This window comes from Grampus griseus, assembly GCF_964374135.1.
Source record: "Grampus griseus genome assembly, chromosome: 7".
In the NCBI taxonomy this organism is placed as follows: Eukaryota; Metazoa; Chordata; class Mammalia; order Artiodactyla; family Delphinidae; genus Grampus; species Grampus griseus.
Genome location: NC_139001.1, coordinates 413,485 through 540,916, shown reverse-complemented (window position 1 = coordinate 540,916; position 127,432 = coordinate 413,485). Strand labels below are relative to the sequence as shown.

The window sequence follows — 127,432 nt, the reverse complement described above, 5'->3', positions numbered from 1 at the left end:
ATTTACCATCTTAACTCCACTTCGAGTTAGTTTTTGTAAATGGTGTGAAGTAGGGGTCCAAATTCATTCTTTTGCTTTTGTGAAAGTTCACTTGTCCCAGCAACATTTGTTGAAGTCACTATTCTTTTCCCATTGAATTGTTGACCTCTTTGTTTTAAAAAATGATAATAAAATATATGGGTTTATTTTCAAAATCTCAAATATATTCCGTTGATCTATATGTCTGTCCTTATGCTGGTGCCACTCTGTCTTGATTATCCTTTTTTTTTTTTTTTTTTTTTTTTGCGGTACGCGGGCCTCTCACTGTTGCGGCCTCTCCCGTTGCGGAGCACAGGCTCCGGACGCGCAGGCTCAGCGGCCATGGCTGACGGGTCCAGCCGCTCCGTGGCATGTGGGATCTTCCCGGACCGGGGCACGAACCCGCGTCCCCTGAATCGGCAGGCGGACTCTCAACCACTGCACCACCAGGGAAGCCCTTATCCTATCTTTGTAGTGAGTGTTGAAATAAAAAATTGTGAGTTCTAAAATTTTGTTCTCCTTTTTCTACATCGTTTTGGCTAATCTGGGTCTCACGTGTTTCCATATGAATTTTAAACTTGTCAATTTCTGCAAAAAAAAAAAAAAGGTCAGCTAAGATTTTGATAGGGACTGTGTTGAATCTGTAGGTCAATCTGGGGAGTACTGCTGTCTTCACAATGTTAAGTCCTCTCATTCATGCACATGGGATATTTTTGCGTTTATCTAGTTAGTGCTTCTTCAACTTATTTCAACAATATTTGGTACTTTTCAGTGTGTACATCTTACACTTTTTTTGCTCTTAAATTTGTTCAGGTTTTCGGGGGGAGCTGTTATAAATGGATTGTTTCTCTTTGTTTTATTTTCAGCTTGCTTGTTGCTAGTGTACAGAAATACAGTTGTTTTGTGTGTTAATTTTGTATCCTGCAAACTTGCCAAACCTGTTATTAGTTCTAATAGTGTTTGTAGTGGCTTCTTTGGGATTTTCTATACACAAGATCATGCCATCTGTAAACACAGAGAGTCTTACTTTTACATTTACCTGTTTATTTATCCTCTTGGTCTGTTCATTCGTTCTTGCATATCTGCACTTCCACCTGAGAGTATTCCCTTCAGCCTGAAGAATTCCCTTTAGTATTAACTGTAGAGCATGTGTCTGGGACTAAATCTCTCAGATTTTGATCGTCTGAGAACATCTTCACTTAACCTTCATTTCTGAAGAACATTTCTACTGGATAAAGAACTTTAGTTTGCAGTGTTTTCCCCACCCTTTAAAGATGTCGTTCCATTGTCTTTGGGCTCCGTTGTTTCAGTTGAGAAATCATGTGCCTGTTTTATTATTTTCCCCTGAAAAAAACATGGTTTTCTTTCTCGCTGCTTTTAAGATTTCTCTCTATCTTTAATACAGCAGAGCTATGCTGCACAATGATTTTCCTAGTTTCTAAATCCTGTTTGGAGCTCACTGAGCTTTTTGAACCTTTGAACTGATTTATTTCATCAGATTTGGAAATTCTTGAACATTCTGTTCAAAGATTGCTTCTTTCCCACTCTCTCCTGGTTCTCAGATTACAGTCTACTGGGCCTTTGACCATGACCCCACCCTTCTTGTACCCTGCTCTGTTCTTGCCATTCTCTTTGCTCTGGACTTCACTTTTTCTACTGGTCTCTCCTTAAGCTCAGCATCCTGTCTTCTGTTGAGTCTAGTCTACTGTTAAACACGTCCAGTGAGCTCTTAATTTCATGTGCTGTGCTTTGCTCTTTTATTTCTTATTTTGGGCTGCACCACGCGGGATCTTATTAATTCCCAACCAAGGATCGAACTAGCACCCCCTGCAGCGGAAGCGTGGAGTCTTAACCACCGACCGCCAGGGAAGCCTCCGCTTTGCTACCTTAGCACGTGCATTTGATTCCTTTTCATAGATTCTAATTCTCTCTCAAAATAGTCCAGTTGTTCATCGGACCGTTTTGTCCATTCTTTACCCTTTTTTTCTCTTTTAACTTAATAACCATCATTATTTTGCGCCTTTTCTGCTAATAGCTCCACTGTGTGGTTCACCTCTGGGTCTCTGTTGACTCTGTCACCCTCCTGTACAGTGTTGAGCTTTGTTTTGGCAGGTGGTCCAGTTACTGGCAGGTCACCTGGATGGGCCTGAGCTTGGTTTCAGGTGTCAGCTCTGCGCTCATCCCGCAGGTGCAAAGTCCTCACCCCTGTGCTATCGCCCAGGAGGCTCAGCTGGGAAGCCAGAGGGGCCGACAGGCTCCCTCCTCCCTGTGTGGCTGGAGCTCCAGCACTGTGCTTCCTGAGTCTCTGTTAGCCATCAGCCTGCAGCAGTCGCCTCTGGGCGTGAACGAGTCAGCAGCTCCAAGGACCCCCCGATCTCCTCACAGACCTGTGTCTCCGTCCTCTCCACATAGCAGCCCTCAAGCCCAAGGCCCTTTAGCAGCCCCGGATTCTGACCTCCCTCTGGGCTCTGTGGCCCTGCCCTGCAGTTTGGAAACGCCATGAGGGAGAGAGATGAAACGAATGCTTCCCTCCTCTCGAGGGCCTTAGCTCGGCATCCACTGCTTCCTGTGCTTTGCCCAGCTTTTACAGTCTCCGTGGCAGGGAGCTAAGGCTGATGTGACTCACACTCAGAGTCCTTCGAGACCCACATAGACTCCTGAGGAGTTTGGGGCTCACTCTGCAGGGATGGGGGCCACAGAGGAGCCAGAGGGCAGACCCCAGCCCCTCTCCAGGGCTCAGCTTCCCCCGTGGTCCAATGCAGGGCTGTCCTGAAAGCTCTCCTGAGCCCTCCCACCCCAGCAAGGACCAGGGAGGGCCTGGGAAGGAGACACAGAGGAGCAGGCCAAGCGACCGGTGCCCAGATCCTACTGCCCACCGGGAGCCTGGGCGTCCCGTACCTGTGGGCCAGGTACATCGGGTAGCTGGGGAGCCCCAGGCTCAGCGTTCGTTCAGTGACCTTGCCCCACGAGCCCTGAGGGCGTGGTGTCCCGAGGCGTGGAACAAATGAAGCCCCAAAGTCCTGCTGGGGGCCTCACCCTTCAGTGAGCACCCCATGGAACCACTAACCACAGGCCAGTGTAATACCCACCCATCGCAGGAGGCCAAAGCCTCAGGCCGCCTGAAAACTCAGAAGCCACCTTCCGCTCATCCGTCCCACCTCCAGCGTTAAAGCTTTTGTCAAGGGGTGACATTTGTAATCATAACTGTGTTTTTATAGAATTTAACAGCTGAAGAAGTCCTTTTGCATGCAGTATGTCGGTTACAACAGTTGGCATCACTTGGACCCCCTCGGTCTCCCGCACGCTCCACCCTCCTTTCCCACGGCTTCCTCTGTTCCCCAGGAACAGGCTCTGCCATCAGAGGAACCAATCCTGAATTTTACGTTAATCACATTCTTGTGTTGTGGGTTTTTTAAAATCATTTTTGCCCCCATTTCACGTCACCAAACAACACAGCTTGGTTTTGTCTCTTTGAACCTGATGGAAGGTCTCAGTGTCACTCCTCCTGACGTAGTGTTCGCGAGGCCCGCCTGCGTCGCTGGTGCAGCTGCCGCTTGGCCACTGTCCTTGCTGTGGAGAAGCCACTATCTTCCTCTCTGTCCTTGTGTGGACAGACATTTGACTTCTTCCCAGTTTGGGGTGATTATGAAGATGGGCTGCTGTGCACCTGTGCCGTGCCCTCACGGGGCTGTCTCCTAAGGGTAGGGTCGCTGGCGGGGTGCAGGGCCACACCAGTCCCCAGGCACGTTGCACCGCCGACAGCGGGAACTCCTCTCAACACTTGGTGGTGTCAGTTCTTACAACCTGGTGGGTGTACAGTGGTGTCTCGCTGCAGTTTTAATTCACCTTTTCCCTGATTCCTAAAGGGATGGAGCATTTTTTGCATGTTTATGGGCTCTTTGTGTTTCCAGTACTGCGAACGGTCTTTTGCACCTTTTGCTATCAGGCCGTCCACCGATAGCAATGCTGGGCGCATTTTCTCATCAGTGCTGGTGCTTGTATCCTGGACGTTTCCTCGTCGCTTCCATGCGCGCAAACCCCTTCCGCTGTCGGCCTGGCTGTCCCAGCATCACGGTGTCCTGGTCGGTTTTGACCACACGGCTTTCCCTCCACCTTGTGTTCTGTTTCCTGTCCTTCAGGCATGAAGTGAGCCCCTGCCGCCCTTGCGGCCCGCCCTCCCCGGCCCACAGCCGGCTGCGCTCCCTTCCAGAGCTGCCTTAAGAGTTGGCAGACATACACACCGTGGGACTGGGGCCAAGACCCCTCCCTTTCCAGGTTCAGATCCACTTGACAGCCTGGTGCGGGGAGGGGCTGCAAAGCTGCCCTGTACGACGGAAACGGTGTGGCTCACAGGTGCGGTCACATGACTTTGCCAAACCTTCTTCCAGAACTGGGCTGCATCCTCCTTGGGCGCGGGGACCACGCTGCCTGAAGCCACACGCTGCCCAAAGGGCCCTCAGCCTTCAGTCCAGATGGCGGCCCTCAGCTTTCAGCACATGTCACAGCCAGCTGGGGACGCCCATGCCTGTCCCCTGGGCTTCTGGCCTTTCGGGGACCCCGATGGCTGTGATATGGTAGCGAGGGCTGAGAGCCACTGAAGAGGACAGTTTGGGAAAGCAGGTGCACTCAGCAGAGACGCCGGTCCCTGGGACAGAGACGCCGGGCCCCGAGCAGAGAGGCTGGGCCCTGGAACTGAAAGTCCCCGGCTCCGGCTCCAGGAGAGCCTGGCACGCGCCTGCACACAGACACACGGCCAGGCCCACCCGTGTGTGCACACCTCTGTTGTACGTGCATAACATACACAGATGCCCAGTGGCTTGTCGAAGGCGCAGATGGGCGTTCGTTACCTGCAGAGTTTCTTGCCCATGGACGTCAGGACAGCCAGGTGGCGGCCTCGCAGGGACTGTCGCTGTTTGGCTGGCTTCCAAACAGGAGCGGCCCCCCCTGCCGGCTTCCACAGGTCCACAGAAGCCAGGTCCACAGAGGCAGGCCCACAGAAGCAAGTTGCCTTTTATCAAATAGGTTTAAAACGGCGCTGGTGAGCTGTTACCATGGCTACAGAAATGCCTCTTTTCCTTAGAGTGTGAATGCACACACACGTGCACCCACAAAACACACACGCACACATGTGCACACACGTGCATAAAGATGACCGCACATGCCACACGCGCACACGTGTACACGCATGCGTGCACCCCAGGCTCTCACGGAGCCCCCCGTCCCGGCAGCGTGATGTCCAGGACGAGGACAGCGTGGTGCGCTACCACCTCTTCAGCGCCCCTTGGGCTATGCTCCGCTATTACGCGGAGGACCTGCATCTGAAGCTGCCCCCGCAGGTACCCAGGGCACGTGGGGGGCAGAGAGGGCCTGGAGGCCCCCCACAGCCAGGATCGCTCGTGATGGCCCTCCAGTTCCCGGGGGCAGCCACCAGTGCTGACAATCCTGGGGGCTCCCCACTCCGTGTCCCCGAGGGTCCCTGCCAGCTCCCCCACCCCACCCCCGCCAATTCCACGGTGCTCCTGGAAGCCTTGTGGCCAAGTCGGGTGAGGGGTGGTGCCCCATGGTGGGCTCAGGGGAGGGGCGGGCAGTGCGCACAGAGGCCAAGGCTCTGAGCGGGCCACCTGGGCCCCCCTCCAGGCAGGGGCACAGGGCGGAGGGGCAGCGGCTCCCAGGTGACCTCAGAGCTGACCAGCAGAGCAGCCCTGGAGCCAGAGGCCCGGAGAGGGAAAGGGGCTTGCCTGGTGTTTCTGCAGGGCCCACAGCAGAGCCGGGGAGGGCGGGAGCCAGGGTGCCCGGTTTGCAAACCCACACGCCCACACCCCACCACCTGGTGTCCGCGTCCCCTCAGGACAGGGAGGGGCAACTGACAATTCCTTCCAGGAGTTGCCCAACCAGGCCTCCAACTGGGCAGCCAGCCTGCTGGAGTGGCTGGAGTTCCCCGACATCCTGCTGGAGGACGTGCCCGACGTGCCCCACAAGTCTTACTCCTGCCAGTTCAAAGTGAGCAATCTGTCCAGGTAAGATGGCCCCACCACTCCGCCCGACAGCCTCACACAGGGCCCTGGGATGGATGAAAGAATCAACGAATGAGTGAACCAAAACCTGCTGCTCTTCCCCTAAACTCTCTCCTTCCCAGAGCTTTTCAACCAGGGCCTGGGAGGCTCAGGTGGGTGAGCTTTCGTGCATGTCTGCATTATCTACACGTCACCTGTATCAGTCAGATAGGCAGGTTGTGCTGCGGAACGAGCATCCCCCAAACCTCAGTGGCTGGACGTGAAGGTCCACTTCCTGCTCAGCTCCATGTCCGTGGTGGGTGGGCACGGTGTCCTGGGGCCCAGGTGGGAGTGCAGGCTCCATCCCACACAGAAAATGCAAGCGGTCAGTCCACACTGGCTCCTGGATCCCTTCTCCCATTCACATTTTCCTGCCCAAAGCAGGTCACACAGCCACACACCCAGCAGGCAGTTTAGGGCAGCGTCCAGGCCTGGGGGGACCCGTGTGGGTGGCCAGCACTGGAAACCCCCATGCTGAGGACACCTCCTTCCCGGGCTGGTGGGAGGATTCAGCCTCACCCACACGTGTCCCCACACAGGGAATCCCCAAGGTCCTGGTGTCCCAGGGAGGGCCCTCTGGTCAACCACCTGTCCACACAGGCTACCACCAGACACCGCCCAGAGGCCTTTGGTCCTGAGTTCGGAACTTCAGGGGATGCAGATGTCTGTGGGCTCCTCTGCCCAAGTGCAGTCCACTCTCCCCTACCCTGGGGGGATTTCCGTGATGTCCTGCCATACCCTCAGGAAAGGAAAAGGCCCACACGGGAGCTGCCCATGCCGCCCGGTGGCAGTGGTCGCTCTCTGAGGCCTGGCTGAGGTGCAGGCACCTGAGTTCTGACTCTGAGCCCACAGGTTCCTCGGGAGTGAGAACCAGGCCACCTTCTTCCCCATCACCTACAGGCACCAGATTGTGAGTGGGGTCCTGACCCAGCTCTGAGAGGCCTGCGGCCCCAGACGTCCCGGCCCCCAGCGGGCAGCAGAGGCCTCTGCGGACACAGGAAGGTTCGCCTTTGTCCTGTCCAGAGGGATGAGGTCCCGGGGCCGGGGGCCCCGGGGGGGTGAGGGGATGGATGCTTGGAGGCTGCCCCCACCTCACTGCACAAGGGGAGCACAGCTGGGGCCCCGAATGGGTATCACCTTCAAGAACCTGTGGGACTTGCCAAGACCACGGGGACTGGGGAGGTGTGAGTCCAGTTGGTCAGTGAGGACGGGAACCACGGGCAGAGCCGACCAGAGGCTGAGCGTCCCTGAGAAGCATGGGCAGTGCCTGGCCTATGGTGAGGGAGGGCCTGGGACAGGCCTGCCCAGGAGAACCGGCTGGTGACAACCGAAGGGCACCGGCCACGCGGGCTGCCCAGCAGGGGCTGGGCCGCCCCCGACACAGGCCTCCAGGTGGAGGCTGACTCCTGCCCAGAGTGAGGACCCAGGGCGGGCTGCGCTTAGCTAGGGCATGGGTTCAAATCCAGACTCGACTCCCATGAGCCGAGCGTCCCAGCCAAGGTCTCCCATCTACCAAGCGTGAGAACGATCACCACCCTTGGGGGTTGTGTGAGCCGGTGACATGAGGAAGAGCTGGGTGTACCCTTGCCATTGTCGCCAGGAGCCTCGGGAGGCTGTCTGTGGGCTCAGCCCCAAGACGGGAGGGCCCGGGTGTCCCCGCCCCCCGTCACATGACAGGTGACCAGTGCCATCCCTGCCACCCCTAGCTGTTCGAGGTCCTGGCCAAGACCCCGTACGGCCACGAGAGGAAGCGCCTGTTTGGGATCGACCAGCCGCTGGGGGAGGGGGTCTTCAGCGCAGCCTTCCCCCAGCACGACGTGATTCCAGGGGCTTCAGGGGCGGGGCAGGGTGGTCGGGCTGCCACCAGAGGGTGAGTTTCTGGATGAGGGGGACCCCAGGTCCTGCCCTGGGATGCGGGGCAGCAGCACACCAGGCCCCGCTGCGGCCTGTCGTCTCCCCGAGCAGCTTCTCTCCCTCGGGGGGATGGGGAGGTCACCGAGCCCCTCACAAGACCCGGGGAGGATGTGCTCACCACGCCAGCTGCCACCGTACCGGGCTCGGTCAGCCAAACCGTCACCCTTGACAAAACGCCCACTGCGTCGGTTAGGAGGCTGTTTACTCCCCATGAGGCCCCCAGAGCCGCACGAAGGGGCAGCGGGGCCTCAGGGCCCAGGTCAGTCCCGCACCCACTGCTGTGTGACTGGGGGACAGTCGGTCCCGGGCAGCCACCGAGGGGGTGAATGTGGACGCGCACCGGGAAGTGCCTGGGCACTCAGGCTCCATCACGCTCCGCGGGCCTCGCCCTCCCTGCTGGCCAGGGCTGCACGGCACGGGGTCGGCAGAACTCTCACCCAGAGACGCGGAGCCCGCTCTGGACCACAGTCACTGGCTCCTCCCAGGGCCACCCCTCCAGGCCCTTCCTCTGCCCTGGACTCGGACCCCGGGCCGAGGGGCTCAGCACAGATGTCCCCTCCTCAGAGAGGCCTTCCTGGACCCCCAGCCCCCAAAGTGACTCTTTTGCCCTTGAGCAGCAACCCTGCATCCTGGGCTTTGTCTGCCTTGTGCCCATGCTGGGCCGGCGGCCACCTGTGGGTCTCGCCCTGCCCTGAGGCCCCCACACACCTAGACTGTGCCTGGCTGGGGTAGGGTGCCCAGACCAGCCTGGATCCTCCCTGCCCGACCGCTTCTCATCCCCAGGGCCCCTTGACGACACCCCCAGAGGGCCCACGGGCCCTGGGCCTCACCCAGCGGCAGGTCCGGCTCCAGCCCTGGGCCCGCTGGCACAAGTGGCACAAGTACCAGCTTCTGGACCATGTGCGCAGGTACCTCGGGGAGAAGGTGGCCTTCTACTTCGCCTGGCTCAGTGAATCTCGTGCCCACCGCCCCTCGGGGCCTCCTGGGCCCCTAGCTGCTAACAGGTGTCCCCAGGAAGGGAGCTGTGGCGGGGGCTCAGCCACCGGCCATGCCGACCCCTCCTAGGCCAGCACTCCCTGGCCGAGCCCTGCCCCTGCCCCACCCCCTGGCCCCATAAGGTAACCCAGCACTGGGACCGTTCTGGGGCACCCCCATGTGCTGGTCATGGACCAGGAACCCCCTCCTGCAAGCCAGGGTCCCCTTTTGACTCCAGCCCCCAGTGTCCCTGGCCCACCAGACATGTCCCGGGAAGCCCTGGGCCACCCCAGGAACTCCCAACCTGGCAGAGGTCGCCCCTGCCCGGGGTCCAGGGAGAGCCGCCCTCTCACCTCCAGGCAGGCTGGCACCCTGGGGATGGCTGTCTGCCCCGGACGGCCCCCCGTCCTCGCTTTCCTCACGGGCTCCCCACCCTGCCGCCCAGCACAGTCTCGCCCCCCCCACCCCCCGTCCTGCCCCAAAGATAGGGATGCGCCTGCCCTCAATCGCGCATGCGCACGTCTGTCAAGATGGCGACCAGTGCTGGGGTGCTGTGCAGGGCGGCGGTTCCTGCCCTTGTGGAGTGTACCGGCCTCGGGTGACGCAAGGAGAGGCCACCCATAGCCTCTGGGGACCCGGATGCGGCGGGGGAGTGGCTGTGGCCAGGGCGCTGGCGCCCAAGGCACAGCCCACCTGTGAAGGACCTGAGGCTCCATCTGGGGCAGGGAGGGCCGGGGCCCCAGGAGGGCAAGGCCAGACCACAGGGTCATGGGGGGCACGACAGGTGGGGTCCTCGTCTCGGTCCTGGACAGACTTGCATTTTACAGAGGTCCCTCTGGCTCATGCAGGGCAGACAGGACACCAGGCTGGGATGGATCTGGGCTTGACCCGTGAGAGGCAGACAGGGTGCACACTTGAGGGCTTGGGGGTACTGAGGGACCTGGCCACGGTGGGGTGGGGTGCAGAGCCGGAGGCATCCACAGTGACCCCCGGTCACCCAGGACTGGAGTCCGGTGGGTGATGTGCCTCTCGAGGAGGGGACACCCATCCTGGGCATGCTGGTTGGAGGTGAATGGGGCTCAGGAAAGGGAGGTCCGGGAGGTGGGAGGCACAGTGGGCTGGAGCCCTGGGGGCTCAGGTGCCGAGGTCAACATGGGGGTAGTCCACAGTCCCGGGTGGGGCGAGGAGGGCAGAGCTGTGCCCAGAGCTGCCGGGGGTGTCCTCCCCGAGGACCGGTCCCCTCCCAGCTTCCTAGAAGGCCCCCACCCCTGCTGGCTGAATGTGGTCCCCAGAGGACGTGCGGCTGTGTAGACCCCCACCTGGGGCTCAGCCCTGGGTACCCAGGCCACCCACAGTCAACTCCCAGGGTTTCCCTGCCTGGGCCCGGCATCCCCCTGCAGGGCTCTACACAGGCTGGCTGGTGCCAGCGGCGTGGGGTGGGCCCACTGGTGCCCCTGGTGGGCTGTCTCATGGTGTCCTCAGACGCACCCACGTAGTGTCCTCTCCCCTCAGCTCCCAGGCCTGCCCCTTGCCTCCTGAGATGGGTGTGCAGTAAGAGGGACCCCCCAGGTGCCAGGCCCTGTGCAGAGCTGGGGATAGAGGTGAGCACTGAGCACATCCCTGCCTTAAGGATGTCATGGAGGGTCCTGCCCGCGAGCTTGGCTGGAAGACTGGCAGGTGGACAGGTGCGCTCCTTGACAGGTGGATAGGTGTGCTCCCAGGTGGACACAGGTAGGCAGGGTGATCCCAGGTGGACATAGGTAGACAGGTGTGCTCCCAGACTGACAGGTGGACAGGTGTGATCGCAGGTTAATTTTATTGGCACTCGCCCTTGTTTCTTACAATAGTGTAAACTTTTCTTACAATAGATAAATAACTGGGCTTGGGTTTTATCCTACTATGGAGCTGAAATTTCAAGAAGTTATCTCCAAAATTATCATTGCATACATTTTTAAAAGAAATGCTGGGCCTGGCAAAGACAGTGTGGGGAAGGAGGGGGCAAGGGGGCGGGGCTGGGGGAGGGCCGCCTGCCCAGCCCCCACAGCTGCCCTCCCCGCCCAGAAGGCAGGAGCTGTGCCCGCTCTGCCTGGACTCTGCCCCTTCTGGCTGCTCCCCCGCGCCTGTGCCCTGGTCCAGGTAAGAGGGCAGGTGAGGGGAGGAAGGCAGCCCCCTGGGTCCTGGCCCCGCCCCACCCGTAAGCCCAGCTCGGTCACCACCTAAGGCAGAGCCCTCTGTGAGTTACGTAACCCGGGTGGCAAGGTCCCCACTGGGCTGGGACTGCAACTGGCGCCCCCCGCCCCCCCCCCCCCCCGCAGCACTCAGCAGGGTGCCTGCACCAGTAGACGTCCACCTGGAGCTTTCACTATTATCGTTGTCATTATGTGTGGCTGGCCGAGAAGGTCAACTGGCGACCCCCGAGCTCTCAGGCACAGCCGGACTGAGCAGAGTTCAAGAGGCCGGGGCGAGGGGCCCCTTGGGGTCCCTGAGCCCTCTGGGTCCCGTCAGCCCGCACACTTCCAGGGTGTGTCAGCTTTTCCATGGGAACAGCGGCCTCACCGGCATGCCACACTCACTGGGCCTCGAGCCCTGGTGCCCAGGATGGACCCACAGACAGAGACACCTTTGACACACTGCTGGGAACCCATCTGTACCAGTTTCCTAGGACTGCTGGGACAAATTACCACAAACGGGGGGTTTAAAACAACAAATTGCTTTTCTCCCAGTTTTGGAGGCCAGAGTCCAGTATGGAGGGTTGGCAGGGCTGGTTCCTTCTGGAGAACTGGCCCTGGGCCTCCGGCCTGGGTTCTGGGGGCCGCCAGGAATCCTCCTGTCCACTGGCTGAGGCTGCGTCTCTCCCATCTCTGCGTCTGTCTTCACGTGGCCTCTCCCTCTGTGCGTCGCTGTGTCTGTCTCCGCTTCTCTTACAGGGATTTGTCATTGGTTTTAGGCCGTCCCCCTAATCCAGGGTGCTCTCATTCGGAGATCCTTACCCTGACTGCACATGCAAAGGCCTTTTGTCCAAGTAAGGCTATATTCTGAGGTTCCAGGTGGACATATCTTATGGGGGCCACAGTTCCATCCACTACAGTCCACCCTCTGGCCCCCAAAATTTTATGTCCATCCCATGTGCAAAATACATTTACCCCCAACCCAGTGTCCCTGGAGTCTCGCCCACTGCAGCATCAACTCTAAGTCCAAAATCTCATCTAAATATCAACAATGCAAAAAGTCCCCAATCTCATCTAAATTATCTAAACTGGGTACAGGTGAGACTCTGGGTGTGGGCCCTCCTGGGGCAACCTTCCTCCCTCCCTGTGCACTAGGAAACGCGTCTCTGCCTCCAGAATACAATGATGGGCACACGTAGGACAGGTGTGGCCTTTCCTAAAGGGAGGGACAGGAGGGAGTAAAGGACCACCAGTCCCAAGCGCGTGTGAACCTCATGCCCCCGCCGCAGGCTAGCCGGCTCTCCGACCACGGCAGCACCGTCCTGGGGCTTCGACCACGGCGGCACCGTCCTGGGGCTGCTCCCACTACGAGGTGGGTCACCCCCGACAGAGGCCGCTCCCTGAGCACGCACTCCCGCTAAGCACCGGCTCCCCTCCAGGAGCGGCCGAGGCCCCAGTCTGCCGCCTCAGCTCCCACAACAGCTGTGAACCCCGTCGCCAGTGAGAGTGAGCCCTACCTCCCCAAGAGAAGCCGCCTGCGCCGTGCTGGCCGGCTCCACGGTGGTCACGGTGATGGTGACGGGTCCCCGCTGCCGTCCGCCCCCCGTCATGCCTCTGCCCTCCTGAGCCTCATGGGGCAGCTGCGTCCCCCTTCCTGCCTTGTGGCTGGGGCCTGACGATTCCTCTGCGACCCACAAGACCCCCGACGTCCTCAGAAAGGCCCCCATGTACCTGGGTTCCAGGGAGGGGCCAAGTTAGGGGGTCTGCGATGTAAGAGGTGTGTGTCGGGCAGGGGGCTCTGGGAAAGTTTCCCCCAGGGCATCTTTCAAGCATGGCGGGGGAGGGGGCAATCCCAGCACAGGGGTCCACCTCACCCTGTCTTGTCTTCCAGTCAGAGGGGCTTCCTAATTGACCCCCTTAGATGTCAAGGAATTCCCAAGTAGGAGGGGAGAAGGAGGGATGGTTCTTGAGCACCTGGGGCTGACAACAGTGCACAGAGGCCCCTTTGATAGCCAGAGGTCACCCACCCTCTAGCTCTCCCTGCCTGCCCCCCCCGCCTGCCCCCCCTCCCTGCCTTCCCCCCCCCCACTGCCCGGCAACCCCACTAAAAGGAGGCAGGAAGCACAGCCTGGCTGAGGGGCGGAAGCAGGGACGGAGCTGTGGGGGGGGGCTGGGCTGCCCCACAGGTGGCCGTGATGGTCATGTGCCTGGGGTCCATCGTCCTGTACTGGGCCATCATGGCCATCCTGGTGTCCAGGTCAGACAACACCCTCCTCGCAGCCTGGGTGAGCTTCCACTGCTCCTGCTGGTGGGGTGGGGGTGGGGCTCTGATCCACCCCTCCGTCACCCTGCCATCTCCTATCAGGCGTCACGCGTCTCCAGCCTCATGGGGTCCATGGTGAACCTTGTCTTCATCCTCAACCTCTCCAAGATCTACATGGCCCTGGCCCACGTCCTGACGAAATGGGGTGAGTGCCGAGGCCGGCTGGGTGCTGACCAGGGACCCAGCCCTGCTGGACCGAATCAGAACATGACTTTTGTCATATCTGAATGAGGCACGGGTGGGACGTGCCACATCCTCCCCCCAGGGTCCCTTACATGGCAGTGAGCAGGGCCTCTGTTTGGGGAGAGGGGGGCACCCCAGGCCTTGCCCCGCATCAGCAGGAATCCTTGCCCGTCTCTGCCTGCTTCTCCCCCCTTTCTCTGACCCCTTTCCATTTCCTAAGGACAAATCCATCCGTTCCACAAATTGCACAAGTTGCAGTCCTGGTCTAGGAGAGGGACAGAGGTCAGCAGCGCACAGCGAGGTAGGCTGGTGCGGGCCCAGAGTGCCGCGGAGAGAATGTGGGGTGGGCAGGCGGCCCGGGGAGAGGCTCCAGGTGGGGGTCCAGGGACAGGGCCCTGGGGGAGCCAGCGGTAACGTTCCTGCAACGGTACGGCTGTGTGTCCCCCTCCGGCCTCAGGATTTTCCTCCAACTCACCGTTTATGCTCCCACCTCCACCTCAGCACCTGCTTGCTGGACACCCTCTCCGCCCAGCCCCCCAGACCTGTGCCCCAGTCCGCTTTCCCGGGCCGCATCATGTTACTTTTTATTGTCACTTGCCCCAGCTCTTCCTTTACCGACATAACGCCTTTAGATGCTTTTGCAGTTAGAAATTCAGTAACGCCACACTTGGCCCCCTTCTTGAATGAATTTCTTTAAAAGACCCGGGCGACGCGGCCCTCTCCGCACTCCCTGCGCCAGTGAAGTGCTGACGACAGGCGCTCGCTGTGCCGCACAGACGCACCGGACCCAGACCACGTTCGAGGACACCTTCACCCTCAACGTGTTCATCTTCCAGTTCGTCAACTTCTCCTCACCCATCCACATCGCCTTCCTCAAGGGCAGGTCAGCGCGCGGCACCCGCAGCGCCCTGCCTGGCCACGCCCCCTGTCACGCCCACAGCGACCGCGCCCATCTGGACCCACCCACACCTTGACCCTAGGCCCCGCCCCCATCCGGCCACACCCACACCGCTCTCTGCCCCGCCACGCCACGCACGGCCTGGCCGTCGGTCACGCCCTCACCCCGCCCACTGTGGGCTCTAGGCACTCGGGGAAGGCGGGGGCGGCGCAGGCGTCCGGCACGTGGTGCCCCTCGTGCTTCCGCCAGGTGGGCTGCAGGCGGCCGCGGGAGCAGAGGCATGGTTCGCCCCTAGGTTCGTGGGCTACCCGGGCAACTACCACACCTCGCCTGGGGTCCGCAGCGAGGAGGTGGGCGCGCGAGGACCCCGCCGTGTGGTGCTCCCTTCGCCTTCCGTCAGCCGCTCTTCTGCCCCCGCCCCTCCAACCCCTGCGCACCGCTCTGCCCCTTCCCAGACCCCACTCGGGACAGCCGTCCACGGAACACTCACAATCCACGTGTCCCCGTTGGCACCCGATTCACACCTGAGCCGAGCGCCAGTCACAGGGATGGACCGTGAGCCGCTGTCACGGCCACGAGCTCGGCTGGCACATTGTGGGTGCAGAGGCTGGCGACCCTCACGGGGCTTCTCCCCAAGGCGCCCCTCGCCCCACCCCCCAAGCACAAGCAGGCTCACCTGCATGGCCCAGCAGCTTTGAGAGCCAGGGTGAACCTGTTTTTCCAGAAAGTGGAAGCTGGTTTGTGCAGGATGAAGAATCACTGTAGGGTGGCTTCCCCCAGAGCGGACGCCCAGGCAAAGACCCGGATTCAAGTAACGGGTGTGGGTGTCACCCTGGGAAGCATGCAAGGGGCAGGGGCTGTGCAGAAGGAGGTGCACCCACGAGTACTTGAGGGGGGGGTCACCACTGTGGGCTTATGAGCTCAACCCTGCCCCACGCCCTCTGAGACATTGTAGAAAATCCCTCAAAATGTGCCTGTGGTTCCTTACTGGCTGAGGGCCAAGCACACCCCGAAGCAGCATGAATGGGTGTCTTGAACAGTCCACAGGTGGCCTCTAGGCTGGGCCAAGGAGACCCGGGTGGGAGTCCAACAGCTCCTGTGGAGCACCTCACCTGAAAGACCCTCTTCTCCCTGATGGAGAACAGCAACTTCCCATGGGTCTGGGCCATGACCCAACCCGACAGCTGCCTGCAAAGTGACTGACCCCCAAGGGACACTCTCCATTTTCGCATGAGAGGGGAGGGGTTTTCCAGGGACAGGGCAGATGGGACCACAACTCGGGGCATGACTGCACATGACACACAGCAGTCAGGCAGCTTTGTTATCGGTTATCAGTGGGAAAAGTTCCCAACTCAAAATGGTTTCAACAAAAAGTGGAGTTTCACTGGCTCCTCTGTTGAAAATACAGGACTCTGTGAACTCAGGTATGGCTGGATCCAGGTGTTTCAACAATGTTGCACTGCTTTCCCAAGCATTGGCTGTGTCCTCAGGCAGGCTCTCCTCACCTGGTAGGGAAGACATGCTGCAGTGTGGGGCTGATATCCCAAGAGCACAGGACGACACCCTCTAGCTTAGTAGCCAGTGCAAGGCATGCTGTCCCACAAGCTCCCCATAAAAGCCCCAGGCCCACCTCTCACTGGCTTGATCAGGTCACTGATTGGTGAGGCCTGCCTGAATCCTGGGTCCTCCCTGGAGCCACAGGCTAGGGTCAACCCCATGTGGGTTCCCAAAAGAGCCCAGGGTTGCCGTATGGCCGTGCTTCTGGTGTTCCCGTGACAGTCCGCCCGCGGGACCTGGGGAAGACTGTGGGGGCTTGAATGAGGTCAGGAAGGGGGAGGGAGGGAAGGAGGGTCTCCGCAGTCCTCAAGGTGCCCCTGGCATGTCTGAAAGGGAGACGAGGGCATGGCAGGGGCCACCTTCGAGGCATAGAGAAGGATAGGCAGCCGTGAGGCTGGTCCCTCCCACAAGGTAATCTGGAGCCCTGATGCTGTAGTGTGCGGCTGGAGGCTGCCTCACTGAGTTGGCACAGGAGCTCCTGGTCATCACGGTGGGCAAGCAGATCATTTGCAACGTGCAGGAGATTCTGGTCCCGCGAGTCACCCACCCCAACCCGTCCCTGGGAAGCACCCAGGGACCGTGGGACCCGGAAGTGTCTGAGGCCACAGCCCCCAGTCCAGCCCCAGCTGGGAGAAGAGGTTGGGGGGAAGGCAGGCCCGGCCCCTCCTGGACCCCAGTGACTCCAGTGCTGTGTAGGGGGAGGGTCGGCCCCAGCCACCTGCCCCACAGGCGCTCTGCCACCTCCACCCCATGTAGTTGCAGCAGGTGCTTGAGTTCTCCTGCCCAGGGGCCAGCTTTGGAGGGGAGGAGGCCTGGGTTCCCGGGCCCTGCCCCATCCATGCCAGTCCATCCTGTCTGCAGCCCACTGTGGCTGGGCCGGGGGCGTTCTTAACGGGGACACTGGGGTCCCACCTCCCCAGTGCCACCCACTGGCAGCACTGGCGCCCCTCCCATGCAGAGCCCTTGCAATGGCCTGTCCAGGCATGGCCTCTTATCTGGCCCGAGGCTGGACTCAACCTGGACGCCCTCCAGCATCCCCACACACCCGATCTCCCTGTGATGGCCGCTCCCTGGCAACTCCCCCGGGCAACCGAAACCGTGGCTTCAGACCTTGGCCAAGCCACGTGCCCTCTGTGGGCGTGGCCCTGACTCTCAGGGCAGGTGGTACCGGGAAGCTGAATTCAAGCAACAGGTAGGTGTAGCTGGGCTAGTGAGCGACACACATGCACACACACATGCCCCACTGTCCTCATCCGCTCCCTCCCAGCCCTGACACAGCTCCCCGGAGGAATCAATGCCCCTAGATCTCCTACGAGTGATGCTGACTTGCCTGAGAGCTCTGCTGGGGAGCTTGGCACGCCCTCGCCGCCACCCCTGCTGCCGCAGGAGCGGAAGGCCTCACCCTCGCACTGCCCACCCTGTGGCCCCAGACCCTCCTCCCCTTGCTGCCCTTTGCTTGCAGAGCGACCAGGACCCGGCTTGGGAGGACGGGGCCATCGTCCTGGGGGTTTCTGTCTCCAGGGAGCTACGGGGCTGGTGGCAGAGGTCCCGGCTCTGCTCCAAGGAGAGGAAGGCAGGGCTGGCCAGGTGCCCTAGGAGGCAGGCAGACTACGAGCTTCTGCCCTTCCAGGGCCCCTTTGACGGGCACCTTGAGATGGGTAGGAGCCATGGCGGTGGCCACAGCCACCGTGCGCGGGGAGGGGCGGCCGCACTACTGAGGGGGCTTCCAGCCTCAGCATTCCTGTCTACATCTGCCTTGAAACATGATGTAGGGGTCCCTGATGGAGCCAGGCCTGCAAAGATCAGGAATCGTGGCGGCCAGAGTGGGGAGCGCCCAGGAAAGCCTGGCTGAGGGCAGCAGTGGCAGCATCCTGGGCACTGGGGTTTGGAAGAGGACCTGGGCAGTTGATGGGGCTCCCTTGGAGTGGCCTTAATCTCAACCCGCCCTGGAAAGCCTGGGCCAGAGCCCCCCGTAGGAAATGAGAAGTGGGGTACGCAGGAGAGTCAGCCCTGGGGGTGAGGGCAAAGGCCCCCTGAGAGGTAAGGTTACACCTCTGGGGAGTTGATTTTCTCCAGACATTTTCTCAATGCCCGCACTCTTTGCTGGACCCTCCAGTGCCCTTGCCAGGTGGAGGCCTATGCCTGGGGCTCATTCCCTGCACGAGGTGACTGCAGTTTTTGAGGCCAGAGTCCGCATCTAATGCGGGCACTGGTCCCTGCAGCCAGGCCCTTCTCTTTGATGACAGGGGAGAGAATCATGGCACAATCTGAAGTGCTGCATCTGAGCCAACACATTGCTGTGAGCTCCCCGGCAGCCAAAGCAAAAGGGGTGGCAGTAGTGGCATCGTTCTGTGGGTAAAAGGGAGCAGAAGGCTCACAAGGGAGAAACATGGTTTTTCATGATAATGTGAGCCGGCTGACCTTGTGTCTCTACTCCACTGGACAAAAGGCAATGGGACCCCATGCTCTCCTTAGGAATTATACCTAAGAGCCAGGAACCCCTTTCAAGGAGCCCCTTCCTAGAATCAGCCCTAGAATCAGAGGCAGATTCTACTGCCACTCCTGCCAGGGTGAGCCAAGCAGTGGGGAGGACTGTTAAGAGTCCCTGACCTCAGGGAGATGGGGTGGCCCATGACCAGCCAGAAACGCATCCAACTCTGTGACAGCAGTCCGGGGAGGCTTCCTGAAGGAAGGAGCCCTGCAGCCGAGCCTGCGGGATGAGTACCATCAGGAGGAGCAGGAAAGGCCAGAGGCCGGGGCTGCTGTGCACAGTCAGGGGCTTCCCCTGAAAGGCGCAAGTGAAGGGTTTACGGTGGGCAGTGTCGGCCATCGGTCGCAGGCACGCGTGGCCCTTACCACCAGCTGCAACCGGGCGGGCAGGGGTCAGGGTGGGCGGGCCGTGGCTACCGGAGGGCCTGGCGGCGACCACCGACCCCCGCAGTGCTGCAGTCCGGCTTCATCACCGTCTTCGTGGCCGCCTGCCTCCTCGCGCCGCTCTTCGCCCTGCTCAACAACCGGGTGGAGATCCGCCTGCACGCGCGCAAGTTCGTCCGCGAGCGCCGGCGCCCCCTGGCCGAGCGCGCGCAAGGCATCGGCATCTGCTTCCCCAACCTGGCGGGCATCACCCGCCCGGCGGTCATCAGCAACGTGAGCGCGCGGGCCTGCCCGGGGTGTCCGCCGGGGAGAGCGGGGCCGGGCGGGGCGGGGCGGGGAGCGCGGCCCCGCCGGTCGCCCGGGCCTTCCTACTGGCCTTCTCGTCCGACTTCCCGCCGCGCGCCTACTACCAGTGGAGCCGCGCCCGCAACCTGCGCGGCTTCGTCAACTTCACGCTGGCGCGCGCCCCGCCCGCTTTAGCCGCAGCGCACAACCGCACGTGCAGGTGAGGCGGGGCGGGGCTGGGCGGGGCTGGGCGGGGCTGGGCGGGGCTCCCACCCGGAGGGGCCAGGCTGGGAGGGCCTCGCGCCCCTGGCTTCCCGCCTCCTTCCCGCCTCCGGAGCCCCGCCTGTCCGGTTGCTGCCCCGCGGGAGGGATCTTGATCACCAACCCCATTCCTTCCATGGATACAAGCTTCTTTTCTTTTTCTAGTTCTTCTTGAGTCAATTTTGGTATTTAGTATTTGTTTTTACGGAAAACTGTTTCAGTTAAGCTTTAGAATGTAACGACATGAACTTATATTCTCTTAAGACCTCATTTTGTAGTTATGGCCCCATCTTCTTTCCAGATATAGTACATGTATTTCCTCTTGAAAATCAATTTTCTGAGTTGAAACCTTAACTCGTTTCAGACTTCTTGGGTTTTAATAAACAAATTGTGTCTATAAATTTATTTGAACATACTTTTTATAAATTTATTTATTTTTGGCTGCTTTGGGTCTTTGTTGCTGTGCGTGGGCTTTCTCTAGTTGCGGCGAGCAGGGGCTACTCTTCGTTGCAGTGCACGGGCTTCTCATTGCAGTGGCTTCTCTTGTTGCGGAGCACGGGCTGTAGGCGTGCGGGCTTCAGTAGTTGTGGCTCGCGGGCTCCAGAGCACAGGCTCAGTAGTTGTGGCGCATGGGCTTAGTTGCTCCATGGCATGTGGGATCTTCCCGGCCCAGGGCTCGAACCCGTCTCCCCTGCATTGGCAGGCAGATTCTTAACCACTGCACCACCAGGGAAGCCCCTGAACAAACTTTTTAAAAGCTTCATTCCACTAGTGTTGATAATACTTCTATCCTTCACTTCTAAATATTTCATCACTTCAATTGTGATTTACCTATTTATCCATGAATCACTTAGGAAAGTAATTTCCCAAACACACAGAGTTTTGTTTTTGCTACTTTTAAAAAATCATTTGTGGTTTAACTGCACGGAGGTCAGAGAGCCTGAAGAGTTGACCTGATGTTAACCTCTCATTTGTTGAGTCTCCCTTTAGGATCTGCTGGTCACAATGGATTTTTGCATACGTTTCAAGTGAACCTAAACAGAATCTTTATTAATTTTGGAGCAAGGTTCTACATATACCCATTAGGTCAGGCTTCTAAGCTTTGTTGTTCAGATTTTAATTTTACTACTAGAAGACGACAAAACACTTTTAGTCACTTGTTAATCACAACTCTGGTGTATTTCATTAACTTCTGTGGCTACAGTGTTTTCTTATGCATTGTCTTTCCTCTGAGTTCATTTTTCTTCTCCCTGAAGTTTATCCTTTAATAGGCACTTTTAGGAACGGTGTGGCTGGTGAACTCTTAAGTATGTTCATTTTGTCCTTCAAATGGCAGGTATAAAAATCTAGGTTAAGCATTATTTTCCCTCAGCTCTTTCTAAATATTTCTCTTTCGTGCACTGGCTTTTCTTGTTAGAAGCATTCGTTGCGTTTAAGACTTTTTCCTTTTCCTTCATTTGTGTCACTAACAGGCCTGTCACGGAAGGGCTTATTTAAGTTTCTGACCGAGACTCAGCAGGTGCTACCGATCTAGAGTGATGCCTTTCTTTAGTTCTGGAACAGCCGCATTCTATGCCTTCAGGCAGTGATTCTCCACGCTCCCTGACCTTCTCTGCTGTTGGAGCATCTCCATTCCCCCATGTGTCTTGAGCACTCTCTCCTATTTGTCTGTCTTTCTGGGCCTCAGCACTGCGTAATTGTCTTCCAGCTCCCACGATGTGTCCCTTCTGTCGTGTCTCGTTTAGCCACTTTAAGTATAGCCCATTCTTTGGGGAATTTTTATTTTCAAGATTTTTGGCTTTTTTCTTTTCCGACAAAGTTGGCCCTGGTAATGCTGTTACCACAACACAGAAATACGGAGGACATGAAAGGACAGCAAGATGACCATTCAATCTGAACTAGCCAGCAAAGCCCAGTGTCGTGCTCAGGATAGCAAAGGAGCTGGCCGGGCAGCCTGTGTGGGGACATTCCCTGCTCCCAGTACCCTCGCTGGTAAGCCCAGCCGGTGAGGAGGAGGAGCTGAGAAGTGTGTTTGGCACCCTCAGCCCGGCTCCCCACTGAGCCCCATGTCTCCTGCAGGTATCGGGCTTTCGGGGGGATGATGGACATCATGCCCGGACCTACTGGAATCTTCTGGCTATCCACCTGGCCTTCATCATCGTGTGTGAGGCACCAGCATGGTGGGCCCCGCTCCCCACCCCCAGTACTTTGCCTAATCCCAGCACAAGGTATGCAGGGGTTGGCGTGACCAAGGGCGCTCACTGCTGTGTCACCTTGTTCAGATCACAGTCCTCTGCATCCCTTCCCTGCCTGGCCTCTGTCTCCAGTTGTGTGGACGTCAGAATGCCCTGGGCACTGCGGAGTGTCCCACGGAAGCCGGGGGGTGGTCTCTGTCGCTGTGGCCTCTGCCTCTTCCGGGAGTTTCCTTTTCTGCACTGATGCTTGCTGTCCGCTCAACCCACACCTGAGGAGCAGGTGCCCCACGAAGGCCACCCTGGGCACTTGTTTTGCCCGCAGCACGTGGTGTTCTCCATCGGCCGGGTCCTTGACCTCTTGGCGCATGACATCCCCGGATCTGTGGAGATCAAGGTGAAGCGGGAGTACTACCTGGCCAAGCAGGCGCTAGCCGAGGACGAGGTGAGCGCCCCAGCCCCCGGTGCTCTGCCGCTGTCCTGCTCCCCCTTCTCTGCCCTTTCCTGAAAACAGGTTCTTGGTGGAACAAACGGGGCGGAAGGACCAGCCCTCGGGCTCAGAGATGAATCTGGGCCCACAAGCCTAGGCTGCCAGGAGCCAGAGGCAAAGGGGTCGCCCTGAGAGCAGCCCCACCTGGAGGGCGGGGGGGAGATGCGGAGCTGTCAAAGGCTCACCACCCTCAGAGGCCACAGCCTGTCTCCTGGCCCCTCAGGCCTGCTGTGGCGCCCACGGCCGGCCAACTGCAGCGTGGTACCTGGAGCGCTGGGCATGCTGTGTCCGGGGGCATCAGGCAGCTCCTGCCCAGCCCCACGGACCAGTGCTGTCTCCTCACTCCCCTGGGGCAGGACGGCTCCGGTCCTTCCAGCCCCTGCCCCTTCCCCATCGCCTGGCAGGCATAGGAGGTGGCTTCTACCACGGGCTGCTCCATTCACACTTCCATCCCCCTCAGCCCTTCGGTGAGGCTCATCTCCTGTCCTCTGTCTTCTCTCCCGTGCTCCCTGCACGTGCTCTCCCTCAGACGGCGGTGTCCCCTCTCCAGACCAGCCCCGCCCCTTCCCACCCTGTCCACGCAGCGTCTTGCGAAACCTGCTGGGAGTCTGCCCACCACCCCCGCCCCGTCCCCACAAGGCCTGCAGGTCTGTCTTCTCATCTCGAGCCCCTTTCCCTTCCAGCCTGTCCACAGCCTCTGAGCCGCCCTTTCCTCTCCTCCTGTGGTACCACTTGACTCCCCCAGACGGTGCGCTCTGAGGAGTGGGCACCCCTTCTCTCCGGGCAGCGAGCGCCCAGATGGGGAAGGTTTGGAAGGAGACTGAACTTTATCCCCTGACCAGTGAATGCCTCGAGGAAAGGACACTCCTGCGATGCTCGGTGCATCTCCTTTAAGAAGTTCTGCCTGTCTGGGTGCACATGGTCCTCTTCAGAGCTGGGAGCTTAACGTTACCTGCAGTTCGACTTTGTCCACTGACTGGCTTCACAACCTCTCTCTGTGTTTACCTTCTCCTAGCTCGGATCACACAGCACCTCCCAACTTCGCCATCTGCTTACCGTTCTCTTGCTCTGCGGTTAGAAATCACACGGCATAAATGCCCGGAGACACTGCCCATCTTCGATTTCCTTAGGGGACGCTCCTCGAAGTGCACAGCAGTGTCAAAAAGGACACGTGGTTTTTAAAGCGCTTTGATGCACTGCACCACCGCCCAGCTTTTCCCCAGAACTGCCGGTTGACACCTTTATTTAAAAACCCACGGCTCTGGGCCTCGGGCAGCACTGAGCATTTCTTGACCAGTGGGGCTGAGGCTGTGTTGTGGCCACTGACATTTTTTTGGAACCTGCCATTTGCTTACCCACTGTTTAAAAAATGAGCCGTCCTTCCGCTTGTGGGTGGTGGGGCTGCACGCACCATGCCCTTGTCACCAAATCCACAAGTATTTTCTTGCAGATGGTTGCTTTGTTGTTGTTGTTAAATTTTAAAGTAAATTTATGGAAACGTAAGAAATGCTAGGTCACACCTCGGGTTTTCATGAAGTGAACACACCAGTGTAACCAGCTTTTGAACGAAGACACAGCCCTGGTCACCAGGACGCGGTCCTGACAAGGACCTTCCCACACCACCCTCCTCCTCCCACCTAGAGTAGCCACCAACATGGCCTCCGTTGGAGGGACGGAACGATGGAACCCACAGGTGCGACCTTTTCCACGGGCCGCACAACCACGAGCCTTCCCTGCAGCGTTGTGCATGACTAGCCCACCCCGGCTGCTGTGTCAGCTCCCTGAATGAAGACGGCCACTGAGCCGTTCTGCCCAGCTGCTGGGGACAGCGCTGCCTTCAAACTTCGTCCACACCTCCTGGTGCCTGCTGGTGCCCCCGCAGGGTGCATGTTTAGGAGTGGGAAGTGCCGGGTCACTGTCCACCCCCAACAATGACGCCTCCCAGCGCTGTGGCTCTTGCGGGAACAGTTAACACAGGGCTGAGAACCCTATGCCAGCTGGGAGAACTACACCAAATACCTGTGGGTGTCCAGTTACCACTCAAGAGCATGCTGAGGACACCCCTGGTTTCACAAGACTGAGCACAAGGGCTTCCCTGGTGGCATGGTGGTTAAGAATCCACCTGCCAATGCAGGGGACACAGGTTCGAGCCCTGGTCTGGGAAGATCCCACATGCCGCGGCGCAACTAAGCCCGGGTGCCACACTTACTGAGCCCGTGTGCCACAACTACTGAAGCCCACGCACCTAGAGCCCTCGAGCCACAACCACTGAAGTCCACGTGCCTAGAGCCCGTGCTCCGCTACAAGAGAAGCCACCGCAATGAGAAGCCCACGCACCACAACAAAGAGCAGCCCTCGCTCGTCGCGACTAGAGAAAGCCTGCGTGCAGCAACGAAGACCCAACGCAGCCAAAAATAAAATAAATTAAAAAAAAAAATTCCACTATTTAAAAAAAAAAGAATGAGCACACGCGGGACGTGATAAAATGAGTCCCAGCACACTGTATCTGGTTTCGGGTTTTATTTTAGAATTTATAAAATTCCAGTGTCATCCATATTCATGAGCCTTTACACATGTTTGCATATAATCTCCAAATTTTAAAGTTAAGGCCAAGGGATGGATGGTAGCCATGGACACATATGATATGGAAGACGTTCAACAAGGAGGAGACGGACACACGCGCCCATTCCCGCCAGGCTCTCCCCGCAGCATCGGAGGCCGCAGGGGACAGGCCTGGGCACAGTCATCTCATCCCCTTTAACAACAACCAAAAACAGAGCGAGCGAGACCCCAAACACAGTTTAGGAAAGGGGAGTTTGCATCTATGACGTTTAGCAGTAAATGCACGTGTGCAAAAATCTGTTGTGAGAATTAAAAATTTAACTCTGGGGAGGACAGGGCTGGATGCTGTAGGAAAGACAGAGGGAGGGGGAGGTGTGGGCAGACTCCTGGGGGGCCAGTGGGAAAGGCTCTGAAACTCATGCCGAAGGAGAAGAGGGGATGGTCCTTCCCCTGCGAGGCTCCCAGAGGCGGGGGGGGCCTTTCCTCCTGTCTCCCTGTTGCAATCAACCCCACCTCCTTCGGGGTCACGCAGCCCACCCAGCAGGAGCAAACGCCCCTCCTTTCCTCTCCCAGGTGGCCACGCCTCTGAATGGGCACACTTAAGGCCGCCGGAGCTAGTGGGGACTTGCAGAGGCGACCGCAGTTAGACTCGGGGTCTACTCAGGAACTGAAGAGTCAGAAGGGGTCCGAGCTCCAGTTAATAAATTGAGAGAAAAACTCTGGGAGTGGGGAGAAGGTGGTCAGAGCAGAGACGACTGTCCCCAGGGCACAGGGCAGCTCCTCTACGAGGCCCAGCATCTGGCAAGACAACTCAGAGTGGCCCGTCGCCTCCGTGGACATGGGGCCCCACCTTTCCCTCTTCAGGGTGGACCTTGACCAAGCCGGCTGGGGCCGGGGCACCCTGACCCGCCAAGGCCTGGGGTCCAACCGCGGGACTGACCTACCACACACCTGACAAAGAGGCCGCCAGCAGCACCGGGGCCTCTGGTCCCGGCCGAGCGGCAGCCTCTCTCTACCCCAGGGCCAAGAGGCCTGCCCTTCGAGCATGCATCAGCGGCCACCTGGGGGGGTGGCCCGTGTGCTCCCCGTTGGACGGGCCCACTGGCCACCGACCCAGTGGGTGAGGGACAGCACAGTCTTGAGCCGGGCACTCGGCTTCCAGCCCCCAAGGCCGCAGCAAACACACCCTGAAGCTCGGGACACCCCATACCAGCTCTGAGGTAGAAAGAGGCAACTAACTCAACAGGGGGCATCTGGGAAGGGGTGGGTGCGAGGGAGCGGAAGGTGGTGTAAAACCAAGTCAGCCAGCGTGCAAAGGGTGGGGCCTCCGCCCAGCAGGAGTGGGTGGTCTCCACCTCCCCGGCCAGCCCCCTCCTCTCCACCTGGCGTTCCTCAGGCCCCGCACTCACCAGGCTCACCAGACGCGGGGCCTGCGCCTGTGCGGTCCGGGGCAGAGACCCCGACGGGACACAGGGCAAGCCAGGGCCCCCCAAGAACCGCGTTTCCCTCCTGCCTCCCTGATCCCTCTGGCTCCACCATGGCTCTCCTTTGGGTCTGCGGGCGCCCAGTGTGCACACCGGGCCTCCCGACCTGCCCTGCCCTGGTCTGGGTAACTGGGCTTTTTGGCAGCTGGAAGAAGGCGGAGCACATTCTACAGGGAGGAGCATCTGGACGGCAGGCAGGCATGAGAGAGAGAGGGGGGTGGGAAAGGAAGAGGGCAAACGTTTTGGCTTTTATAAAGTCAAGGAAATTTATTTCCTGAGGTCATGACACAGGAAGTAGACTCGGCTGCACCTGCGGTGCTCTCCTGGCGGAGGCCAGAGCCTCGCTGACGTGCTGGGTGACACCGTCCTGTGACCTCCTTAGTGTTCACAAGAGTGGAGAGCCGCCCAGAGCGAAGGCTGGGAGCAGGCCCCGCGCTACGCTGGGTGCCACCAGGCCCGGGACCGGGCCACACACAGCGCGGGGTGCCGGCTTCGCTGTGAGACCTCGGGGAAGGGGAGCATCGACAATTTACGGAGGGTCCAGCCGCTGGGTCAGATTGAGACAAACCATCATGTGGTGGGTTCAGGTCAGCAGGCTGGAGAGGGTTCTGCTCTTTGATCATTATCGTTTGGGGCCCCATGGGAGGGTCTTGGGGGCCACCTGAGCCCCAAAGCTGGGAAACTCCTCGGAGCTGCTCATATCGGGAGCCTGTGGGGGGAGAGAGGGCTGGGCTTCAGTGACGAGGCCGCCCCCGCCCCCGCCCCCTAGCAGCTTCTGGAACGGCCGCCGAGGCGCACACGCAGGGGCTGGACGGCTGAGCCTCACCTTCTCGCTGCTGCTGGCGGTCCAGGGCGCGTCACGCACCACAAAGCCCCTGGACGGCGCCTTAGACTCCTCGTGGGGGGCGGGCTTCACGTACAGCTGCAGCGCCTCGCTGTCCACCACGTCGGCCAGCTGTGGGTGCGGGGGGGGGTGTCAGTTTGCAGCAGCGATGCCCGACGGGCACCCCTGCACCCGGCCCCAGGTGCCTGCCGCCCAGCCCGGACTCACGTATTCCTCCTCCAGGTTGAGGATGTGGTCGATGGCCTCCTCCACGTTCTCCGGGAGCCCTGTCACGGTCACGCAGTTGGGGTCTGGGGCCCCACTCTGTGGGAAGCGAATGTCCACCTGGAAGGAGCACACACAGCAGCTAAGACGGCTCTGAGGGCCCCGTCGTGTGCGGCTGGGAACGGTCTGTTTCTAGTGAAGATCCCCCCTCGGGAGGACCGGGGCCCTGCGGGGCACCTGGTGTTCAGAGCCGCATGTGCCCTCACAGATGCAGAGCCATCGGCCACCACAGGGCTGCCGCCTTCCGCAGGCCATGCAGGGCGCTGCCGACAGGGTCAACTACACACAGCTGTGACCCCACGCGACCTCTACCTGAGGGACAGAGACCTGAGCCTCGGAAGTCTCCCGATCCGGTTCCCGAGTGTGGTCAGCGACCCAGGCAGGAAGAGGTGAAGCCCCAGGTGGTCCCCGCTGCCCCCTCAACCGGCTCGTGGGGACATAAGTGGCTCGATGGTGCACGGAGCACCCAGCCGCTCCCCCCTGCTGTGCTTTTCGGGCTCAACGCCCTTCACGATCAGGTCGGGGACTCACCTTGAATTCATCCATGATTTTGCGGATGGCTTTGCCACGGGCACCGATGATGCGGGCGTGAACACGGTGGTCTAGCGGGACGTCCTCAGAAACCATCTGTTCGAGTTCACCCACAATTTTCAATATGGCATCCCGGGCAGCTTCTGTATTCTTCTCGTACCCTGTGATGGTAATTTGGTCCTGGGGCTGAGAAAGGAGAATCCGGTCAGAAGAGGGGGCACCCAGGGATGCCTGACTGCGAGCACCGACCCAGCGGGGCGCAGCTCTGTGGGGAGGTGAGAAGAGGGGTAGGCGCTCAGCGGGCCTGGGTGAGGAAGGCCTCACCTTAAGGGTGAGGGGAAACCCAACCAGCTCAGAAGCGAGAGCGCCTAAAACAGCAGGTTACCAGTACGTGTGTTCTCCCGCCCCCCGCACACACTCCACCAGAAAGACAGTCGCGGACGAGCAGGAGGAAGGGCACCGGGCCCCAAAGCCGAGGGGACGCTGGCAGCTGAGGGCACGGGGGTGGGTGGCCTCCATTGGAGGCGTCTCCGCTGGACAGACACACCGACCTGGAGACAAGGTGCAGACAACCGTGGCCGGCACCCCTGCCCCTCAAACCAGCAGGTGAGACGCCAGGGCCGTAAAGATGAGCAGAGCAAATGGGTAACTCAAGGCAGAGAGAAGAAAACTAGAAGCGACAACCTAAAGCCACGCTCCTCAGGACAGGGAAGAGCACTACGCCCACACCGAAGAACACAACACGACGCAGAAGGACCACAGGACACAAACGAACACCTGGACACAAAACAGAAGAGCAGGAACTCGGTGACCCACGCCAGGAGAGAGACAAGAGAAACGCCAGGACACACCAGGGCTGTGGCCAGGTGCCTCCGGTCCCGAAGAAGCAAATGCAGACGGTGGGCGGCGGGCTCCACCCAGAACCCAGCCCAGCAGGGCCCAGACTCCCACCAGCCGGCGGTCCCATCGTCCGCCAAGTACACAACAGCACAGAACAGACTGCAAACGCAGCATAAGCCTCACAGGAAAAAGCCACGAATGCGACCCAGGACCACTCAGCCCCACCTGGCTCATGGAATGCTAACCGAAGTAATCTCAACACTATAAACAGTGACTAAAAACTGATGATTACGTGGAAAAGTTGGGGGAAATAAAAGGTAGTGAAGGCGAAGAGTCTGAACTAAATTCTCAAGATCAAGATAATTTTAAAAAGTCTCGAATGAAGAAGAACAGTAGTTTTATGAACACTGCTTAGAAACACAGAGGTGAAGGAACGGCACTGCCCAAGATGCACCGGGGAGGGTCGGTCAGCAGGGTCAGTGAGGATGCCAGGGGCTGAGTCCAGAGCAGTAAGAGGCTGGGAGGAGAGGAGGCAGGGCGGGGGACGGGAGGGCCCAGGTCACCTCCCAGAGGTTGAGCCTGAGGGGCAGAAAGTGCGAGGGAGGGGGCAGGCAGGGGTGTGCGACGGCCTGGGGGCCATGTCTGGGGGGAGGGGCTGCCTTCCACCGCCCTCTGAGTGCAGCAGGTGGAGGGCCAGGTGGGCATGGGAAAAGTGCTCCAAGCCCATGACAGAGAAGCCTCGTGCGCTGGCCTGGGCCAACATGGGCCCAGACCCCAAGCCACAATCAGCTCCCCAGAGACCTGCTACTCTCATCACCCCTCTGGATACGCCCTAAGTTTGCGCGGTCACTGTCCCCAGGTCAGGACGAAGACCACCGAGAGCCCCTCTGCCCCTGAAGCGCTCCACCGTGGCGTCTGACTCAAGTGGGGTCCTCCTTACCTGGTTCCCATCATCCTTATCAGGAAACTGGATGTTCACGTCATGCTCCAAGCGGATTTGGGTGATCACTGCCCCCTTCCTCCCAATGATTTTGGGGTGATATTTGGGGTCTACAGTGACACTCAGCTTAAAACTCCTTAAAGCCTGCAGATGAGACAAGAGAGAGTGAGGGGGAGGGGGGGCACGTCCGCCTCGGCCCTCAGCATCGCGCGCCCACGCGCCCCTTCCATCCTCAACCTGGAAGGGATCCGTCGTCACCTCTGCAACAAGAACGAGACACGGCCTTCCCGCTAGCCGCTGCGCCCCTTCCGCCATCAGCTAGTAATGAGAACCCGAGGACCTGACCATTCCACAACCACGAGCACAGATCCTTCAGAAAAGAGGGAAAGCTGCGTGCTGGTAACCGACAGGCCTGGCACAGCACACAGCAAGCCCTGGGCTCTACTACCCTAACTTGTGAGACAGAGACCTGATGAGTAAGTATTAAAAAGTTCTGGGTCTTTTGGGGTAGGGGTACGAAAGCAGGCAAAAAAAAACACCCCAAAACCAAACCAAACCAACAAAAAACCCACAAAAGGGAACAAAAGCGCTAAGGGATGTCCACAGGCAGAGGCCCAGGCAAAGCCCTGGGCAGAGAAGGGCCCCCATGGCCTGTGCCGAGGCTGAGACAGCAGGGACCACAGACTCGTGAGGTTCACGGGCCCTGCCCCATCACCAGACGCCAGGAAGGGTCCCCTCAGCAAGGAGTCCGTGACCCCACAGAAAATGTAAGTTCCCGAACACCCGCCCCTGCGTGCATCGCTCGTGGAATCCTCCCAACGCCAGCCCCACAGAGAGGCAAAGCGGCTTCTCACGTCCACCCAACGGCAGGGAAACAGCACCGAGGGCGTCAGTGGGAGCCGTGTGGGAGCACAGTCACATGTTGGGGGGAGAGGGGGTCTTTCCTAGCAATGGCTCCCAGGCCTCCCCAGCTGAACCTTCCCTGTAAGGTTGGCAAATGTCTTCAAATTTACTCAAGAAACAGCTAATTAACGTGGAAGCCCCCCTTTGCCACCGTTACGTCAAGAAGAAAGGGCCACGGCCCCAACACTGCCTCTGCTGAAAGCTCGCTGCACGGTGGGTCAACTGGCTCTCCCGCTGCCACCTGACTTCATTGGCTGAGGGGCAGCCCGGGAGCTGGAGGTCGGGGCCCCCCGGGTGATCCTCCCTGGCCCACGCAGCCCCGCCCGGCCCTCACCCGGTCTTCTTGCTCTGCCTGCAGCTCCTTCACCCGCTCCAGCAGCCCAGCCTTGGCCCGGTCCAAATTCGCAGCCAGGCCTGTGATGGCGATGATGTCAGACTGCAGTTCAGGTGCCGGGACGTGAATATTCACCTGTGCGGAGACGGGGACAGGCCTGATGCACGTGCAGGACAGACACGTGTCTATCTGGTCCCCACCAGCGGGGAGCCTAGGAGCCGTGATCAGCTGTCCACCTGTCCCTTTGGCCAGGGACACAACTGCAGGCTCAGGACAAGGCGGGTGGGACGTGAAGCCCCACTCCGAGGGCTGACCTCCTGACCTGGGGGGCACCCCCCCGACACCTGGTCTCCGGGGAAAGGACCCGCCAACAGCTGTACCTCAAACTCGTCCATCATCTTGCGGATCCCGCTTCCCTTCTGCCCGATGATGTACCGGTGAAGGTCAAAAGGCACCTCCACTTCAATGGTGACGGGAACCAGCGCCTGCAGGGCAGGGGGTGAGGTTAGGCCTGAGAGCGAAGAGCAGAGGGACCCTGTGGGCTCAGCAACAGGTCTTCATGGAGCACAGGGGACGAGCCTGTGACAATCGAACCTTCTGTGCCATTCCACTCGGACTGAGAATGCTGCCTAGACCTTTGACTCAACAGAGGACACGGAAAAAGGATGTGGAATGCAGTCTTCAGGTCAATGCTGGCAGAGCAAACAGACCCGGGCCTGTGCTCAACGCGGCAGCCCCTTGCAGAAGCAAAGCAGCACAACTCCAGGGAGAGGCATCAGGGGCCCACAGAGGAGGGGAGTGGGGCTCACAAAGAGGCTCGCCCTGATCCCAGCCTCGCTGAGACCCTAGAGTGGGTCAGAGCAATGGGACACCACCCGGGACCACAGACTCCACTATCCCGACTGCAGCCCCGACCGTGCCCTTTACCTCGGCAAGCTGCTTGCCCCACTTGACCCGTGATACGACAGAACCCGTTCTGTCCACTGAGGTGGCGCTCAGCAATTACTCATCCTTGTGAGCCCCGGCAGCTGCACACCACGGAGGGTGAGTCCGAGCCCCGCCAGCTCCGCGCCCGTCCTTGGCCCGGGCCTGCAGCCCTGCTCCTGGGCTGTGACCCAGTCCAGTACCTTCCGCAGTGCGAGCCGAGGTGCTTGGGCTCAAGTGACTAGAGCCGCTCTCCCTCCCCGCCCCCACCCCGGTGCCTGCTGATGGGCCCCCAGGGACGTGGGAGTGGTGGTGGGGTTCTGAACGCACCTCGAGGGCTTCCTTGGCGGCCTCACACTTCTCCTTCCGGCCGGAGATGACGATGATGTCGCACCTCCTGGGGGAGCCGGGCTCGGCCTCCTTGCCATCCCTCCCCTCCCCCGCGTCGTCACCATTCTCCTGGACAGCAGGCTCCACACTGTGCACTAGGGACAGGGAAGGGGCAACTCAAGCTGCTGAGCGCCCAGGCCCAGGCCATCCTACGGGCCACCGCACGACGCTCGTCCCTGTCCAGACCCATACACTGGTCCAGCGCCTACGGGGGGTGCTGGTGGGGAGGGAAGAGTCCTGCCTGACTCCGGGAGGACGCTGGCTGGCTGGGGGAGGAGACAGACCTGCGGGAGGGGCACGGAGCAGGGCCCACTGCGCCCGAGAGGGAAGGAGACCAGTGCCCGGATGGTCATGACAACCCAAGTGACCCGTGCTGGGTGGAGGCAGCCAGGAGGGGCTGGAGAAGATGGCTGGGGAGGGGCCAGCTTCTTGTGCCAGGAAGCCAGCAAATCCCAGAGCACTGGGGGGCACGGGAGCCGGCGGCGTGGCTCCCCTGGCCCCTCTAGGATCTGGGCGTGGCCGAAATAAACAACACGACATTCGTGGAGCGAGACAGAACCCAGGAGCGAATGAGCACACAGACACAACGGCCTAAAGCAATCACGACCCTGGACTGAGCTGGGGAAAGGTGTGGGCTCGGCAGGACACTTTTAAGATCAGCAGAACCTGCATGTGGACGACGAACTAGGCCGCAGTATCACGTAACACTGGATCTTCTGAGTCTGGTGAGTGATAGAAGAGAATGCTCTCATCCTTACGAAGAAGCCACTACAGGTAAAGGGTGCGTCTCAAGATTACATTTAAATAACTCAGAAAAAACAAGCGTGCCTGTGTGTAAGGGAGGGGGGTGAATCTGGATGTATCTTTACACCATCCTGTGTAATCTTTCTTTAATGTGAAGTTTCAAAATGAGGAAGTAAACGTTCAAGCGTGAAACATAAATGTGACAAATACGATTTAACTCGTTTCTACTCAAAACAGCCCATCTTCTCAGGAAACCAGGAGCTTCAACAGCCATGACAAGCTCCGTAGAGGACAGAGGACAGAGCAATGGGAGTGCACCCTGCAGGCCACAGGGCTGCCACCAGACCCAACGGGTCAACAGGAAGGAGATGGGCAAGCAAGGAGGACACGGGATTTACAAAGTTGGGTCTGAGACACCAGCTAGATCTGTATCCCGCAGGTCACCTCCCTGACCATCGATCGCCCTGCCCTGCCCTGTCCCGTCCCCGGGGGCACAAGCACAACCAGGTGACAGGCAGGACACCTGGAGCTGAAGGGCCGTCCCATAAAGGCAGCCAGCCATTCAGACGGTGCCCTCTGGCCGGTCAGTGGCTGCCTCATGAGAGGGGTGCTGGCAACGGGGAGGAGGTGCTGCCGGGACGGAGCCCAGCACACGTGGCACACAGAGGGCCCGGAAAAAGCGGCAGGCCTGCACTCAGGGCTCCCCACTGCACAGGAGGCTGCAGGTGCTTTGCTCTCCCCTGGCTTGGTCACCAGCAGCTGTGAACCTCTAGGAGATCTGAAGGGCACCTCACCACCCTGGAGCAACTAACACAGCCCACCTCTGAGAAACCAGGGAGTGACCCTGAACCTCTGGAAGCCCCCAGGACAGCCGACCGTACTGGCAGTGCACCCGCGCAGGAGCCCCAGGAAAGGAGGAGCTTCACCAGGACAGCCAACAGCCGCCACCACCTACCCTAGGCTGGGACCACACACACACACACACACACACACACCCACCCTCCGCTTCGCAAGCACAGGGCTCACCGCAAGGACTCACCTGGGTTCTCTTCTCTGTCTGGGAATTTAATCTGAACGTTATAGTCCCGAGTAATCTGTTGGATTTTGGAACCTTTGGGGCCCATGACCGATCGATGGAATTTCTGGGGTATGGCGCATTCTATGGTCACCTGGGCTTCCTGTGGGGAGACAGAGCAAAAAGAAAATAACCAGCAAAGGTTAGTTGCTTAGGGTCAAATTCACATCCATCGCTTTCGTTTCCGTCCCCCTATAGCCGCTTCCCAGCATACGGACAGCCTGCGGTGCAGGGCAGGGCCAAAGGGGAGGCCTCTTTCTGAAGCGCTTCCCAAAAAGCGTACCGCCCAGAACTAGAACGTAACATCTCACTGCTCTGCAGACAAAGGAGGGCCCCTCCCCCACCGCACTGCAGGAGGTGCTGTTAGGAGCCATCCCTCAAGGGATGACGTTTGGAGGCTGGGCTGGTCCACAAGGAGGGTGAGGTTCTAAAGGCTGGTTCAGAAACCCCACACGTTTTCAGGGGACCTCTCCCCTTGGGAGGAGCAGGGGGAGGCCGGTCCTTGTGGGATGCCCACCCACCATCAGGAAGGAGGCTGAACACCAGACCCCTGGCGCTGCCGAGGGAGCGTCCACCCGCCTCGGGGCCTGGAACCCTGCCGAGCCTCCCGGGCGCCCACCAGGTCCTCGATGATCTCCTGGATGCGCTTCTTGGCTGCCTCCACGCAGTCCTTGGCCCCCTTGAGGGTGACCTTGTCGCTCTGCGTGCCGGAGCGTGGGAAGCTAACCATCACACCGCCGTACTCCTCAGCGATCTCGCGCAGAACCTGGCCTCTCCGGATGACAAAGTGACGGTGGTGCTTGGGGTCCACCAGCATGTAGTCTTCAACCACGTTGTCCTGCGGCGTTGCGAGAAGGGCGCAGTGTGACCCGCCCTGCTGAGCGCGCCGGGACCCCAGGGCCCCCAGCCAGGGCCCGGCCCCCACCAGGCCTCACCAGGCTCCGGATCAGGGCCTCCAGCTCCTTCTGGGCCTCCCTGACGGCGCCCTCCTTCCCTATGATGGTGATCAGGTCCTGGTCCCTGTCCTCAGCCGCCGGGAAGATGACGCGGGCCCCGGTGCTGTCACGCACCTTGCGGATGTTGCCGCCCCCTTTGCCGATGAGGAACTTGTGATACTCCGGCTTGGCGCGGATGTCGACAGTGAAACTCTTGGTTTGCTGCAGAAACCAACCCCACGTTTGTTGGCCTGAGCCACCTGCCTGGGCCCTGGAGCAGGTGACGAAGAGGGCCTAGGGGTTGGCGCTGTGAGGGGGAGTTCTCCTCACAGTGTCACCAACGTCCCTCCAAAGGGGGCTACTCAAACCTCAGCAAGCACGTGGACAGACACCCGGACAACATGGTACTCGCATTTCCTCCCCTCCACGATCAGAGACACCAAGGTGGGGACAGCACTCAGCCTAGAGCCCCAGGCCTGCCACTGACCAGCAATGACCAAGCTTCTGCGAGCTGCTCTCTATCTCCATCTGCAAAGGGGACGTGGGCTGGGGGGACTGCACCCGCACAACAGGAAGCCCATGGCACGCCGGGAGCTTCTCCCAGCCCGGGCACCCACACTGCTCCCGACGCCAGTGGACAGCGCCCTGTCCAGTCCTCACTCCCTAGGGCTCCAGGTGACCTACGCACCACCAGCTGCAACCTCCAACTCGGAGACGGCCAAGCCAACCAAGGCCCACATCTGACACCACGAAAGGCCCTGGCCTGGCGACCTCGCTGAGATGCCGGTTCCTCTGGCAGAAGCGCCAGGAGAAATGTGAGGGGGACACACCCCCAGGCGGACAAGCCCATGCCGGGCAACCACGCTCCTTTCTCTTGTCATGAAACCCGGCCCCCAAGCTAAACGGTGAACAGCCTAAGTCTGTTATCTTTGAGTGCCGGTTTCGCAAAACACCACTGAGAATCCTCAATTTTTCAGACAGACACTCGCAAATAGCAGCATTCTAAAAGCTAACGAGTTAGCTGAGCCCAGCCCAGCAACATGATACAGGATGAGACATCAAAAACAGGTGGGGTTCGCCCCGGAAACGCCAAAGTTGGTTAAACACCAAATCAATCTAATATCTGCACTAAAAAAAGAAAAACCAGGTGATCATGTCAACAGATCCTACAATACACCCATTCCTGAAAAAAACGCTCAGCACACTCGGAACAGAAGGGAACTTCCTCAGCTGCATAAAGAGCGACTGCCAAAGACCCAGAGCACAGCTCACGTCCCGCACGGCGAAGGGCCGAGGGCTGCCCCGAGCCCACGCCAGGCGAGGCTGTCCGCTCACCACGGCTACTGAACAGCGCACGGGAGGTCCAAGCAACGTAGTAAATAAACAAGACACACAGGCGGTACAGGGCAGAAAGAAAAAGAACTGCACGTTCACAGATGGTGTGTTTCACCTGTAAAACTCACAAGAATCCACAAAAAAAGGTACTGTCACTGATAAGTGAGCTGTAGACCAGATGCATAAAATAAGGCCAATATGCAAAAATCAAATATGCTTCTACATGCAACAGTAACTGGAGATTGAAGTGCCAATCGTATAAAAAGTACCATTTATAATAAAAACAAACTAAAATCAAAACAGACATAAACCTAACAAAACGCGAACAAGATCTTCACGCTAAAAACTACCAAACACCAATGAAAAATCAGAGTTTAAAAATTGAATCGATGTGGACTGGAAGATTCAAAACTGCCGAGACAACAATTCTCCCTGCTTTGATCTTCAGATCCAACATGACCCTAATCAAAATCCAAGCAGGATTTCGCTCTAGAAATTGACAAGCTGGCTCCAAAATGCATATGGAAAGGCGAAGGGTCTAGAAGAGACAGAGCAGTTTAAAAAGCACGAAGCTGAAGGCCTCCCGAGACGTCCCACAAAGCGGGCCGTCCACTGCGGTGCTGCTGAAACGGAGCCAAGTCCACAAACAGAGCGGCACCTGGGATTTTAACAAAAGGGCAAAGGCGACTGAGTCAACAGAGGACCTTGGGAGGTGACAGTCAAAAGGTTTTTATTTGAGTGGCGGTCACATGAACGTATGCTTGTCGAAACTCAGAGCTATACACTAAACTTTACTGTATGTAAATCATACTTGAGGGAAAAAGCCCCAAATAACAAGCCTAGCAGCACATTTTCTACACTGAATATGTAGGCATCCGAGTTGGAAAGGCCCTTCGGTGGGGGCAAGAATCAGAGACATACAGGTATATACAGGTGTTTGCTAACCTGCCACACAGAGAGGGTGTGTGGAGGCGCCCAGCGTGACAAGAGGACAGACACAGTGACCCTCCTGGGCGGTGCTCACCTTCTCCTCCGCCAGGTGCAGGAGCTGTTTCCGGGCCTTCTCCACGTCCGAGGAAGGGCCCCTGATGATCACGGTGTCACTTCCCGAACCCTCCACGGGGAAGTGGATGTGGACCCCACCGCACTCCTCCATGATGGAGCGGATGAGGCGGCCCTTGGTGCCGATGAGCGAGTTGTGCAGCTTGGCAGGGATGGAGACCTCCACCTCGGCTATGTTGGCCTGAAATGACACACAGCACGAGCGAGCCAGGTTTTTGTGTGGCGGGAAAGGGCAGACATGCCGCGGAGGGAAAGCCGTGACGTCACACAAGATGTCTCCCTCAGGCGCCTGCAGCAGAGGCAGGGCCGAGATGCCCGAGGACCAACCCTCCCAAGAGCCCCATAAGCAAGGACCCTGCCTCTACTCAAGGCGGAGCACAGGGACTGGATCACCTCCCACGTGACACAGCGACAAGACGCCGGAGACAGGAAACAGGCCAAGCCTGGTCCCTGCCCGCGGCCAAGCCCCTGCATCAAGCATGCAGCCCTGACAGCCCAGGGAGAGCGCAGCCCCCAGCACTGCAAGCTCACGGGCTGAATGTGCAGGGAGACCAGCCGGGCCAGGGAAAGGACCGCCACAGACCCGGGACCAAGCACCGCTGTGATCCCACCCAACAAATCTAAAAAGCAAGTCCGAAAAGGAGCAAACTGTTTTAAAGTAACTTATCGAAGCTCAAAGCTATTTATAGAAATGCAAAAATATCCAGCACCCACCAAAGTAAACCTCATAATATCTAGCATCCAATTAAAAAACAAACAAAAAACCGGACATGCAAAAACAACGCATCACGAGGAATGAACAACGGAAAACAGCCCAGAAATGACACAGAGTTAGAGCCAGTGGGCCAAGGACACTAAAACAGGGATTTTCATCACTAGACTACACAGGTCAAAAAGCCAAAGGCAAGCTGAACGTGTCAAGCATAAAAACAAATGGCTGAAACTGAACTTGTAGAGGTGAAGACAATATATGAAAAGAGGAAAATATACTTGGTATAATCACAGATCAGACATTGCAAAAAACTAATGACCTTGAAGAGACTGTTGAAAGGAGGGAAAAAAGCACTCCTCCTCCCCAAGCAAATAAAAAGGCACTGGTGGACAGCAGGGCAAGGTCAAGCTGCCTAGCACCAGGTAATCTGAGTTTCCGGACGACAGAAAAAAACAGTGAGAAATAACGACCCAAATATTTCCAAATCTGAAGACAACTCTAACCTCACATATGCAAGAAGCTCGATGAGAGCTTCAAACTCCAAAGAAACACGAATGAAATTACGCCAGGACACATCGTAAGTTGCTAAAAGCTGGTGATATGATCATTAAACAGGCCAGAGGAGCAAGGATGACATCAGGTGTCTCGTCGGAAACCACGTTAAGTGAGAGACACTGAGGCAAAGCCTCGAGTGCTGAACGAAAGCCACCAACCTGAGGATGTGGGGCTGGTGGGGATGCGAGATGGTGCAGCCACTGTGGAAGACAGTCTGGTGTTTCTTACAAAACCAAATGTTACTCTTACGACACGATCCATCTTACTACTTACTACTGAGTAAAAGAAGCCAGTATGAAAAGGCTGCATGCTATTCCAACTATTTGACATTCTGGAAAAGGCAAACTATGGGGCCAGTGAAAAGATTGGTAGTTGTCACCGTTTGGAGGGAGGGAGGGATGAAGAGCTAGAGCGCAGAGGATATGTTGACGTGGGTGTATTTTCTTATTAAGATGCATGTAGGGTTTACGGTATGTCGACAAAACACAGTGGCGGGCGCAGGGCTGGAGGCCCACTGTTCTCAGTTCCTTACACTGAGTTTCAAGCAGCATCAAGTCACCTGAAGACAGGCTGTGGGAAGTTGAAGATGTATATACCAAACACCGTAAAGCAACCACGAAAATAAAACCAAGGTGCACCCAACAGACCGAAACAGGAGGTTAAGGGAAGCATAAAAACATCTAACGCAAAAGAAGGCAGAAAAGAGAACAAAGTAGATGGGACAAAGAGAAACACACAGCAAGACAGGAGGTTTAAATCCAAGTGCTCTACGTAAAATAATCACACTGAGGGGGCCAGGGGCTGGGGAGAGGGAAGGAAGAGCTGTTATTTGGTGGGGACAGAGTCTCCGTTTGGGAAGATGAAACCGTTCTGGAGGTGGCGGTGGTGACGGCTGCACAACAGTATGAATGGCCTTAGTGCCACTGAACTGGACTGGACATTTAAAAGTGGTTAGGATGCTGAATTTTGTTTTTCAAACTTCACAATTTTAAAAATGGAAAAATTATAGTCACATTAAATGTAATTTAATTAACTTACTAAGTGTATGTAATAAAACTTGCCATACATACCACAGAAACATATATAATTACTAATGTGATTAAAACGTAAACACTTTTATTTAAAAGGCAGAGACTGTCAGACTGAATAAAAAAGCAAGCTGCCTAAAAGAATCTCACTTTGATAAGAGAAAAAGTAGATTTCAGAGAAAAGAATATTACGAGGGTTAAAAGGAGATCATTCTACAATGCTGCAAATTACGTATACTAGGAATGAGAAAGATGACATTACCAGAGACAGGAAAGAGATAATACGTGAACATTAAGAAAATTTTTACACCAGTTAACTTGACAACTTAGATAAAAGAGGAAACCCCTTGAAAGACACAAACTACAAAGCTCACACAAGAAGGAACATGATCTCCTGTGATGAAGCGTCACCCGGCAGTGAAAAGCAGCACTGACACATGTGACAACGTGGTGAATCTGGAAGGACCTGTGGTCTGAGAACAGCGAGGCCTGCGTGCGGGCGGAGGCGCCACGGTTCCCCTCACACAGTGAAGCAGGAAACTCACCCCAACCCACGGCAGCGCAGAGACCAGGGTGGATGGGGGGGCGCCAGGAGCCCAGTGGGGCAGAGGCGGGAGTGAAGGGGGATGAGGGTATTTCGGGGTGACGGTGTGCGCTATCTGGATCGTGGTGGTGACTCCAGCGGTCAAAACTTACACTGCACACTTTAAACACATGCAGTCTCTTGCCTGTTAACTTTTCAAAAAATTGAAAAAAAAAAAAAAAAAAAGTAACACCTTCAGAATGGGACGATTTCCAAGCACCTGAGTGGGACAAGCGGCAGGCATCTCTTGGTGGCCCACCCGGCCCTGCGCCCCAGGCCCCAGGCTAGAGCACCCCGCCACACAGCGTCCCGTTACCAGGTCTTTCTGGATGGACAGGATGCGGCTCCGGGCGGCCTCGCAGTTGGCTCGCTTGCCTGTGATGATGATGGTCTCCGAGTTGCTGTTCTCTGCAGGAAGGTCGATCTTGGTGTTGCTTTCCTCCCGGATCTACAAGGAACGAGGGGACCGTGAGGGGCTGACTTCCCAGGGCTGGGCAGCAAGGCTCCCTTCTTCAGCTCTAAAGCCAGAACAGTGCAGGGCTATGGGGGCAGGGGGGGCAGAGCCAAGATTCGGGAGACACGCCGGCCGGTCACCTTTTTAATGTTTGCACCTCCTTTCCCAATGATGTTCTTATGAAACTGTTTGAAGATCGGAACAGAAATTGAATAGCTATTTTCCACCTAAAAAACACAAAAGATGGTACAATTAACCGTCGTACTACAGATTGACTTTTCCTTCTTGTGCCTGAAGCTGAGACGGAATGACAGGATTCTGCGACCTACTTCTCTCCCCACCTGACCTCCAGAGATTTGTCACAGGAAAGGTGAGACAACTTATCCGACAACTGACCAACCGGGCGTGCCAGTCAGCTACCGCAAAGTCCCTCCCGGGAAGAGCGGCCCGCGAGAGCGCCTGTGATCTGTCACACACGTGTTCTACAATCCAGAAGTGCCTGGACACACACCAGCTCTTTGGTGTCATAGCCAGGAGCAGAGCTGCCTGAGGGTGGGCAGAGGCTGGGATGCCAGGCCTAGGAGAGAGCTCAAAATGCCCATGAGGGCAGCAATTCCCACCCTCCAGGGCAGCGCTGGGAAGCCCTCCCCATCACCCCTCTGAGGAGGTCAAGTCCAAGCCCCCGAGAACCCCTGGAAAGCACGGGGCACCTGCAGCCCTCCCACCAACCGCCCTCAGCACTCTCCAAACTGCCTCTTCGCATTCTAAGTTTCGAGGAAGATAACAAATCAACACGTGACTCCTCAGGCTACGTGTGTAACCCTCTCTTCTCCTTACTGGATGGGAGAACTTCTCTGCCTAGGTATCCGAAGACCCCTCAAGAAACAAAGCAGGGACTTCCCTGGTGGCGCAGTGGCTAAGAATCCGCCTCCCAACGCAGGGGACACGGGTTTGAGCCCTGGTCCGGGAAGATCCCACATGCTGCGAAGCAACTAAGCCCCTGTGCCACGACTTCTGAGCCTACGCTCTAGAGCCCGCAGGCCACAGCTACTGAGCCCACGTGCTGCAACGACTGAAGCCCACGTGCCTAGAGCCCGTGCTGTGCAACAGGAGAGGCCACCGCAATGAGAAGTCCGCGCACCGCAACAAAGAGGAGCCCCCCCCTCGCCGCAACCAGAGAAAGCCCGTGGGCAGTAACGAGGGCCCAACACAGCCAAAAGTAAGTAAATTAATAAATTTATGAAAAGAAACAAAGTAACTCTGCACAGGAAAAGGATTTCTGCTGCTCTAAATACCGTGAGGTGGGGGGCTGCCCCAGTGCCCGAGCGTGCTCCCCGAAGCAGGGGTTCTGGGGAGCACCCCCAGCCCCTACCACCCTCGACACTGTCGCACGGCAAAGCATGGAAGCGCGCCCTCACCAGATCTGCCGCCACCTTCTGCATGTACTTCGTGCATTTCTCCACCTCATTCTTGGGCCCTCTAAGCTGGACAATATCGCTTTTCTGTGCTGGGTCTGGAAAGTTGATGATGACCTAGAACAAATCATCAGGAGACCAAGTCTGATTATTAGCGAGGACTGGATTCCAAAATACTGAATCAAGAATGTCTTTGGGAAACCTTTACCTCTGGGAATTTGTCCCGAATTTCACGGATCCGTTCACCCTTCTGCCCAATGATTGTGCGATGAAATCTCTGCTCAATGATTAGGTCCTTGGTACGCTCGTTTTCCTAAAAATACAACTGAGCACAGTGAGGGGCGCCCAGGTGCACCCCTGCAGCACCGCCAGGCACCAGCGGCTGGCAGGGAGCACCCCTCGCAGAGCACCTGCCCTCTCCAGCAATGCCCACACTGCACGTTACTCTGGTTGTGTGTTATTCTCCTGAACAAAGCAGACGAGAAAACGGAGTGTAGGACCCTTCACCCAGAAGTGCTACTGCAGCAGCTCATCCAGCAATTCTACTTAACGGGCGGGCTGCGAGGCTTCGCCCTCTGCACAGCCCTCCTGAACACTGCGTGGCCCGGACTGCGTCCCTGTGCGGACAATTAAGGAAGAGTGGCTCAACACAGGGCGCTGAACCCGTGTGGCTCTCACCCTCCTCCAGAGGTCCTATCAAAACGTGGGAAGTACAAGAAAACGAGCAGAGCTGGAACACAGAGACAAACACTAACAGCCAAGCAGACGCTTCAAACAATTCTGGGAGGTTCTGGATCAGACTGGCATCAGGGTGACAGAGAAACAAGGGTTCAGCAACCCAGTACCAGGATAAGGCACCCCAGAGCAAGGATATATCTGTCTGCATTTGACTCAGAAAACCAAGAAACGTGTGTGAGGGCTGGTGGCTTAGTCTCTGGGTTGGGGAACAAGGCACCACCCCGACGCTGGCTGTGCAGATAACCACACAGCCGTGCTTCTTGACCTTGGCTGCACACGAGAATCACCTCCAGAGAAGTCATCACTGCAGCTGGGACTCTGGGGTCTGGCCAAGGCTGAGCACCCAGAGCCCTAGCACCTCCCTAGCACTACATGGGGCCCTGGGGATGGGGGGGAATGAAGGAAACTCGGTACCAGCAAGTCACACCCGCACCGGCCACCCTCTAGGACGGCACAGGAGGAAGGTGCTGCCACACAGCCCCAGCCCCAGCCGCGGGCTCACCATGCGGGAGGCGAGCTCCAGCAGCTCGCGCTTGGCCTGCTGCACGCCCTGCGGGTCCCCCTCGATGCGGATCAGGTTGCTCTTCTCGCTGTCGGGAGGGATGCGCACAGACACCTTGTACTGGTCTTTGATTCTGTTTACTGAAGAACACAAAAGGACACGCGCAACTGGATGCAGAATCTACCTTGCGCCACCAATGACTCACAACGTGGCAGGACAGGGCTAGAGCCCTCCCCAAAGCTAACCACTCATCCCATAAGCAAAAACTCCACAGCAAGACCTTCCATGTTCGACAAGGAGCCAGGTACGGACCACAGGCTGGCACCTCCCTGAGAACTTCCAGTGTCCTACGGCGAGGGCCACTCGGTGCCTGAGATACAGCTGGTCTGGGCATGGCCAGCGCATTTCTAATGTGGAGACAGACAACTACTGTTCAAGTAAAAAAAAATTACTCTCAAGAATATAATAAAAATAAGAAGCCATTAAAATCCAGAAGCTCCCACATTACCTGAAGATAAAAGCACCCCCATCGACCACCTTGGAGCCCATGGAGGCCATGCTGTCTAAGGAGACTCCATCGTCAGCTCAGCTCCAGCCTGAGCACTTCACTGTCTTTGCAAAACCAGTGGAGTTGTTGACAACCCTCCCCTGTCACCTTCTCTAGACAGAGATCCAGGCTCCCACACCCTGGGGAAGCCTCATCACCAGGAAATGGGGTCGGCATTTTGCCCACCATGTAGTAAAGGGGAACCAAGCTCCTTAGAGGGTCGCCAAGGAGGGATCTGAGCGAACACGGACACAGCCATGAGCCGACCCGCTCGGGGGCCGCTGTTCCAGGGCAGAACCACACGGGACAAGAGCCAAGGACACAGAAGCTGGGTGGCAGATTTTAGATGAAAGAAAACGAAGGTGAGAAACTGAACCAGAAGAGAACGGAACAGACACAATTCTCTGAACAATGCAAAGTGGCTCTGCACTTCCCAGGGAGCAGAAACCAGAAATTAACATCAGAACTGCACTTCCTTACATTTTCTGTTTAAGAAAACACTGCAGTTAAACAAAACAAAAAACAAAAGCAAATTTATGGTGTGTGCAAATTTACGGCTCAAGCAGCACTGACTGGTGTCACTCCCTGTGGGCGTCTGCCCGTTGTTTAAAACGCTCCAGAATTCACAACTGACACCAACTAAAGCAGCAGCAACTAACTAGCTTATATTTACTCTGAACAAAGAATGGACTGCACAGGGCAAAACCCAACAGGGCAGGCACACGGAGGTGTCCTACCTACACTGGCGGGGGGTGCCCGCTACCTCACCTCCACCAAAGGTCACACACATGGGACAGAGCTGTTCTCAGGACTGGTGAGCACCGTGATGCCTAGAACGGCACTGAAGTTAAACTGAGCAAAGCAGTGGATTTCAAAACACATCCGACATCCGCGGATTCAAGCGGAGCGCTCACTCGGCACGTTCCAACTTGAGCCCGTTCAGTCCGCGGCTGAGCCTGGGCTGGCCAGCCCAGCAGGGGCGTGGTCAGGGGCGCACGTGAGGATGGCGGATGGCAGACCCCACCCCAGCAGGTCTGGCTGAACTGTGAGGACACGGCCCCCTGCATGCCTTCACGACCAGGCTCATCACGTTCACCTCTAGGCCCATCAGCTCCAGGCCAACCTCGGCCCTGGGGGAGGCCCCAGCTAGGAGTCTAGGCCGCCCTCCCGCTGGCGCTCTGCTGAGGACGCCCCACCTGCCCTCCGCGTGCTGCCCCCACTCACTGTTGGCCCCGCTCTTCCCGATGAGGTGTCTGTGGAACTTGTGGTCGATGTTGATCTCCACGTAGTCCATCCGGTTAATCTGTGGGAGAAGCACAGAGCAGGACGCTGGAGACCACAGTCCAGGACCTGGGCCCAGATCCGCAGACACACAGCCAGAACCAAGGCCCGGGAGCTGGCAGCGGCCGCCCTCTCTTCCCACTCAGCTTCAGGGTCTGCGGCAAGATCGTCCTACAGGCCTCTCGCAAGACCCTCTTCCACAGTAAGGTTTCGTCTACCCACGGCTCTCCCGGACTTCGGCCAGATTCCAGCTGTTTCAGAACTCGCCACTTGCCGACTGGGCCCCCCTCCCGCGCCTCCAGGGCCCCCACGTGAGGTCTGACTGGCAAGTGACAGGATTATGCCCTATGCCCACTCGGCCAGCACCCGGGGCACCTTACCAAGTCCTTGACCATGGCTTCGATCTGTTCCTGGGCCACGTTTACATCCTCTGTGGGGCCTTCCAGGGTGATCCTGTCCTCGCCCTCCGTGAACTCGATGTGGACCTACCGCACCAAAACAAGAGTCGGCTCACCGGGATGGCACGGCCACAGCAACCTCCTATGCGAGCCTGGGCTGCTCTCCCGGGGCAGCAGCCGATCCACAGACACCAGGAGAAGTTGGAAAGGCGGTCTGGGGATGACCACGGTTTTGGTACTAAACACTGTGTGGGAACCGCAAAGGCCTCCCCACTGTGCGCCACCAAAACCACTGGCATGGAGCACATCAACACCTCACTGCTCACGCCCCCCCCCCCGTGTGCGAGGGGGGGTGAGACAGACGACAACGGGGGTGAAACGTCACCACCACTGCCCCCCGACCCCACCCGGCCCAACACACCAGGTGAGAAACAACGCACGGGGAGGGCAACCCGGGAGGCCGGCACCACGGAGCCAGCCCCACCGTGGGAACCAGGACTCTGAACAGAACAGGAACGAAATACGACGCACGCGTTCTCTGCCAAGGTTACCGGACCTACTGCCGCCCGAAGGACAGAGACGCGGAGGGCAGAAAGGCCCACAGACTCCACCTCCACACGAATCGTATACAAGTTCTGCTCCACGAAATTCTCAGATGTAACTACTCACAGGTTACGACACCGTAACAACTAAATGAGGTATTTCTTGAGATATTCAATAGACTTAGCAATACACTCTTCCCCTGGTTAAAAAGACCCAAAGACGTGACACAGGTATTTGAAAAAACGTATTCTGCTCACCCCTGGCTAACCATGGAGCAGCTGACTGTCACCCACAACAACTGATCTTTAAAACGGGTGCCCCGGTCTTCAAAGGCACCCCCACCCCCACAGGACAAAAGCAATGTCAGCAATGGGATGAAGAAGATCAACTCAACACAGCAGACAACGATTCCTTACCTTTGGCATCTGCTGAGTGATTTTGGCCAGGTTCTGCCCTTTCTTGCCAATGATGAAACGGTGAAGCCAGGAAGGAGCAGAGACGGAGGAGACCGTAAAACTGTTGGCCTAGGAAAACCAGGAAACAAACCTGTGGGTCTGCAGAGTCCAGGTTTCGTGAACACCAAGCCAGGTGGCTCACCAGGGCTCAGAGACAGGTGAGTGCTGCCCTCCCCTGACATGGTCCCAGGAAACGCTCATCGGAGTCTCCCCACAGTGAGCAGTTACCTTGGCATAGACTTCAGTCAACGCCTGCCCCAGCTTTTCAGGCTCGCCTCGGAGGATCACAGTCTCTGAGGTGCTGTCTGAAGGAGGGATCTCCACAGAGACTCCAGTTCTTTCCAGGATCTCCTGCAGGGAATTGCCCTTGGGCCCGATGACATACTTGTGCTGGGATTTCCTCACCTCCACTGCGATGGTCGTGGTCCTCTTTTTCTAAGTAAGAGCGCCGTGAGGGTGTCAGAGGGAAGGGCCGGGAGCAGGACACAGGGCCCCGACTACAGCAAGTGAGCCCCGAATAGTGAAGACGATGACCAGCCAATCCCCAGAAACGCCACTAATCAAGGACTGGGCTTTCTCCTCAAAAGAATTACTGCAGAATTTAAGTCAAGCCCAGAGTAATCATTGCAACTAGCTAGGAAGAAACAAAAACACCCCGTCCTCTCCCCAAATAAAGGAACCAGCGTCAGACCTCAAAGCCCACCGACTCAGGCTAACAGCTCACCCAAAGGCCTGATCAGCTCTGAGCGACACGTGCCCAAGGGGGCACACAGGGCAGGGGGAGCTCGGGTGGGAATCCGTGGGGACAGCCGCCCAGCAGAGCCTGGCCCACTGCCTCACAGCTACGGGGAGGCGCAGGCGCCCCCTTCTAACTGTGGCGACTGGAGCTGTCCAGGCCTCGAAGGCTACAGGGCAGGGCTGGGCTGCTCTCTGCCCCCCTCCTGACTGCTACCTTCTCCTCGTAAACCTTCTTGACGCGAGCCACAGCCTGAGCCAGTTGCTCCTTCTCCCCCGTGAAGACGATCTCGGTCCGGTTGACGCTGGGCGGGGGTATGTTGATGCGTGTCCCCGTCTCCTGCATGATCTCGCTGACCAGCCGGTTGTACGGCCCCGCGATGAAGGGGTGGAACGCCTTCTCTACTTCCAGCCTCTCCACAGCACGTTTGTCCTGAGAGGGAAGGACGGAAACCATGAGGGCACAGATCTGGGCCTCCCGGTGGTTGGGGCAAGGCCACCACGCACACCAGGCCCGTGGCTGGCCACACCTGCTCGGCGGAGATGAGCAGGACCTCGTGGCGAGCTTTCTCGATGCCCTCTTTGGTGCCGGTGATCCTGATCTGATTGCTGGCGTCATCTGGGCGTGGGATCTGGATTTTGGTTGCAGTTTTTAGCTCCAAGTCTTGCAGTTTCTCTCCATTTTTGCCAATAACAAAGCGATGGTGTTCTTTGGGAATGGCAACAGTTGCTGAGGCCTGTGGCAGGAAAAGAACCAAAAAAACAAAAACATTTGCAGGTTCCGCAAAAGCACGTTTTCCCACGACATTCTCCCTGGTTGGAACGCCACCTCTGCCTACTCTCACCTTGCCAGCCCCAACCCGTCCTTCAGAACAGTCTCGGGTTAAACATGGCCTGCATGGGGAAGCAGGACCAAGCCCCAGGCTTGAATGAGTTCAAACGTGACACAGACCCATGGTCCTGCGTCACCCCTTCAGCCATCACGATTATTCCTTCAGTGTCTTCTCAGCCCAGCTCTAAGCCATCACGAGGACAGGAATACTCAAGAATGGTACGTGCTTGCTTCCTAGCTCAGTGACTCCTCACACCACACTAGGACACAGCAGGAACGCAGGCACAGACTGACTAACCAGATGAATTGTTGTCTCTGGAGCACTATATGCTCTTGTCTTCAGACATAAGCCCTATATGTAGGAATAAACTCTTCTTGCTATCTCTTTTACAACCAGTTAAAATAGACAACCCATTTGAGGAAAGAAAACGACAATAATCCAAATCCTCAAACTGCCAGAAATTAAGTAACTTTCTGAAGTCACAGGAAAATCTGGGAGGAAGACAGAGGTTTCCAGTCTTCCTAGATCTATAAACAGTCATCAACCAAGAGGATGTCAAAAAAAAGAAAAGGGCCAAGTGTTAAGGTTCCCACCACTAGTGCAGCAGGAAGTCACAGACCAGCCAGCTTCCCTCCTTCCCCAAAGGACACAGCTTCACAGCCAACTTTTCAACACTCACAACAGAAATGTTAAATTGTATCACGGAGGCAATGAAAAAGGCCCTCACTTCCCAACTAGCACAGAAAGTAAGACCAGTGGCTTATAAATTATGAGCAAATGAGGTTTATTCTAAAAATGGTTCAATATTAGGAAATCCATTTCTATAAATCATCATATTGTTAGATCTAAGGAGAAAAATCAAATGATCATCTCTATAAAATCAAAATCCTTTCATGATAAAAATTTGCAAGAAAACAGAAATCAGTGGATGTATATTTTTTTAACATGACCAAGTATACATGCACCCTCAGCCCCAGAGCTGTATTTGGCAGGAAAGCTTTGCTCATTAAGGCCGTGCACTGTCCACAGCCACTGCCAACCTCCACCGGAGTATTTCCCACGAAGGAGACACGAGAAAGCAGAGCCGACACGAGGCTGGAGAGGAAGAAGCACATGACTGCACACAGGGGAACCCTGGGGAAAACCACTACTTTACCCAACTCTTACTGTCCGTAAGAGGAAGAAAAAATTAGGATCCGGACTCGGCAGCTTTAACTCATACTGACAACACATGGTTAGAAGATGCGAAAGGCGGACCACTCATCTCAGCAGCTGGACCCAAAACACAGCAGGTGGAACGTGCGTCCCACAAGGCAGAGCACAGCCCTGGGTGATCTAACACCGCTCGGAGCAAAAAGCTGATGATCAAGCTTGAAGGGTAGAACAAAAGGGAATAGAATGGACAGGAAATCCTGAAAGAGAACAGTACAGGAGTGGTGGCAGTAACTGGACTAGATATATTAAAATATAAAACCATTACCAATAAAACAGAGAACATGAGCACACGGAGAGACAGACCAACTCAAAATCTAGGAACAGACCCAAGTTAGCACGAAAATTTAGGACCTGATAAGAACTGCCACTCAAATCACTGCGGGGAAACTAAAATTGGTGTCAATGACTTGATAGCTATGTGGGGAAGGATGTTTCTGGATCTGTCTGTGGCACCATTCACACTAAATTCCAAACAGATCAGGACTTGAAATATAAGAACACCTTTACAAGCACCAGAGAAAATAAGAATAAACTTGCCTACGACCCAAAGTAAAAAGAAACTTTCCTAACAACAACTCAAAAAAACAAAAGATTAACGAATTTTGACTACATAAGAATGAAACTTTCACACAGCAAAACATACCAAGATCAAAACCCAGGTGGCAAACTGGGAACTGTATCTGTAACGTGTTACTGATGCAGGGTTTGAAGAGCCCCACTGCGTCGAGCAGGACGGAAACGTTTACCTGGACAGCAAAGGGCAGGAGACCAGTGCACAGGGGAAACGCAGATTAAAAGTATACGCAATTATCTTTCAGAGTCCAGAAAGTCCCAGTATCTGACGGCCCTGGCAAGGCTCTGAGAAAGCCAACGGGAGGACAAACGCACAGCACCTCAGGGGAGGGATCTGGCTGTGATGGCAAAATTACAGATGCAGATAACCTCTGACCCAGCCATCTCACTTCTAGGAAATCTCTCCCGAGATAACTGTGTAAAACAGGAAATAGCAGGTGCACAAGGTGTTTAACTGTGCATGATTTGTTAAGAGCAAAAGTCTGGAAGCCACCCAAGGGCCCATCAAGAGGAACGCCTGAAATCGCAGCACACCCACAGAGCACTGCGCAGCTGTGTAAAGAAACGAGGAAGCCACTACCTGCGCCTCGATGCAGACTGCTCCAGGATGCAGGGCAGAAAGAAACAAGGTGCAGAACAGAGCTCACAGCAAGGTGACCTTTGCTTCTATTCGCAAACCAAACAATGGAAGAACACCCCAGAGACCGAGAATGGCCACCCAGCAGGGGAGAAAGGGGCCAAGAGGACCTCACAGGGCTTTGCAATCATGGAATATTTAAGTACTTTTTAAAAACCGAAAATAAACTAAAAACAAACAAACCTAACTATATATCAAGATGATAGCATAACCTCAATAGAGAGAGAATTACTTCAATGATTTTAAAACCCCACCATCTTTCACCTTAATTAGAAGCATGTGTTTGAACTCATGCAACTTCCCACCATAAACATCCAGAACTCTTGGACCAACAACTGACTTCAGGTCTGTGGAAGGAGATGGCTAAGGTCAGTCTGTGTTACAAATAAGGAAGTGGTTCAAGATGAACAGTTATGTCAGAAGGTGCAGGGTGCCTCCCTGAAGGAGCTCCCGTGGGCCAGAGACAAGGCAATTTCTGCATAAAGAACTAATCAACACACCAGAAGTTCATGATGACACTGAGAAGACCCATGGACCCAAGATGCCAGAGTGCCAATGTGGTCTAAAAACTAAGGGGAAAAGGATCAATTTTTTTAAAAAATAAATTTACTTATTTAATAAATTTATTTTTGGCTGCACTGGGTCTTCGTTGCTGTGTGCGGGCTTTCTCTAGTTGCAGCGAGGGGGGGCTACTCTTCGTTGCGGTGCGTGGGCTTCTCACTGTGGTGGCTTCTCTTGTTGCGGAACATGGGCTCTAGGCGCGTGGGCTTCAGTAGCTGTGGCACGTGGGCTCAGGAGTTGTGGTTCCGGGGCTCTAGAGCACAGGCTCAGTAGCTGTGGCGCACTGGCTTAGTTGCTCCGTGACATGCGGGATCTTCCCAGACCAGGGCTCGAACCCACATCCCCTGCATTGGCAGGCGGATTCTTAACCACTGTGCCACAAGGGAAGCCCAGGATCAATGATTTATCCTGCACGTCCCACCCAGAAGTTCTTCATCAGAATACCAACTAATTCAGGAGGAGGGAGAGACTAGAAAGCCATCACTTGCAACCCCAAATGAATTCAGGCAGCGATAGCAATGGTTGATAGAACTATTAAGCAAAAGATTGGTCAGGAACTTTACCATGGATGGATTTGCTGAAGACACCTGAGTCTACGGATCAATCCTGGAATCAACACCAAGTACAGAAGCACTACCCACACGTTTTCTTGCCAAACATACAAGCTGAACATGAAAGCAATCGAGAGCCCCTAGATCTACCCTCCGATTTACAGGAATAACGATGGACAGTGGAACGAGCCAAACACCTGCTTGTCCCTCGAGAACAAATCAACGGCATTAAGGAGAGGAGAGGAAGGAGCTGCTGAGGAATGAACGAGTGGGAGCGGGCAAGTCTCATCCGGACACTGAGGAAAAATCCAACCAGGAAGGACGCCTTTGAGATGATGAGGGAAGACCATACGCAGACTGGGTTGATGTGGGTATATTAAGAAGTTAACTTTATTAACTTTAATAAGTGAGTTAACAGGATGTGGTTATATTTATGGGAGCCCACCGGGCTGTGCTCCCCTCCCCACTAAGCCCCCTGGGGCCCCTCTTGCGTCAGCTCCCCATCTTTGAACCACCACATCTAGAGCCAGCTCTCCCAAAAGCTCAGAGACTCAGCAACAGGTGGGAAGAACCCTCATTCCCACCTAAACCCATCTAAAGACCTGTCATACTACATTTTAATACGATCCTCTGCATTTATCTTGGCCTTTAAGTGATGCCACTTCGGGAGAAATGCATCACTGATTTACTCATTTATTACAATGGTTCCCAAATAAATTCCAAGTAACTGGTATCAGACTGCTAAGAACTATGGAATTCGTGATCTCCCAAGCCCGGGGCCTGGAAGTGTGTATTTAACAAGGCACGTACTCACTGACCCTCAGAGCCTGAAGTGGGAACTGCTGATCTACACATGCATGTCCTCACTCCACCAACTGGGCAAGCTCAGTTGCGTGTCTGAAGCTCTGGGACGCCCCTCTAACTTTCAGTTCATTCACCGCAAGAGCAGAAATGGGAGGTGCCCTAGTTCTATCACTGAGTTAGTGGTTTCACACTAAAAGTGCCAGGAGGCTCTGAATATTGCTGGCCTGCCTGCAAACTCTATGGCCCTGCCCACTGGTGGCAAGAGTCGGATCGGGTCTGAGCCGTGTCCGCAGTGCCTGGAGTGCCCCTTCTGGGGAGGACCGGCCGGGGAACACCCACCTGCGTCTGCAGTCTAGCAACAATGTCCTTCCGGGCTTTCATGACAGCATCCAGCTTCCCTGAAACCATGATGGACAGGCCCTGGTCTTTGGCAAGAGACAGCTCCAGGTGAGCGCCAGTCCTCTGCATGATCTCAAGGCAGATTTTTGCTTGTTCACCTTCTCCAAACTGGTTCATGTCCTTGTATTTCCTCTCCTCCAGGGGTACATGGAACACCTGCTCAGAAAAGGTCAAAAACGTAAGGTTAAGAGACCAAGAAGAGAAGACAGGAGTGTCCAGAAACCGAACATACACAGTAAAGAATGTGAGTTTGTTCATTCACTAAGTATCACCCCTGCCTACTGCTCTAAGGCCCCAGAGGGCAGTTAAGAGACAAGTGGAAAGCGCCTAAGGGCAGGAGACTGTGAAGAAGTCCTAGTGAAGAAGACACCCCCTGCCCCGCCACCAACCAAGTACAAATGAAGGCAAGGGGCATCACATAACAGTAATGAGCAAGGTCAGTGAAGGAAACAAACTGGGAGGGGAGAAGGACCTGGCTGTCTATGCTGGGAGGGGCCAGAGCAGAGGAGCGGGAAGGGAGGAGAGCTTCACAAAGGGGGCGGGGAGCATCTAGCATAGCGGGGGTCCACGAGGTAGGAGGGGGAGTGCTGGTCCCTCAGCCCACCCTGTGGGTGAGATGAGAAGACAACGGAGGGTGTGAAGGAGGACACATTCTGACTGAGGACTCGGGCTGAGCAGAGGCAAGGGTGGAAGCAGGGAACCAACAGGACTGTGGTTCAGGGCCTGAGCCACTATGTGGAACTTGGTGCATTTACATCAGGAGGCTGGGGGAACCGGACTACAGCCGGCGATGAGTCCTGGGCTTAGGGGGACTTCTCAGTGCGTGGGTGGTAGTCGACAACCATGACCCAACATCGACACAGAGAGAGAGCACTGAGCCCGCCAACACCCCAGCTCCAGGGAGCAGAGACAGGCTAGCGGAGTCCCAAAAAATCAAGGGGAGAAAACTGATTCAAGACAGCGGGACAGCTGCTGACGCTAGTCCAAAGGCCTCCTCTCATGTCCAAAGCACTCTCACATCTGCATGTTCAAAAACCCTCCCGGGAATTCCCTGGCAGTCCAGTGGTTAGGGTCCCACACCTTCACCACCGAAGCCCAGGGTTTGATCCCCGGTCAGGCAACTAGGATCCAGAAAGCAGCGCGGCACAGCCGAAAGAAAACAAAAACAAAAACCTCCCATCAGACACCACTGCTTCCTACTTGGAGGGGCAGGTGAAAAAAGAATGGACTCTCTACCTGAGTGATGACGGAAGCCTTGATGGGCCGTATCTTGTTATTCCAGACGCCAGCAGGTTCCTGGGCATTTTCCAAGCAAGCTGCTTTCTCAGGGAGTGGGGGGAAGGCATCCTTGTAGGTTGGAGGGTCGCTCTCCTCCTCTGAATTTAAAGTGGCAACTGGACCGGCCAACATAGATTAAGAAGAAGCACACCACTTTCAGTGTTAGATGGAAAAACCACGAGGAGGGTTTCAACGTCAAAAAGAGAGAGCACTGACTGCTGACAGTTGACACTGACAACCCCCCACCTCTTCCCTCGGTCACAGGCAAGGGCCCCCGCCGCTCCGCAGGCCCAGCGCCCTCAAGTTCAGCCTGTCAACTGGAAGGGCCAGACTCTGATCCGGATGGCGCCCCTGCCCTACGCACAGCCTCCCCTGTGAGCCTCAGCTCAGACGCTGGATGCCCCACTGCTCCCCTAATGGGGTGAGCTCCTTGATGGAAGGCCTTGACACAGACTTTTCGGCCCTGAAGAGTCTTCCAATCCTGTATTCAAAAATAATCACGACCACGACAATGCCTGGCACATAGCCAGCTCTTAAATTTGCAGAACAAAATGCTGCTGCTGCCCAGCACTGCCAGCGAGAACCCCCCCCCCCGGAGGTAAATTGCAGCTGATTTCCCACTGTAATGTACCATGTTGAAAGCATCGCGGGACCTGCCATCTCTGCCCCCCGCACTCCCAACGCAGGGAGCACAGGAGGAAATCAGGTCCCGGTGACCCCCTGCTCCACCCTCCACAGTGCCCCGACCGTTCACCACAGCTCCATGCAAGCAGGAGCGTGACTGTCTGGGTCACCCTAGGGTCCGGGGCTGAAAACAGTATTCGGCAATGGCAGGGCCCAATAAAAACTACTGTGAACAGAGGTGCACGCAGAGCAGAGGGATGACCCTTGGAATTCCGACTCCAGGGTCGCGACTCTAGCCATGCAGCCGTGCTATCCTGGATGCCAAGACAGACTCCGTGTGACGAGCTGTTCCAGTCTGCCAGTGCCCGCTCCCCTCACCTAAACACGGGGGCGCAGACCCCACAGGGCTGTTGGGTCGTGTGGAAGCCCCAGGCAGCAGGCACTGAGAACCCAAGCGAACGGCAGTGTCTAGGTCTCCACTGCTGAGAGACAAGCCACTGAAACGTGGCGAGTGTGACGGATGAAACGCACTTGTAATTTTAATTAATTTAAACTTAAGAACTGATTTTCAATTTAGTTATCGGAAAACTTTAAAGAATGTTTGGAACGACAAAGGGTAGAACAAGCTACTCTTTCAGCTACAAATTTTATAAAATCTAACTACAGATGAAGGGCTTTGGATGGAAACAGCATTCAAGTCAAGTTGTCCTGCAGTCATACACACACATCAGACTCTGAAGGGAAAGACAAGACTGTGAAGTATGAGCTAGAGACGCCGAAGCGACCGTCCTGCAGATGCCGCAGCTCGTGTACTGTCCCTCCTGGGCAGCACTGGTCCCCACTGGGGCTGGTTGCCTGGGCCAGTGCAGCGCCCGAGTCCCACCTTCATCCTCACAGCTATCTCCCGACAGAGCTCTGGGATGCTTCCCATCCCAGAGTCCAGTTCAACACAACTGGGCAATAGCCATTTTGGAGAAGAATCCTAATAATCACAAAGGCCAAATTCACTGGCTTTCCAGAACGTTGTCCACATTTTAAATCTTACTGTAGGCGATCCATCCACCACTCCTGGCCAATTTCACCCCTCACACGAGGGTAGTGCAAAACGGAGCACACAGCACTGGTGGGTCCTGGCCCACCGCACAAGCACAGGGCTGAAAGGCACCTCTGGAGAGGCCACAGGCTCTCATGAGGATTGGAAAGAGCCGTGTCTTACGGTCAACAAGAACAGTGGGGAAGGGGCCGTCACCTTTGATTTGTTGCGGAACCAGTCCACTTCGGTGTTCAGCAAAGCTCTCTTGGGTCAGAACGGCGACGGAGCTCATGGTTGATCTCGGGAGTCCACACGATCCGGGTGAGCCACTGAAGCAGGGGGGTGAGTCAGAGAGGCAAGTCCGGCACAGACAGCTCGCAGCTACCTGATCCGTTCAGCTGAGAGTTTAAGCCCAGGGTTCACTCTGCTTCAACAGCAAGCAACACCTTATCTTCCTCACTTACAACTGCTGACATAAGGTGATTCCCAAACTCTCACCAAGTGATGAAAAGGAGAAACTCAAGCGGGGGGGGGGGCACCCTGGAAAACCTCCCCCCCGTTGCCCATAACAGAGCAGATGTAGGCTCCAGCTGAGAGGTTCAGGACCAGGACGCCCAGAGGCCACCCCTCTCTCCACCCACGGGGCCCCAATGGAACCCAATACATGTCTGACCCAGCCCCAGACACAGATCAACATCTGGATGGTTCTGCTAACAACCATCTCAGTTATTTGGTTAATCTGTTATCCTCATGCCTCCTAATGCTTATAAAATGTATCACTTGACAGTGGCTGCAAAGAGCCACGGAAGAGCAGCCTCCCTTGCTCTGTGGCGACAGTGTAACAGCAAGAGGTAGGAGGGGTAGCAGTCTAAGTGCCTCTGGCGTGCGGTGACTGGTTGTTCTCCCACGTCCGGTCTCCCAGGTGTGGGAGGGGACTTGCAGCAGGTGGGACCAGGCCCAAGGGCACACAGTTCCTCAGTTCAGGGTAGGAACCCCGCAGTCTGCCTCCGGACCCCACTCCTGAGTGGCCGCAGTGCTCAGCGAGACTCTGGCTCTCAAAGCCACAGCTCCCTTATTTGGAAAAGGGGCTCACTCAGCACTGGCTGCCTCTCTCCAGCTCCAGGTGAGCCCCATGCTACTGCAAAGAGGAAGAACCCACTCTCTTCACACAATTCTGCACCAAGTGTCTTCTTGTGCCACCGTGGCAAAAAAGTATAAGAGGGTCAAGTAATTTATTAAGAGTGAGTTTCTTCATCATTTTTACAACACAGTAAGACCCCTCCCCAAGTTCAAGAAAATTAAACTCTATTTCTAAAGAAAAGCAAGATACAAATTCAGATACCCCGAGCAAACGTAATTCACATTTAAGGAAAAAAGATTAAAAATAGATGGAAACCAGATGACACATCTACCTGAAGTATACACACTGCTCCGTGCTGGGAGGTTAGCTACAGTGATTCTCTCTGAAGAACCATTAGGAACTTAAGGATAAAACATAATGGAAGAAGGCACGCACACAGCCCAGGGCCAGGAAGCCTTGAGACAAGACACACTTACCAGCGAAACGGTCAGTAGCCAGAAGGTCCGTCCTGAGGCCGCCTCTGTTAGCCTGCCAGCTTTTTCTGGTGTGGGACAAGGGGAGAGGGAGCAAGGAGAAAACCAGAGAAAAGTTACTTATCTGCATCCTACAACCCAGATCTGTTCACCTCTCAACCAGAAAAGGTCAAAGTATTACTTACACTTTGGCTACTAATACCAATATTAGGCAAATTGCTTGGGGGGAAAAAATGGAAGGAACCCTTTCACTAGGCCATTAGCTTCTTCTTTTTTTTTAAATTAATTTATTATTTATTTTTGGTTGCATTGGGTCTCTGTTGCTGTGCGCGGGCTTCTCATTGCAGTGGCTTCTCTTGTTGCGGAGCACGGGCTGTAGGCGTGCGGGCTTCAGTAGTTGTGGCTCGCGGGCTCCAGAGCACAGGCTCAGTAGTTGTGGCGCATGGGCTCAGTTGCTCCATGGCATGTGGGATCTTCCCGGCCCAGGGCTCGAACCCGTGTCCCCTGCATTGGCAGGCGGACTCTTAACCACTGCGCCACCAGGGAAGCCCCTAGGCCATTAGCTTCAAACAAACGTATTACGGTAAAACCTGAACCCTCTGGAACTTCTAGAGGGCAACTTGCAACTTTTCCAGGGACCCAAGGGAATCCCGTAAGTGTATCCCTTTTACGTGTAACCATTTTGAAGTAAAATTATCACAAAACTGATGTTTGTTCTGCTATGTGGCGAGTAATTTTTCCTGTATTCCTCTTAGTAATCTATGCTGAGCCAGAAGAAAAAAGGTCTGCAACACTGTGTCATGATCTAGAACAGACTGTGGACCTTGGGGGCTCCAGAGCTTTTTAGGGTGACTGAGGGCTACTGTCTTTAAGAGTTCCCTGTGTATTTTGTAGTTACTTTGTTCTCCTTGCTGTTAGCCTATAAAAGTTCTTCGGTCCCTTCTAATCTACTGGGGATTTAGAGACCAGGCCATAAAACAGCAGGGCTGGAAAGGACCTTCAAAGGCCAGCTTGAAAGGACCAAGGAAAAGGGGTGGGTCACCTTGCCTTGGGGGACTTCAGGACAGTGAGGCTGCCAGGCAGGTTACCAGCCGCACCACGTGCGCTTGATGAGGGAGACATTATGACAGTGGTGAGGCATGGGCTAAAATGGGAGAATTCCCATCAGTAACAAGAATACTCTACCTCACTGGAGAGTAACACCCCCAAGTTCTTGCCCATAATACAAGCGTGGTTCAGGAGCTAGGAAGACGGTTCATGGCAGTCAGGGGTGCCTCAGTGGGGTCTCAAATGTCCCAGCTGGGGACATGAACCAGTGGTATAAAAAAAAAAAAAATCTCTCAATGTAGGGGCTTGAGTCACATGGGGGAAGTACTATGAGCCAGAGGCCAGACCCGCTCTGGGGCCCCAGTCCCACCAAACACACAAAGGCACCTGAGACCCAAGTGGAGAAGGTGGAGACAAACTGACCGAGACTATTTTATTTAAGAGTTTGCCTCCAACGCATTCTAATCGCAAGTCTCAGTGACTAAGGCAAGGAAGAAAGAAACCCTTTCCATTCAACCAGACTGTCAGAGTAGCACATCCACGCGTGGGTCCTGACGGGGTGGAAAAGGTGAGCCCGCCTCGGGGTTCCCAGTGTCCAGGGGGCCCACACTTAGCCCGTCTAGGAACAGGATGGCGGTGCTCCAGGTCAAAGCGCCAACGGGAAGCCAGGACCCAGGCATCTGCCCCGCTCTCCTGGCAACTCTTGACTGCTGACCTGCGACCTGAACAGCCTCCCACGCCAGGTGCCGACATCGCTTATCAAAACCCACTGACACCCACTCTCTAAGAAGCTGCATTCACCCACGTGACCACCATGACGCCCACACCATCTTCTCTGTGCTCCTAACTGACCAGTCCTCTTGCTTTCTTGGACAGGCAAGTCTTCAGTGCCCAGTGACAGCTACGAGGTAAGCCCGCGCAGTGCAGCCACTGTCCACGTCCGCTCCAGCCGCAGATTTCTGACGAGAAGCCCCCACCCTGCACCTGGCGTCACACACAAGAGGGGAGGAGCTCCTGAGGCTCCCTTCTGAGCCAGCTCCCACATGCAGCACGAGTCAGTTCCGGTGAGCCTTTCTACTGAGCCCCGCATTCCTCACTGGCTCAAGAAAGGGGCTTCAATACAGCCCAACCGGCAGAGCCTCTAACGCCCCCATGTGTGCACAGGCCCTCAGGCAGCTAAGGGCGGAGGGTGGACCTACAGAAAACTCCAGGCTGGTTGGACAGGACACACTAGTCTCTAGTTTCCAGATTTCAAATGGCAGTTTCTCCCAGCTGGAATGAATGGATCACAGCGAGCCACAGGTGAACATCGAGGGTGTGATATGATCAAATTAGGGTGTTGCTTTTCTCATAAACTTCTCAAACTCCTGTCTCTAAAGAATCCATTTTAAAACCGATCTGCTGATCCATGTGTAAGTGCAGACCTGAGACCTACCTGAGGCGCTGGGGTAGATCTTATAAAAGGCCAGCACCAGTCCTCCTCCCGTGCCCCCAGCCCTACTGTCAACCTGCCGCCAGTTCAACAAAGCAGCACCTAAGAAACCGTCCCCCACAGCGCTACGCCCACCCCTCGGAGATCTTTCAACAACCTCACGCCCGTCCAGGCGTGTGTGCTCCCTACCCCGGCTTCCCTACTGGCCATCAGTCCCAGGAGACCTTACCCAGGCCTCCTCCTGAGGAGCAGAGACCAAACATTTGCTATCACAGCTCCTCCCTTAGTTGAATACAGCTGCTCAAATCAGGACCAAAAGGGACCTCAGCGACGACTCTCTCCCACTCTCTGAATAAGCCGGGGAACAGGAGCCACACAGCCTTCCCTGGGGGCCCAGGCTCTGCTGCTTCTCCATCACTGTGTAGCTGTCAGGACAGGTGGCTTGAGGTCGGGCCCAGATCTGCTCCTTCTTCCCCCTTCTTGCCACAGAGAACAAGTCCATCTTTCCTACAAGACTCCTTCAGGTATGTGAAGGAGTACTTCAGGTACTCCTTCAGCCCATTCTCCAGCCCCCTTCAGTGATTCCCAAGATGCCCTAGTCCCTTCATCATTTTGGTTGCTCTCAACTACTGTCCATGCAAGCATTCAGATCCACCCAATGCAAATCTCAAACTCTTCTCAACCTGGACTTTAAGTCTTGTTTCTCAGAGTATAAATACCCACAGTAAAAAAAACACATTTTAAAATACAACTATGTAAGAAAGAACTAGAACCAAAGGAAGAAGGCTAGACAGAAGCAAAGACTCTTCTCTCCTACTCGCCCCCTCCCCAGGGTGGGATGCAGCGGCTGGGGGGCACTCCCACAAGGATGGACGGTTATGCACCAGGGTGCCCAGGTGAAGTCACAGCATACGTGGCTTACATCTGAAGCTCGGTCCTAACAAATGTACAACAGATTAAATGAAGAATTTTACTTTTTTGCCTATAAACAAGGAAATATAAGTTGATTCCCCTGTAATGTTTTGCCAATTACATATTCAAAAGAGCAAGTCTTTTGCAAAGAGAACTCATGAGTAGTAGTCCAGGAAGAATTTTATCTCAGTCAACTAATGAGATCTCAGTGCTTTGTTTACCTACTAGACAAGACTGAGTATGCAGGGTATCAAAAAACCACCAGGAAACCCAGGACCTCTGTCCTCTTCTTCCAAAGTTGAAATTATTTACTTTTATCCCCACAGCAAGCTTGTAAGGAAAAAAAAAATTTCAAAGTCCTTCTCAAGACCCACAAACCAACTGAGAATACGAACATAAAATCCCGATGGCTGCGAGATCACAAAGCATAAATATAAGGCCACCCGCACAAAGTCTACACGGCTGGGCATTTGTGCGTTTCACCAAGTTCTGGAAGTCGGCACCCATCCTGCAGGAGGAACTTTCGCAGATGCCACCTCAGCAAGGCCCTCCCACAGGCCACGCGAGCCCGCGGGCGGGGAAAGGCTTAAAGGGGCAGCAACGCGCTGGGCCTCCCCGCCTTTCATCCAAATTCGGTACTTTTCCGTAATGCATTTTTCGTCCGTGGACCCTGGGGCACATCCAAGTTGCGCTCCAGCCCCGAGGAGGGCAGCAGGGCCCGGCCGACCACGCAGGCGGCAGCAAGTGGAGGTGAGGCCCGGCCTGCCTGGGCCCCGTGCCGCCGTCCCGTCCAGCCCCACCGCCAAGGATGCCCTGCGGGACAGGCCCCCGCCCCTGCCCCCTCCGGCCGGCCAAGCTGGGGGGAGGGGCGCCCCTGCCGGAGCAGGAGGGGGAGGGGGCAGGGCCCGGCCGCCAACGTCACCGACCTGGGCCCAGGTCGGCCCCCCCCCACCTCAGCGGCGGGCGCGCGGAGGGAGCGGGACCCGGACTGGGGTTTGGGGGCTGCTCGGCGGGGCGGTGGGCTGCGCAGAGCCGGCGCCGCGGCACTCGGGAAAGTTTCTCACTCCTCCCGTGCCAGCGCCGCGGCCCATGCGCAGTGGTGACACGTAGCCGCCCCCCCACCCCCGACCGGTCAGGGGGGCGCCCGCGGGGGGAGGGTGGCTGTGCTGGCTGGGGGAGTATCGGCTTGGGGGCGCTGGGGCAAAAGGCGGCCCCGGCCCCCTCCCCCCGCCCGGGGCTCCACGTCGGCAGCCCGGCGCCCCAACTTCCCCGCGCCGCCCCCCGCCCGGCACCCCGGCCCGCGCCGCCCGCCCCGGCCTGCTCACCCCGCGGTGCACCCGTCCGTCCGTCCGTCGTCCGTCCGCTCGCCGCGGAAGAAGCCGGGACCTTCGCTCGCTCGCTCCCTCTAGGCTGGCTCCCTCCAGGCCGGCGCCCCGGCCCCCGCGGCTATATAGGGCGGCGGCTCCAATCCCGCCCGGACACGTCAGACCACGGCCGCCCCGCCCGCCGGCCAACGCCGCGCCCCCGCCCGCCCGCTGCTCCTACAGCACCTAACTCCCCGGGGGCTCGGGAGCCTTTTACTGGGGGGTGGGGGGTGTCGGGGAGTTGGGAAATCAGTCTCCACCTTCATAAAGCGAAGGCGGGAGGGACTGCAGCTCTAGCATTGAGGTCCCCAATACCGCCTCCCCACCCCAAAAAGAAACAAGACACCTCGAGGTACAACACAAAGGAAATTAACTGCTGGCCCCAACCATCTACAACTTCCAATAGCTGGACAAGCTGGCCTAATAAACTCGCGTGGAAACATACCCCATGCCCCCAAAGTTCGGAGCACAGATTTCCACTGGCGCACTCGCCTGCGGTTCTGCACCTTGTGTCCTTCCCGTCTATAAAATATCCCTACTCTACTCCTTGGCTACCAGTTTAATTCCCTTAAAAATTGTAGACCCCTTTTTTAAGGACTCCACTCCTACAGCTGTGCCTCCAGCCTCACAGCCTAAACAAACAAGAGGAGCAGAACAGAGCCCCTGCCCTCAAGGGGTGTCCACCCTGGTGGGTGAGAATGGCTTGCAGACAAGCCAGGTCTGCATTCCTTGTGTAATATGTGACAAGGGCCTCGGTTTCCTTCTTTTTTTTTTTTTTTTTATAAGGGTACAGGCCTAGTGGAGGGATTTGCACCTCTGATGAAGCAGCCCATGAGTAGAATCCTACATGACATACAGAAGTGCACCACACACTGGGGACAAGGCATGAGCCGGGGCGCTGGCAGGACTGGGAAGGCGAGGTCAGGGTAGAGAGGACCCCCGGGGACAGGTCAGCTCGCCTGCGGCCATGATACACGTGTTGCTCAGGATGACGGGAAGCTGGGCAGGGGGTGGGGGTAGTTGAGGGGGAGAAGGCAGGACCTGGGTATTCCTTTCAGTGGAACACTGTCAAAGTATGTACACATGGAGAGGGGGGCGGGGCAGGGCCACAGCAGTTGTTCAGTCTAAAGGTGACAATGGCTTTCCATTGTGGTTGGCAATGGCAGATGCACCAAGTGGACAGATTCCAACGGTAGCACCAGAAGTTTCTTATTAACTGGACACGGGGAATGACAGAAGTCAAGAACAGCAGGGAGACTAATGAGAAAAAATTAAAAAATAAACATTAAAAAAAAAGAACGGCAGGGAGGTTCCTGGCTGCCCTCACTGAGATGGAGAGACTGAAGGAAGCCTAGATTGGTAAGGGGAAGTGTGATGCAAAAACTCGGATATGCCATCTGACATGCCCACTGGATGGCCAAGTGGGGATGTCAAGTAGGCAACTGCATGTACAAGGTGAAGGCTGGGGAGAAGCCCATCACAGCTGACAGAATATGACAGCACTTCATGACATCACTGGGGGAAGAAACCATGGAGCTGAGGACACTGTCATCAAAGCTGTACCTTAAGTCACCAGGATGGTACCTGGGCAAGGTGGCACCTCCTTAGACTTGGAAGAATCTCTGTAAGCATCCCTTCCTATGTTATCACTGAAGTTTGGAGGTAGTCTTTCCATGCGGATTAACCAACCAGCAACTCCGACAAGTGTGTTTTGTTATTTTTTGTTTTTGAGGGCTCAGCACTACAGAGGGGTCTGAGAAGGGAGGAAGAAGGGAGGAATTCAGAAAAAGTAGGCAGGTCCACTGTCAAGGAACTTCCAAGGAAGCTAGGAAGTCACCACAGGAGAAGCTCACAGAGTACCTGGTGCACAGGATGCCTTGAAAGAGATGGTTAAAAACATATAATTAGGGCTTCCCTGGTGACACAGTGGTTAAGAATCCGCCTGCCAATGCAGCGGACACAGGTTCGAGCCCTGGTCCGGGAAGATCCCACATGCCGCGGAGCAACTAAGCCCGTGCGCCACAACTACTGAGCCCACGCACTGCAACTAGTGAAGCCCGCGCGCCTAGAGCCTGTGCTCCGCAACAAGAGAAGCCACCACAATGAGAAGCCGGCGCACCACAACAAAGACCCAACACAGCCAAAAATAAATTTTTTAAAAAACTGTAAAACAACAACAACATATAATTAACAAAAGATATGATAAAATCAAATGTTAAATTTGTGCTACAAACCATCTCAGGATGCTTTTGTGCTGATAGTTACAACCGGCTTTCCTTCCCAGCAAGCTTTACTACATTGAAACTAACAGTCTGCAGAGGCAAATTTTGAGATATCTGGGTCCAGCAATATTCACACAAAATAATATGCAAACCCCTTATGGCTGCCTCAAAAGGAGAACATCAGTATGTAACATTTGGGTTTTCAGTGTTCAAGGGGACAGGGGAGAAGCTTTGGGGCTCCTCAAGGTAAAAGGTTAGAATAGATATATCCCCACACACACACTTAAAGCCACGATCCCCCCAAAAACTAACCCTCAACAGAAGGTAGGTTCTGGCCCACTAGCATAGAGAGACTACAGGACGTTTCCCCACTGGCCAGTGCTGGGAGATGGAAACCCCTCTCGAGTACTAGCAACCATGCACTAGTTTAATTAAGGTTCAATAAAGGTTTAGGGCTCAAATTCCTACAGCCCCATTTGTCCAAGGCCTAGCCCAAACCTAGAAATGAACAAAACAGAAAGCAACCCCACCTGGGAGGGAATGAACCTCACACCAGGCTGCAAAGGACACCCACAGATCTACCAACACTGTAGAGAAGCTTAAAGTCCAAAGTTCAAAAACTAAGACTGAAAGACGATTAGACTTAAGAACTCCAGGTTACAGAACTATCAGAGGCTATTAAAAAAAAATTTAAAGCGACTAGAAACATAAGACATAAAGTTTACAATTAAAAAAAAAATCAAGAGATGGAACAAATTAGAGAGGTTAAGAACCTCAGATACAAGGATGAGGAAGTCCAACACATGTCTAATAGGCAGTCCACAGGAGGCAAATACAAAGAATAGAGAAGAGGGACTTCCCTGGTGGTCCAGTGGCTAAGACTCCATGTTCCCAATGCAGTGGGCCTGGGTTTGATCCCTGGTTAGGGAACTAGATCCCGCACGCATGCCACAACTAAGAGTTCGCATGCCGCAACTAAAAGATCCCGCGTACTGCAACTAAGACCCAGCACAGTCAAACAAATAAATATTAAAAAGAAAAAAAAAGAACAGAGAAGAAATATTGGAAAAATAATGGAGAAAATTTTAGAATGTAAAGATATTACATTTCCCTCCCCTCCTAAAAAGAGACAGAACAGGTGGCCAGGTGGATAATTTAATCTCCGTTTTGGTGTAGAACAGTGAAACCTCAAAAACGACCAAGACAAGAGCAGACCTTAAAAGCAACTAGAGAGAAAAGACAGGTTACCTATAAAGGAATACCATGAGACTGGGGGCAGACCATGTCACAGCACAATGCCTACCAGAGGACAATGAAATAACACCTATAAATTACGCTGAAGAAAGTTAACTGTCAACTTAGAATTCTTTATCTTAAAAAAAAATACATTTATTTATTTATTTTTGGCTGCATCGGGTCTTCGTTGATGTGTGCGGGCTTTCTTCAGTTGCGGCGAGCAGGGGCTACTCTTCATTACAGTGCACAGGCTCCTCATTGCAGTGGCTTCTCTTGTTGCAGAGCACAGGCTCTAGGCACACAGGCTTCAGTAGTTGTGGCACGCGGGCTTAGTTGCTCCGCGGCATGTGGGATCTTCCCAGACTTGGGCTGGAACACATGTCCCCTGTATTGGCAGGCGGATTCTTAACCAATGCACCACCTGGTAAGCCCTAGAATTCTTTATCTTATTTAATATAATATACATTATTACTTATTCATTATGTTATTTTGTATTACTTTTTTTTTTTTTTTTTTTTTGCGGTACGTGGGCCTCTCACTGTTGTGGCCTCTCCCGTTGCGGAGCACAGGCTCCGGACGCACAGGCTCAGCAGCCATGGCTCACAGGCCTAGCCGCTCCGCAGCATGTGGGATCTTCACGGACCGGAGCACGAACCCGTGTCCCCTGCATCGGCAGGCGGACTCTCAACCACTGCGCCACCAGGGAAGCCCTGTATTATTAATTATTAAATAAAAGAGAAAAAAAGAAAATAGGAAGCAAGAGAAGTAAAAGAGAAGCAATTTAAAAGGCAAATAAAGCACAAAATACAATGGAAGAAATGAATCCCAATGTGGCAATAATCTAATGTTAATACACTAACTAGCCAGTTACAAAATCCAGCTATAAGCTATTTAAGAATCCCAAACCATGAGGACATAGACATTGAAAGTAAAGGGATAGAAAAAGTACTCCAGACAACTACTAACCAAATTAAAGCTGGGCTATCTATATTATTTTCCGATAAAATAGACTGCAGGATAAGAAGCATTGCTAAGAACAAAGAAGGTCAAGAATAAAAAATTCAGTCAACTCTGATCATGTATGTACAGTATCTAATAATGTAGCTACAAAATGTATAAATAAAAACTGAAGGTTACTAGGAATTGCTACAGCCAAGATTACAGGGCAAGACTGACTCAACTCTTGGTAACATAGAGTACGGAGATGAAAAATGCACAGAGTATTAAAGCAAAGCAATTCAAACCTACTTTACTGGGCTTATACAATCCTTTGCCCAGCGATTAGAAAGCACATTCTTTGCAAGTGTACATCGAACTTTTACAAAAATTGGTCAGGAGCTAAGGCCCCCCCCCAATTTTTTTCCAACAAATGACAAAAAATTAATAAACATTCTGTGATCATAACACAATTAATTAGAAGTCACGTTAAAATTTAAAAAATCCTGGAAAGTTTAAAACTTGCTCCTAAATAACTCATGGGTCAAAGAAGAAATCTGAAAATATTTAGAATAAAGCAGTTATATATCCAAACTTGTAGAATGAAGCCAGAGTGTTACTTGAGACAAATCTATAATCTTAGTCATCATATTAGTGAAGAGGAAAATGTAAAAATTAGCTAGTCACCCTCTTCTAAAATTAGAAAAGCCACAGAATAAAACTAAAGAAAATAGAAATAAAAATAAGAAATCAATGAAGTAAAAGACATATACCACAGAAAATAAACTGAGCTAAATCTAAAAAGACTAGTTAGATCTCTGGCAGAAATGATCAATAAAAAAAGAGAATAGGTAAAAATAGGCAATACTAAGAATTCAAAGTGGGTCAAAAACTATAACTAAAATAGAGACTTTGAAACATCATACAAGAATTCTACTGAGAAAAGTATTATCAAAAACTTAGATGAAATAGGCAATTTCTAGAAAAGTAAGTTACCCAAACTGAGTCTGTTAGAAATGGAAAGTTTAAATAACCAACACTCTCCAATATTTGAAGAAACAAATATAAAAATCACAACAAAAAGGCAGGCCCAGATGGTTTTGTAAGGAAGCCCCAAGAGACTGTCTTCCCAACTCACTTAAAGCCAGGGAAATTTAATACCTCCCAGACAAGGGTAGCAGGGGAAAAGAATATGTGAATTTCATCTAGGTACTTAAAAGCAAAAGCCTAAAATAATCTAGCAAACTGATCCAGAGATGTAAAAACAAATACGTAATATATAATGATAAAGTCAAGTTTAATCCAGTTATGCAAGGTGGTACAATATCAGAAAAATAAAGTAATTCACCACATTATTAGCGCTGGAACAAGAAGATCTGATCATCTCAAAAACAGTCAAATGAAGAACATGATATAGATTACCCATTCCTGATAAAACAGGAATACAAGGACACATTCCCTAACTCCATGATGGGCACCTACCAAGAGTCCTCATTAGAAGCATTCATATTGGGATCATGAGGAAGGCTGGTTGCACTGAGCATTTTCTATTCAAACCTACACTAGAGATTCTAACCAGGGCAGTAAGGCAGGAAAATGGAACGTATGAGGATTGGAAACAAAACTGCCAGCGTGGGCTTCCCTGGTGGCGCAGTAGTTGAGAGTCCGCCTGCCGATGCAGGGGACACGGGTTCGTGCCCCGGTTCGGGAGGATCCCACATGCCGCGAAGCGGCTGGGCCCGTGAGCCATGGCCGCTGAGCCTGCGCGTGTGCTCCGCAACGGGTGAGGCCACAGCAGTGAGAGGCCCGCGTACTGCAAACAAACAAACAAACAAACTGCCAGCGTTCACAGACAATATAACTGTCCAAGTACAAGATCCAGGAGAACCTATAAATGCACTATTAGAACTAACTAAAGAGTTCGTAGGTTTTTTGGAAACAAGACCAGAACGCAAAATCAATTATGTTCCAGAACACCAGCAACTATTAGAAATAAATTAATGGGAAAGTAGAATTTATGGAGAGTATTGTAAAAACCTTTGTCAAAATACAGGAAAGACCAAAATAAGTGGAGAAATGCCACGTTCACCTATATAGGAAGACTTAATCATACAGAGTGCAATTCTCTTAGACTAGAAATTCAATGCAAATGCAACTTAAATCCCAAGAGAGGCATGCACATGTGTGTATAATTTTATAACCAGATTTTATACAATTTTCATTTATACAATATTTCTATATACATCTATACAAAATATTTAATTTATATGTATACAACAACTTTTATACAGAAGATCAAGGGCCACAGACAACGCTGAGGAAAACAAGGTGGGGAGGATGTGCCCTCCCCAATCCAAGATTTTCAGCTGCAGTAATTCAGGCAGTGTGTGCTTGTGCAGGAGCAGGTGAGAAAGCCCAGATGTGGACATAACAGACAGACTCATTAGAGGTGACCTCCTGCATGGACTACACAATCTATGCCTCCGGCAAAACTGATTATTTACATAAGAAAAACCTAAGTCCTTACCTCACACCACTCACAAGGCCAGTTAAGGCTTGAGATGCAAATACTGTGAGCGAACCCCCTCACTTCTAGATATATGCTACAGGAGCATATACAAGAACCACATCACAGCCAACAACTGTAAACAATCTGTCAATGAACATGGACAGACAAACTGAGGTGTGTAACCTAGGCTACTTACCCTCTGTGCTTTACCTACCTACCTGACAGGAACCCCTCCAAGCAGGGTCACGTTGATGGGAGTCAGGGGGCATCGCTGGGGCTGTGGGAGTGCTCAGGTCTGATACTCCCTCGGCAGTCCTGCCACCCTGTGGGAGACTGGTGCTAAGGGCGGGGGTGTGGAGCACAGTTTGCTCTCCCACACTGTGTGGTGCTCAGGTTTGGAAAAAGAGTATGCCTTCATCCTTTTTTTTTTTTTGCGGTACGCGGGCCTCTCACCGTTGTGACCTCTCCCATTGCGGAGCACAGGCTCCGGACGCGCAGGCTCAGCGGCCGTGGCTCACGGGCCCAGCCGCTCCACGGCATGTGGGATCTTCCCGGACCGGGGCACGAACCCGCGTCCCCTGCATCAGCAGGCGGACTCTCAACCACTGCGCCACCAGGGAAGCCCCTTCATCCTTCTTGATAGCTGAAATATACTAGTAAACTCCTTCTGTGATTAAGCTTATTTATATGTAGCTATAAATATAAACTGTAGTGTCGACCCACGTTGACTGGTAGTGCATTCGAATACTGAACACCTAAAAACTAGGTTCCTTTCTTTGGCTCAGAGATAGTGTTTATTACCATATGTATGTTCAACTCAGCAGCTTTGTCCCCCCCAAATATAGTAGTACAAGTTCAGACGAGAGCGAAACAAATACCTGTGGTCCATGTTTTCCTTTACCTGGCTTGATTCTTTCTCCACTAATTCTATCAGCGTCACTTCTTTTCAGGAAGTGACAGAAAGGGTAACTTAGAATTTTCTTCAATGACATGTATTTCTCCATAACGTGAAAATAGGTAACAACTAAGTTTTAGCTAAGTCATGACAGGTGTCTCTAGTGCGAAGAGACTGTGTAATTAACACCACACCTGTCGTCAGGACACCTACGTTCAGAATCTTGCCAGATACTACTTGGGTCACCCTGGCTGGTTGCTTATGCTCTGACTTTCTACATTTCCCACCTCTATCAACTTCTGAGGGCTTTGTAAATTGTTAAAAAGATCAAGGAAGATAGTCTGCTCTACAGTAGGTATCCCACTGTTTGGGGATATTAGTGTTTAATTCCACTAAATGAACAACACATCGCCACGTTCCACTAAATGAATACTCTAGCACGTTAATTTTACAAATACTGAAATAATCAGCAATATCTTTCCACAGATGAGTAAAGAATAATATTTATTTAGAGCCTAAATCAAGAACAAGTGTCAGATAAATACACCTTATAACTCTTTTTAAAAAGCAGATGGGACAAAGGTTAGGTTCAAAAGAGTAAGTGAATGGATTTCCACAGAAATGAAATGAAACCACTCTATAGAGCCATGCTGGCCAATACGTCCTGGCGATGTGTGTCTATGGACACTCGAGACCTGGCTAGTTAGAACTGATATAGACCGTAAGGCTAAAATACACACGGGTTTTGAAGGCTTAGTACAACAAACACAATGTAAAACATCTTATTAATGATTTTATGTTGATTACATGTGGAAGTGATAACATCTTGGATTACGTTAAACAATATATTATCAAACTTAAATTTCACTTGTTTCTTTTTACATTTTAAAGATGGAAACCAGAAAATTTTTAATTATACATGAAGCTCTTATTGAACAGCAGTGCTATAGTCGGTTTTCCAAATCAAGGCAGAAAGGAATGTAACCTGACAAAAAGTTTTTATTAATAAACTTTATAAAACAGTCTTAAAGGAAGAAAATCTCAAGTCATTTTTTTTTTTTTTTTTTGTGGTACGCGGGCCTCTCACTGCTGTGGCCTCTCCCGTTGCGGAGCACAGGCTCCGGACGCGCAGGCTCAGCGGCCATGGCTCACGGGCCCAGCCGCTCTGTGGCATGTGGGATCTTCCCAGACCGGGGCATGAACCCGTGTCCCCTGCATCGGCAGGCGGACTCTCAACCACTGCGCCACCAGGGAAGCCCTCAAGTCATTTTTTACAAATCTCCTGTTTATAATGAATAAATTTAGAGTAGGGGAAAAAATACAAAATGGGTACTTGTCTTAGTCACGAGAGTATCTCCTCTACCACAAACACCCAGGGGCACATGGTAGAGGGTATAGTCTCAAAGATCTGAGAAAGAAGTGGCCAAGTGTAGTTTACAGTATTTCCAAGCACTCTAACAACCCATTAAAAAAAAAAAACGGCAAAAGATACAAAAATCTTCCATGCAAATGCAGGAAACATTTAATTTGTACAAAAAAAATAGATTTGAAGGTAGGATGAGACTCTTTCACCTCTCAAATTGGCAAAAATAAAGTATGAGGACAGAAACGGTGTGAGCATACTGGTGTGGCTGGAAGAAGAATAACTGAGTGACCTTTCTGAGGAGCAATCTGATTACACATTGTAATTTAAAATACAAATTTTGGGCTTCCCTGGTGGCGCAGTGGTTAAGAATCTGCCTGCCAGTGGCCAGTGCAGGGGACACAGGTTCGATCCCTGGTCCGGGAAGATCCCACATACCGCGGAGCAACTAAGCCTGTGCACCACAACTACTGAGCCTGTGCCCTACAGCTCGCGAGCCACAACTACTGAAGCCCGCGAGCCACAGCTACTGAAGCCCGCGAGCCACAGCTACTGAAGCCCGCTCGCCTAGAGCCCGTGCTCTGCAACGAGAGGCCACCGCAGTGAGAAGCCCACGCACCCCAATGAAGAGTAGCCCCAGCTCAATGCCAACGAGAGAAAGCCCGCGCAGCAACTAAGACCCAACGCAGCCAAAAATAAATTAATTAATTAAAAATAAGGAAATAAAAGTGAAGAGAAATGTTTCTGTGAACACTAAGTTTACCACACTGAAATTCTCAACAAAGCCAGTTTGCTTTAAAAAAAAATGTCAGGTGAAAAAAAATCTTAAAACCCTCAAGGAATCCTGTGTTCTAACTGCTTTATTAAGTGTCTTAAATTCTTGATCTGATGGTGAATGTCCTAGATGACGTATTATATGAGCTTGGTTTATGCAAGAAGAGATTACGTAGGATACAGTCAGCAGACACTCAAGTACACACAGCCCTGCATCAAATGATTGGTGAATGAGCAAACGTCCCCAACTACACCACATACCCAGTATCCGTGTCAATAAAGGGGCAGCTCTATGTTATACCAATACGTAACCCGTGGTGTTAGAGAAACACGTTTGTCTATGCAAAAATAACTCTGGAAGGACACTCAGGCCACTGAGGACACAGAGTTCTGTGAAGAGGAGAAAGAACAGGAGCACAGAGTCGGGTACTGAGAAGTGTCAGGGCCACAGGGTGAAGGACGGGGGTTGCACTTACTGACTCGAAAAGTCAGCAATTTTACTGTTAAGTTGGTAGGTGAGCACACATAAAAGCATATATTTCATATACCACTTACCAAAAAAAGTGTGTTTTAACAGGTACAGAAATTATGGATGGACATATGCTAAGTGTTCACAAGAGTGTATATGGGGAGTGAGGGGGGGAGAAGCTGTATTATATGACGCGCCTCACTTTTTCAAGAAAGATACTTCCACTTGGAGGGAAACAAAGGTGCTATTACGTGGCACTAGCTACTATAAATGAGTGGAAGCCTGAGTCACAAGGATTTTCTTTTCTGTTTTATTAGACCATGTTACCAGCAAGAAGTCTGAAGTGAGCTTTTTTGTGGTGAATTTCTTTGTGGAGGATGAGGCTTTCCGTTAACCCATTAAAGCCCCTGGGAATCGGAAGGCACCTGCGAGCTGTCTCTAAGTGTCTGGAGGGCAGCACAGAAGGCCAATCTCTGCCAGCAGCTAACAGCACAACTAGGAACGAGTACAGACACCTTTCACCTCAGCACAAAGACAAAGGTCTCCGAGGGAGCACACCTCGCTGGATCTGCGCCCTGGAAACCTAGGCAGAGCACTTCCCACCCGGTGACGTGCTCCCCACTAGGTGACCGTCTGGATTAGATGACACCTTAGGTCTCCGCCTCGACACGTCTTTGTGTCCTTAAAGAAACCAACCACTGCTTCTAGGGAAGTGCATCGTGAGGTCTCTGAACACCATGCTTCAGAGCAGCGCCTCCACACACAGGCTTGGAGGCCCACCCTCCTGCCTCAACCTGGAGGGCGTTTCTGGGAAGAGAAGGACGGGATGGAACGGCCACGGAGGAGGGCTCTGGCTGGCTCTCCCCCTCAGTCCTACAATTAAACTACAAGAAACAAAATAATTCCAAGTTTGACCTAGGGCAATATACTTGAAGGTGTCTTTTCTTCCTACAATTTACACAGAAAAGTTCCATGAGCTAGAATGAGCTTTTAGCTCGTGTTTATAAAAAACTTTGCAATGGATACAAAGCTAGCTAAAGCTATGGGTGGATACTTAAGAATTAGAACAAGTCCTGTCCAAATAGAAATGAAATGCTTTTCTACAAAGGAAGAAACAAACATCAGAAACATCAAGTCTTCGGACTTTCTCCTCTGCAGGGTGTTAAGCCTCCGTGGGCACTCAAGTGCCGTCTGCCTGGTGACACTGGGCACATCACACATCTTCAACTGACCTGTTTCCTCATTTGTCAGACGAGGAGATGGGATTCCATCATCTCTTCCAGTATTACCTTTCTGAGTCTCCCAATTTAAATCCCTTTAAATCCCTCACTTTGGGATTTAAAGACTTCCTAGAAACCCTTAATGATACAGCTGTCCCCAACCCCTCAAAGAACTAATTCAACATAAAGGCACAGTAATACAAAGTACAATGTACAGGGACTTCCCTGGTGGTCCAGTGGTTAAGTCTCCATGCCCCCAATGCAGGGGGGCCGGGTTTGATCCCTGGTCAGGGAACTTGATCCTACATGCATGCCTCAACTAAGAGTTTACACGCCACAACTAAAGATCCCACACACCACAATGAAGATTCCGCACGCGACAAGGAAGATCCCCCGAGTGCCACAACTAAGACCCGGCACAGCCAAATAAATAAATAAATAAATTTAAAAATTTAAGCATTAAACAAAAACGAAACAAAATACAAGGTACGGACCAAAGCAGAGATATTTAATCTCTGTCCTGAGTTAAACACCTGAGATCCAGGACTCAGGGTAGACCACCATGCTGTAAGAGCATCTGGGGTGCAGGACCTTAGAGGTTTCATCTGTCAACAGAGAACGCTGGACAGGGCACGAAAAAACTGTTAACCCTCCTACTAGAAAACCGGTAACAACCAAAGAGGGGAGGAAGAGAAAGACAACCTAGCTCTGGCTCCACAGGGAGCCAAGGATGGGAAGCAGGTGGGCAGCAGGGCCCTCATCAGCATGGTGGTGCCAGACTAAGGTGAACGCACAGAGGCCAACTCCAAGCAGACACGAAGCACCCTCTTGGGATGAACTCTAGCTACTGTGTGAAGAAAGAATTGTGGAAATGCAAGAGCAGAAAAACTGAGAAATAAAAAGCTGATGAAGTCTGGAAGTAACCACAAATTCCCTAAGGAGGAGACTGACTGGATAAACCATGCTATGTCCATGCAACAAAATAACAGGCGGCCTAAGAGGCACGCATGGCAAGATCTCCATGCACTGTTACGCATGGTCTCTAGGGACAAGGTTAGTGAGAAACGGCGAAGGAGGCAGGAGGTGCAGAGTAAGCTACCTAACTCCAAGAAAGTGTCGGAAACACCAGTGTACCTATGTCTGCTCGTATTTGCAAGAAGAAACAATGGGAGGCAACACTGGGAGAAGAAAAGGGAGGAGGGACAGGGATGGACGCAACTCATCGGAATATACCACTGAGTCCCTCTGCCTTTAGAACCATATATATCAGAGAAGAACAAACTCTAAAAACAAATATGTCCTGCTTCTCTGTCTTAATGGTGTTTACATGGTTGGGTTCAGTTAACATTTATGGCTCAACGAATTTTCACTAAGGATTTGCATAGTTCTCTGTATGTTTATTATACTTCTTTAATACTTTTAGTGAAAAAGATTGAAATGAACCTAAATAACAATGTCACAACAGTGGCGCAAGCATCAGAGAAAAACATAACTTTAAAACACAGTAACTTGACAGTATATTCCAAGTGGGATATAATCTAATAACATCAGTTACTATTATGCTAAAAATATTTTATGTTGTAGGATAAGGTTAATATCCTTAAAAAACAATTTTCAGCATTAGCAAAAACCATGTAGATTTTTATTTGAATTGGAAATATCTATACTCATGATCGGTTCCTAGGCCTGTCTGCTACGAGAAGCAATGCAGTGGCACTGGGCACCCTGAGCACACAGACTGTGGCAATCAACACCATTCCCCACTAAAAGGAACTAGGCTCCTTGGAAAAATAGCTGAGTCCAGGTCACAAGATGGGACATCTCGCTGTGGCAAAGAGCAAGGAAGGAGTCACAGACTAACGGGGTCACGTCCAAAGAACACAGAAGCCAACTAGGGGGAACAATATAAGCATCAAAAATTGGCTTCAATGGGTTGAAACACAATTACATGCACATCTACAAGTTTATAATACTAGGGGGGGAAAGCAACAAAAATGCATTGTTGCTTTGGAAGTTGCTAGTCCAAACATATTCTAAATATGAATAAAGCAAAGAAATCATTTCTCCTTTCTCTTCAGGAGGAATTGTATTTTAGAGTAACCAGAATTGATCAGGGAAAGCTTCTTCATGTAAAAATGCCAACAAATAAATGTAGAAACAGATAGCCAGGTACTCAGTCCTGGAACCTGTGAATATTACAAATGAATAAGAGTTAAAGTTAAGAATATTGTGCTGGGAAGATTATCTTGGATTATACAGGTGGGACCTAAATGTAGTAAGTATCCTTAAAATCATGTGCTTTACAGATGGAGGAAAGGGCCGCAAGGAATGCAGGCGGCTCCAAGAAGCTGGGAAAGGCAAGAAATGGGTTCTCCCCTAACGCTTCCAGAAGGAAGCCCTGCTGACACCTTGACTTAACCCCAGTGAGACTGGTTTCAGCCAAGTGTGCGGTAATTTGTTACACCAGCAATAGGAAACTAACACACCAATGAAACAGTGAATATAAGCAAAATGGCTATTAAGCCCCTTAGATAACTGGTCGATAAAAAACTTTATAATGAGGGACAGAATCAGCCTTCAGACACTTCATTCATTGATCACTTGTAACATAACGAAGAGGAAGACAGCCAGACGTTACGCCTCCCGGTATAAAGGAAAATGAAGTACACAGCACAATCTATGATGTGTTCTTGACACCCTCCCTACACCAGCTTTGCCAAAACAACAAACAAACAACCCCAAACCCAAAACAAATAACCACCCCCCAAACCAATTAAGCATCCAAACCTAGCTACCAGTTTACAGAAAGTATGAGGATCAGAGGAATATACCACATGCCACCACAACAATACAAGCAACCAAATGCAGGATGTGGGGAAACCCCCAGCACAAATGGCCCCGCTGCTTTCATAAACAAGAAAAGGGATTGTTACAGATTTTAAAATTGTTTAGATTTTTAATGCAGTGTGGACACTTTCTTTGGGTTTTCTTTGACTCAAACAAACCAAGTGTAAAGACGTATTTTATGACATTTGGAGAAAAGTGAACACAGAATAGATACTGGATGATACTAACAAAATATAGTTAATTTTGCTAGGTAAAATTTCTTTAAAGCCCCCATCTACTGAAGATACATGCTAAAGTATTTACAAGTGACATGAAATGTGATATTTGCTTTAAAATACTCAAACTCAAAATTAAAAGTATGACAAGTGCGGAAGAAGCAAGGAAAGATAAAATAAAAATGGCAAAATGCTGACAACTCTTAAAGTTGGGTGACAGGTATGTGAAATATCAATATTCTCTCCTATTTTGGGATATGTTTGAAGGTTTTCCTAACAAAAAGGTGTAAAAAAAGAAAAAGATCAAAGATCACTACTTATCAGGGCATACAGGATGCTACCAAAGCTATACTCTGAGGATGAATCAAACTTGTAAATTTTATTATAAGAAGAAATGAACATAAATGAGCTAATCAGCATTCAAATCAAGATGGAAAGAGAAAATCAAAGAAAGTACATGGAATAAATAAACGAAGAACCGGTGAAATAGAAAACAAAAACTAACAAAATACAGCTGGTGTGGTCAATCAAAACCAGAATCAGTTTCTCTGAAAAAATAAATTAAAGAGCAATTAACTCTTTCAAGTCTGATAAAGACAAGGAAAGAGCACACAAAGAATACAAGTGCACAATGATATAATATTATCCTTGCCTGGTACTGAAATAAGAAGTGTTATAAATGGCAGTAATTATATCTTCTGGTAGTTGCCAAGGAAGTAGGAGCTTCTTTGCCCCATGAATTATTTTTGTATCTCACTGGCATCAATTGGGTTCTGAGCCCATCAGAGGACCAATAACTATAGTCAAGGGGCCAAGGGGATGGAATATGTCTATTAGCTACAGCCAATCAGGGTCCACCCACGCAGCTGGGCCATTTCAACCAAAACACATGGCTTGTACATGGTAAAAAGGGGAGCTCCCCAGAGGAAAATTAGGGCACTGCTTTGCCTCCCCAAAACAATGAGTGGGTGCTGCAGAGAAAAGAGATTATCAACTACAAAAGAGTTTACAAACATATAAAATTTTAAACAAAACACCAGCACAGTAAATCCACTCTAAATTTAGAGAATAAGGCACTGTGACTAAGTAGGTCTGTTCTAGGGATGCAGTAAGGATTCAATATTAGGTAATGTACACATCTCACATTTATAGCTCCAAGGAGGACAAAAAAACATATATACATGACTGATAGATGGCCATTTAAAAACATCCGTCTGACTGATGAAATTCAAGCATCTGTTCCTTGCTTCCCACGGAATGTAACTTCAGGAATAGAAGGAAATGGCAATACAAAGAGTATTTCCCAGAAGTAAAATGTATCTCAATTAGTGAAAGGCCAAAATTATCCTATTAAAGTAAGTAACGAAACAGCAAAGATGTCTACTGTGGTCACAGACTGTCAAACACACAACCTAAGGAGAAATAATTAAGCTAACACACAAATGCCACTATTTGCAGATGACCATCTGTCTAGAAAACCCCTCTACTATAACGAAAAGCTAGGAAAACTGAAGGGAAATTCAGTGTTAGCAGAACAACACACACACTAGATGCCTCAGTCATGGAGCAGTTTCATCATCCAGGACACTCATCACAGGTGTGCTTCCGCGCCCCCGCCCCCGCAAGGTCATCTACACCCTCAAGGAAATGCCAAATAACATCTGCGGTAGGCTAAACAACGGCCACTCAAGACATCACGTCCTGATATTTGGAATTTACATGTTACCTTACCTGGAAAAAGTCTTTCCAGAAGTGCTGAAAGATTACCCTGGATTATCTGGATGGGTCCATTACAAGTGTCATTCTGAAAGAGAGGCAAAGAGACAACACAGAGGAGAAAGCTTATATGAAGGTGGAGGCAGACTCTGGAACACACAAGCCAAAGAAAATGGGAGCAGCCACCAGAAGCTGGAAGGGGCAAAGGACAGTTTCTCCCCTAAAGCCCCCAGAAGGCGCGTGGCCCTGCCAGATTTTAGATTTCTAGCTCCAGAACCGTGAGAGAATAAATTGGTGTTGTTTTAAGCTACTAAATTTGTGGCAATTTTTCACAGCCCTAGGAAACTTAACACAACGTCCCCGTAGGTTTTGTTTTTCAATATATACACTGTAAAAAAGATTCCCAAATTCACCTAAAAATAAAATTGTTCTAGGTTATTTGGAAAAAAGAAAAAAAGGGGGAAAAAGAAAAAACATTCAACCTGAAGTTAAGTAAAGCACACCATAAAGCAACAGTAATTAGTACTTGGTGGTTTTTGCTAAGGAAAAAGAAAAACTCATGTGTATCTATGAGTTTAGCATTTGAAACAAGTGCCATTTCAAATCAGCAAGGAAGGATAGACTAGGCAGTAAACAGCGCTGGGCCCATTTGCAATCCATTTTGGGAAAAATATAAAGGTTGATCCCTACCTCACACCATACACCAAAATAAAATTTCAGCTGGATTAGAGATCTGGCCATAAAAAATCAAGCCTTGAGGAATTCGAAGACTGGGGAGAAAAACCTATGATTTGAGGGTGCAAAGGCCTACTGATAACACAGACTGTAGACATCACCAAGGAAGATACTGACTCGTTTGACCCTATTAGAGCTTAAGAATTTTGTACAGTAAAGGCTACCATATAGAAGTTAGGACACAAACAGAGTTTTTCTCTGGTTGGGAAACATCTGAATAGACTAGGACCTATCAACACACAGTTCATGGAAAACTAAGACATACGGCACATAAACCCATGAACAGGTGTGTTCATCTTCATTCTGCCCTTATACTATGAGATCTACAAAGATGAACAGAAGTGATGCAGATTTTGAAATGGTGAGGAAAATTGGCTTCTCTATCGTTGAGAATGGGTAACATTAGAATGCAATTTAAGAACACAAATAATCGGGCTTCCCTGGTGGTGCAGTGGTTAAGAATTTGCCTGCCAACGCAAGGGACACAGGTTTGAGCCCTGGTTCGGGAAGATCCCACATGCCGTGGAGCAACTAAGCCCGTGTGCCACAACTACTGAGCCTGTGCTCTACAGCCCATGAGCCACAACTACTGAGCCCACGAGCCACAACCACTGAAGCCCGCCCACCTAGAGCCTGTGCTCTGCAACAAGAGAAGCCACTGCAATGAGAAGCCTGCACACCGCAACGAAGAGTAGCCCCTGCTCGCTGCAACTAGAGAAAGCCGGCGCACAGCAACGAAGACCCAACACAGCCAAAAATAAATAAAATTAACTAATTTTTTAAAAACCCACAAATAATCGACATACCCATAATCCAATTCAGTGATAACACTCCAAAGAACCTACTCTCCAGAAGTACCTGCACAAGAACACAGAAGGCATAGGCATAATAGGTATAAGAAGGCTCATAGAAGCATAGTGACATGCAAAGAACTGGAAAAACACAACTGTGCACCAGTGAGATAGTGGTAACTAACTACACAGTGACGCATCGATACCATACAGCAGGCATCACCAACAATGAAGCGATGGCTCAGGTAACAGCCTCGAAAGGGCAAAAAGACAGTGCACAGAACTTTATTTCTAGAAACTGGGATATGAGTTCCACAAAACGGGGTGTCCACATACCTAGGGTATCAGAGGCTGAGTGAGATGAAGAGAGCAGAGGGCACCTGTGCAGAAGACGGGGCAGCAACAGGAGACTGGGAACACACACAGTGACTAATCAAATAAGTAAATATATAAGGGACACTGGCACCTAGGATTGTCACTGTTGGAAAAGGGAGCTACCAATTCAGAAAGGGAAAGACTGGAATGAACCCTGTGGTATTAGATAGAAACCGAGGTTCTGAAATGAACTCGTGCCTTTCAACATACAGAGATGTAAAAAGAAACGTGTTGTAAATACACAGGCATCTGTATATCTGTGTGTGTGCATGTGTACATGTATGTGCACACACATCCACACACACACACTCCATCTCTGTCCACTAAGAGGGCCTGAGTGCATTAACACCCCAACAACAGCCCAACTGGTGCCCACATTCTGCTTCTCTGAGTACCAACGGTCGTAAAATGGAACCGGGCCTCCTCAAAGAAAAGGCTGATTTCAGGTCTGGGGCAGGAAAGCATTGTACATGAAGAGCCCAGAGTACCTTGCTGTACCAGAAAGCAAGAAGTATTAAATGAATAATGGGGACTTATCCAAGCCAGGACACAGCAGCTGGCTTTAAGGGGCTCCCACTGGCCAAACATGGGAAAATACGAACATCAAAATAAATAACGATAATAAAAGATGACAGCCAACTGAATAAAATGGGAAGCTCTTAGCCTGCACTGATATAAATGAGCAAATCGAAAGTCTGATAGGAACAGACACTTAGTTTCAAAAGCACCTCCCCCCACAGTATACTTATTAATCACAAAGACTTCAGTGGAGAAGCCTGGCAGACACCACCTTTATCAAGTGAGCCAAGCGGGCACCACTGGTAACAGGACAAATCGAAATCGCGCACCATCTGGTACAATGCCAAGAGAAGAACCCAGCACTCCTTCTGTGCTATTCCAGCTGAAGATGCAAAACCTGAATCGAATCAAAAGGAAACAGACAAACCCACTCTGAGGGACACTCTGCAAACTAACTGCTTGTGGTCAACAAGTGTCAAGGTGAGGAGAGTCAAGGTAAGATGGGGCAAATGCTCCAGTGTAGGAGAGACTAGAGACCTGACAAGGAGTGTCAACACAGGGCTGTGAACTGGGTCTTTCTGGTGAGGCGTGAACTGGTCTGAAGGTAGCAAAGTATTCATGTGTGTGAGCGGTTGTACTAAGCATCTTGTTTGCAGGAAACACACTGAAATAGCCAAGGGTGATGAGGTTTCATGTCCCCAAGTTACTTGCAGGTGGTTCAGAAAAAAGTGTTTTGTACCATACTTGAAACTGCTCTTAAAGTATGAGAGTTAAAAAACATTTTTTTTAAAATAGAGGAGAGTACTAGTTTTGTAATTAGAAAAAATAAATGCCTTAACTTGGAAATAAACACATTGAGGTAGGAGGGGGTGGCAAATGACAGTGACCATCCAACTCCAAGTCAAACCCAAGTTTAATAATGTATATCTGACTACGAGTTCACCTATTCACATCAGGGCACTTCTCACTCACATTTTATGGAGCATAACAAAGTTCTACCTAAATTTTATAATATTGTGATGACACTAAAGCCTGTTACACATCATTTTTTCAAAGTTCATGAAAGCAGATTTTTATTTTATTTTTTTAAATTTTTTAAAATTTTCTTATTTGTGATTTATCTATTTAACTACCTATTTAACTATCTATTAATGTCTATTTATCTATTAACTTACTTATCTATTTACTTACCTATTTATCTGTTTACTTATCTATCTATCTGCATGTGGAACTTCCCCAACCAAGGATCCAACCCGTGCCCCCTGCAGTGGAAGCATGGAGTCTTAACCTGGACCACCAGGGAAGTCCAAAAGCAGAATTTTAAACCATCAGACAGTGTCAAGAAGGCTGCTGACAGCACCACGTCAACATGCTGAGCAGCACACCCCAAATGCCGTCAGGGTCCACAGCGGGACTCCCCGCCGGCTCCTGCAGAGGAGGAAGGAGGCCTGCGGGAGAGCAGAGGTGCTCCGAGAGCTTTTCAGACACCACAAGCAGAAGGAGCACAAGGGACGTGCCCATCTGAGCTAGCCACCAATCACAGACTGTTCTCTGGGCAAGAAGCAAAACTCAGAGACACCAGCAGCTGGAGCCAGCCATGCCACGTAAGGGACCGTGGCCCAAAGAGAGGGGAGCGATATTTAGGCTGGGCAAAGAGACTGACCACTCAATCAACAACGGCTTAGGGCTTCCCTGGTGGCGCAGTGGTTGAGAGTCCGCCTGCCGATGCAGGGGACATGGGTTCGTGCCCCGGTCCAGGAGGATCCCACATGCCGCGGGGCGGCTGCACCCGTGGGCCATGGCCGCTGGGCCTGCGTGTCCGGAGCCTGTTGCTCCGCGGCGGGAGAGGCCACAGCGGTGGGAGGCCCGCGCACCGCAAAAAAAACCAAAAAAAGCACAACGGCTTAAAAGAGAGAAAAACCCTCACATACCCCTACCACTTCAGGACTGGGGTGAGGAGATAACAAGACAAGCAAAGCTACCTTTGTGAATTAAAACAGTCCTATAAGAAGCCTTCTAATGCATATCCACTAAGTTCTAAATAGCCTAAAACCAAAATCATCCACCTTCAATAAAGCCATATACCAACCGACACCAGAAACCTAATACTGTACAATCCTGTGAGATTTTATGGAAATTCCCACAGATCACCACTGAATCCTTCACGTGCCATTTCTTCCTTGAAGATTTGGTCCTAACACTACCCACACAGTGTGGAACCATCCGGAAGAAATCAAGGGCTGGAGGTGTGTGTAAACCTCCAACTCAGCGGCATCTCTGGCAGGTAGGCATACCTGAAGCCCCAAGCAACCAAGGACGAGAAGATGAGGATGTCACGCGACGCTGCTCCAAAAGCAAAGGCATGTCTCACGGGTCAAAGGAAAGCCAACCCGTGTTTTCAAAGATCAAAAAGAGAGTGTTGCCTCTCCCAGTAACACCATCGTTTCCTCCCTGCCCAGTCTTTCAGAAAAGAGCTACACTTAACCCAATCTCAAGGGCACACAGTGATCATCTCCAGCACCTGTGAAATTAAGGGATAGCTCCAAACGGCAGCAAGCCTGATGGGTCACCTGGTCTGGACGCCCCAGAGGCCGCCAGGCTGAGCTTAGGAGCCAAGGGGCCCTGGGCACAGGCCGCCTGACAGCACTGCTGAGCTCACTGCTCTGGCGACAAAGGCAATACAGCACTTTGGTCTCAGGGGCAGGAGAGTCAGCTCCAAGCAAAAGCAAATGTATCAAAACGGAAGCCTTGTTTCTACAGAAAAAAACTGTATTCTTCAAATTGATCTCACACACACAGATTTAAGCCAGTGCTATAAGAACACCTAACTAATCTTACACTTATGAGAAAAAGTCAAAACAGTCAATATAATTCAGTAATTCCATCTGAAAGGTATTTATAAATGAGCTAAGTATTAATAAAATTAGAAAGCATGTCACATAAAAGTGAAATGAACAGTAACATACAAAATAAAACCGATTAGGATAACGCATCATCCTTGATTTTGTTCGCACCTGACCTGTCATCACCTAACACCCTATGTCCAGGAGTCAGTGCACCATCTCAAGTGAGGGAGAAGTGAATTTAAAGTCCCACCCAGACACCTCCAAGCCTTCTATTTATAAGTTACAGGACACCACCAAGTTAGAGTTAGCACGGTTCATAACTGTCAGAATGGTACATCAGAAAGACAGGAATGATCACACAGAGTCATCCTTTCCTCTTTTATTACTCTTTTTTAATTTCTAAAGAAAAAGTTAAAACAAGGACGAAAACTTTCAACTCTGTATATCAAGGAATCAGAAACCACACCCTGTATACTGAGAAGGGAGCCCTGAGAGGCAGAGCCACTTCTCAACAAGTCACTCACCTCAACCAGAATTTCAAAAACAGCAAAACATGCCAAATACACGACATCCTTTCAAAAATTATTTCTTCTAACTCTACAGTTGCACGGCTTTCTCTTTCCCTCTGGCCTCTGCTGATCCTGAGGGGCCCGGCGGTCAGGGCGTGTTCTCCAGCTTCCATTTCCCCCAAGGCTGTCTGCTGTGGTAACCTCCTCAGGAGCGCAGCTCTCTCCAGAGCCTCCTGATGGAAACCTCCTAAGAGGCCAGAGCAGTTGCCATGCAGGCCGTTGCTACCAAGGCACCAGCATGAAGACGGCTTTCCCTCCCCCAGGAACCATCCACCCAGAGGTCTGTAGGATGACGAGGGGCAGGGAGCTCGGCACTACGCCCCCTGGCGCCTGACCCTCGTTAGTCCAAGAGATTCCTGACTCACAGCGCCCGCCCTCCCAGTCCCCTTTCACTTAACTCCAGTCGCCCAGGCCAAGCGATGCACAGGCCTAACGGGTGGTGCACAGAACTTCCCTGGAAGGGCACAACAGGTTATGCAACAGAGATAACGCTGCACACTGAACTGCCTCTGGCCAAAGGTATTTCCTTCCTCCAGAAAGAAACCAACAGCAGTAGCACTGGTCCAGCCTGCACTGTGTCTAGAAGCTTAAGTGCCGTTAATGACCTTACAGCTGGGAAGACAGTGTATCCTGCCCGTGGACAGAGCTGGGACTGCTACGCAGAGTTCTCCCTCAGCCAGCAGAGCGAGGCCAGCTCAACCCACGCCCCAAAACAAGATGCTAGAAGCTTAGAGAAAGGAATCATGCCGATAAAGGTGAGACAGCATAGAAAACAGGCAGGAGGACACTTGGCTTCCCAAGCATCGGTGAGCCCCACGGTACCAAGCTGCACTGCCACAAAGAAGGCCCGTGCTCAGCATGCTTCCGGATCTCAGCAACGTGCCGGCCAAGCACATCCAAGCCTCTGGAGAAAGCTGAACTACAAAACCATCTGTGAAGGCCAGAGTCAACGGTGGTTGAAGAACACAAGAGCAACAGGTTGAGATGTGGCCTGCAGACTGCCTTATTTCCGTGTCCAGCACACCCCTCAGAGCCTAGAAAGCTGCTCTGGCTTGCAGCAGCCCATGGTAATTCACCAAGAGGCAGGAAAGACAAGAGCCCAGAATCAACACGGTCCTGTCTGTTCATCCCCTCCAAACACACAGGGCACCTGCCATAGCCAGGACACCCTGCTGCGCCAGGGGGTCCAAAACAAGAACAAGTCTACCAGTGGCTTATCCTGTAACCCAGATGAAGGGTGGGGCAGGTAAAGCTAAGCAGGGACTTACCCCACCAGACCTGTGTAGTCATATGATGACGTCACGGAGGCAGCCAGAGGCGGTGGAACTGGGTTGCTGCGATAGGAAGATGGAAACACCAGTCCAGCAAGAGTGAAAGCTGACCCCCTGACGGTGGCTGAAGACTGACCGACAGCAGCCGTTTACAGGTTACTGCAGAGATGGGCCCTGAGTGCTCAATGGCTTTAGGTCTGGAACTCTGATTTGTTCACTTCCTTCCGGGAAACCTACTGACAGATATGTGTACTTGGTGAAAAATAAATGCCTGATGAGGAATCAATGATATTCAAAATTCTAAGAGACACAGACCAATTTTAGTGTGTTTCCTTCAGGGTAGAATATCTACCTTGCTACAAAGGCCTGGGTGGCCCCGCTCCTGGACATTACATCACCTCTGGATCCCAAATTTTAGAGAAACTCTAGAGATGCTGAGAGGAAACACTAGGTAAATTGTCAAGGCTGAATGTTTAAATGTGTGAACTGAAAATGAGGACCAAGGCAAGGAAAAAAGAAAATCCTGACTTCTCTGTGCCTCTGTCTCCTGTCCTGCAAAAGGGAGCTGACGTTAGTATCGGGTCACTGTGAGGATTATGAGAGTTTACATGCAGCGCTTAGCCCAGGCCTGGCAGAGTAAGCCTGGGGAGAACTTTCTGTGACCATGGCCCTCCTCGGTATCCGTGACAGCCACGAGAACTCTGGCAGTGCAGGCAGTACAGCCGTAACCCAGCCGCAATTGCCAGTGGCCTCACCCTACCAGGCTCCACTCTCCTTGACTGAAAAATGGGGCCTGTGACTGCTACATCCTAGAGCCCTCCAAGGACAGAGCCGGTAAAGCAGGACTTCTCAACCTCACTGCTGCTGACCTTGTGACCAGGCAGTTCTTCCTTATGACCACACAATTCTTCCTTGTGGGGGCTGTCCTGGGTACTGCAGAATGGTGAGCACCTCTGGCCTCTAACCATGAGATGCCAGCAGCACTCCCAACTCATGACAACCAAAAATGTTTCCAGATATTTTGGGGTGGGGGTGGGGGTGTAAGATCACCTGGTTGAACCATTGCTGGAAGTAAAGGTCATGATGCCTGGTGTGTAGGAAGCAACAAAAAAAGCTTTAATAGGCAAGGCTTTTTGTATCACTCGTGCATCCTTGAAACAGATCACAAAACGGGATGCTGTATGAGTGACTATTAGCTCCAGGTGTCACCCTTCCAAGTTGAAAAACTAAGTTTCTGATAAACTGAATTGAACAAGGGCGGGGGCGGGGGGAACGCTGGGAGGGGAGGGGTAAAGGGAGGGAGGAAATGAATGAAGGAAAGGAAGGAAGAAAGGAAACAAACCACCTCAGAGACTCCTTTCCTATCTTTGAGAGGAAGAAGCTGAAGTCCTACAGATCAAGAAACACTCAAGGGCTTCCCTGGTGGTGCAGTGGTTGTGAGTCCGCCTGCCGATGCAGGGGACACAGATTCGTGCCCCGGTCCGGGAGGATCCCACATGCCGCGGAGCGGCTGGGCCCGTGAGCCATGGCCACTGAGCCTGCGCGTCCGGAGCCTGTGCTCCGCAACGGGAGAGGCCACAACAGTGAGAAGCCCGCATATGGCAAAAAAAAAAAAAAGAAAAAAAGAAACACCCAAAATCACAAGGCTGATTAAGAACAAGTTTAAACTGAAGTACATTCAGGTCTCCTGACTCCCGCTCCAGTGGAGGACTACCTTCCCCACCTGAACAAACATCTCCACCCTCTGCCCTGTCTGGTAGAAAGAACCAATGCCTAAGACCCAAGCACCGCTGCATGTCTGACAAAGTCCACAGCCAGGAACGTCTAAGAATAGCAATTCACACAAATAAAAGGCAAACCTGAGAGCGCTTTCAGAAAAGAATCCATCCTAATTGCTCAACGGCACTTGCTACCTAACTACTGGTTTCTGCATCAGCAACTTCCTGCCTCTCCTTGACCTAGATGAGGGCTGCTGTTCCAGCTGTGGGGTCTCAGGGCACAGATAAGCCTCCTGAGAGGATACTGCACCCATGGCAGAGCCTGGGATGGAATGGGCAGGGGCCATGCGGACTACATTCATACCAGTTTTATTAACTGATAGTATGAATACGATAATACCGTCAACCAAAGAATGATCTTTAGCATAAAAATATTGTAAAACACAACAACAGAAGTAAAAATTGGCAATCTTCTTGATTCTTCTTCAAGAAATATCTCCAAAACTATTGTTTTACCTAATATTTTTTCTTGGATATATTAATACATGGTCTAAATAAAAACTAAGATCACATTACATGCATGTAATGCCACACTTACTTCCATTTAAAAATGCATATGGCTATCTTTCCAAGTTTTACACACAAGTTTACCTATGTTAACAACTGCACGTTGCATGGAATAACCATAAAATAAACCCCCTGCTGATGTTGTTTTGTTTTTTTCCGATTACAAGCACTGCAGAAAAGAGTACCATCTACTCACTCAAGCCTGTACCTCGACAGGTTAAATTCCTAGAAATACAATTACATGATTATGGGAGATGCGTGGATAGGCACTGCAAAGGCAAAATTTACCCTCCCAATGAATTAAACTATTTACACTACACGACATTGGGGTATACCTGTCCCCCTCACCTTTGGTAACTAAAATGGTCACGTTTATTTTCCCCAGTCTGTAGGGGAAATATGATTTTAATGTCAAGTCTTTGATCATCGGTGAAAACTAAAAATCTTGCTCTGCATACCGGCCCTGTGAGCTTCTTGACCGTGAAGACCGGCCTTTTCACAACCTCCGTCCACTTTCCTACCAGGGCCTTCAGCACACATTTAAGACAATGTAAAACCCACAGCCGGGCTATGAAAGGTGTAGTAAATAACAGAAGAACAAGGAATTTAAGTGCAATGCAAGTTGTAAGCTAAAAATAACATTGCGAAAGGGCAGCCAGGCAAAAGGAGTAAGAAACTGCTGTCAAAAAGGACAGTTTTCTGTGTTCTGTTCTTTTTTTTTTTTTTGCCTCTCATGCCTCTTAGCCAAAGGGTGTGGTTTTTTTCCCCTTTGGAAAGGGAACTAGAATCTTTGGACTGGGGACACCAGTTACAGTGGAGTGATGGCAAACCATTCTGAAGACAGGGGAAGTAGCTTCTTCCATAGTTATTGCTAAGATTGTGGCCTTCTCCCCTCACTTGGCCCCCAGGCAAGAGGCTGGGAGGTATTTCTTTGGAGAACCCAAAGAGACTTGAAGAAGCTGACAGGGTGCTGTAAGGAAATGGCCCAGCCAGATGCCTCTACAGCGAATGTCACAGTTGGCAAGCCCCAGTCCCTCTGACATGTAAGCAGGCAAGCAAACATCACCGGATAGCCCAGAAAAGGCGGATACGAAAGCCAAAGTCGCAACACAAAAAGCAGCCAGAAGCAAGCAGTGACTTTTGGTAAAAGAAAACTTTGAAACTCACCAATGTCCTCAGAGAGATAAGAGGAGAGTCTATATCCATGGAACAAAAACAGGAGGTTATAACATAGGAACAGAAAGAATAAGAGATATCTCTTAGAAACAGAGAAAAACTCAATAGAAGCGCTCAAAGATGAAGTTGAGAATGTCTTCCAGAAAGAAATGGGAAACCTAAGAAAATCAGACTGTCAATCCAGAAGGTCCAATAGTTGAATTCTAGAAAGAGAAAGAAAGTGAATGGAAAGCTATGAAGGTAATAAATCAAGAAAAACGCCCAGCACTGAAGAACAGAAGTTTCCAAAATAAAGGGGCCCAAAGGGCAGGCAAGACACTAGATGAAAACAGACTCCAAGGGACATCACTGCACCGGGTGCTCTGAATTTCACAGAAAATCCCTCAAGCTTCAAAAAAGAAAACACGGTCACATATAAAGGCTCAAGAATCAGAAAGCTCTAACACTTCAAGGCTAACACTGGGGGATGGAAGACAGAGGGGCAAACTGATGTCCAACCTCTAAACACAGGTATATGGGCAGAATAACGCACTCCAGACATCCAGGCTCTCAAAATTTTATCTCCCAGGCAACTCCTTGAGGAAGAGCTCCATCAAAATGAGAGAGTAAAAAAAAAAAAGAAAAGAAAAGAAAATCAAGAAAGAGAAAGACATGGGTTCCAAGAAACTGAGGGCAGTGAGATCTGAAGTGAGATTCCAGCAGGTTGGAGGTCTGCGCCTACTGAACTTGATCAGATAAAAAGAACTGAATTGCTTGAAAGGAGGTTTAGACAACTAGTGAATTTGGGGTTGACCTTTAGCGGCAAATGCATATAAAACTAAGAAAACAACAAAAACCACCAATAAGAACTTCAGGAAAAACAAAAACTTCTCCAGGAAAGGAAAAGTAATCCCATCACACCATTTGGCCCAACTGTGAATGGTACCAGTAGCCAGAATATAAACACTAAATACCTGACAGCCAATTAAAGGTGCACCTGCTTTGGGCGGCCATGCATTTGTCTGCAGGGCGAAGGCAGAGGGCTGAAAAAAAGTGAGAGACGCCAGAGTGGAGAGACCATGTGTGGGACAGGGGACGGAAGCGCAGGAAGTGAGCGAGTCAGGCGTGGATGCGAGTCAGGCGTGGATGCGAGAGATGGAGGCAAAGACCAAAGCCAACAGCTAGCAGACCAACGTGGGTGTCCTGCAAGGGAGGAGACATGATGGGAGGAAGGAAACTGACACTTTTTCTTCCTCACAAGCTTTTCCAGATTTACTTGATCTTTTCAAAAGTATATGAAGATATAACCTTAATTTGAAGTAAAATTAAATTTTAATGTTAAAATCCAAATGAGTGCCAATAAACAGTATTAAGGGAGAGTATGCATGGCCAATGCATTGTTATCAAATTAACAGCAAGCATCAACAAGACGACTAACATGACAGACACCCAGACAAGTCCGGCTTGTCTTAAATGATAGCTGAGGAACCTTACCTCACCGGGTAAACAGCAGCCGACTAGGAATATCACCTCTAAAATGTCTCTGATGTTAGAAATACAAAAAGGAAAAAAATAAATGAAAACCCTGCTTTACCACAAAGTAACTTGTGTAATCAAGTTTTTAAATGTTACACACTGAAGAAAGTTTAGTTCTTTTCTTGGCTTTCAAATGTTCAATGTTGTGGTGCCTTCATAACTCAAGAGAAAAGGCATTCTGACACATTAAGGTTCTTTGGCTGTCTTTCTATACTTGGTCAAAACGTTTGACAACATGCTCCTTGGACTTTTTGCCACCAAAAGTCAGCAACTGAGAGTTCAGCTGTGTGCTATGTTTCTTCCAGGAGCTTGGTTATTTCTTAATAGAAAAGGGAAATGCCTTCCTATGATCACTAGCCCTGTGAGATGCATGTGTGCTGAATGGGCCATACCAAATACAAGTATCACTCTGTACTTTAAAAAGTGTTCTCTGCTCAAGCCCTTTAGGTAAATAAGTTTCAGCTGCCAAGCATTAATGGTGAGTCTATCTGATCCACTTGTGACTAAAGATCACAAGTCATCTTGGTGGACAGTGTAATCATTTGAAATGCTGTCCAAGTCAGTGTCTTAGGGCATTAAGTCCTTCACCATTTGAGATGTCAGCAGTGTACCAAATTCTCAACCTCTTGCCCATATATGCCACCCCCTAAGTGGATAGCTGTCACTTGTTCCCTTTGCATAAGCTAGTCTTCTTGTCTAGAACAGCCCATCCTGCCAACTCCTCCTGGAAAAACTCTTATTCATCTTCTAAACTCCAGTTTCAGAACCACATTCTTTGTGAAGACTTTCCAACAGGTAATCACTGCCCCCTCTGTCCTACCTCCACCCCTTGTACATACGTCCATTACTGCACTCAGAACACCGTAATCTCTCCCCTACCAGACCATAAACTGCTTGAGGAAAAGAAAAAAAGTCTGTGTCCTCTTTACCTCTGCTGCATCCCCAGAACCCTTAACAATGTCTGGCACACAGCCATTTCCAATATATATATTTTTGAAATATTTTCTACTGTGGAAGAAGTAAAGCCATGAGGTCAAAGTCAGACCGCCAGAAACCCCAAACAACAAATCCAAAGGAAAAAAAATACTTGATGATTCAAGAAGAAAGTCTCCCATCAGGACGCTGAGAAGTCAGCCTGGCCCCCTGGAGGGGGCACTGTGACCGGGTTCCAGCGGGTCCTCGAGTGCCAAGGAATGTGGGCCAACGGCATCTTAGGAGTGCTCTCCTTACACGCACTGCTCCTTTACTCAGGTGACCTCAGCCTGATTAGAGAAGAGGAGGTAAGCCCCAATCGGGACGTGACACACAGCAGAATTAATAGTAGTTACAGGGAAGTTTAATCTTCACTGTTTTCAATGGCTTTCATATTTTGTCCTTCAAGACTTGAGGGGGTATGTTCAGTTTTCTCCAAACCTAAAGCTCTCATGACAGGTGGGTGGTTGATGTCTCAGATCCAGACAACTGGGAGTTCAAATGATGGGAGCCACTCTGAACCAAATACCTTCTCAACCTTTAACACTGCTTCCAAACATCCTAATATTAAGCGTACTTCATAAGGGTAGCTGGGGTTGCTTAGTGTTCAAAGTGACCGAATATCAACCTGAGCACTAGGCTTCAGCCAATGTCTCATTAGCCCGGGTTCGCTCCCATAAAAGAACACTGAGATCATTTTGTAGAACAGCACTACCAGTTACCTCAGACAAAATCCTAATTGTGACTCACTCCGTGTTAACAGGGCCTCAAGAAAGCTACCTGCCAAGAGAGTGCCTGTCCGTCCTTAGTTCTGCGGCAGACACCCAGACGCAGGCGAAGGCAACGCAACGCCTGAGGGTCTTCGGCAGCTCTGCAGCTGAGGACAAAGAAAGCCCGCAGCTCAAGGGTAAACCATCCTGCTCCTGAAGATTCCTCTAAGACTCATCTACACTCCTTCGGACGTTTCCATAGCGTTGACCATATGGACGTGACCACAGCGCTGCTTAATAAAACACAGAGGTCAGTTTTCCTTTGGTCTTCCGTGGTGCCCGGACACCACGCACAGGCCGACTTCCCCACCTCCTGAGTCGGCGGGGAGAGGACGCCTGGCCCTGAGCACTTCGCCACTTTCCGAAGACACCCTGTCAGGACGCCCTACGGTCACAAAGAGCTTCAGGCGCCCCGCGCTACGCGGCCGCCCAGGAGAGACTCCAGAGCCGTGTTTACTGTCAGTCGTGGGTAACCCAGAAAGGCTTCCTGTACGAGAGCGTTTGCGCCCAGCCTCCCAGCAAGCATCGGCCAGCTGCTGGGCCTGCAGGCCGCGGGAGGGGGGGAAGGACGCCCCGGGCCGGTCCCGCCCCCGCCGGGCACGTCGCCCTCCCGCCCCCGAGCCGCGCCGCCGCAGTGGACTTGGAGGCGCCCCCAGGCCTCACCTAGCGAAAGCGAGGGGCAGCCCGCCCTCCCCCCTTCCCGTCGGGCGCGGGCTCCAGGCTCTGGCGCACGAAGACCACGTCTCCGGGGACGGGCGCCCAACTCTATGGTCCGCGCACCAGTCGCCGACCCCCACGTGACCCACGGCAGCCAATCGAGGCGAGGCCCGGACCACCGAGACGACGGCGGCTCGGGGCTAGAGCAGCCCCGCCGGCCGCTCGCCGTCCCTCCCCGGTCCCGCTCCGGTGCTCCCTGCTCGGTGCTGCCGCCATCTTCCTGGAAGAGAGGACCAGAGGCGAAAGGTCCCCTCCCCGTGGTCGTTCCGAACTCTTACCGCCAGCTGCCCTGCCCCCGTCCCTCTCTCTTCTCACCGGTCATTTAGCTCCATCTAAAGAAACGCTCTTCCCCCCATTCTAGTTATTCACAAAGCAATGAATTACATTACCTGTTCCACTCTTATCAGCGTAAGGAAACGAAGCTCATAAGGTAGGAACTGTGGCGAAACAGGGACGAGCCGCCATCTTGGTAAAGGAGAAGAGGTTACGCTTGACCTCCCCCCCACCCCCGGCCTCTATATGGCCAACCGCCGTGGGAGGGGCACGGCGCCTGCGCAGAGGCGGAAACCGCGGACGAGCCTGCGCCTGCGCACTCGGAAGCTGGCGAATGGGGGCGGGGAGGAAAGCGTTGGCAAGAGGGCGGATCGACGCGTTGACGCAATCCGCCCACACGCGGGGCGGGGCGCGAGTCTGCGGGCGGATCCGCGGCGCGGTCGGTCGGCTTGTTCTTCGGTGCGTCCGCGGTGAGTATCTCGCAGTTGGTCTCGGCCGCCTTTGGGGCGCAAGCTGTGGGCCGACGCAGAGGGACGGTGGCCGGCTCGAGGCGGTGGTCGGCTCGGGATGGTGGTCTGTCCGCTCCGGGGGGGACGCGGGCGGGGCCGCTCGCACGGTGTGGGGGAGGGGCGGCCGGCCCGGCGTCCTGGGCCCTCCCCAGATCTCCCCCATCCCCCCGGCGCTCTTCCCGCTCTCCCGGCCCCTCCCCCGCCCTTCTGGGCCCTACCGGGTCCCGGCCCCCGTCCCCCCGTGCCCTGGCGCTGGCGGAGGCGGCGGGGTGTGTCCCGGGCGAACCCGAGTGGCCCTTCTCACCAGGTGGGAGTTATGTGGGGCGTGGTCAATAATGGACCTGGGACGTGGAGCGTGCGCTGGCGGTCGTGGTCCGGGAGGGACGGTGCGGGTCGCGCTAACGGGCGCTTCCGCTTCGCCGGCTCCCGGCCGAGAGGAAGCTCGCGGGGCGCTGGCCGCCCCCTCCACTCAGCAGGCCCCGCCTGGCCGCACACAGAGCGGGAGGAGAAGGAGGAGGGGAGGGGAGGGGAGGCCCCGCGCAGGGCCGAATCCGGAGGGACGGGGGGAGGGCCCGTTCCCCTGAAGGCCCGAGATGGGGCCGACCTGTGGCCGCCGTGGCTCAGTAAGGCCCGCAGGACCGCCTGTTACCCTTACGGCCTCAGTTTTCGTCGGTGCCTCGCTGCCTTGTCTGTGTTCCCAACACGCGGACGCGTGACCCAACAGCGCTGACTTACAGTTCCGACTGCTGTGGTCTTCCTCACCTTTGGCCTTGGTTCAGAGCCTGCCTTTTGCCTGGAGCCCGCTTACCTCCGCCGTTTGCTTGCCTCGTTTCTGCTCTGTTATTCAGGACTGCGGCCGGGTTAGACTTCTTCCCCCTGAAATAGGTGTCCGCCTGCTGTCAGCCTCTGCTGTTCCGTGCGGTGGTTGTCCTGTGAGGGGCAGCGGTGTGTGGACCTGCCCAGCTTTACTTGTTGCCTAGGACGGTCATCAGCACGAAACAGGTTTTCAGGTATCTCTTGAACGACTCAGATCATTATAATACCTCAAGGCAAGCTTAATGGCCGAAGCAGCCTTGCCATCATAAGGAGAGATGTATGATGGTGTACGGGTCGTGCAGGCTGCTTTCCTGGTGTTTGTAATTTAAGGTTCGTTATTTTTGGTTTTGGTAGCTCCCACTTAGGCTTTCTTTGCACCGCCCAGCCTCCTAACTCGCAATGAATTATGGCAGTGGTCTCTTCGGCCATAAAGTTACCCTGATTTTTTTTCCCCGCCGTTTTTCGTCTTGGTCTCTCAGCGAGCACTGCAGCCCAGGGTAAAGAACAAGGGCTTTTCAGTCAAATCAGATTTGCATTCTGAGTGCTCTTGAACTAGCAGGGTGACCTAGGGAAATGGGGATGGGATGGGCGGCAACCTCCCTCTGTGGACTTTAATAAATGTGATTCAGGTCCTTTTTATACTCAACTCGAAAGACAGAAACTGCTGGAAAAGGAAAAGTTGGCTTTGTTTTTTCTCCAGAGAGAAGGGGACACCAAAGCTCATTTGGCCGCAGAATTGGGGTGAAGCCACTTGTATAGTCTTACTTATTTCATTTTGTGCTCATCGTCATACTTGTCACTAGAGAAAACTCATTTGATTGTGGGGTGCTGCCCTCATGCTGTTAAGAGTGTGGTATACTGTACATGGACCTCAGATCCAAAGGCTCTGAATGCCAGATGTTCCAAGGGTTCTGGATGAGGGACTGTGGACCTTTGGGTCCTACTTTGCAGGGTCGTTTGTGGATGGGGATAATGAATGTAAATACAAGGATGACATGTCGGTGAATGGTGGTTTTGAGTAGTCCACTGATACACATAAATGCCAGTAGCAAAGCAAGTTTCTGTTGCCGAGAATCCAGTTTTAGCCATCTGTTCTTTGTCCCCTTTTGTTTTAGAAAAGTTGATTTCTTCTGTGTGGACTGGGGTGGAAGTATTGCTCTGTGGAAGAGGGAAGCCGTGGGTCAAAGAGAAAAAAAGTTTTAAATAGTTTCTAGTATCTAGAATGAGTGCATAAATTTTTCATTTGACCTAATTTCTGAGGTTTGGGGGATCTGATTGATCTGCATCCAAGGTTTAAACTAATCACAGTGCTTTGCATTTTGTGTTGCTGGATCAAGGCTTTCTCACTGAAAACCAGGCGCTTCAGAAGTTCAACATTTCTCTTTCAACTTTCATTTTACATTAGTCAGTTAATAACTTAAACTGTTGGAAAACTGTAGTGGATCCAAATTATGTTTCAGAAAAAAAAAAAAACCTGAGTATGAAAGAAATAGGTTGTGGTAAGAGAAACTTGGTAAAATTAAAACAAAGTTGAAATAAGTGTTTTTTTGAGAATTAACATCTTGTTCCAATAACATTACAATAGTATTCTCCACTTCCCCGTATGTGTGCATCAAGATAGGTTTTAAGTAGGAGGAAACCGATAGGAGTGATGGTCCCCTTCTCACCTGCTGAGCAGAATAAGGGCCTGCGCATGCGTGGGCTTAAGGTGCAGTACTGTCAGGGTGCTCACGTGAAGTTGGTTGGGAGTACAGGCAGGGGCCCAGAGTTGAGTGAGGAGCGGGTGGGTGGAAGCTCCAGAGCCACTTTGATGACAGTCCTCTGCCCCACCAGGTTGGTGTGAAATCAGATGCGTGTGGTAGCTAGTAAGGCGTGTGATAGCTAGTAAGGCGAGAGCCTGCTCTCCCTTTCTATCCTCAGGCATTTATTCTCCAGGTGAACTTGAAAGTCCTTTTATCCAGTCCTTTAAGAAAAAAAAACCTCATCATTAGGGAGTCCAGCTGAGATTGGACCACACTCATCTACTAATTTAAGAAATAAAAATGATTTGGTTCATGCTAGGCCTGTTTTCTTTCTAAATTTGTTCCTATATTTGTTTTGATTTTGCTCTATTATAAATGGCATTTTCCCTGCATTTCCATTTCTTGGTATTCATTGCTAATGCAAAATAGAACTTTTGAGTTACACCTGTCTTGTATGCAGCCACCTTAAGTAAATTACCATATTCTGCAATCTTTTTTAACCGAAGTGTTTGTGGGGTTTTGGGTGTGTATTCAGTCATATCAGAAAAATCATTTTCACTAAACCTGCCAGAGTAGCAGTAAATAATCACGGTTAGACTGCAACATCAGGGTCTTATTTGGATCCTGCTTCAAACGAACAACGACAAAAAGAAGAGACAATTAGAAAAATATGAACCCTGGGTATTTTGTTATATTAAAGGAGTATTGCTAATCTTCCTTATAATAATGGCTTGTCGCTTTTCAGTCCTTATTTTTAGAAATATCTAGTACTCATAATCAGGGATCCGGGACAGGGGTTGAGGGGATATCTGAGTTAATAACTGTTGAATCTGGAGGATGGGGTGGTCCTTGTGGCTTTTGTTTTACTTTTGAATATGTTTGGAGTTTTTCATAAGTGTTTTAAGATAACTGTGGTGGTAATGGGCATCCTTTCCTAATTAGTGATGGTAGTTTAAATAATTTAGCATCTGTTGTTTAGAGGATAACGTTTGCCGTTGGTTTCCGGAAATATATTTAAGCCGTTTCCTCACTTAGTGTTTTTATTAGAGTTGGTTGTTGGATTTTATCACATGCGTGTTCAGCATCTATTCACATATGGTTTTCTCCTTTAATTTGTTGTAACAGCTTGTATTGATAGATGCTTTTGGTACATTTCCGGGATATAATTGCTAGCAAGTATTTCATTGAGAAATTTTGCATTTCTATTCATAAGTGAGATTGACCTGCAGCCAGCCAGCTTGCTCGCTCTTTCTTCTCCGTCTGGGTTTGTTGTTGGAGTTGTGCTGTCTTCATAAAATAACTTGGAGTGCTTTCCCTTTTTCTGTAGTGGCTTAAGTGACGCTGGAGTTATCTGTTCAGTTTTGGATGGAATTCAGGTCTAGTTCTGTCTGGTCCTGGTCCCTTTCTTTTTTTCCTCCAATTATTTTTTTGTTTTTCTTTTTTGCCCACGATATGCAGCATGTGGGATCTTAGTTCCCTGACCAGGGTTCAAACCCGCGCCCCCTGCATTGGCAGCGCAGAGTCTTAACCACTGGACGGACCGCCAGGGAAGTCCTCATTGGTAACTCTTTGTTCACCTGTTCAGTGGGATTTGTTATAGTCAGGTTTTCAGTTCTTGCTTCAATTTTGTTAATTTACAGTGTCTAGGAAATCATCCATTTCTTCCAGATTTTCTAGTTTGTGGCCATCTTTACACATGTGGTCTCCTATGTCTGTGATTATATCTTCTTGTTTTTCCTCGAAGGAACTGGTGAGGAATTTGTTTTAGAGAACCAGCTTTTGGTTTTATTTATCCTTCTATTGAGTTATTTTCCGTGTTCTTTAATAGTGAAAATATGTAAAACCCAAATTCTCATTTGAGTCTATGAAACTTTACTGTGCCCCACTGATTTTGCTTTTATCTTCTTTCCATTGCTTTCTAGATAACTTATGGCTTTGCTTTTATCCCCCCTTGATCCAAGGGTTATCAAGGAATGTTCTGAATAACTAGGAGTTCCTTTTTATCTTTGTTTTAACAGATCATGATCTGAGAACACGGACTGTAAAAATAACTTTGCATAAATTTTCTTCACAGCAGTTACATGACAAAGTGTTTTTCTTTAGTCGCCTTTCTTTGTCTATTGACCCAAGGTTCTCTATACCAGTTAATTCAGATGTGTCGGTGGTCTCAGACCTCTGCCCTTGCTCATACTGTGTGTAGGGAGTCTGTCCAATTCCCAGAGAAGCTATTAAAGCCTCCCATTTGAATTGTATTTTTGTCAAGTTCACATAGTATTTTTTCTAGTCTTTGCTCTATGTATTTATCTGCTGTAAGTATTCATAGATACGGGTTTATGAATGGTTTATCTTTATAAATTGTTTCTTTTATCATGACCACACTTTCCTTAAATCCCAACAGGGTTGGTATTAACAATGTCTCTCCCTGTTCTTTTCTGTTTGCACTAGCTTGGTATCTCTTAGCCTGTTCCTTTGTTTTCAACATTTTTTTTAGCTACTTTGTTTTAAGCATGTTTCTTCCATGTAACATACCTTGGGTTTCTGTGGTTCTCCCTCCGCCCCGCCCCTGCCCCCAACCTGTCTCCTCTTTTAAGGAGAAAATTTGCTTCTTTCACATTTAGACTGGTGACTGATGCTCTTGAATTTTTCTGTTTCTTTTCCATTATTTTTACTGGTTTGATCAAGTTGCTGTTCCATATTTTTCTCTTAATTTGGAAGTAAGTTTTTTTTAATGGCTACCTTCCTTTTTTATTTTTCGTTATCAGACACTTACCTCTTTATTATTTAAAACAACGTGTCTGCTGCTTCTTCTGCCAGGACCATCTATCTGTTTTCCAGCTGACTGCTCCCTTCTCCCTCTTGAAAGTTTTACCTCTCTGCTGTCACTCCTGCCCCCAACTCTTAGGTTTTGCTGAGGAAGTTTAATATTTTAAATTCTGGACTATGAATAGTGTTCCCCTAGGATGCTCCTTGTATTCAAGAGATCTTAAGTCAGTCGTATAGTACACAGCCCCAGTTAAACTCTGGGATTGCTCTTCCTGGGACATTTTTCTTTTGTTATTACTGTTTTCTTTTCCTCCATCTTCCCCTTTTACTTATGGGGACTCTTACTGTAACAGGCAGGTTTCCTAGATTTTGCCTCTGAGGCTGTCTTTTACCCATGATTTCCCTCCCTGATGTTTGCCTTGTGCACCAAGATTTCTTACATTTGGTCTTCCATGTCACATTCCGAGTCTCTACTGTGACCTTTCATTTAGTTCAGCTACAGCAGTTTGGGTTTGAAAATCGTGGATTTTAGGTCCAGAAGGCTGTGTGTGAGTTACTGTGCTTTCATCTTCATCACAGCGATACTGTTTCTTGGTTTCAGGTGTTGTCTTCCTCCTCCTGCAGCTTGGCTGTTGAGCTCATCTTGGAGGCAGGGGGACGAGGGCACACTCACATGGGCCTGTCACCTTACCCCTCGAGTCCTCACACCCAGGGTCTCTGTTCCCAAGCTCTTCCAGGGTTCACTGTATTCTTCTCGTTCCTTTCTGGTTCTTCCTTCCGAGGAAGCTTTCATCTTCTGCTTCTCCTGCTGCCTAGCGTTTCTGCTGTCCTGGAAGCTTGCCTTGATCCTGCTGCCTAGGTTGAAGCATTTTGGACAACCTAGATGGAGCTTTACCTGTCTCCTTAGTCAGAATTGCTCCTTCCTTTGCACACTAGGCTGCACCCAGTACTCCTTCCCCACCTTTAGTGATGATCTGTCATAGTAAGAAGCAGTTTACAGACTGCTCTCCTTTTTCCCCTCTCGTTCCTGCCAGACGGATGAGAGGGAGAACCAAGACTGTATCCTTATCTTCTATGACATCGTACCACAGAGTTCGAGTTAAGTTAAGAATGCTACTGCTGTCTTGACCTTGGTTAACCATTTTTTCAGAGGTTTGGGAACATTTCCATTCAAAAAGGAAACTTGGGTGTGTGCAGCATTCAGGAATGTTTCAGTCTGGGGGAAACAGGGAGGCAAGAAAGTGAAAGAAGTTTTCTCATAAGTTTCTAAGCACCAGAAGGAATCAAATTTGACTGTATTCACATCTCTTGACTTTGTCACCAAAGGTTAGCCAGCAGACCCCACATCTCCCGAAGCTTCCGAACTATCGTCACAGTTCTCGAGCACTCAAGTGCCTTCAGTCCTTTTTCTTTTACTTGTAAGTGTAGTTGTGTTGCTGTGTGTGCCCCAGTGTCAAGGTCCAGTTCTCAGGAGCTCAGGAAGTCTCCAGCAGACAGCAGACAGATGGGCTCCGACAGGCACCCCTTCCTTGTACAAAGCTTTCAAAGAGAGAAAGGAAATTACGTAATTCCAGAGGTTATGGGAATTTGTCTTTTTCTCCAGTTGCTCCTTAGTGCCTAACGTGTAATCAGTACTAAAAAAGGTATTGTTGAAGACATGGAATGTATATATCTATACATGTGTATAGATGGTCGCTTTCATTAGCTTAATTTTTTATATCTAATTTATATAATGAGGTGATAATTTCATCATTTCTGGGGAAGTATTTCACATAATGAGAAGCTGAGTGAGACAAGCTATTGATGCCTCATGTGAGCCTTTTTACATATCAATTCATGTTAAATTGAATATGTATGTATATGTGTATGGATGTACATGTACTTTTCTTTTTTTTAGACAGATTGACAAAACTTCACTAAAGATGTCTAAGGTAAGAGATCACACTTTGTGTATCTACAATATAAGGAGAAACTGCTTTATGTTTTGAAACCTTTTGTAGTCAAGATTTTTATGATTCATTATTTTGTTTTGTTTTGTTTTTGGGTTTTTTTGCGGTATGCGGGCCTCTCACTGTTGTGGCCTCTGCCGCTGCGGAGCGCAGGCTCAGCAGCCATGGCTCAGGGGCCCAGCCGCTCCGTGGCATGTGGGATCTTCCCGGACCGGGGCACGAACCCGTGTCCCCTGCATCGGCAGGCAGACTCTCAACCACTGCGCCACCAGGGAAGCCCTGATTCATTATTTTTAATATAACTGTTATTTGATTCATTAAGACAGAGTTCTAATTTAACAGTCATCCTAAAAGCTGTGAGCTTTCTTTTTTCAGATTTTCAATTTGTTTCTAAAAACATTAATGACAATCCATTTAGCCTCCCTAGATCATTCCCAGCAGACCATTCAAATAATAATTTTAAAATTGTAATAATTCATCATGATGAAATTTATGGGGTTCTCAGACTTGATAAATTGGCTTACGTCAGCTCTTGAAAATTAGCCCAGAGCCTGGAAAGGAATTGGTTCTAAAAGACATGCTGAGAAACACAGAACTTGTAGTTAAAATTGCAAGATTATTATTTCTCTTTACTTTTTATTTTTAAGTCTTCTGGTGTTTCTTACAGTGATGCGCAGTCATAGTGATTTTCTTTTTTTTTTTTGCGGTACCGCGGGCCTTTCACTGTTGTGGCCTCTCCTGTTGTGGAGCACAGGCTCCGGACGCGCAGGCCCAGAGGCCACGGCTCACGGGCCCAGCCGCTCCGTGGCATGTGGAATCTTCCCGGACCAGGGCACGAACCCGTGTCCCCTGCATGGGCAGGCAGACTCTCAACCACTGCGCCACCAGGGAAGCCCCGATTTTCATTTTTTATACAAGTGTCAGTGTGGAACTTTGATAAGCAAAAAGGAAAATAAAAATTAGCCATAATTCCATTATTCAGAATAACCGCTTGTGACGTTTTGTGAATATTCTTTTTGCATGTGTGACTATATATTTATAAAAGGTAACCTTAAAGGAAGTACTATTCTAAATCTTGCCTTGTACATTTAATACATCAATTGCTGTATCTTTTTTTATTTCTTCCCATTTTTAGTATATCACAGCCTAGATTTCACTGTTTTACTATACTTGCTTTTTTGAATCTCCTCGTGTCAGGTATCCATCTATCAAGGAACATTGACGCTTCAGCGGCTTCCGCCGTGACCCCTTTCTCACTCTCAGTCTTCTTTCTCTTGGTCTGTGAAGCTAGATTCTCAGCATCCCACCCCTAAGTGGGCTGCCTCACCCTCGGTGGGGCTCGGTTCCATTGAGCTAGGAATGCAGCAAGAGACATGACTGTTTCCTGGCTACTTTTCACAAATGCACCGCTCCTGATACACGAAGTCTTTACTTTGGAAGCTGTTCTTTTTTTTTTGCGGTATGCGGGCCTCTCACTGCTGTGGCCTCTCCTGTTGCGGAGCACAGGCTCCGGACGCACAGGCCCAGCGGCCATGGCTCACACGCCTAGCCGCTCCGCGGCATGTGGGATCTTCCCGGACCGGGGCACGAACGCGTGTCCCCTGCATCGGCAGGCGGACTCTCAGCCACTACGTCACCAGGGAAGCCCTGGAAGCTGTTCTTTAGCGAAGTTTGTTGCATGAGACCACTGTAAGTGGGGTCTTACTTTGTACGTCTGACAGATTTTCCTTCAACTCTGTAGACAGTTTTTTAAGTTGAGATTTGAAATTGTACTAAGATGAACTAAGCATGTATCTTTTATGTATTGCTTAATTGCTTAACAGAAATGTTATTTTAGGTCAGCATGTAGGCATGAAGTGATACTGGATTGGTTTTTCTTTTAAATATCTTCAAATGAATACCGTCAGTTTTCTGATAGCAGTGACTTTTTGGGAGTATTGATTTATGTGTATACTTCTTTGATTTGTGAGAACTAAGGATATCTGTGTTTGTCACAGGTTTAATAATGTCTTAAAAGCAACTAATAAGGTGTTTATTTGTTCTTTTTTTAGCAACAACCAACTCAGTTTATAAATCCAGAAACTCCTGGCTATGTTGGATTTGCAAATCTTCCCAATCAAGTTCATCGAAAATCAGTGAAAAAAGGTTTTGAATTCACGCTAATGGTGGTTGGTAAGAAATTAACTTGTACTCTCAAGTTATTAAATATGTGGGTGTCTCCTTTTCCCAACCTGTGGAGTATAATAATGTAACCTAAAAGTCACAGGGAAGATTCCTTTGTTGACGGAGTCAAATAACTTGGGAATTTGAAAAAAAAACTTCTTTAGAAAATTTTGCTGAAGTGCAGAATTATAATTTTTATGTCATTTTTTGCTTGTATGTAGTGAAAGTGTTTGCTCATTGTGACAGCGGGCCTCTGAAGCCCTCCCGCCGCCCCCCAAATCCTTGCGGCCTGGTGTCCATGACGCTTTCTAGCCCCTTCCCCACCGAGCAGGGCTCACTCGTGTAGCCAGTAGGACGTTGTGGAGATGAAGGTGTGGCCTGTGCCTTGCCTTCTCTTGAATCATCACTGTCGGGACACTTCATAGTGAAGTCCTGCAGGGCACGGCGCTGAGGCCTGCCAGTGACCATGTAAGTGACCGTTCAGAAATGTCCTCCAGCCCCAGTTAAGCCTGCTGGTGACCGCCATCCTGGCCAACATCCCTGTCACCACAGAGGGACCCTCAAGCCATAACCGCCCACCTTAGACACTCCCGAACTCCTGACCCAGAGTCCATGAGGTGGTAAATGTTTGTTGTTGGTTTAGGCCTCTGAATTTTACAGTAATTTGTTACACTTGAAAGATAACAAACACTTATAATTAACCAGAAGCATGTTTATTTAATACTCATAAAAAGAACTGTTCAACTTTTTCTGGTGGGTATATTTTAAACAAGGAACAACCCTTACTACACACACGTGTTTTAAAATAAGTACTTACAGTCGTTTGAAATTGAGTGGTTACCTGAAATGTCTATTATATCAGATATATTTTATCATGGATTATAGCATATATATTCTGTTTCAGTGTGTCCATAACAAACTTAACTTGATGAACTATTAATTCTGCTTACCATACCACATTTTATTTCGTTTCTGATAATCGCAAGATTCTCCCCAAATGCTGAGGTAGCCGCTGGGAAAGCTTGATGGGTGCTCATGCATGAGTGGGACAAACGATTGTTTCCTGGGATAAACAGTTCACAAATCTGAGATGAAAAAAACTGTGGGACCCTAGGCCCAGAGAAGTGAATGGTGACATGTTTTAGGAGCACAATTACATGATGATGTTAATAATGCAAATTCCAGTTCCTGGTAGAAAAGACAAATGCAGTGCAGTCTGTCACACAGTTACTTAATGTAGAGCTTTAAAGCCAGACAGTTACTTCTGGCCCTGATAGAATAACTCAGGGGTTGGCAAGCTCTTTCTGTAAAGGGCCAGATAGTAAATATTTAAGGCTTTGTGAGCCTTACAGCTTTTGGTGCAGCTGTTAACTCCACTGTCGTCGTGGGAAACAGCCATAGACGACACATGAACAGACAGGCACAGCTGTCCCAGTGAAGCTCTGTTTTGTTCATGTGGTAGAGGGCTAGATTCGCAGGAGAGCTGCAGCTTGCCACACCCTGAAAAATTTTCTGATGGGCCTAGCAGCAAATTGTACACTGCAGAAGAACGGGGGCAATAGAAAGCATCCAAACTAAAGCACCAAGCAGAATACATATAAAGAAAAGCACGCAACCGGATGGTGAAAACCACTGGTAAATGGGAACATCTTACAAGCACACCAGGGCATGTAACCAGATGGCGAAAACCACTGATAAATGGGAAAGTCCTACAAGCACACCAGGGCATGTAGCCAGATGGTGAAAACCACTGATAAATGGGAAAATCCTACAAGCACACCAGGGCATGTAACCAGATGGTGAAAACCACTGATGAATGGGAAAATCCTACAAGCAGCCAAAGAAAAAGAAAAACATTACATAGTGTCGGAGGTAAGAAGGACCACTGACTGCTCATCAGGAATAATGTAAGCCATGTGGAATAACAGTTTAAAGTACTGAAAGTATAAAACTATCAGCCTAGAATTCTGTGTTTGTCAAAAATAACCTTTAAAAATGAAGGTTAAAAAGAAGGTAAAGACATTTTCAGATAAATAAGTGGGAAGAATTTATCAGTCTCAGACGTATACCGTAAGGAAGATTAAATGAGGTTTTCAAGTTGACACAGAAAGGAGAGCACTGGAAATGGCAAATGTATTGGTAAAAATAAGACTTCTTGCTTTTCAGTTTCTTTCAAAGATAATTGATAGTGTGTAACGTGTAGGAATAAAATGAATAAGGGTAGCGCAGAGGACAGGGTGAGTAGAAGCGTGCGGCTGTGAACTTCTTACGTTACGTGTGAGGCGGTAGGACATTACTGAAAGGAAGATGCTGGGCTAATGGTGCACGTTGTGAACTTAAGAGCATCCACTAGAGAAATAAAGACTTGGCTAAAAGCCAATAGCTTTGATAAAATAGAGTATAAAAAAGTATGCAGGGGCTTCCCTGGTGGCACAGCGGTTGAGAGTCCGCCTGCCGATGCAGGGGACACGGGTTCGTGCCCTGGTCCCGGAAGATCCCACATGCCGCGGAGCAGCTGGGCCCGTGAGCCATGGCCGCCGAGCCTGCGCGTCCGGAGCCTGTGCTTCGCAACGGGAGAGGCCACAGCAGTGAGAGGCCCGCGTACCGCAAAATAAAAAAAAAAAAAAAGTATTCAGTCCAAAAGAAAGCAGGAAAAGAAAAAAGGAAGATGGCAGCAAGATGGCAGCCTTGAGCATAACCTTGTCGATAATTATGTGTAAATGGACAAGGTAAAGTATAAGGGAAAGGTAGGGGTTATCAGACTAAATGACCTCCTGTTGTCTACAGGAAAAACCCTTTTCATTAAAAATAAAAGAATGGGACATTGTGATGCAAGCCCCAGTCATAAAGCTGAAGTGGCTGAATTACTATCAGACAAAGCAGACTTTAGGTCTACTACCTGAATATTCCCAGAGAGGAAGAACTTTATATCATAACGAGAAAGGGATCTGTTCAAAACAACATTATCTAAAATATGCATGACGCAGAGTCTGATGGGAGAAAGATAAATCTGTGAGGACAGGAGTTTTTAACACTCCTCACAGTAGTGTATGAAGCAGATAGAAAGTCAGTAACGTTGTAGAACGTTTAAGTTATGCTGTCAAACAGTACAGCCCAGCTGACATGCAGAGCACTGTGCTGAACAGCTGCAGGACACCTGTTCTTGTAAGGCACGTGGAACATTCACCAGACATGCTCTGCATTATGAGAGTATTAGGCCAAGCACTGCCCTACTGCAAATGATGAGAAAAGTAGACTTAATTCCTCATGAGCCTAGACACGGACACCTTACTAAAATTGCAGCAAGTCCTTAATACAGTCAGTTCTACTGTAACACAATATTTGTGTGTTCCTAAAAAATCATCATGCAGGGAAAATAGGGACACGACACTCAAAACCTTCCTCAGTGACGTTGTTAGGAACATAGTAAAAATGATCTCAGTTTCACATGTTAAATGGTTAAGAAATCAAAATTACTACACCAAATAAGCCACTGAACTGAAGTTTGTGAAAGGGGGCATCAGGATGGTTGCAGCCTGTGTGTTATTGTGAGGTTGTGGAAGGAGGGCTATCTGAGGATGGGTGGACAGTTGGGACACTGGAGGTAAGTGGCTGTGGCTTGTAATACGTCAGCTGGTAGCTGTGGTGTATGCCTTGGGAGGAGTGTTCCTTTGTGGCTTGATTCTGCTGGGCAGACCTAGTTTCTCACCAGTGAAATCACACATAAGTAAATGCAGCGTTTGTATTATGCTGAAATTGTTACATAATATATCAGTTGTGTTGGAACAAATTGTCACTTTCAAAGCAAGTGTCATGGCAGGACTGACTGTGCATCCTAAATGAATGGAGTTGGTCACAGGAATGTGTGGTTTAACACTGGAAATCAATCACTTTGGTCCTAAAGGGGAAATACCTATAGTTAGCATTACTTTCACTCATGAAAAACTGAGAGAAAGAAGTAAAATCTCCTTAATGGCAAATAACATGATTTGTGTATGTTAAAATCGTAAGAAAATACAAAGCTGCTAGATCTAATAGGTAAAGTTTAGCAAGATTGCAGGTTCCGGTCAGTATACAAAAATCAACTTTATTTCTATAATTACCAGCGAGTAATTTAAAAATGAACTTAGAAATACAATATCAAAAATAATTACAATGATAAAATCTTTTTTAAAAGTAGTACCATTTATAGTAATATAAAAGGTACATACTGCTTAGGGATAATAAAACAAAATGTGGGGACTTCCCTGGCAGTCCAGTGGTTAAGAATCTGCTTTGCAATGCAGGGGACGCGGGTTCAATCCCTGGTCGGGGAACTAAGATCCCACATGCTGCGGGGCAGCTAAGCCCGCGCACTGCAACTACTGAGCACTCGGACCGCAACAAAAAGATTCCACATACCCCAACTAAGACCCGGAGCAGCCAAAAATAAAAATAAATATAAATATATTTTTTAAAGTATTAAACTTAAAAAAAATTTTTTAACAAAATGTGTGCAAGACCAACACTGAAAACTTCAAAACACAGCTGAAAAAACCAAAGGAAAGCTGACTGGGTTGCGAGACCTCACCTGCTCGTGGAGTGGGGCTCTTCAGATGTCCTGCCTCCCCAGATTGACCCATAGAGTCAATTAAATCCCTGTCAAAATCACAGCAGGAATTAGTGATCTGATTCTAAAGTGCAAATGTAAATGCAGAGGGCCTAGAATATGACAGAACAATCTGATTTCCAACAAAATCCACAGCAGTGCGTAAGGTAGGCATAGAGATCAACGGCATAAAATAACAGCCCAGACCGCATGTATATGGTCAGCTGATTTTTGACTAAAGTGCCAAGGTAATTCAGCATGGGAAAAGGTTAGTCTTTTTACAAATAGTGCTGTAGTAATTGCTTGATTGTTGGGGAAAAAAGTGAACTCTAGCCCCTCCTTTACACTGAACATCAACAATAAACTCAGGATGGATTGTTGACCTAGTTGGAAAGCTATAAAAAGTCTAGGAGAAAATTGCTTTAAAAATGTTTATGACCTTGGAGCACGCAGATTGCTTAGGACATGAAGAGCACTAGTCACAAAATAAAATAATACGTTGTGCTTCACTCAAGATTTGCCTTCTTCAGAAGGCACCAGTAAGAAGATAGGCCATAAACTGAGAAAGTGTTCATATCGTAGTATATGCAACACAGGACTTACATCTAGAATATAAAAGTTTTCACAGGCTTAGTAAGAAGACAAATGACCCAATTACAAAAAGGGTCAAAAGATTTGAAGAGACATTTCATGGGAGGTAAACAGATGGGTGGTAAACACACGATGACGTCCTCTTCAGTCATCAGGGAAACACACATGAAAACCACAATGGGGTAGCCCCGCATACCCGCCAGACTGGCTGAAGTGCTATAGGCAGGCAGTGCAAGTGTTAGCAGTGGAGCAGCTGGTGAGAAGGCAAAGTGTGCCCTTTCTTCACAGTTACATGCGCACCCTGTGACTCAGCGGTCCCCTCCTAGGCGCACCCGAGAGAAGTGATAGCACGTCGCAGACTGTGTGTGAATTCTCAAAGCCAGTTTTCTGGACACAGCTCGGGTGTCTGTCCAGCAGCAGGTTGTGTTGTATCCACACGACAGAACATTGCTTGGCAGTGCAGAGAAGCAGGCTACCAGTAGGGGCGGCAGCACCGACCAGCCTCAGAGGCTAAGCGATTGTATGCTGCGCCAAAGCTGCCGGACGCAGCGGAGAGGGGCTGCTGCTGTTTCGTGTTAAATTTTTGGGTGGTGATGGATTTGCACTGGTCCACACCTTCATTCGCGTCGTTTCCCCCATCTGAAGGCTCCTATTTGGGACACTCCCAGCTGGGATAGAGATACTAGTGAAAGTATTAGGACAGAGCAAAGCTAGGTGTGCTCAGAGATTCAGCCCAAGGGTGGCATCATGTTCTGAGTTAATAAGCAGATTATTTGTAGATGTTACCCCAAAGCTATTCCAAGTGAAATAAATCACTTATACCTTTAAAATTAAGATTCATAATTTAGAATCAGCCATCTCCACTCAGACACCTTTGCTCAGCTGTCTTCTGGCCTTGGTCCCTTTTCAGCTGTATTAGTCACAGCTCTCACCATTCAGTCGGTGACAGAGTGGCTTTGCCTGGCATCTTCCCCTGCTGGACTGCCAGACTCCATGGGAGCAGGGACTCACCCATCCTGTTGTCTGCTGTGTCCCCGCACCTACACCTGTGCCTGGCACTCGGGGAGAGGACTTGGCACGTCCTGGCAAAGTCCCCTGCAAGTGTAGTGAACGTGTAAAAGGGCGTTGCTGGACACTTTATTAAAAGGACAACTTGCTGGGATAGTGTGTATTAGGTCATATCCTTGCTCTCTTATATTTGGACATGTTCAAAATGTAATTCTGTTTTTGTCCTTTTAATGTTCCTTTTCATCTATGAAAATGGCAGTCTAGTTAAAGTGCAGTCCTAATCGTGTATGTCTACAAATTTCAGATTCAGTCTTCTGTTCTTGATTTTCCCAGAGGTAATTTTTAAATCAGATGTATGCTCCTTCCACAGGCTGAGCAGGCACTTAGCAGAGGAGGGGGTCGCACCGAGGTGCCCAGGGGACAGTCGGACCAATACATGCAAACTTAAGCCTTAGATGATGACCTCCAGTAAAGTGTTGGAATCTGTTCATGCTTCCTTGGAATAGGAATTTTAATTTTTGGTATTTTGCATCTTCTTTGAAGTCAAACTTCAAATATTCAGAATACGTGATACACAGTGGTTTAAGTGGAATTTTTAACTCGTTAAATGCTTGAGTGGCTATGCGCTGCCCGAATTGGTCGCGTTACACTCAGCAAAGTGAGCAGGAAGTTGCCTGATGTACGGTGGTTGCCAGCGGTGGGATGTGGGGCTGTGAGTGAAGCAGGAAGAGGGCAAGGGGCCTGCTCTTGCCTTGGTGTCACAGGGGAGATGGCAGACTGGTTGTGCGCAAGGGTTAGCTGTCCATCCGTCCTCCGTGCCCTGCCACAGCTTGGGAAGCTGGGCGTTGTTGACGTGTGTGTGTGTTCAGTTCTCTGAAACGTGATGAGTTTAAGGGTTAGCGGAGCCCATACCTGAAAATCTACTGTGCATTCCTTTTCTCAAAAAAAAACCCCACCTCAAGTCCATTCCACATATTTGGGAAGAGGTCACATTGTGTTTATGACCTTAACGGATCCTGGAGCCTCACAGACCTGGATTCCAATTGAGGCCTTGCTCTGGACAGCACTCTGAGCACACAGGCTGCTGACCTTGGAGCCCCTATTCCCCCCTCAGTGGGACCGGGAGGGTTGTGCCGTTTTCACAGTCGTCACATGGGATGCAGAGACGGATGCTTGTGAGGCGCTCAGTCCAGGGCCGGGCCTCACGTAAACGCTCAACAGATTTGACTGTGTCACACATGTAACGTCATGACATCAATTTCCTTTTTGTTTCAAGGTGAATCGGGTCTCGGAAAATCAACTCTCATAAACAGCCTCTTCCTGACTGACCTCTACCCAGAAAGAGTCATACCTGGAGCCGCAGGTACGGAAGTTTCCACGCTGCACTACGTGAAAGCTGCTGCGGAGTGCATAATTAGTATTTTGTGCCTTAGCTTTGTGTTTTGTTTGTTTTTGTTTGGCTCTAGACACAAGGAGAGCGTCAGTCAGGTAGGGAAAGGTGTGCTGCACCTGACGTCCTTGGATCTCGATTATACACACTCAGACCATGTACCGTGGTCCGTCTTCTCCAAGCTTGTTTTCTTTGTCTACAAAGTGTAATAGTTCCTGCCTATGTTGTATGTTTGATGGGAGGATCAGTGTTCTCATGAAAAAACCGGCATACACAGAAGATTTCTGTGGGCATAGGTGTCATCGGACCTCTTCCCCTAGGTGTTAGCGTCCAGCACTGGACACTGGGCTTCTTGAGGCTGTTGAGTGAATGAACCGTGCATACATCAGTCTGGGACTTGGGCCACCACAACACGACTGCAGCCCTTGGACGGTTTTTAAATGAATTCATTAATTGTTCTTTTTGTCCCGGGAATCAGAAATTATAATTTTCAACTCCCAAGCAGCCCTTTAATCTTAGCTGCGATGTGTCCTTCGCTGACCCTGGGTCGTTTTTACACAGTCCTCATGTTACCTTCTGAGAACTGTCCTTAAAGAGAAATAGTGAACTTCTGAGTCATTTGTTTAATAAAAAGAAAGTAACAGGTAATTTCTCACTTTTGCAAACTGGCTCTATTTTAAGGTACGTTCCTTTATTAAGTTTGCTTCTTCTTTTTCTTAGAGAAAATTGAAAGAACTGTCCAAATTGAGGCATCAACTGTTGAGATTGAAGAGCGAGGGGTCAAGCTGCGGCTGACTGTGGTGGACACACCAGGCTACGGGGACGCCATCAACTGCAGGGATTGGTACGTGCCCCAGAGCCCCGCCAGTGACGAGGCTGTGTGCCTGCCTACGTTTGTTTCTGTGTATTTCAGTCTGTAATGTTGATGACTGATTGCTGGGTTTGGAGTAGCTGTGTATAATAAAACAATGAGACAATTTAAATCATTTTAATTACGGCATTTTAAATGAGGAATTTCACAGGGAATGAGTATTTTTTTCTGTAAGAGCGTTCTAGTGAGATCTGATATCACAAAGCCAACCATACAGCAAATGCTAGAATAAATAAAGCACCTTGATTTGGACCATGGCCAGTGGACAAGATATGGTAGTACAGCCTTTCTCTTTTCCATATTCAAGAAGATGAAACCTCTTAAGAGACTTGCTCCAGAGCTAGTGTCTGTAACTGGCTGCTTGTTGCACCATTTGCACAAGTAAAGAAATCCAGAAGTAGAATGTAAGCGCAGTCTGTCCCCTGTACCTTGCAGAGAATCCGCCTTCGTTGTACACACTCCCCTGGTTCTAATCCCCATAAGCATAAAGCACCAACTTTCCAGCACTGATGAGAAGAGGGAAGGAAGGAGAGGGCTGTCTTGCGTCTTTCTCCTTCACCAGGGGTTTCTCCCTTCCTTCCGCAGGCAGCCCTTAGCTCCCGTGTTCCGCTCCCACTCTGCCCCGACTGTCTTCAGTCAGTCAGCTCAGCCTCTTTGTAACCTATCCATCCAGGCTTTTGACCTTCAGCACTTATGGAAATGATTCTTAGCACAGTTTCCGAAAGCCTCCATCTTGCCAAACCTAGGAGTCGGTTTTCTGTCCCCATCTTACAGTTGAATTATTAAATCACACCTGCTGGAGAGGCAGGGAATAGAACAGCTCGTTTTGCCTTTGAAGTTTGGGACAGCTGCCTCTTGCATCCCGTGATTACCTGTGTTTGTGTTTCTCTCAGCTTTAAGACAATCATCTCCTACATCGATGAGCAGTTTGAACGGTACCTGCATGATGAGAGTGGTCTGAACAGACGGCACATCATTGATAACAGGGTGCACTGTTGCTTTTACTTTATTTCCCCCTTCGGACACGGGTAAGTAAGCGTTTACCATGGAAACCTGGTGTGTAGATTACGATTTCGTGTTTACTATGTGGGTTTCCAGCTTTCCTCCAAACTGCATATTTTATTATAAGAATTGGGGTAATTTTGAGAGAAAAAAGTTCAGTGTGATCTCCTTATTCTTCCCTTAAACATGACTTTTAGACTTAAGCCATTGGATGTTGCGTTTATGAAGGCGATACACAACAAGGTGAACATTGTGCCTGTCATCGCGAAAGCCGACACGCTCACGCTGAAGGAGCGGGAGCGCCTGAAGAAGAGGGTGCGTGCTGGGCTCCCCGGGCCGGGGCGGGGGGTTCGGACAGTCCCTGCCTGTCTGGTACAGAGCAGGCCTTGCTGATGTCCGTGCTGTCAGCGTCGGTGCGCCTCTGTCGTCTCACAACTGTGTAAGTCAGACGAATTCTTAGAAAGGGACTGAGGTGCGTTTATGTTTTTGAAGGAGGGCTGCGTTTCCCTCAAAACAGGTTTGTAGCCGTTTGCAGCCCCCAAAGCAGAGTGTGAGCTTTTGCTCCTCTGCGGCCCTGGAGCAGCTCTGGATGTGCTCCCGGCGTGTGTGGGGTCCCTCCTGAGAGATGGGAAACGGCACCTCGTTGCAGTTTGCGTCCGCCTGGTTGCTGGTGCGAGTTTCTGTCACGGTGCTTGAAGCCCGTTGCCGTGTTCTCTGGGGTTTTAGAGCTTGCCGCTCTTCACTGCGTTTTTATTGACTCACAGGTACTCGCGTATTTTTAGGCCTTGACTGTCGCGGTGCACATTACTTCACCTGGTTGGACTTCCGTGTTACCTCATGTCTCTCTTGATGTCTTCTGCTGTAAGCGGAGCTTTAAACTAATACGGACTTGTGTTTGTCAGCCCTTTCCTTTATTGTCTCACGTGTCTGCCAGGGTTTTAGGAAGTATTCAGGCCCTTGGAAGAGTCCCTGAAAGCTTAGGCATTTCTATGCTTGGCAGCAAGTGTCTTGGCAATTTACACTTAAGGGAACTTCACCTTTCATAGGATGTTACATTAAATTCCGGACAGGCAGGAGGGGCAGCTGTCGGGGTTAGGAGGCTTTATACCCATCTCTGATCCTGTGTCCAAAATTCTTCGGGCTCGATTTCAAAGGCTGAAAGGAATTGAAATCGTGGGCCTTGGCAGTCCCTCTCCTTATCCGGTTTCTTCCTTGTACCTGTGGGTGTGCTCCTCCTTCACAGTCTAAGAACATCTGCCCACCTCCCTGTCTCTCAGAATGGCCCCGTAGCTCTGCAGTCGCCCACAGTGAGGAGGTGTGATTATTTTTGATCCATCACTTTCTTGCTGCGGAGTGGGGAGCAGGCAGGGGGTCACGCTCACCGCTCAGCTTCTCCATCTCGTTGGGGAACAAGCAGTTAGGAACAGACTAGGGCCAGCTTGTGAGGGGGAGAGGGTGCGGGGAGGAGGGCCTTCTCTTAAACCCCAACTTAGTGCGGACAGGGGGTTCGTCCAAGATCTTTGACCACGCAGGGCCCTTCAGGTCACATTAAGGAGGAGAAAACTGGGGAGCAGGTTTGAAGTAGGGGTGCTTCCTGCTTACTTGCTTGTGCTCTCCCTTCCCTGGGTGGTCCAGACTCTGGCGTGAGAGTAGAAGCAGAGCCCCAACCTCACGTCTGACGGAGCACCGACACTGGGGGCTTGGGGCTGCTGCTTAGTGGACTGGCTGGTGGTGAGTGCCTGCTTACTTCAACTCCAGCCCAGTTGCCCTTTCCCTCTAGGCTACTCTACTACTTGGTTGATAGTTCAGACTGTGAGGTTACACTGCTGACCACTTTTTTCCTGTTGGATAAAATCCAGACCCCTAGATCCCTCACCTGGTGGCATTCAGGGAACTGTCCACCTCAGTTGTTTCTTTGTCCTGTCCAGCTGGATGTCTTAACCTTCCAGCCATTCTGGATTTCTTGTAATTCCCAAGACACAACCCTTGCGTCCTCCCCTCCATGCCTTTGAGGAGATGTTCCCTCTGGGCGCATCTCCCTTCTCTACCTGCAGGACTCCTTCCGGAGGCTGGTTGTGGTGTGGTCTGCTTTACCTGCTGTACTGGGACTGTCGTTAGTCTGCTGCTTTGGGCAGTGAAGGTGGTGATACGTTGTTGTTGTTACTCTGGACAGAGGGTCCCTCGGTGCAAGCATGAATACCTTTTTAGCAGTTTGTAAAATCATTTGAAAATGATTTTAATCAATATGATTATTGACATTTGGATAATTCTGACATACTTCTAATATGATGCGTTAGACTTGACTGAAATAGTATGCAGTTTGCTACAGTTGCTCCTGGTTTGGTGTTTCTTTCAGATTCTGGATGAGATTGAAGAACATAACATCAAAATCTATCACTTACCTGATGCAGAGTCAGATGAAGATGAAGATTTTAAAGAGCAGACTAGACTTCTCAAGGTAGGAGCTTTGTCTCCAAGTACACAGTGTAACTAACTCACTCCTTTTTCCTGTAGTCAGTGCATTTAAAATGGAAAGAGCTGGCAAAGCACAGTCTTAGAAGGCTTGGCCTCTGAGGTTGCCAGGTAGATTTGGTCGCAGTGGTAGTTCTGCTCTAAAGATATTCTGGCATAGCTGTTACCTGAGGCTTAGAAACCTCACTGCAGGTTTAGTTTGATTTCCTACAGTTTGTCCCATGTGGAAAAGAACTGCCACTTGCAAGTAAAATATGTGTACCGTTGGTTTTCCGAGTGAGCCTCCTAGTTGGCAGCGGCGTGCTCATTCTGTGCTGACGTTCCTGTGTCCGCAGTGAAAGTTGGGGTTCCCTGTGTGGAGCCAGTCTACCCCGTGTGTCTCTTTCTAGGCCAGTATCCCATTCTCTGTGGTTGGATCCAATCAGCTGATTGAAGCCAAAGGCAAGAAAGTCAGAGGCCGCCTCTACCCGTGGGGCGTCGTGGAGGTGGAGAACCCAGAGCACAACGACTTCCTGAAACTGAGGACGATGCTCATGTAAGACGCGCGTGCATTCCCACCGGCTTGGAGAGCAGAGCTTTCGAGTGGGGGGTGTGCATGGGGCCTGCGAGCCACACCGGCTCCGTTGTGCTCCTGCAGCAGGGCTATCCCGGCTTGATGCAGAAGGCCCTCCGCTCTCTGGGACTGTAGCAGACTAGCCTCTTCCACCTGGGGCCTGTAGCTTAATACACTCTCCTTCCTAATCTCAAAGACCTTTTTGATGCTAAAAGTAGACTAGAGCTCGCCTGTGGTGTGGCTGCACCATGCACAGGACACCTCGGCTCTGGTGAGGAAATGGACAGCGTCGCTGCCTGGGACCCTGGGAGCCTTCTCCAGCCACTGCTGAAGTGCAGCGTGCCCATCAGCCTCGGGCTCTCACACGAGGTGGCCCCGGTTAGCCTTGAGGTTCTCCAGTCGGTTTTTAGCAGCTAGAACAGACCTGACCACAAAAACAGACTTTTTTCCTCTAAAAATAAATTGTACATTTAGTAACAAACATGCATTGCTGTTGCCTTTGAATAAAGAGGCTAACAGAAAGAGTGTTGCTAAAATCTAACCCCTCTTTCATCAGAATTCTGAGATCAAAGAACGGCTGGTCCAGATAAATTTTGAAGAACTGAAAATTGCTCTACAGGCCACGTAGGTCTCACTTGGTTTAGGAATTTTTGGTGAATTAAAATCACTAAAAATACCATTAAAGTTGGCATTCAAGTTATGTCAGATGTAATTCAGTCACCATGTCAGGTGTGAAAGTGCACCCAGGCCCTCCAGGGACAGGCCCTTGGCTGTCATGATCCTGTCTCAGAGCTGAGTGCTTAAGTATCTGAAAAAGCTGGGCCGAAGCTAGGAGTGTTTTCCAAGATGATTAGAAGATGCAAAGTGCTGTTTCTGTCTTATCCAGAAGATAAGTACTTTGATTTATGGTTTTCTCCACAGGTGACACTAATAGGCTCTTTGTGACATACACGTTAAGCTTAAGGAGTCACAAATGTTTGAATTGCTTGTTTTTCGTAAGTTCTTTCAGAAAAGTGTGCTCTGTTTCAGACACTGTTTACCTAAACAATCTCCTGAAGCCTCTGTGCCTCTCCTTCTGTCCACTGTGGTGATCTCACGCAAGGGGTGGTGCTTGTGGCGGAGACCCTGTGGCCCAGCTGGGTGTGTCTGTGCGTTGTTTATCGTGGTAGCAAAGAGATGCGCCTCTGTAGATGTTTCCACAGCCTCGTTCCCTTATCCCGAAATTCCAGCAACTTTGTGTACTGTTTACCAAGTAATCTGGGGTCTTAGTTCCTGGTGTGTGTTCTGTGTCCTTCATTGGGTGTTTTTTCCACGCGAATGGCATAGCCCTGGTGCATCCTTTTCTCTTTCAGCACTCACATGCAGGATCTCCAAGAGGTGACCCAGGACCTTCACTATGAAAACTTCCGATCCGAGAGGCTCAAAAGAGGCGGCAGGTTGTTGCCCCAAGTCATGCTGTCCCCTCGGTCCATATTTGGTCACCTTGAGTCATGCTGTCCCCCTCTCTGTGTGTCCAGCTCAGCCTTGACCACTAAGCATCACCATTTGGTTTCCTACTCAGAAGCGATTGGGAGATACTTGTTGCTAATTTAATCAAATCGTGGGGTTGGGGTTTGTTTTTGTTTGGGGTGGGGTTTTTTTGTTGTGCCTGTTAAAAGGTATCTTTAACCGTTGCATATCAAGAACAGCTCTAGATGGAAGGGCCGAAGACTTGTGTTGGATCCTGTTTCAACACAAGGTCCTTCGTACATACGTATGAGGTACACTTTAGAGTCTGCTTTATGGTGTTACTGATTTGGGGACCAGATGTGAAGAAGGGATTTAGAGGCAGCGAGAACATCCCAGTCTGAGGAATACAGCCAGGTTGTGGTACCAAGGGAGTGGGCCCATGTGGAGCCGCGTCTTCGAGGGCTCAGAGGGCCTCCTGCGCCGGCTTCTCCACTTGGACACTCACATCCTGTTCCTTTTTTAAGTACGACTGTTGTAGTGTTTGTTCATAACTTATCTTAGAAGAGTATTCTTCAGATAATACCTACTGTTTTTGGGGTAAAGTCGAAAGTGCCACCCCCCAGGTTAGAGTAAGAAAGAGATCTTGAATTTTCCATTTCGTATTCCATTTTTCATCGTTTTCTTTTCTTATTCATGTCGTTAATCAGAAAAATGATAAATTTATGCAATTTTCAATAGATATGTTTCTCAGAAATATAAAGTGAAATATTACTTTGAGCATCTGTTGTCAGAAATGACCAACTATATTTGTCGTAATATTATAATTGTAATTTCTTTCACCTCTTAGAAAAGTGGAAAATGAGGACGTGAATAAAGACCAGATCTTGCTGGAAAAGGAAGCTGAGGTAAGTAGAAAAGTACTTTTCCTGTTTTTGAGTCTACTGTTTAGTGTATACCTAAAAATATTATTTGTAGTTCATATAGTTTTTTTTCCTTGTTTTTTTTGAAAAGGAACATACTATATATAACTAATCTGTTATATATATATATCTGCACATGATAATATGTGTATATATACATAAGTGTATATATTGGTTTACATATATTATCTCATTTAATACCCAACAGCAATTTAGTGGGAAAAGTTGGAAATAGTGAGAATTCAGTAACGTGACTGGTTTTTGTAAGATGTTTAAAAATCAGCAGTTTTCCCATATATAGACAATGAAAATATCATGAAAGAAGCTCATTCAGCATCATTAATGAAAACGAAAGAAATACGTAGTAGGGCTTACATAGGGGAAGAAACTAGAAAAGGCTCTACTGAAAACTGCTTTCAAAATTTGAATAGACACAACGCTTTGTAGGTAGGATGCTCAGGGTGAGGATCACAGCTCTCTCTAACTCAATTCCCACAGAGTTGTGTGTTTGCTGAGTTCTTCGTTTTAGCGAGAACTTGAAGCAATTCCATTTGTCTTGAAGGCTAAGCATTGGGAAACACAGGAAGCTCTATAAAAAGCAGACTAACGAAAAGAGGCTTGCTTTACTGGTTACGGAAACATCAAACGGTGGCCGTCCAGAGTTTGGTACAGGCGGGTTAGGCTGATTAAATGCAGGTCGGGGCTTCCCTGGTGGCGCAGTGGTTGAGAATCTGCCTGCCAGTGCAGGGGACATGGGTTTGAGCCCTGGTCTGGGAAGATCCCACATGCCGCGGAGCAACTAAGCCCATGCACCACAACTGCTGAGCCTGTGCTCCAGAGCTCGCGAGCCACAACTACTGAGCCCGCGTGCCACAACTACTGAAGCCCATGCGCCTAGAGCCCGTGCTCTGCAACAAGAGAAGCCACCACAGTGAGAAGCCCGAGCACCACAACGAAGACCCCCCTGTGCAGCCAAATATAAAGAAAATAAATATATTTTTTAAAATTAATAATAAGTAAATGCAGGTCTGGGAATAGATCAGAAGTGTGGAAATGTGCTCTGAGGTAAAGGTGGTGCTGAGACCTGTTAAAGTGGTGGAATTGAGGCATGTTGAGTAAATAATAAGAAAACAGGCCAGCCTTTTGGAAACAAAAATAAAACACTTCTTTGGCCAAATTAATTCACTGTGGATCAAATATTTAAATGTTAAAAACATAATCACAAAAGTTACCTGAAGAAAATTGAGGTAAATCTTCTACAACACTTGCCTAGAGGCCTTTCTAAACGGAGAGAAACCATAGTGATAAAAAGTGATGGGGTGAGACCTTCAAGATGGCAGAGGAGTAAGACGTGGAGATCACCTTCCTCCCCACAAATACATCAGAAATACATCTACATGTGGAAGAACAACTCCTACAGAACACCTACTGAACGCTGTCAGAAGACCTCAGACTTCCCAAAAGCCGTGAGGCTGACAGGATCTTGGTGCTCTGACCGGGTGTCAGGCCTGTGCCTCTGAGGTGGGAGAGTCGAGTTCAGGACGTTGGTCCACCAGAAACCTCCCGGCTCCACGTGATATCAGACAGCGAAAGCTCTCCCAGAGATCTCCATCTCAACACTAAGACCCAGCTCCACTCAACGACCAGCAAGCTGCAGTGCTGGGATGCCCCATGCAAAACAACTAGCAAGACAGGAACACAACCCCACCCATTAGGCAGAGAAGCTGCCTAAAATCACAATAAGTCCACAGACACCCCAAAACACACCACTGGACGCGGTCCTGCCCACCAGAAAGCAAAGATCCAGCCTCATCCACCAGAACACAGGCACTAGTCCCCTCCACCAGGAAGCCTACACAACCCACTGAACCAGCCTTACCCGCTGGGGGCAGACACCAAAAACAACGGGAACTGCGAACCTGCAGCCTGCGAAACGGAGACCCCAAACACAGTAAGATAAGCAAAATGAGAAGACAGAGAAACACAGCATATGAAGGAGCAAGGTAAAAACCCACCAGACCTAACAAATGAAAAGGAAATAGGCAGTCTATCTGAAAAAGAATTCAGAATAATGATGGTAAAGATGATCCAAAATCTTGGAAGTAGAATGGAGAAAATACAAGAAACGTTTAATGAGGGCCTAGAAGAACTAAACAGCAAACAAACAATGATGAACAACACAAGAAATGAAATTAAAAATTCTCTACAAGGAATCAGTAGCAGAATAACTGAGGCAGAAGAATGGATAAATGACTTGGAAGAGAAAATAGTGAAAATAACTACTGCAGAGTAAAGAAAAAAAAATGAGAAGAATTGAGGACAGTCTCAGAGACCTCTGGGACATTAAACGCACCAACATTCGAATTATACAGGTCCCAGAAGAAGAGGAGAAAAAGAAAGGGACTGAGAAAATATTTGAAGAGATATTGAAAAACTTCCCAAATATGGGAAAGGAAATAGTCAAGTCCAGGAAGCACAGAGAGTCCCATACAAGATAAATCCAAGGAGAAACATGCTAAGACACATATTAGTCAAACTATCAAAAATTAAATACAAAGAAAAAATATTAAAAGCAGCAAGGGAAAAACAACAAATAACATACAAGGGAATCCCCATAAGGTTAACAGCGGATCATTCAGCAGAAACTCTGCAAGCCAGAAGGGAGTGACAAGACGTGTTGAAAGTGATGAAAGGGAAAAACCTACAACCAAGATTACCCAGCAAGGATCTCATTCAGATTTGACAGAGAAATTAAACCCTTTACTGACAAGCAAAAGCTAAGAGAGTTCACCACCAAACCAGCTTTACAACAAATGCTAAAAACAAACAAACAAACAAACAAAAACAAATGCTAAAGGAACTTCTCTAGGCAGGAAACACAAGAGAAGGAAAAGACGTACAATAACAAACCCAAAACAATTAAGAAAATGGTAATAGGAACAGACATATCGGTAATTACCTTAAATGTCAATGGATGAAATGCTCCCACCAGAAGACATAGACTGGCTGAATGGATACAAAAACAAGACCCATATATTTGCTGTCTACAAGAGACCCACTTCAGACCTAGAGACACATACAGACTGAAAGTGAGGGGATGGAAAAAGATATTCCACGCAAATGGAAATCAAAAGAAATCTGGAGTAGCAATTCTCATCTATTTACAATAGCCAGGACATGGAAGCAACCTAAGTGTCCATCGACAGATGAATGGATAAAGAAGATGTGGCACATACATACAATGGAATATTACTCAGCCATAAAAAAAAACGAAATGGAGTTATCTGTAGTGAGGTGGATGGACCTAGAGTCTGTCATACAGAGTGAAGTCAGAAAGAGAAAAACAAATACCATATGCCAACACATATATATGGAATCTATAAAAAAAAAATGGTTATGAAGAACCTAGGGGCAGGACAGGAATAAAGACACAGACCTACTAGAGAATGGACTTGAGAACATGGGGAGGGGGAAAGGTAAGCTGGGACAAAGTGTAGGAGTGGCATGTACATATATGCCTTAACAAATGTAAAACCGATAGCTAGTGGGAAGCAGACGCATAGCGCAGAGAGAGCAGCTTGGTGCTTTGTTGTAACACCTAGAGGGGTGGGATAGGGAGGGTGGGAGGGAGATGCAAGAGGGAGGGGATATGGGGATATATGTATATGCATAGCTGATTCACTTTGTTGTAAAGCAGAAACTAACATACCATTGTAAAGCAATTACACTCCAATAAAGATGTTTAAAAAAGAAATAGCAAGAAAAAATAAAATAGAATAAATGAAACAAATGTAAAAAGAAAAGTGATGGGGATGCAGGAGGGTGAAGAGTCACCATTTGAATCACCCAAAGTAGCTGGGCCCGTCACTCCCCTTGAGTGCACGTTCCCCACTGGGTAGTGGCAACTCCTTCCTATCTTTTTAGGTCAAAAACTGTCTCATGTTGTCTTTCTTATTTCTTCTGTTTCTTGATAATTTTTATTTTTTATTTGAATTGCCTATTCATATCGTTTGCTCAGTTTTCTGTTGAGCCATTGGTCCTTTTACTGGTTTGTAAGAGTTTTTTGTATGTTAACTCATGGTCATGTTTTGGGAGAGCACAGACGTTTAAGTACTAGCAATCACAGGACCCCCGTAAAGCCTGCTTGGGGACAGCAGAGCCCGAGAACCAACGGTGTGTTCATCTCGTGTCCGCAGCTCCGCCGTATGCAGGAGATGATTGCCCGGATGCAGGCGCAGATGCAGATGCAGATGCAGGGTGGGGATGGCGACAGCGCGGTCCACGGGCACCACGTGTGAGGTAACGACCAGGCCTGTAGAGCAGGCGCGTGTCCACCCGAAAGGATAGAGGTTGCCCCTCAAAACGGAAGCTGCTCCACGCTTCCTGTTTCGTAAAGGGTTTTCGTGTTTTCTGAGCTTATAAGTGTGAGTAACAATTGTAATGGAAAAACTATTTCCCCTTCCTACGTAGGGAAAAACACTGTTCTTCCCTGCTGTGTGCTCCTTTCCTGTATGTCTCCTTCCACGCAGAGTGCCCTCACTCCTGGTGACCAAATGTGTGGAGGTTTCCCTGCGCCGAGCAGTGCTCCACAACACCAGCTGGGGGTCCTGCAGTCTCAGTTCTGACACCATCTACCTGGAGATGCTGTCAGACCCCACAGGTCGAGGGCTCAGTCCCACAAGTCTGCCCCCCACTTTAGATGCCAGTCCAAAATCCAGGTTGTCACCACTGCTTCTGACTGACCGCCTAGAGATCAGAGGTGCCCACCCCACCGTGGGTTCAGTAATTTGCTAGAGCGGCTCACAGAACTCAGAGAAACGTTTTGCTTACTAGGTCACATTTATTAAAGGATATAATAAAGAACAGAGGTGAATAGCCAGATGCAGAAACCCACAGGGCGAGTGAGGTCCAAGAGAGTCCCTAGTGCAGGAGCCTCTGTCCCTGAGGAGTTTGGGTGTATCACCTGCCCGGTTTGGATGGATTCACCAACCCAGAAGCTCTCCAGACCCCTGCCTTGGGGATTTTAAAGGAGGCTTCCTCGAATAGGTATGATCAGTCATTAACTCCATTTCCTGCTTCTCTCTCCTTTCTGGAGGGTGGGGGACAGGGCTGGAAATGACAAGCTTCTCATCATGGCTTGGTCTTTCTGGTGACCAACCCACAGAGTTCCCTTATTAGCACAAAATCAGGGAAGGTACATGGGTTTCAGGAGCCCTGTGTCAGGAACAGAGGTCAAGGACCAAGTATCAGGACAAGAGGTGCACCTGGTGCTCTGACCACTTAGCAAATGAAAGGGTTTTAGGGGCTGTGTGCCAGGGCTGGGGGCAGAGACCAGGATCTGTTTTTATTGTCTCACAGCAGTAGAAGAAATAAAGTAGCTTTTATTGGTCGTACAGTTTGAAATTTATTAAAGCTGAAAACATCTCTTCAAAGTGTTACCGGAACAGCTTAGGCCAACTAAAAGTAGAGGTGGGGTCAAGGGAGGGAGAAGTATGCCAGGCAGGCCAGGGTGACCTTGCTGCTCCTCACCACAGCTCTGCTCCAGCCGCTGGGGATCAGTGGCGCGTGTGGCTGTGTGGCCGGGTGTATGTTGGCCTCCCTGCTTGAAGGGAGACTAGGAAAAGGCAAATGTCCGCTCCCCTGTACCCTGTGGACAGGGGGACACTCAGAGCTGTCCAGTGGCTGCTTCCATACCTCCAAGAGGAAGGAGGGAGAGGTGAAGTCACATGAGGACCAGAGAATGAAGAGTTACATGGGTGGGGGCGGAGGCAAGCCTGCTCCGTGGAAGAGTGGAGTGGGGCCAGTCGGAGTTCAAGCTGGCACAGAGCTGGGATATGGACCTGATTGTAGGGCATGTGAGCGTCGATGCAGTCCCTCAGGAGGCGATGGGGTGGCCCGAGTGACTGCAGGCTGAGCTGACACATTGCAGGACCAATGAGATGGGAGGTAAGGGGCCCGGAGGTCAGGCACCTGTCAGAAGTCTTCCACAACACGGACAGGTGATGAAGGACGTGGGGCGGGGCGGGCAGGCTGGGGGCATTGGTCACCAAAACAAAGCCCCTGCCCCTTTGCGGCTTATTGGGAAAGGTTTTAGTTGTGAAATACATGCACAGAAAGACACAGATACACATGTACAGTGTAACCAGTTGCTTTTAAAGGGAGCATCCAGAGAAGCCCACCTGGGTCAGAGTTGGTTGCTTTTCTTTCGTCATCACGTTGAAACCTTAGGAAGGTCCTGAGGGCACGTGCTGAGTTCGCACTTGCCCAGTGAGGACATGGACGCTATGCAAGGGTTTAAAATTACCTGCCTGTGGTCACGTCACATGTCAACTGATGGACCTCCTGGCCGCACAGGGCAGTCCTGCCTGGGCAGGTTTGCTGCCTGATGGGAAATGATGGCAGAGAAACGGACTCCTGAGGGGTGGGGCTCATTTGAGGCAGGAGGGAGCAATAGATGTTAGCTCACTCTCTGATCTTGCTGCTGCTTTTCTTAAAACTTTATGGAATTACGAGAATTCTACTTTTGGTACATAAAATTAATCTGCATTTCTGTATACTTTTCAGTTTTGCAGTACTCCTGATTTCCAAGAGCTTCATAAGTGACGTTTTGATTTTAGTCAACTCTGTGGTCCTCAGAACCCACCTTCTGCTCAGTTTGTGCCGTTTGTTGTTACACAGGAAAATAATGCTACCAGTGGTCCAAGCAGCAGGCATTGCATCACTCCCATTTAAATGTGTTGTGTTTTGTTTTTCCAGAAAACACTTTGCAAGATAACATTCTGACAAGTAACACAGCTGCGTGTTTTCAAGACTGTTGGAGGGGTGCCTGTCCACATTTTACAGTACCTGTGCCTGAGAATTTAATTTTTTAAAAACTTTTGATGTGTTATTTTGTATGAAGTACTTTAACATTTATATTTCATTATGTTATACTTTACATTTTGTGAGGTTAACTTTCCATTTCCATTTTTTGTCCACCTTAACTGACCACTAATGTTAGAATTGATTCCCAGGGACCAGTCAGCATGTATAGTTAATAGTTGAATTTGATTTGGCTGGCCTAACCGACTAATCATGATTTATTTCTAGAACATTCAGATTTCCCAGAATGTTCCTGAGTAGCAGAGACATGGACCTAGTGACACAGAAAGATGAGAGCTGCCCTGGTACAAGGCCATTTCTCACCAAGTCATGGCACCTGGTTAGCTGTCTTGCTTTGTTTGAGCACAACACCTAAAACCAGTTCTGCTGCTATAACTCAATACTGTTGGTCCATCTGCACATTTATCTGTTTACCAAACGAAACAGAATTACCCAGTGAGATACATGTTTATACTTAAATAGCTTTTTTAAAAACAGGCTTTTAGGGGTGAATTTTTTAACAAGTCTTTGGATTCTTGGGTCTATGCAGAGAACTCGCCACAAGCCACTTTCTGTAGAGTTTGCCGTGAAAAATCAAAGTATACGTGAGCTGCAGTTTTCATGTTGCAACTAAGATTCTTACCTACACAATGAGAGTCAAACTATTTTTATTCAACTAAATTAAAAAGTAACTTTTTAAGGAAAATTAACAGTTGATCTGTGCAGAAACCAGCCTTTTTGTATTTTTATACTGCACTTTAATGTGTTTTCTCTAACTGCAGGTATAGGAGACGTGCCTCAGCAGTGAAAATAAGGGTCCTCGGGTAGGTGGCCCCGAGGCCTCAGCCCCGTGGGGCCCAAAATGCCTGCCAGGTTTTCCTGATTTGGCGTCCCTTTAACTGATGCTTTCCTGACTGGTTTTCAGGCAAATAGCAGTAATGTTTTTGTGTGTGCAGGCTGTCTAGTCCTTTTTCAGCCACTGTCATTTCCTTCCATGTATCGTGCGAGAATGAAGGCTATTTCAGGTCTGCACCGTGGGCTGGCTGACGGGTGCCGCCAGTTGAAGCCGCATCTGGTTGGTTTCCTGTGCCCTGTGGCCTTGGCCCTTTCCTGTCCTTGTAGCTGGTCTCCCTGTCGTGCACTCAAAGGGGCGCTGATGCACTTGGGGGTTGGCTTTTTTCCAGCATTGCTGCTGACGTGGGGAAATTGGTCTCCAAAAAGTGACAGATGAAAGAAGATCTGGAGGGAGCAGGTGCTGGTTCAGTTTTCTCATTTTGCTAGAACAAGAGGGGTTAAAATGGAGAAAATGCTTATTACTCCAAGGACGAGGAGGGGGTTTTGTATTCAACAGACAGAAAAGAAAATGAGATGGTTGAAATATATTAGTTACCAAGGTGTACTACAGAAAATCACTGGGTGTTCTCCTGACTTTGCCCTTTCACTGTTGGGTAATTGCAAATGGTCAAGAGCTATAGGTTTAGGCACATTGTGCAAAGTTTTTACCAAGAAAAAGTGTTCCATGACCTTAGGGCCCCTCCATGCAAGGCTAGTTATTTGGGTTATTATGTCATTTATTAACTATGCTAGTAAAAGCTGTCTTTAAAAAGGGGTGGGGTGTGGCAGCACTTGAAAAGTAGTAGGTGTAAGCTCTATATAGTAAAACTACTACTTAGTGCTAGCTGCCACCTAATGGTTATGGGGGTGTGGGTGGACCTACACTGTAAGACTTTTAAATTCCCGTTTGTTTTGCTGCCCGAATCTAAATACTTTTCCTAATAGATAATTGCCCTTTTACTAAGATATAAGCTTTACCTATAAAAATGTATTTTGAAAACTTATTTTACACAGCAATTTTGTATCCATTGAAACTAACCTTTTACCAATAAAGCACTATTGTTTAGATATTAAGTGAGTAGTTCTCGTTATTGGCTCTTAACGAGGTAAAGGTGTGAGGTTTTCTGGGAAAGATTCAGAGAAAGCCCTGCGTTTTCTGTGTATAAAAATCCGGAGGGGGCTTCCCTGGTGGCACAGTAGTTAAGAATCCGCCTGCCAGTGCGGGGGACACAGGTTCGAACCCTGGTCCAGGAAGATCCCACATGCCACAGAGCAACTAATCCCGTGCGCCACAACTCCTGAGCCTGTACTCTAGAGCCCACAAGCCACAACTACTGAAGCCCACGTGTCCTAGAGCCCGTGCTCCGCAACGAGAAGCCACCGCAATGAGAAGCCCGCGGCACCGCAACGAAGAGTAGCCCCCACTCGCCGCAACTAGAGAAAGCCCGCGCACAGCAAACGAAGACCCAATGCAGCCAAAAATAAGTAAATAAACTTTTTTAAAAATCAGGAGGAATTATTTGCACCAACATCTGTACCCAACAACTCTGTATCGGTGATCCCAGCCCAAAAGAGCAAGCCATAAAGATTGGAAAGGAAATAGTTACAGGGGAA

General features: G+C 50.7%; 3 protein-coding genes across 9 annotated transcripts; 2 read left to right on the top strand and 1 right to left on the bottom strand.

Annotated features, from left to right (window-relative positions):
* Nucleotides 1-4,490: 4,490 nt before the first annotated feature.
* ANO7 (anoctamin 7) lies at nt 4,491-22,288 on the top strand (the record flags this gene model as incomplete). Its single annotated transcript, XM_082658244.1, is given in 23 exon segments — nt 4,491-4,592; nt 5,247-5,354; nt 5,899-6,035; nt 6,924-6,981; nt 7,778-7,888; nt 8,603-8,659; nt 8,769-8,989; nt 12,418-12,500; nt 12,551-12,671; nt 12,673-12,703; nt 13,315-13,413; nt 13,494-13,596; nt 14,391-14,517; nt 14,828-14,882; nt 16,526-16,627; nt 17,615-17,747; nt 19,031-19,236; nt 19,326-19,468; nt 21,589-21,593; nt 21,596-21,678; nt 22,027-22,146; nt 22,216-22,241; nt 22,243-22,288. Coding segments are annotated over 23 exon segments (2,277 nt in total).
* A 2,408-nt stretch (nt 22,289-24,696) lies between these two features.
* Nucleotides 24,697-93,605, bottom strand: HDLBP (high density lipoprotein binding protein). 6 transcript variants are annotated; one of them, XM_082657796.1, is made up of 30 exons: nt 93,454-93,605; nt 80,065-80,116; nt 78,539-78,611; nt 57,370-57,434; nt 56,029-56,141; nt 54,114-54,271; nt 52,818-53,033; nt 47,835-48,041; nt 47,522-47,737; nt 46,798-47,004; nt 46,531-46,638; nt 45,554-45,658; nt 45,117-45,195; nt 43,346-43,485; nt 42,314-42,418; nt 42,109-42,222; nt 40,831-40,917; nt 40,553-40,684; nt 37,321-37,539; nt 34,962-35,183; nt 34,646-34,864; nt 33,991-34,129; nt 32,148-32,302; nt 31,274-31,378; nt 30,894-31,028; nt 29,657-29,800; nt 27,877-28,062; nt 27,289-27,405; nt 27,064-27,192; nt 24,697-26,946 (listed from the first exon to the last, which is right to left on the bottom strand). In XM_082657796.1, exons 5-30 carry the CDS (start codon nt 56,102-56,104, stop codon nt 26,860-26,862), a joined length of 3,807 nt encoding a protein of 1,268 aa, XP_082513922.1. In that variant the 5' UTR covers nt 56,105-56,141; nt 57,370-57,434; nt 78,539-78,611; nt 80,065-80,116; nt 93,454-93,605; the 3' UTR covers nt 24,697-26,859. The 6 variants fall into 6 exon arrangements, with proteins under 6 accessions (XP_082513922.1, XP_082513921.1, XP_082513923.1 ...); XM_082657795.1 differs by lacking the exon at nt 80,065-80,116; XM_082657797.1 differs by lacking the exons at nt 80,065-80,116; nt 93,454-93,605 and adding an exon at nt 93,011-93,094.
* Nucleotides 93,606-93,742: 137 nt separating this feature from the next.
* SEPTIN2 (septin 2) lies at nt 93,743-126,886 on the top strand. Of its 2 annotated transcripts, none has more exons than XM_082657802.1 (13): nt 93,743-93,807; nt 101,065-101,098; nt 103,168-103,288; nt 110,743-110,829; nt 111,577-111,700; nt 112,621-112,755; nt 112,927-113,044; nt 115,086-115,187; nt 115,591-115,736; nt 117,107-117,190; nt 118,051-118,108; nt 122,320-122,422; nt 124,880-126,886. In XM_082657802.1, exons 2-12 carry the CDS (start codon nt 101,090-101,092, stop codon nt 122,419-122,421), a joined length of 1,086 nt encoding a protein of 361 aa, XP_082513928.1. In that variant the 5' UTR covers nt 93,743-93,807; nt 101,065-101,089; the 3' UTR covers nt 122,422; nt 124,880-126,886. The 2 variants fall into 2 exon arrangements, with proteins under 2 accessions (XP_082513928.1, XP_082513929.1); XM_082657803.1 differs by having other exon boundaries at nt 93,749-93,807; nt 101,069-101,098.
* Nucleotides 126,887-127,432: the final 546 nt, after the last annotated feature.

Bases quoted from the DNA above. Each gene is read 5' to 3' on its own strand.
- SEPTIN2 (XM_082657802.1), top strand. The intron at 103,289-110,742 runs GTAAGAAATTAA...TTTTGTTTCAAG, and splicing joins ATTCACGCTAATGGTGGTTG to GTGAATCGGGTCTCGGAAAA. The intron at 111,701-112,620 runs GTACGTGCCCCA...TGTTTCTCTCAG, and splicing joins GCCATCAACTGCAGGGATTG to CTTTAAGACAATCATCTCCT.
- HDLBP (XM_082657796.1), bottom strand. From the start codon at position 56,104: ATGAGCTCCGTCGCCGTTCTGACCCAAGAGAGCTTTGCTGAACACCGA. The intron at 47,738-47,834 runs GTGTGGCCAGCC...CTTCCCTCTCAG, and splicing joins TGCTCATCTCCGCCGAGCAG to GACAAACGTGCTGTGGAGAG. The intron at 43,486-45,116 runs GTGAGTGGGGGC...TGTGTTCTTCAG, and splicing joins CGGGAAGAGCGGGGCCAACA to TAAACAGAATCAAAGACCAG.